The sequence below is a fragment of the Ceratotherium simum genome, chromosome 4, assembly GCF_057802395.1.
Source record: "Ceratotherium simum simum isolate JZ-2026a chromosome 4, ASM5780239v1, whole genome shotgun sequence".
NCBI classification, from domain to species: Eukaryota; Metazoa; Chordata; class Mammalia; order Perissodactyla; family Rhinocerotidae; genus Ceratotherium; species Ceratotherium simum.
The window spans coordinates 64,066,129-64,210,307 of NC_141903.1; the positions used below are offsets into that span (position 1 = coordinate 64,066,129).

General features: G+C 35.6%; 1 protein-coding gene across 5 annotated transcripts; it reads right to left on the reverse strand.

Moving 5' to 3' along the window:
• Positions 1-2,719: 2,719 nt before the first annotated feature.
• Positions 2,720-80,823, reverse strand: LOC147917308 (uncharacterized). Of its 5 annotated transcripts, XR_015551990.1 has the most exons (6): positions 80,633-80,823; positions 69,029-69,186; positions 67,163-67,260; positions 65,944-65,994; positions 50,158-50,292; positions 28,762-29,134 (listed from the first exon to the last, which is right to left on the reverse strand). XR_015551990.1 is itself a non-coding variant. In XM_087429953.1 (4 exons), the coding sequence occupies exons 1-4, from the start codon at positions 80,757-80,759 to the stop codon at positions 2,747-2,749; spliced, it is 291 nt and encodes a 96-aa protein (XP_087286079.1). In that variant the 5' UTR covers positions 80,760-80,823; the 3' UTR covers positions 2,720-2,746. The 5 variants fall into 5 exon arrangements, 3 of the variants coding, with proteins under 3 accessions (XP_087286079.1, XP_087286080.1, XP_087286081.1); XR_015551989.1 differs by lacking the exon at positions 69,029-69,186; XM_087429953.1 differs by lacking the exons at positions 28,762-29,134; positions 50,158-50,292; positions 69,029-69,186 and adding an exon at positions 2,720-2,761.
• Between the last annotated feature and the right edge of the window lie 63,356 nt (positions 80,824-144,179).

Here is a 144,179-nt window from a genome sequence, read left to right on the forward strand (position 1 = left end):
ACATTTGGCTCTGATTTTCTGGGTTGTAATAAACTTTTAGCTTTTGCTTAAACTTGTTCGAGGTGTTTTCATATTTCTCTTCAAAGAAGAATCTTGTGGACTTCCATTTATCTAAAAATATAAAACTGTGAGGAAATTATAGGCTCTCATTACATTGACATTTAATGGGAAAGAGTCACACCAACAATGAGCAGAACTGCAACATAAACCGGGAGGCAATACGCCCCAATACCTGGGAGAAAGAGGCCTCAACACCATCCCCAGCCAAAGGTGGACCTGCATCACTGATCTTTCACGTGGAACATTTAATCAGCGTTCTATTTTTAGTTATCTGTAAATATATTAAAATACGGTACTGTACAGAATTGTGACTTTTTAAAAACAATGAGTTTAGTGTTCCTACTTATATAGCTATATGTTAATTCACAGAGTTACGTGGGCTAAAGATATTATAAATGTCACTTTTTCAGTTTTTGATCCTTCTTTCCAAATAATTAATTAACAATAATTATAGATAAAACTTAAAAATAATAAACTTCTTTACTCATGTTAACTAATTTTAAAAAATAGGTTTATGTAAATCTATTTAAATATTTAATTCATCATAAAAATATGAATTGTAGTTGTTGGGAAAACTGATGCCTAAAGAGTTTCTTTTGAAAGTGAGTTGGCGGCAAACCTGATATGAGCTATTGAGTGGAACAGAACACAAAGGATAGAAGGCTTATCAATTCAGAGTATTGCATAAATTAATCATATGATGGTTACTTTGTCCACTAGTCATAATCAGCCTAAAATAAAGGGTTCTTTAAAATTTTAAAAGAAAAATAAATATTTAATTATAGTTAGCAAGGATTCTAGGAAAAAATCTACATTTTGATATAGAAAAACTATATTAGATCTTTTAACATTGAAAATACAACCTTTTCTTTGTGTGAAGATTTGCTTATTGATAAATGCATTCAAATTTTGTTAAACACAGTATGACCTACAGTTACAGATTTTGGTACATCTGATAACATATAATAAAATATTATCTCAATATTTTATCGTAATATTAATCATCTGTAAACACAAATTATTAAAAATTTCTAAAAGTAAAAATTGTTCATTGTTTTCCAACTCTCTGGAAGAAAGCAAAACATAGAATGTTGTTTCATGTCCATAGTAACTACGTGGAAGGTAAGGGGCAAATTTCTCCCAGTTACAAGACTGAAACTTCTATATGGTCAATTACCTGCCTCGAAGAGTGTGACTATCTGGTGGCCGCACCAAGGAGCAAGTAGAAAGTGGGCTTGTTTTATATCAACTTGAAAATGTCGGAGCTTAGTAACTTTCCCCCGAGTCATAAATATGTTTTATTTTAGACTGACCTTGAAATTATTTGCATTTTCAGGTTAAATAACCTCTATTGAATAATACCATTTACAACCTGATATCATTTTATTTGCTTTAAATTTTCCTAATACTCGTAAAAAGGAATCCCTAAAGCTAATCATCTAAAATTTTGTTTTAAAATCACTGTATATGCTACATGTATTCTATGTAATAGTGTAGATGCTGCTAATCCTCCAGATTGAAGTTAGGACTCCAATAAAATTCTGTTCATCCTCATACTTTCTCACTTGCACTTCACCATCTTCATCACATCATCTTTATAGCTCTTGGGGCAGAATTCTACTTTAGTGGGAGTTCATAATAAAGCTTTTCTTTAAATCTTAATGTATCCTCATGGGTCTAACATGTTTGATTTCAAAAGTCTAAAAGATAATCTAAACATTAAAAAAAATACTATCTAAAAAAAAGAGTTGAAAAATTTTCTCAGGTCCTTACCTGGTTTGTAACTGGTAGTTTACTTCTTCAACTGCTTTTCCCACATACACATCATCTATTCATTTCTTTTTCTTTTTTTTTTGTGAGGAGATCAGCCCTGTGCTAACATCTGCCAATCCTCCTCATTTTTTTGCTGAGGAAGACTGGCCCTGGGCTAACATCCATGCCCATCTTCCTCCACTTTATACGGGACGCTGCCACAGCATGGCTTGCCAAGCTTCAGTGCGCACCGGGATCCTAACCGGCAAACCCCGGGCCGCCGCAGTGGAGCGTGCACGCTTAACCGCTTGACCCACTGGGCCAGCCCCAATTCATTTCTTGATATATGTATTTGTTTATTTGTAGAAAAATGTAGACTTAATATTTTACTATCCAATACAATACTAATCCAACACACACACACTATACTTTTTTTTTTGCAGTGTCTTACATGTAGTTTATTTATTTATTATTATTATTTTTTTAATTTTTTGTTTATTGCAGTAACATTGGTTTATAACATTGTAAAAATTTCAGGTGTACATCATTATACTTCTATTTCTGCATAGATTACATCATGTTCACCACCAAAATACTAATTACAACCCATCACCACACACATGTACCCAATTATCCCTTTTACACTCCTCCCTCCCCCCTTCCCCTCTGGTAAACACCAATCCAATCTCTGTCCCTATGTGTTTGTTTATTGTTGTTATTATCTACTACTTAATGAAGGAAATCATATGGTATTTGACCTTCTCCCTCTGACTTGTTTCACTTTGCATTATACCCTCAATGTCCATCCATGTTGTCACAAATGGCTGGATTTCATCGTTTCTTATGGCTGAGTAGTATTCCATTGTGTATATATACCACATCTTCTTTATCCATTCGTCCCTTGATGGGCACTTAGGTTGCTTCCAAGTCTTGGCTATTGTGAATAACGCTGCAATGAACACAGGGGTGCATGTTAAAGACTTGAATGTAAGACCTGAAACTGTGAAACTTCTAGAAGAAAACATAGGCAGTACGCTCTTCGACATCGGTCTTAGCAACATCTTTTCAAACACCATGTCTGATCGGGCAAGAGAAACAATAGAAAAAATAAACAAATGGGACTACATCAAACTAAAAAGCTTCTGCACAGCAAAGGAAACCATCAACAAAACGAAAACACTATACTTTTTAATGTGCATTATATTTTGAAAATTGTATTCTACATTCATGCACAGTATTTATGCCATCAATTTCTATTTATGCAAGAATCAATAATTACCTTTACTTATAGATACCACTGACAATTACTATAGATTATCAGAATTGATCTGACCTGCATCTGAAGGTTAGAGTTGTTTGAAACATGGAGGTGGGGGAGTAACTAAGGTCTGTCAAAGAAACAAATTTTCCATACACACATATGCATATGTGCACACGAACACACATGCCTTTGAGCATATCTAGCTGAATACCTCTGTATCTATATATTTATGGATGTTTCTGCCATTAAAAATTCCTTAAATACAGTACTTTATTTTCCTCTAGTCTATGTATCCATGATATCCGGGATTAAGTCTATAGAAAATATATAGACCTAAATATAAAATATAAATGACTCATGCCTTATTTCTTTTTTAAATGCTCACAGTTTTCCATTTATTAGTGAAGATAGCAGTTACCTGCCTTTGTGTGTATGTGTGTGTGTATGGTTGTGTGTTTGTGTGTATGCATGTGGATAACCATAGACAGCATAACACAAGCTTTATTTTTCCTTAGTTTTTTTACCGACGAGCAGATTTATACCTATTTTAAAATAGACAAATTTGCATCACAGTGAAGATATTCATATATATGGAGAGAAATCCTTGTTTTTATTTATATTATAATCCTAATAGGTAAATTCAAAATCCAAAAGAAAACAGCAGAGTAGATATAAGCTATATCTACACAAACAAGAATGTCCAAACTGTGCTGGGTAGTCTTAGATTTAGCCTTCAACAGGTTCTCCAGTCCATAATTTTGGTCTATCTACCAGACACTTCTTATATAGTATATTCTTTCATATTCTCCTAGATGCCCCCTTTTCTTATTTTAGTTGCTGCTGAGACAACCCAGCTCTGCGTGGGCTTCAGCCAGCCTCACAATGGTACAACCTAAGATTGCCTCACTGCTTGTCTGTGCTGCATTCCTTTAGCCTCATGCCTTTGGCTTCTTGGTTTACCTTAAAGCATGAGACATGTCAGAGTCCCTCAGTGTTCACCCATGCACAAGCTAGGTGCGTGTGGGTTAAAACCCTGTGGGTCGAACCAACGGGAGATAAGAGGCCTATGGATTGACCTAGGGAATGCAGGAGCAAATTAATACATTTTCTCCCTCCTTCTGAGTATAGATCATATTAAGAAGCAGTTGTTTATGTGGCTTCTTGGAAGAGGGTTTCAATGAAATCAATCAGTTGCTCTTGATACAATGCAGTGGCCAGATAAATAATACATCGTATTATTGGTACTTCCTTCTTCCTGCCTCACTTCTCATTTCCCTCACTCTCTGAGATTGAACTCTAGCAGAAGTTGAAAGTTTCATGTTTTGCTTTCTGGGAAACTCAGATTAAAACTGGTATCAGGAGTGGCCCTTAAAGACAAAATTCATGGGTACTGATGGTTCATACGGTGATGATTATGTCATAGCATACAGTAGCTTCACAATTATGAAGGATTTAATCTGCAGTTAAATAGGACAAGGTTCAGATAGAAGGTAAGGTGCTGCATTTTACAATGGCAGTTGCTGTTTAACAGTATGGGGCAAAGATAATTATAAGAATTGCAGAGTGGGTTGGCATTTGTTAACAGCATTGGAATCTGTGATAGAAGAAAATGATAGACTAAAGGAAACCAGATGCCTGCTGAAGCCCAGGGACCTCTACTGCAGCTTTTAAGCAACTCTCTTGTCCTGTAACCAGAATGCAGTCTGCACTGAATATACAGCCTAAACAGGTCACCTATGTCAAAATCAGGTCACTAATAGGAAAAGACAGGAACTCTAAGACTTAGCATGAGGCCATTTGTTGGTCAAGACTTAAGATTTTTGAATCCCTAGATTCCCATGAACCCTCTGGGCTGGCAGAACAACCCCTTTCCTGTATCTTCTTTTCAGAAAAACATTCCTTTCTCCTAGAAACTATGCAATAGCCTCACCTGAGGCAGGTGTCTTGCAAGATGATGCTTGCTCTTCTCAGGATTTGCCCTCACCCCTCCTCATTGTCTTTAGGCCAATAACCAGGGTCAGACCTCTCAGCACAGCCACACTGAGAACTACAGCCATTGCTGTAATAAGCCTATTTTTGTAATTTGTAATAAGCTTAAGGAAGCTTAACATCTGGATAATATGTCCCAGCAGGGACTGGGGGAACACATGTAGGAATGGAAATGAGAGTGACCAGAAGAATAGAGAATATAAAGTTGGATAGTGGAGAATTTATTGACATTAGAGCATTCACCCATAACTTGGGCTTCAACATTCTGACAAGGACTCCAGGATCTAGTCATAATAATCTGCTGATAAGACTCCTTAAATCTAAGATGTGATCATGCCCACACACAACAATATGGTGTGTTTTGCTTTCAAAATTCAAAGCGGCCCACCAATAACTGTGTCCCTTTCTTAGTAATAGAAGGTGCAAAGTGGAACAATTGTCTTTTGCTTTAGAGGGGATATCCCAGCACACTACCAGACACCAGATCCTACAACCTTCTTTCATGTGGCAGGCCACTGGACCTTTTGGGGGTTTATCTCTCTCTCACTGACACAGAAGTGTTTTATTAGAGTATCTAGAGTATTTTCCACTTCCTTCTTGCCAGATCCAATTTGTTTGATGTCATAAATATAGTGGACTAGCTGACATTCTGTAGAATGTCAAGATGATCTTGTCACTATGGCTATATTTCTATAGAAAACAGGAGAGAGAAAATAGCTCCGGGGCAATACACTGAATCTAAACTGCTGTGACTACTACGTGAATGCAAATTGCTTTTTTCTTCTCTCTTGTTTGGGATAAAGAAGAAAGCATTTGCCACCAGATCAATAGCCACATACGAAAAGACAGAGGCTGTGGATCTGCACTAGTAGGGTACATTTAGCTTGGCACTTATGATTGGGAATACTGTCTGGTGAAGTTTACATTAGTCTACTGTCATTTGCCACATTCCATCTGTTTTTTAAGAGCCAGAGAGGTGAACTGAACAGGATGATGAGAAATACTATCCCTAAATCCAAAACAGTTTGATAGTGGCGCTAATCTCTGCAACACCATTTCTCCTCACATGCTCTATTGCTTTCGATTTACTATGGTTAAGGCAAAGGGGTGCAGTAGGCAGTTTCAGAAGCTCTTACTTGGCCTTTCCTCCGTAATGATTCTCCACTAATCAGAGAGGCAATGTGAGAATTCCACCAGCTATAATTTATATTTATTCTGACTGTATATGCAAGGGTCCAGGTAAAGAACCACAGGGTAGAACCACTATAAATAATCACAGATTCGGGATTGGCCCTATGGCATAATGTTTGGGTTTGTGTGCTCTGCTTCGGTGGCCCGGGATACGCAGGTTCAGATCCCAGGCATGGACCTACACACTGCTCATTAAGCCATGCTGTGGTGGCATCCTACATACAAAATAGAGGAAGATTAGCACAAGTGTTAGCTCATGGACAATCTTCCTCAAGCAAAAAGAGCAAGATTGGCAACAGATGTTAGCTCAGGGCCGATCTTCCTCACCAAAAAAAAAAAAAAAATTAAATTAAAAAAGAATCACAGATTGGAACGACTATAAATATCCACAGAGTGGAACCACTTTAAATAGATTTGGATCCAAACTACATTTATGAACTGTTTTCCATAAATTTCCCATCTAATCAGAAGAACTTGATGGAATTTTAGATCCCCTAGTATTGGTATCATCTCAGACTTTGTATATCATTGTCCTCAAAGTTCTGGCTATTCTAATCTCCCTTGTGCATATAGCTACTGCACAAATAATCAGAGTGGGGGGAAGGATTGGTACAATCTTTGTTGTTTATTTACAGAAGAGCTGTCCTTGAGTAGGTAACTGGGATTGTACCCAGTGTGTCTGTGGAATGTGTGCCCTTAGAAAGAAGCATCTGTATTTAATCCACAGCAACAGGACGAAAGGCATGAAAAACGAATACAAAGCAGTTGTAATGGTTATTTATGTGATTTTATGTGTCAACTTGACTGGGCCACAGGGTGCCCAGATAGTTGTTCAAACGTTATTCTGGGTGTGTCTGTGACAGTATTTCTGGATGAAATTAACATTTGAATTAGTAGACTGAAGAAAGCAGATTGTTCTCCCTGATGTGGGTGGGCCCCATCCAATCAGTTGAAGGCCTGAGTAGAACAAAAAGGCTGACCCTCTCTTGAGTAAGAGGGAATTTCTTCCTGCCTAACTGCTTTGATCTGAGACATTGTTCTTTTTCTGTCTATGGACTCAAACTGAAACATCAACAGAAGCATCATCTTCCTCTAAGTTGCTCCAGCCAAAGATATTGCATATTGCCATCCTTGGTTCCTCTCTTTCTCTTGCTCCCTTATTTAGTTCATCAGGAAGCCTTGGTGACTCTATGTCTTATATATATATCCTGAACTCATCTATTTCTATTTTCATGTCTTTTTAAGTTCAAGCTACCTTCATCTCTGACCTGAATTTCCACAGCAGTCTGCTACCTCGTTGTCCCTACTTCTATTCTTACACAACTCATCCATTCTCCACTCAGCAGTCAAATATTCTTTTAAAAACATAAATTATTTCATGTCATTCCCCTATGTAAAATTCGCAATGCTTTCTGATCACATGTGAAGTGCTTTTTGAATGCCTTACCCTGGCTTTCCAAGCTTTTCGTGGTTGGCTAGCTCACGCCCGGTCTGTTTCCCTCCATTATGACACTTGCTCAGTACTCTTCAGCCACACTGCTTGTCTATCTGTTCCTTGACCATGCTGAACTTACTCTTGCCATAAGACCCTCTCCTCGCTTCCTCCTCTTGCGTGACTTCTAATCGTGCAGATATCAGCTTCAAGGTCTCCACCTCAATGCAGGTTTTCTTGACCACTCAATATAAAATAGCTATCCAGGCACCTGCTATCAATCTTCACTGAATCTTTACAGAGAAAGTGTCAAAATGCTAATTAAGACTTGGCTGGAGAAGGATGTGGTCAGAGGTGTGACAGATAAATGCTAGGGCAGGACTGTTCAGTGGAGCAGATTTTGAAAAGTCAATAGCAGTTAGTTTATTGGGGAAAAAAAAAGTTTTTTGTCTCCAGAGACCTTTGGACAACAACTAGGTTAAAAAAGGGAAGATGTGCAGTAAGTAAATGTGAGCCTCAGGGAGGGGGGCAGATATTATTTGCGGATTTTATGAGTATTGCTAACAGAATAAACATTTTCGACTTGAATTGTTGTGTTCAGAGACAATCTTTGGGATCAAGAAGGATTTGTAGTTTTGCACTTATTTAATAACTTTATTACTTGAAAGGCTTTGTTATCTAAATACTACATTGACTAGAAAGACAAATTGGTATAGAAAGGGTTTCATGGACATTTTTAATAAGTGATTTTTACGCTGATTTTAAGTTTTTCTAAAGTGTTAGTTGAAATATTTTATTCTACTCAAACTAGTATTAGTCACACGGTCTAACTTCGTTACAATACAATGTAACTGTAACAGTAGTCAATTATTTATGAGTCAGTGGAAACATCTGGAAGCTTGACCTCCTTTTGATATTAAAAGAACTTGGAGCATTTGCTGTGTTTCACTATTAGTGCCACTTCAGTTATTACATGCTCTGCCAATGTTTTATGTAACTGGACTGATTTCCTTCCGACTCATAAGGTCAACTGGCTGTGAAGGGATTGAGCTTTTCTGGGTCCTGTCTCCTGCATCTATCTCCATACTGATACAGTGCCACTACCTAGTGTGCACACACAGTGGAAAACGGGTTATTCTAGCACTATATAGTATATTGTACAATCATCAGAGAGAATAAACTAATTTATTTTTCTAGACCAATCTTAAATTCATGTTTTTTTAGTATTTCCAATCTTTCCTTCTTGATATATGCATGCATATGTATATATGCACACACACCACACACACATATAATTAGATATTCCATATTTGTATCTAAAAAACACAATGACCCTACCCACAGGTAGAATTTATTTCAGCCAGTTAAAAAAGAATGCTTCTGTTTTATGTCAAATATATTTCCAATGTACTTTGCATGGAAAGTAGAGAAGGAAAAAGTGTATGTTCAAGGACTGATGGTGTAGGCACGAGAATATATGCAAACAGACACATGTCTGCATGGGTGAATTTGCAATTCTATCTCTGGCAAGACAGAGAATATGCAACTAAGTGGATGTATCCTACTTTGATAATCCCAAACTGCAGGCAATAAAGTTATTTGTATTTGGCTTTGTATTTTTCTTCCAACAGGCTTCCACCTTAATTCATTTTGCTTAGGCTCATTTTCATTCATGGAATGCTTATTGTGAATGTTCTCTGTATCAGACACAATACTAGACACTGGAGATAAAAATGATGAACAAGAGATAGTCTCTGGTTCTAATCGGTTTCAGTCCTTTCACATCGTATAAACCCAGAGCAGCACAACACCCGGGTGAAATGTTTAGGGAACTGAACTGGGAGATAAGAGTAACCGTTCTGAGATTAAAAACAAACACAAACAAATAAATAATCAAAACAAACTGCCAGTTTAATACTTAATCTGATTAGTTTCCAAAGCTCCTATATTTTCTTATCAGGTGGCTCAACATCAGTATTGAAAGAACTGGGGTGAAAATTGCAGAATAAGTGATGTGAGTCCCTAGAAGGGGCCATATAAGGAACGCACCTAAAAAATGAGTTTTCCTACTTTCAATAGAAACAAATGCTTTTAAAGATATAAACTCCTCAATTGTGGGCATGGAAAACCGTGAACCTTGGAGGACAGAGCATACATTGTCCCTTGAAATCACAGGAAAGAACACATATCCAGTGCCTGTCTCACACCTTACCCATTCCTGGCAGCTTCTTGTGCTCTGGTTGCTATGCTTTGTGCCACACGACCCCACCACTCCAGCAACTGCTGCTTGGATCAGCAGTTTGACCCTAAACCATCTTAGAAGATTGTGAGGGAGCTTGGCCCTAGAGCTCTAACAAGCTAGTGCTCCCTAAACTGAGTGAAATTGACCCAATATACCATTTTCTCTGGAGGGTTTGAATGGGAAGTATAAAGATAGCAGCAGCAGCAGCTGGCAACAGTAGAGGGATACAAGAGTTAAAAGTTATATTGAAAGGAGGCAGTATGCAGAAGCCACCACACAATGGAATCCATGTGATTAGAAGACAGAAGGCAGTAAAATCTTGGAGGTGGTAGAGCAATAAGCAAGCAAGAGGCATGAAATAGAGAAAAGGAGGTTAGATAACTTTCTTGGGTAGAGGCAGGAGCAGTAGCAGCAGAGACAGAGACTAGCTGAGTCGTTTTAACTGTGGGACTCTGGAGCAGTGAGCAACAAATGTCTGCTTCTGAAGGCTAAACCTCAAGTGTCCATTGGCTAACCAGGTGGTACCAACTTTATTTAAGAAGTAAGCATGAGCTGTGATGACAATACTCAGTGTTTTGACAGAAATAAATACCTCATATGGTCTTTCTCCCATAGTAGGCTCAAATACTAAGAGAAACAGATCTTTGAATAAAAGTTAATTCACAAGGGAAAATGGGCCTCCTAAATAGGTCAAACTTCTCTATGATTAATTACATCAGCAAAACTTCTATTTGTAAAAGCAATCTTTGGCCAGAACTTTGACAAATTATCAAGATTTCTTGTGTCCTTGTCTTTAGAGTCAAAGTAATTGGGTAACAAAGGACCCAAGTGGTCTTATGGTAATCATAATTCTAAATGTGAAATCATCTCATTCAATTCCTTTTCCCTACAAGAGAAAGAAAAACCCCAAAGGTCTCTAAGCATTTTCTTGGTGAGTACATATATCTCAGTGAAAATGGCTATAAAGGAAATCCATTCTCTTTCATGATAAAATCAATATTGTGTTAAAAAAAGGAAGAAAAAGAAACTTCCTGACTGTGGAACAATGTTCCTCCAAGACAACATCAGGCAGGAAGAGGTAGACCTAGAGTGTACTGTGTCTCACGGTGGTACACCCTGAGAGAAGCAGGGTGTTGGAAGGTAAAGGCCCATCTCCTTCGTGGGATCCACTGTACACCATCCAAATGCTTTTCTCCTTTTCATCTTGTATGGTGTCTAACAGAGTTGGGTTATGCCACATTTCTCATCTTCTATCTTTTAATAAATGAATTGTCAGTTTCACACGGAGGCCCAACCCTCATTATCTTTAACGGGAGAAAGTGAGGTACTGCATACTCAGTACTGGGGTTTCAAGCAAGAAATAAAGCATTAGAGCTCCTACTTTACCCTTAATAGCATCCTTCTTTCTTTATGAGTCCTAGCTACAGGACTGCTAGAATGGTTTCTTCTTTTCTTTATATTCTTTGGTTTCTCTCATTAAGGACCAATTTACTGGCAGGCATAGGTTTTCTGCAATCTGCACGATCCTTAAGAAAAAGGGTGAAAAAGAGGATTGAAAACATTTTAGGGTCTAGAGGAAGGAAACTAATGACAGTTTGCTTTCATTCTCTAAGTAATATAGGAGGCACAGCGGAGAAAATGTTGGGAGAGAAATGGGTAATAAAGTTTGGAATTGCTACTGCGAAAATATGGCAGGATCAACTAGAAATGAATAAGAAAATTTCAATAAGGGTCCAGGAGCTGATAGATACCATGCCATATTACAGTGCTTTGCACAGTTTTTTCCTCAAGTCATGACCAAATGTCCTTTGGCAGAAGTCCATGTTTGAGGATGAGAAAATTTACATCTTTATTTTCAGTAACCTTGAACTGAAATTTACATTTCCTTCAACTGTGAATATAGGCCACAAACCACATTAGTATTAGTAGTTCTTGTGACACTTTACCCAATTGAAACATTAGATATTTTCATATCATATTAGAGTTATAGTATCTCAAAATATCATCTGTTATACTCCAATAGTATTGATTTTTATTTAATGTTTTATTACAGAACATATACTACAATTTCAATTTTTTTGATAATTGCATTTCAATATAATTGGTTTCCTTTGTATTCTCTCTTTCTCTAAATTTTATTTAAAATACTTTTTGAAGGTTCTATGGTATTCATAGGCTTCATCAAGTTACCAAAGGGATTCGTGGCATGTAAAAGGTTAAGAATGCCTCTTTTTTGGTGACTCAATATTTGTCACATATTATATAACACTAAAGACCAAGAGGAATAGGATACAATGGAATGAAATATTTTTATTGAAGTGGGCAGAAAATATAAGCAATTACCCAGGTTCATCAGCTACTATGAGATGCTGCTTTTTCATATCCAAATTTTAATATTATGACTTAAATGGTATTTTTCTTTTACAAATGCCCAGGACTTTTTGTTACAGTCAATTAAACCTGTCTCATTAATCCTCTCTAACCTTCAGTCAGAATGCACACATAATAGAGCATTCATATTTTAACATTGTATGTCCAACATATAATTTAAGGCTCGTGAAGCCTTTTCTATATATGTACTTTATTTGCCAAATATCCATGGCTGCCATTTACAAGTCCTGTGGTTGCTTGCATCAGGGATTTTTGGAGGTAAATATTGCTGCATACATTTGACTTTTTACTGATTGATAAATCAATGCCTAAATGAGGTGACTGAGAAGGCTGGAAGTTTAGCATCAAAGCAAGGATTACAATACTCTAATGGATATCTATTCCTTTTTGCATTAGCCATATCAATACCCCTCTCCCATCATTTTTCTAGGAAAGCAATCAACCTTATATTTTCTCAAACCCTTCCCCCCTACTCTTAATTCCTATGATTCAGTTGAGGCTAGTCCTTTTCCCAGCTTCAGGGATGAGCATGTAACTCAGGCCAATCAGATCATTCTGTTCTTTTTTCTGTAGTGATTGTCACAGGCAGAGGCATAAATGATCAAGGCAAATAAGATTCATTTTAAGGGACATTCATTGGAACTATTGGGGAAAAATTGGGGTTGTTGAGAGCTTGTAATAAGCCTGGAGCTGCTGGCAGCCATCTTTCCACTATGACAGCCGACCCCGCCAGAGAATGGAAGCTATAGGAAAAAAACAGTCCTCAGACATGGTAAGAGCCATAGTCATTCTGGTGACCTAATTAGAGCCTTGGATCTAGCTATGCCTGAAGTCAGCATGTGGGTTTTCATTTCTGTGCACCTATCTATGTGAATCTATCTGTATTAAGTCACTTTCAGGTTCCGTTACTTGGAACAAAAAGAGCCTGGACTAACACAGACACTTTTGCTAAACTCTAAATTCTAATTAGTCTGGAAAGTTATCATTAACTATGAAATACCTATTAGTGATGCATGAATAAGTCAAAATAAGAATAGTAACAAAGGAAAATTATTTCATACTTTTTAAAAATCTTGCTTTAAATTAAATCATGACTAAGTATGGAAGGAGAGAGAAAAGCTGGATATTTCAGGTGATCAATAAATTGTGTAAGTATGAGTTAATTATTTGAGGGGATTCTGTATTTATCTTTCAGTATGTCATAATTTCCAAACTGGCGTGATTTGGTAATTTATACATTTTGAAGTCAGAGAACCTAATCAATCTTCCTACTGGATTTGTGTTCCCATAGAAATGATGCCCTGTTCTAGGACAGCCAGTGTCGCCTGGCCTGTTGTACTGAAGAATAAATGAGTAAGAGTCTTGATTACCTTACAAATAAATCTGGTTAACAGTTATATTAATTAAAATGCCTGGTTCTACGGCTATTCTGAACTATTTATACGTGATTTAATTCATATCAGCAGCTAATTTGTATTTAATGCAAACTAATGGGTTTTATGTAAATGGAGCATGTGGCAGTCTATTTAAAAAACAAATTATCTCTAGTTTCATTTCAGTTATTTTAATTAAATTTAGAGAGTGTGGTGGGGGGGTGAAGGGGAAAGGGATGTGTTATATATGAAGTGATGATTAAATCCAATTTAAGTCTACAGAATAAGAAACAAGTAATTCTCTCAACAGACACATTGGCCCTTTCATAAAGTTTAGAGAAGTCAAGAGGGTTAGTATACAGAAAAGCCTCTAATATTCTAGATGGTGTAACTTCCTTAAGATAATGCTTTTTGTATTATAAACCACAAATGCTTATAAGTGCTTGTGTAAATAAGTTTAAAAAATTTTTTTTAATTTGGCTGGAAATTATTTCGTGACTTAAATGCCTGTAATATGTATATATGTATATATATTTTCCTTTCTTTGATTTGGAAATTTTGAAGCCATTTTATAAATTGGTTAACTAATGTTTCTTTACCTGACTTTCTGTCAATAGCTTAAAACTATGGAATCAAATTTTAACTATAATGAAGCTTTCCTCAGTCTATAGTTTATAGTTCTCTAAATCATCTTTGGTCTTCTATTTTTTTCAAAGAGGATTTTTTTCTTTTATTTCCCTAATTTTGATATGTGTTCTGGAGCTAAAGAGGATTTTGGCACATTCTTCGTAGTTTCTGCTATTTAGTCCTAGTCTAGAACCATCTCTCACTTTGTATAATTTAGTTAACTTAAAGTTAACGTACTTCTTATTCTTTTCCTTGCACTATGGTTACTTTTTTCTATGTTTTCTATTCTCAGTTAGATTATATATTTTTTTTTTTTTTTGTGAGGAGGACTAGCCCTGGGCTAACATCCAATGCCAATCCTCCCCTTTTTTCTTGTGGAAGAGTGGCCCTGAGCTAACATCCGTGCCCATCTTCCTCTACTTTATATGGGACGCCGCCACAGCATGGCTTACCAAGTGGTGTGTCGGTGTGCACCCGGGATTCGAACCTGTGAACCCCGGGCCGCCGAAGCGGAGCACACGCACTCAACCACTTGCGCCACGGGGCCGGCCCCAGATTATAAATTTTTTAAGGACAACAACTAATTTTTTCATTTCTACACAATCAATGTGATTTTATTGCATGTAGTAGACATTCAATGAGTGTTTCTTGAATGATATCTACTAAAAAAAAAAATCATTCAAACCACTGAATGACAAGACTTCCAAAAGCTCCTCTTTCAACAAAAAATAAAACATAACTCTCTTCCCTCTCATGCTGTTGGTTACAGGATAAAAACTAAACTCAACAATGATCAATCTAGTTTTCCAGATCTAATTTCTGGTATTATCTAAAAAATTCACAAACCATTATCTCTTAGAAGTTGTACTAGTATCATGTTAGCATAATGAAAGATCAACTATTGGCCTCTGGGAGTTGCGAAGGTCTCCAAGGGGAAGCAATGATTGATCTCAGTCTTGAAGGAATTTTCTAGGGAAACATGGGGAAGAACGAGTTTCTGTGATGCAGAACAGCACATGTATTCCTCACATAATATGGTAGAGCATTAATCCCAAGGAATACTCTATGTACTGGTATTGAATTCTTGCCTTAAGAAAATATATTAAACCAGCATCTATCTTAATTTTTTTTCCAATTTTACATTTGTAAAATTGCAGCCATTCTTAGGATACCCTGGATATCCCCTCTTGAATATTTTAGGATTACCTGAAATGATAATGTCAAACATTAAAATGAGTTTTAGAAATGGTGTCATTTGTATATATTCACAGTTATAGAATGTTGTCACAGCCTTGTACAGGAAAAGACGATCGATTTTTAAACTTCATGTTTTCTTGTCACCAGAGACAGAAACAGCAAATCCAAACAATTGTTTGTGGATGTTAATCCTGGTCAGATTGATCAGCTGACAGCCTTTCCAGTTTCACTCGTTGTCTAGGGAACGTTGACTTTCCTACACAGCAGATACAATAACTTCTGTTTTAATTCAACTGCTGCCAATTTGGAGCCACACACAACAGCTCAACTCCTCCAGAGAAATTTTAACAGATATAATTAGCCATATTTGAATTGAAAGAACATTCACTCAGTCAAAATGATTGGAAGTTTATTTTTTTATAATGGAGTTAGATTCTAACAAGTTATTTAATTAATTTCATCATAATTCACTTCAGGAACATCATAACTATTCAGATGGTATAGAAAATGCTTTGTTTGGTACTGCAAGGTAACAGATGAACCAAAATAGGGTGGTCCCATTCATTCTTCAAAAACAGACAATGGGAAGCTGGTGTTGTGTATAGGAGCTCCTTATTCCAAGTAAGCCCTTTAAATATGCAAATTATAATTTATACAAAAGGTACCTCAAGGGATGTAGTTCAAGGAAGAGGTGGGAAGAAGAGAAAATGCGCTCAGAGAGCTCATTTCTATATCCTTTTTCTAAAGCAAAAAGTAAGTTACTAAGAAAGCATTGTTTGTGCAGTTGCCAAATCCCTCTTCTCCTATGGCCCTCCCTTTCAGCCCTCCCTCCCCTCTCAACTTAGCTACATTAGCCCTCTATATCGATTCAATTGGCAGGTGATTTATCAGGCCAGCATTTCATCTTCCCTGCAAAGGCAAAACGTGCCCTCTTCCTGGGTGCTACAAAGGAGAACAGACGAATATTTCTTTGGTGCTACAAGGACACCAGACTGATAAAATTTGCTCCTGCATTGAACTTGACATGGAGGTGGAGTGCTTTAAGTTTTAAAAGTCTGTTCTGTAACTCTCAGAATAACTGATGACCCTTGTTGATATTCACATTTCAAATGCAGATAAATCTTCTGTTTTTTTCTCTTTGATTCTAGGTCCAAGATTTTCACCTTCTACACACACACACCCTGTTATCTCGGACTGACAGAATCTTTCTAACTGCTGAGTCACTCAGTCCATCCAGCTATTTATTCATCTATCTATCCATATGCAGTGGGATGGAAAAATATTGCTGTTAAACCAAAGTCACCTGCATTTGCTTCCATTTACCAGAGAATACGATGATTTATAACGAGAAGATTTTCTGTTTAGAAAAGTACCATAGTCCCTCCTTCCCTTACTTGAGTGAGGCAAATAAGAAGATAATGCATAAGAAAATAAGAATCTGGAGTTCTTGAAGGCACTTCAGGAACGAAGGAAGGGGTAGCAGCAAGGCCACTTCACAGATGAGTGACTTGGGCAGCAGCACAGGGCCCTGCATCCAGAAGTCTCCATGCTTGGTTTAATGTTCTGCTCACTATCTTGAAATCCTTAATAATTTTTCAAAAAGAAACTTGCATTTTTATATTGCACTGGACCTTAAAATTATGTAGTGAGTCCTGGATAGCAACACTTCATTTTCTTTAATTTAGCCCAAATCTTGAATTAAATATAGTGAAGTATTGCCAATCAAATGTCTCAGACCTATTTCCAGGTGTGAACCAATGTACCAAATATTGTGTAAAGCCACTTAATAGCAGTAATGACTCTCATATCCTATAGCCCTGTGTTTTCAGACACTAGAGATGCTTTATTCCATAGGCTTGAGGTTAATTTACAGAATTAGTATTTATTTAATTAAACTGAGACTTCTATTTTTTTCCTATTGTGAGTGTATCCTATGGTTTTTCTGGGAAAATGATATTCATAATGAGAATTCTTAGGGCATGGGCTAACAACACAGACTACCTTAAACCTCAATCTTATTTTTTTTAGAGTTGAATATTCCGTAGCGGTGAATATGAAGGAGACTTGGGTAGGCAAGGCTGTAGTAACCTTGTGGAAGGTAGCTGCTCCTACCCACCTCTCTGCCTTTAAGGCTGAGAAAATCAGACTTTAAATATAAGGTCCCAAATGCCAGACACTCCCTTCTCAGTTTGCCTGAAACCTAGGCAATAACATTTGTCAAATCTTGCCTAACAGGAGCTGAGGAGAAAGGCCTATTGGAGGCTTTGAGGAAAGGTTTTCTTTGACAATAAAGAGAAGAGAAACTAATCCACATTGCTTGCTTTTGGATATGGTCGTATGAACACATGACGCATGGAGCTACATCAGACATCTTGTGACAATGAAGGAAAAGCCATGAAAATGGAGAAGAGGAAAGATGGAAAGCACACGGGATGTGGATGAAGCCATTTTGTTGCTGACTTAGCCAACACTGAAAATATCTACCTCCAGAATTTTTGTAAACTTAAGCCAGTGCTTCTCAAAGTGTGGTCCCCGGATGAGCAGTGTTGGTGTTACTGAAAAATTTGTTAGAAAAGGGAATTCTTAGGCCCTGCTAGAGATTACTGAATCAGAAACACTGGGGGTGAGATCGCCCTCTTGGTAATTCTGATGCATACTAAAGTTTAGGAACTAGTGCTTTAAGTTACATTTTGTCAATTATTCTGTTCATTGTAATTCAAATGATCTCAATTTTATTATAAGAGATTGAGACACTTTAAAATTACGATTTTTAAAAGACTGTAATTTCTTTTAATGTTATATTTTGACAACACACAGATTCCTGCAATTAGAAATAACTGAACTTAGTATTTAGATACAAAAAATAGTTTAATTAAGAACTTGTGCCCCATGTTCATTGCAGCATTATTTGCAATAGCCAAGATATGGAAACGACCTAAGTGTCCATGGATGGATGAATGGATAAAGAAGATATCTGTGGTGTATGTATACAATAGAATACTACTCAGCCATAAAAAAAAAAAAGAAAAAAAGGAATCTTGCCATTTAAGACAACATGAGTGGACCTTGAGGGCATTATGCTAAGTGAAATACATCAGACAAAGAAAAACAAATACTGTGTAATCTCATTATATGTGGAATCTAAAAAACAAAACAAACCAGATACAGAGAACAGATTGGTGGTTGCCAGAGAGGTGGGGGCTGGGGGCTGGGCAAAATGGATGAAGGGGGTCAAAAGCTACAAACTTCCAATTACAAAATAGATAAGTTATGGGATGTAATGTACAGCATGGTGACTAGAGTTAATAACACTGTATGGCATACAGGCATACTTTGGTTTATTGCACTTTGCTTTAGTGTGTTTTGTGGCTATCGCATTTTTTCAAAATTGAAGTTGGTGGCAACACTGTGTCAAGCAAGTCTATAGGCACAATTTTTCCAATAGCATTTGTTCACTTTATGTCTCTGTGTCGCATTTTGGTAATTCTCACAATATTTCAAAATTGTTCATTATTATTATATTTGTTATGGTGATCTGTGATCAGTGATCTTTAATGTTACTATTCTAATTGTTTTGGGACACCACAAACTGAGCCCATATAAGGCGGTGTACTTAATTGATAAATGTTGTGTGTGTTCTGACTGCTCCACTGACTGGCTGTCTCTCTCCGTCTCCTCAGGCCTCCCTATTTCCTGAGATGCAACAATACTGAAATTAGACAAATTAATCACCCGACAATGGTCTCTAAGTGTCCAAGTGAAAGGAAGAGTCACACGTCTCTCACTTTAAATCAAAAGCTAGAAATGATTATGCTCAGTGAGGAAGGCATGTCAAAAGCCGAGACAGGCTGAAAGCTAAGCCTCTTGAGCCAAACAGTTAGCCACATTATGAAAGGGAAAGTTCTTGAAGGAAATTAAAAGTGCTACTCCAGTGAACACACGAATGATAAGAAAGTGAAATAGCCTTATTGCTGATATGGAAAAAGTTTTATTGGTCTGGATAGAAGATCAAACCAGCCACAACATTCCCTTAAGCCAAAGCCTAATCCAGAACAAGGTCCCTGACTCTCTTCAATTCTATGAAGACAGAGAGAGGTGAAGAAGCTGCAGAAGAACAGTTTGAAGCTAGCAGAGGTTGGTTCATGAGGTTTAAGTAAAGAAGCCATCTCCATAACATAAATGTGCAAAGTGAAGCAGCAAGTGCTGATGTAGAAGCTGCAGCAAGTTATCCAGAAGATCTAGCTAAGATAAGTAACGAAAATGGTTACACTAAACACCAGATGTTCAATGTAGACAAAACTGCTTTCTATTGGAAGAAGATGCCATCTAGGACTTTCATAGGTAGAGAGGAGAAGTCAATGCCTGGCTTCAAAGCTTCAAAAAACAGGCTGACTCTTGTTAGGGGATGATGCAGCTGGTGACTTGAAGTTGAAGCCAATGCTCATTTACCATTCCCAAAATCCTAGGGCCCTTAAGAATTAATACAAAATCTACTCGGCTGGTGCTCTATAAATGGAACAACAAAGCCTGGATGACAAGCACATCTGTTTACAACATGGTTTACTGACTATTTTAAGCCCACTGTTGAGACCTACTGCTCAGAAGAAAAGATTCCTTTCCAAATGTTACTGCCATTGACAACGCACCTGGTCACTCAAGGACTCTGATGGAGATGTACAACGGGATTAATGTTGTTTTCTTGCCTGTTAACACAACATCCATTCTGCAGTCCATGGATCAAGGAAGAACTTCGACCTTCAAGTCTTATTATTTAAGAAATAATTTTTGTAAGGCTGCAGCTGTCATAGATAGTGATACATCTGATGAATCTGGGCAAAGTCAATTGAAAACCTTCTGGAAAGGATTCACCATTCTAGATGCCATAAGAAAATGCATGATTCATAGAAAGAGGTCAAAATATCGACATTAGCAGAAGTTTGGAAGAAGTCGTCCCAACCCTCATGGATGACTTTGAGGGGTTCAAGACTTCAGTACAGGAAGTAACTGAAGATGTGCTGGAAATAGCAAGAGACGTAGAAATAGAAGTGGATCCTAAAGATGTGACTGAATTGCTGCAATCTCATGATAAAACTTTAACAGATGAGAAGTTGCTTCTTATCGATGATCAAACAGAGTGGTTTCTTGAGATGGAATCCGCTCCTGGTGAAGATGCTGTGAAGATTGTTGAAATAATCACAAAGGATTTAGAATATGACATAAACTTAGTTGATAAAGCAGTAGCAGAGTTGGAGAGGATTCACTCCAATTTTGAAAGAAGTTCTACTGTGGGTAAAATGCTATCAAACAGCATCACATGCCACAGAGTCCCCGACAAGAAGAGTCAACTGATGCAGGAAACTTCATTGTTGTCTTATTTTAAGAAATTGTTACAGCCACCTAGCCTTCAGCTACTACTGCCTTCATCAGTCAGCAGCCATCAACATCAAAGCAAGACCCTCCACCAGCAAAGATTATGACTCACTGAAGGCTCACACGATGGTCAGCATTTTTTATCCATAAAGTATTTTTAATTACGAAATTTACATTTTTTTAAGATATAATGCTATTGCACATTTAATAAAATACAGTTAGTATAAACATAACTTTTATATGGACCGGGAAACCAAAAAGTTCGTGTGACTCACTTTATTGCGGTGGTCTGGAGCCAAACCTGCAGTATCTCTGAGGTATGCTTGTATTTGAAAGTTGCTAAGACAGTAAATCTTAAACATCATCATCATAAGAAAAAGACAAAAATGTTTTGTAACTATATATGGTGACAGACGGCAACTAGACTTATTGTGGTGATCATTTTGCAGTGTATACAAACGTCAAATCATTATGTTATATACTGGAAACTAATATAATGTTCTATGTCAATCATACCTCAATAAAAAAAAGAGAACTTATCACTTTGCACATAACACCCATCTGTGAGAATCATCATCAGATACAAAATTGATTTGATGTTATATTGTTATTTATCTTATTTTCAAAATTGTCAGTTACATTTTTGTTGCTACCTGAGGATTGTTTTTGATCTAAATGGGAAAAATTGGAGTAAATAGAAATATTAGTTATAACAAGGTACAGATTTATGAGCAATCTCTTCGTACATCAAGAAAATCGTCATTGGATTTGGATGCAACATTTCTGAATTAGACTTTAACAGCAGTCTGTCACTTCCCAGGATCACTCCTGTGTTCTTGCTCAGGCTCTTTGCACACTCTGCTGTCAGCTTACTCTGGTTCAAACATAGCTCGACCTGTGTGTTCTGTACAAGTCTCCTCATTGGTTTGTCTATGCCTATAGAAATCTTCTTCAAATGGGAAACGTGCGCTACAGACGTTTTCAAGATGATAAATTGAGGCACGGGGAGAAATATTAAAACTTCTCATTATATTTTTTATCTACTAATAGGAAACAAATTTTTACTAATAATGTAACATATAGATTGACACTCATGTACAAATGTGGCCCATTTTCTGGTATGCCGTATATCATATACAATTTGAGAGCTATCTTGAAGAAAGAATGAAAGTGACACATTGGACAGAAGGTGACAGTAGAGCCTCCTGCTTTTTTTGTTTTTGATGTCAGCAGATTGTTATTAATGCAGTTTATTTGTGCCAGACTTAGTGGAGTTATGGATTATATTATCTAATTTTAACTACATGATCTTTCACAAATTAAGAGAGTTAAGATACTCCTGAAAAGAAATTGCTGGTTGAGGAAATCATAAATAATGCAAATATAGGTCATAATAGTGGTTTTGGTGCTTTCCATTTTGTTCATGGGCTTTTTGTCTGCTTTGTTACAAGATAAAAACAAGTATGTTCTAACATGACACAATGAGAAGTTGTTAAGTATTTTTTAAAACAATCAAGAAGATTATTTGGAATATGGATTTACATCTACTAGTTTTAGTGATGACCCTCACTCTAAGTGGATATTTGCCTTAGATATTAGCTAATGATAATTATAGCTATATCTATAAACATCTATTAGACATATTACACACAGACAGTACTATTTTATTTTTTACCAATTTCTGAAATTTTATTGTTACTGATTTTATTCTAATTTATTTTTTTTAACTGATAGAGGGTATGTAGTCAAAAAAGTCTGTAAGCTCTTGACTCAAAAAATGAGGTAAAAATTCCTTGCTTTCCAGACCAGGATTTCTGGCTTCTGAGCCCAAACCGCTTTTCAATCGTAATTGTCCTTTACTCTTCCCTCATGCTCTGTGTGCTTCTGCTACACTGAAGGAGCTGCCCACTCTTCTCCATGCCCAGCTCTACACACTTTCTCAAACTAATCTCAGCCAGGAGTCATTTCACCTTCTCTGAACCCTCATAATGAGAGTTGATACTTTATAGCCGTTTAAGTTCTCTGAGGGCAGAATTCATTATCCGATTCATTTTATATCCCCCATAATGCATAGGATATGCATTCCAAGAAAATGCATTAGAAGAAAGGAAAGAAGAAATATCAACTGTATGAGAAAAAAAAGAGTTCTTCACCTTGTCTGTCTGAAGGTTTAGGCTGATGGGGAGTCACCAAGCTATTCAAATTAATTCCTTTAATCATCTCATTTTGAAAGTGTACTCTTTTTTACACTATATTTCATGACTAGAGCAAGCTTAAAATATCACCAGGCTTTTGTCTTTCTGTCATGTAGTGACATGTGAAATATTACTTTATTCATAAGGCTAACCCCAGATGACAGAAACTACTGAATGCCAGCAAACACAGAAACCTGAGGGGCAGGAGTGTGTGAGGTATGGACCTTTTATGCCATCAGACCTAGGTGACAGTCCCAGCTCCATTGCTTACCCAGTGTCACATGCAACTGTTCTCCAAACTCTTTCTTCTCTAATACTCTCATCTTTAGAATGGCTATATGGATTCAAATAAGTGATACATGTAAGGAACTTAGCATAGCACCTGGACAGAATAAATGTCCTAAATGCTACTAATGGGAAACTTTTGTTTTCCTCTACTCACAACACTTATGACACCAAATGTGTGGGTTTTTTCTCCTCACCAACTAATTCTCCAGCTCTCTCAATACCAACTGGTGTCCTATGATTCAATTATGACACTAAATACCTGGAGTTAGCACAGACTCCACAGGTTAAGGGCTCACTCCCACATGACTGCCCCAGACTTCAGACACCAGTCAGAAGTCCAAGGTTGTCACCTATACTTCTGTTCAATCAGCTATAAATTGAGGGTTCCCATAACCCTCTCCTCAGGTTTGATGATTTGCTATAATGGCTCAAAGAACTCAAAGAAACACTTATTTACCTTTACTGGTTTATTATAAAAGATATAATGAAGGATACAGATCAGCAGTCAGATGAAGAAGTACATAGGGCGAAGTCTAGAGGGTTCTGTGTTCAGGAGCTCCTGTCCCCATGGATTTGGGGTGTGCTACCTTCCCAGCATACGTAGCATTAACCAACTTGGAATCTCTCTGCACCCCATAGTTTAGGGATTTTTTTTGTGTGTGTGTGGAGGCTTCATCATGTAGGCATAATCAATCTCCAATCTCTAATCCCTCTCCCTTGGGAGTGGAGCTGAATGTTCCAAGCTTCTAATCATGCTTGGTCTTTCTGGTTACCAGCACCCATCCAGGAGCCCCGCAAGAGTTCCCTCATTAGAATAAAAGATGCTTCTATCATCCAAGAAATTCCAAGGGATTTAGGAGCTCTATGTAAGATGCTACTGTCACCTTCATCACTAAGGAAATTGCAAGGGTTTTAGGAGCACTGTTTCAGGAATTGGGGCAGAGACCAAATATATACTTCTTTTTTTTTTTAATTTTTTTTTTAAACTTTATTTATTTATTTATCCCCCCAAAGCCCCAGTAGATAGTTGTATGTCATAGTTGCATATCCTTCTAGTTGCTGTATGTGGGACTCGGCCTCAGCATGGCTGGAGAAATGGTGTGTCGGTGCGTGCCTGGGATCCGAACCTGGGCCGCCAGCATCAGAGCGCGTGCACTTAACCACTAAGCCACGGGGCTGGCCTATATACTTCTTAATATGTCACAGCTATCTGTTATTATTAATCATTCTTCCCATTTCATGTGTCCTTAAGGCCTAATAATGATACCGTGTATACATAATATATTTATTTTATGTTATTCAAGCTCTAAATTCTAAAGTTAATTAATTAGCATTGGTACGATTATCTTACGTTTTATCCATAGCTTATGGATAATTTTATGCTTTGATTATTTTCTCAGAATTTCTAACATAAATCATTTCCCATAATCAAAGTTATTAATTCTATAGCTTAAGTCTCCTCTAACATTCACTGAATTGACCATTTAACATTCTGGTAAGAGGGAAAAAAAAAGTTTACAGACTTGCAAAGGATAGGAGTTATAGTGAAGAATAAAAATAAATGGTATCAAATAAATAATACAAGAAATTCCTCAGATCTGAAAGACATCAGTCCTCAGATCGAGTTTCTACTGAACGTCCAGCACAATGAAGAAAACAAAACACAAACTCACTCTAAGGCACATTATCATGTAATTTCAGCACGCTAGAATTAAAGAGGTATTTCTAAAAGATTCAAAAGGTTGTGTGAGGGGGAAACTGGTACAATATAAATGATAGGAAATCAAAATATCATTCATCTTTAAATGCTAACCCATATCCTAGTAGTCCTTGAAACAATGCCTTTTAAATTCTAAGAAAAGATGGTTTTCATCTTGTCAGGTTAACTGCCAATCAGCTGTGAGATGAGAATAAACATAATCTCAAACATGTAAGGACTCAATAATTTAGCTCTCATGTAATTCGCCTTAGAAAGGTTCTAGAGAATGTTCCTAAGAAAAATAAATAATAAACCCACACATGCACAAAAAGATATGCTTTCAGGAAAAGGGTACCCAATACAGGAGAATGAGGAATTGAAATTCCACTGTGACAGCTGTGTTTTAGGCCCGGAAAGAAATAATCCTTCATATTAGAGCAGGTGGCTAGAGGGCTGTGTGGAAGAACTTCAAGTTTTCTGAAGTATTTGGGTATTTTGGAAAATTATTACTAGGCATTTGACAGCTTTGATGGATCATTTGGACAAATATCAACAATAGACACATAGAACACAAAGAAAATTTTAAAAAGCAGAAATTTGCTCTAAGGAAAAAGAGTTGTATTGAGAAGGAAACATAAACTGCTTGGCATGGCAGTAAATAAACAATCTTTACAAGAGTGTAATTATACACAAATTGACTAATGATTCAACCAAACATTATAATATTACATATTGGAATGCTGGGGAAGAGGAATTTGGGAGTGGTGACGGTGCAATAAGAGAATTGAAGCTTCAACTACCAAAGTGGGAAGTCAATAGTTTCTGCCAAAAATAGATACAGACCTGCAAATTTTAAGTATTTTACTTAGAAAAATGGTGATGGAGGCTGGCCTAGTGGCTTAGTGGTTAAGTTTGTGCACTCTGCTTCAGCAGCCTGGGGTTCGCTGGTTCAGATCCTGGGCGCGGACCTACGCACTGCTCATCAAGCCCTGCTGAGGTGGCGTCCCACATAGAGGAGCTGGAAAGATGTACAACTAGGATACACAACTCTGTACTGGGGCTTTGGGAGGGGTGGGGAAGAAAAATGGCGATGAATACCCAAACAGCTAATAGAGTTGAAAACCATTGGGGGAGAGAATACTGAAATTGGTAGTCTGGAGTTGTCTTCCTCCTTCCCTCCCTCTTTTCTCCCTACTCCCCAGTTCCAAGCTACTTGCCTTCCTGAGACCATCTGGCAACTCCATATGCATGAAGTCTCTGTGCATGAGGTCTCTGGCTTTGTTGAGGTCTTGCAGTGTCCTGATGTTGGATTCTCTTCTCTTTAAGCCAAATAGTGACATGGACAGTGGGGTTGAAGAAGAGGGATGAGGCCCTGAGGGCAACAGATCATAGGAAAGTCTTTGCTCAAGCCAATTGTGGACCCAAGGGGCAGTTGGATGTTGAGCTGTGTTAGTGTACTAGGTATGGCAGATTCCCAGAGAACTGGGAGAGAGTTGAGTCAGTGGGCTGAGGCTCCCCTACCCATGAAGCTATGAGTGTGGGGAGACTAGAGAACAGACGGTTTCTTATAGATGCCTGTGGCTTTGATATGGGAGAGCGTCCGTGAATGACATTTTACCTTTCAACACCTATAGGAGTCCTGTCGTTTAGGATAGTACAACAATGAAATCTAAACCCAACTGAGCTGAGAAGGAAAAGCAACCACCCGAGAGGCCTAGCAGAGAGAGAACAATCAGGTTGAAACACCTAGATACAAGCCCAGTGAAATAGAATGCCTGAGGAGATATCTGGAGACTGAATTAAAGTAGCCATTTGGGAAAACCCAGATGCCGTACAAGCAGTACTTTCCGGAACTTAAAAACATGATTTGTGATTTTAAAAAATTAGTATGAGTCAAATCAGTATATATGATCATTGCTAAGACTCAAATTAATGTCCTTGACAGAGAGCTCTGGAGTTTGTCATAGCAGAAACAAGTGACACACACCACTTCTGCTTACAGCTCACTGACTAGACCAGCGTCATGGTCCTGCTGAACTGCAGGGAAAGGGAAGGGAGGATCCTGTCATGTGCCTGAATGGAAGGGAGACGTTCCCATGGGTGAACAGTGAAAGTTGCCTTACCATCTGAGGTCAGAGAAAAGATTCTAACTAAAATACAAATCAACAGAAACCCCGAAAGGGAAATATTAGTGAACAATGGATAGTGATGTAAAGATATAGATATGAATACAGAGATAAAAATATAATGATTAAGGATAGATCACCTGGAAATATGTAATACAAGTGCTAAATAAGGTCGTTTAAAACAGAAGAGACGTTCTGTGAGAGAAATTCTAACTACAAACTACCCCTGCAAACCCTACCAGTAGGAGGCTGGGGAGGAAGGAAATAAAGTGTTTCCAAAGGTCTCACTCATCATGGGGGGAAAAATGGGGAAAAAAAAGAGAATAAACCCTATTCTGAAGGTTTTGATTCTGTGGGAAGAAGGAATAAAGCAAAGAAGATGGGAATAGAACATCATGGTGAGAGCGGCAGTGGGTTTTAGTGAGGGAATAGTTGGTAATAATAACAGAATAAATAATAATAGATTCGTGTATGTGTGTTTAAGAAAGTAATGAGAGGGATCATAACTACAGAAAGGAAAAATACAAAATCTCCAATTGAGAGAAACCTAGAGTGGAAATCAATAAAAAAGCTGGGAAAAAATAGGCTAAGGAGAAAAGAAAGTAAAATATAAAATAATTAATAAACAGGGTAAGGTAGAACAAATAAAATCAAAGATATCATTAATTAAACTAAATGTGAATAGATTGAAAATATCCATTAAAAGACAGATACAGATTAGAATAGAAAGTAAAACTCAGATATACGCTGTTTTTAAGGAATACACTTAAAAATAATAATAATGATAAAGAGGAGGAGGAGAAGGAGAAAAAGGGGAAAACAGGGGCCAGCCTGGTGGCATGGTGGTTGTGTTCGCGTGCTCCGCTTTGGCGGCCCAGGGTTCACGGCTTCAGATTCCAGGCGAGGGCCTATGCGCCACTTATCAAGCCATGCTGTGGCAGGTGTCCCACATAAAATAAAGGAGGATGGGCACAGATGTTAGCTCAGGGCCAATCTTCCTCAGCAAAAAAGAGGAGGATTGGCATCTGATGTTAGCTCAGGGCTAATCTTCCTCACCAAAAAAAAAAAATGGGGGGGGGGACAAAGGGACAGACAAAGAGATACCAGGTATCTAAAACCAAAAGAATATATAAAAACGGTAAAGTTATTGTTCAACAAGGTGGGGTTTACAATTAAAAGCACTAAAGACGATTGAGAGGGACAATATACACATTAAAAAATACATATGAGGGGCTGGCCCCAATGGCCTGGTGGTTACATTTCGGCATGCTCCACTTCAGCAGCCTGAGTTCAGTTCCCAGGAGTGGAACGACACCACTCATCTGTCAGTGGCCATGTTGTGGTGGCAGCTCACATAAAAAAAGAGAAGGAAGGTTGGGAACAGATGTTAGCTCAAGGTGAATCTTCTTCAGCAAAACAACAACAACAACAAAAACAAATGAGGAAGAAGATATAATAGGTGTAAATATATATGAAACAAACAATATAGCAGCTAAAGATAAAACAAAAAGTATTAGATTGTAAGAGTAAGAAATAGATAAAATTCAAAAAAGCACAAAATATTTGAAGATTTTATTAGCTTCATCTCAGCATTACACAGAAGTAATGGGTAAGATTTGAAAGTGGTTGCTCTCCTAAGAAGGACTGGGGTTTGTGAGAAGACAGCAGGGATCTTCAGTTATGTAGGTACAAGCCTTTAAGTACTATTTTATTTTTTCAAAATACAATCATATATTTGATAAACCTAAATATAAATTTGAATCCATGTCTGTGAAATAATCATTTCTCAGAATGACGGGAGAAGTATAGGAGGTTACTGCTTATGATAATGCTGTATATTCTCTGGAGAGTGAGTATCAAAATCCACGCCATCCTCTGTTTCCCTCTGAGTGGATTTTCATGACTTTTTCCTCATCCATGCTTTACATCCATCTAGACAGACTTTATAAAGGAAAATAATTAAAATTATGGACATTTCATAAAAGTTTGTGTAACATTTAAGATCAAAGTTAAAATCATATTTAATTTATGACAAACCATTAAGCAATTGTCTTTAAAAAGAATCTTATTTCTAGACAAAAAAATATTTTCTTTCATTAGTAAAGGAATATACAGTTTCTTTTATTTTAAAACTGTCTTTTATGTTTGGTTTAAATTTTCATTTCTGTGGGCAGGTTCTTAAAATCTCTGTAGGCATTAATAAAATTCTGAACTTGTTTCTCCTCACTGCATGCTATTTTGTCAATGCTTCTTTTTAAGCAACTAACATTTCCCAGAAGTAAACCAAGTTGCTACAAAATGGATGAATTGAGAAGAGACCTACAACATTTTTTAGTCTTCTTGCCAGGCCCATTTTAATTAAAAGCTCTAACAACATTCTTTCTATGAGATATGTGGATGAATTCACCGGACTCTAATTGGATCTTATTTCCCTTTATAACTTTCTTTTTCAAAATTCTTATGTTTTACATAATCATTTTAAAAATGTAGTTTTTTCAAATTCAAACTGATTTAATGAGGATGTTAATTAGAATTATGTTAAATTGGAGGAAATTACCATATTCATTACACTCATTATTCTCAAGAGTTTCTGTTTCTTTTATGTAGTCAAACCTGATTTTATATTTCTTAGCAAAATTTAATACTCTTCTCTACATTAGTCGCAAATTTTTATGTAATTTCTATTTTTAATTTATCTTAATTGTATTTTGTGAATTGTTATGTTACTTTATTAGATATATTTTGGATTTGTCATATTAGCTTTTCTGTCCATTACCTTAATAAACTGGCTTTTTAAATCTAATCGTATCTTAGCATATTTTCTTAGGTTTTCTAGATATAGCATCAATCTTCTAATAGTAATTTTGACTTTACAAAATTTGAATGTATTATTTCTGTTTCTTGTCTTATTGCGTTGGAAAGAAAGAGGTTAACTAGCAGGTATCCTTATTACGAAACTTAAAAAAAAATTATTGGTAAAGCCTCTAATGCTTGTCCATTAATGTGCAGTTGTTTGTCTATTTAAGGCAGAGATTCTATAGCTTTTTTTTTTTTTTTGCTGTGGAATATTTGCTCTGAGCTAATATCTATTGCCTATCTTCCTCTTTTTATTTTATTTTTTTATGGGAGCCACTGCCACAGCGTGGCCACTGACAGACCAGTGGTATGGTTCTGTGCCCAGAAACCCCAGGCACCAAAGCGAAGCATGCCAAACTTTAACCACTAGGCCATAGTGGCTGGCCCTCTATAGCATTTTTTAGGGATTGCTCATCTATGGCTATTTTACTAAGAATCTCTCTCAGGTTGGTGGTCAAGTTTCATCAAATATTGTTTGGGCATCTTTAGACATGATCATATAGTTTTTCATCTAGGCTCTATTTGTGTTATGATTTATACAAAAATATTTTTGTATTTTTGGGAAAAACCCTATTTGGCTGTAGTAGATTAATTTTTAATAAATTATTGAATTCATTTGTGGTGTTTTATTTGGCATTTTACATATGGTCTATTTTTCATTCTATAATTTTTCTTTGTGCTACCTTTGTCCATTTTTTTAGTATCAAGGGGAATGAGTAACATTTAATCCAACTATATATTCCGAAAGAGATTATAAGGAGTGAGAATTATTCAGTGTTAGTATTTGTGTGAATTCACCAGCAAATTTGTACGGATCAAGATAGTCCTTTAGAGATAATTATTTATTAGATTTTCTAGTTCTTCTATTGTAATTGGTCTGATTTGATTTTCTAATTCTTACATAATTATGGGAATTCTAATTTTGTCAGAAAATCCATTAGAGTATAAGATATATTAACATAAATTCATGAACACTAACATTTCCTAATTTTAAAAATCTTCCCCAATTGTTTTTTTCCCATTTCTTATTTTAATATGCTCTTTTAAAATAGATGTTAAAATTGTTATATTTACAAATAGCTTATGAATATATTACCTTCATTATATTACTAATTAGTTGCCTAAATAAATTGTTATGTAAATGATTTTATAGTTTTATTTTCTTATTGTTCACCTATATTTGTGTGACTAACTTCTGGGCTTACTGCAATATAGTATAAAAATGTGGTCACATGTTTTGTACTCTTTGAATTCACGCAGTTTTTTTTTTGTGATCAATAAGTCATAAATTTTAAAAACTGTTTCATATAACTGAAAAGTTGTATATTCTCTATAGGTTGTATACATACACGTATTATCAATGAAACTTTAGTATTTATATTATTTCATTTGTTTTTTGTATGTTTTTCTATATATTTTGTCTTCATTTGACCAATTATGTGGGTTTAAAAACCATTATAATTGCTTTTGTCTTAATTTTTTCTTATATAGTAAATATCTCCTTTTGCATAATATTATTCAAACCACCTAATTCTAAGAGAACACAGCTTATTATTATATGTCCACTGGAAATGTAGTATAAAGCAAAGCTCAGAAAATAATTGTTAGAAAAGGTAGGAAAGCCGTAATAAGTTGTAACTAATACCATCAACATTAAAACATGAATGAGATAAATTCAATTGGTATAAATGTCCAGAAAAGACAGTATTTTGAAAGAATTATAAAGATAATAATGCATTTAAAATGGAAAATTGCAAATTTAATAACATTTTACTCTGCCCTAAAAACAGTTCCTAAATGAAAATACTTAAAATGGTATGTATATTTTGGAATTCATTAAAATCAATAGTCCAGATTAAAATGTAAAAGTCAAACAAATATTTGAATTATTTTCTACATATATTTCCACAATTTAAATATTCTGCTCAAAAGTTATGTTAATGGGGCCGGCCTGGTGCCATAGTGGTTAAGTGTGTGTGCTCCTCTCCTGTGGCCCAGGGTTCACAGGTTCAGATCTCGGGTGTGCATTGACACACTGCTTGTCAAGCCATGCTGTGGCGGCATCCCATGTAAAGTAGAGGAAGGTGGGCATGGATGTTAGCCCAGTGCCAATCTTCCTCAGCAAAAAGAGGAGGATTGGCATCAGGTGTTATCTCAGGGGTAATCTTCCTTACACACACACAAAAAAAGTTATGTTAAATATTTGCTTAGGATTTCTCCTGATAAAGAATGACAAATTATTACCAATTTTCAAAATTTAAGAGCATATTTGAAGAGAGAATAACATTTTAAAAAGAGAGAATAATATTGAAAATAGAGATATGCCTAATCTTTAGTATCCTAGAGTAATGAGATGGTGTTAGGAAAACTGGACAGCCACATGCAAAAGAATAAAACTGGACCGCTATCTTACACCATACACAAAAATTAACTCAAAATCGATTAAAGACTTGAGCATAAGACCTGAAACCATAAAACTCCTAGAAGAGAACATAGGTGGTAAGCTCCGTGATATAGGTCTTAGCAATAACTTTTTGAATCTGACACCACAAATAAAAGCAACAAAAACAAAAGTAAACAAGTGAGACTACATCAAACTAAAAAGTTTCTGCACAGCAAAGGAAACTGTCAACAAAATAAAAAAGCAACCTACTGAATGGAAGAAAATATTTGCAAATCACGTATCTGATAAGGGGTTAATATCCAAAATATATAAAGAGCTCATTCAACTCAATAGCAAAAAACAAATAATCTCATTAAAAAATGGGCAGAAGATCTAAACAGACATTTTTCCAAAGAAGACGTATAGATGGCCCACATGAAAATATGCTCAACATCATTAATCATTAGGGAAATGCTAATCAAACTACAATTAGGTAACGCCTCACCTCCGTTAGAATGGTATTATCAAAAAGACAAGAAGTAACAAGTGTGGGGGAAGATGTGGAGAAAAGGAACTCTTGTGCACTGTTGGTGGGAATGTAAATTGGTGCAGTCACTATGGAAAACAGTATGGAGGTTTCTCAAAAAATTATAAATAGAACTATCATATGATCCAGCAACTCCACTTCCTGGTATTTATCCAAAGGAAATGAAAACATTAACTTGAAAAGATATATGCACCCCCATGTTCATTGCAGCATTATTTACATTAGCTGAGATATGGAAACAATCTAAGTGTTCATCAATAGATAAAAAAGATGTGGTATATATATATAAGATATTATTCAGCCATAGAAAAGAATGAAATCTTGCCATTTGCAACAACATGGATGGACCTCAAGGGCATTATGTGAAATAAGTCAGACACAGAAAGACAAACACCATGCAACCTCTCTTACGTGTGGAATCTAAAAAACAAACGAACAAACAAAACCCAAGCTCACGGATACACAGAACAAACTGGTTGTTGCCAGAGGCAGGAGGTGGGGGGTGGGAGAAATGGGTGTAGGGGGTCAAAAGATTTAAAAAAAAATTAAAAAAAAAAAAGAAAAGGAAAAACATGAATTTCCCTTAGGTGAATTGCCAAACCCCTATTTGCTTTGAGACTCTCCTTAAAGTATTTATATGGGAGGGGCCGGCCCCGTGGCTTAGCGGTTAAGTGCGCACGCTCTGCTACTGACTGGCCTGGGTTCGGATCCCGGGCGCGGACGGATGCACCGCTTCTCCAGCCATGCCGAGGCCACGTCCCACATACGGCAACTAGAAGGATGTGCAACTATGACATACAACTATCTACTGGAGCTTTGGGGAAAAAAAGGAGGAGGATTGGCAATAGATGTTAGCTCAGAGCCAGTCTTCCTCAGCAAAAAGAGGAGGATTAGCATGGATGTTAGCTCAGGGCTGATCTTCCTCAGAAAAATAATTAAATAAATAAATAAAGTATTTATATGGGAGAATAAACCAATTTTCATGGCTTAGTTAATATTATTTTTAGAGAAAGGAAGTTTACTAACTTAGTGGAACAAAAGTTCCCATTGGCTAAGAAAATAATTCAAAATTACTGTATATTATAGACATTTCTTGTAATTGGCATTTATTTTCTTAAAGTAGCATTTTAGTTAACGCCTTATTAGATTACAGTTACACAATTCTGGATATATGTAGGATATACTGCAGGCTCAACTTGATCCACCTGGGAGGAAGAAAAAGAAATATTGATAGAGTAACTACATAATAAGAATTCACTTTCACTACGTCCACCTTAACCACTGGAGAGTACCGAGCCTCTGAAGAGCTCTGGTGCCAACATGGTAGCCTCTTGTCCTTACCCAGTATTTCTGCCATGCTGCGTTGTTCTGTGCCTTCTTTGAGAAGCTTTGTACAGCTTGTACACCTTGCCTTGTTTGCATCCCCTGCACCTTTCACTTCCTGCCCTAGGGTTTCTCTGAAGGCACAGTCTAGGAAGCCAGCTGGGAAGCCTGCAGGAATTGCTTGATCCTCCTGAATGTACTACTTGGAAATGTGGGTGAGTTCACACTCCATAGGGCACTTTATCAATGGGAGATAGCAACCAACAGATGGATAAATGCTTCCTTCATTTGCCCCATGGGTGGATAGTACTGAGGTACATTTTATAACGCTCCTCAGAAAGTTTTAGCAGCATTGAATGCCAAGCCACCCTTTGCTGTAGCCAATGTCATAACCATCCTTATTGGTTTTCACTCCTTTCCTCACTCCAACTCCCTGGTATTCTAAAATCAACTACCTGACTATTAAACAAAAGAAAAAGAGAGAGAGAGAATAATGTTGAAAATAGACATATGCCTAATCTTTAGTATCTTAGAGTAATTAGATGACAGTTTGAGCTTCGTCTCTGAGCTAAAAGATCTTTTTTCTTGATCATCTTTCTACATCTTACTGGTAATTTCCTCTTAGTCTCAGTGAGTGATGTTAAAAAATTTTGTTGGAAGATTGATTTAATTGTGCCACAAAGTAAAAGCCTGCCTATTTGGTTACAATTTGATGCTGACCAAATGTTCTTTCGAAGAGTAATTCTCACATCTGCCAACTAAATTCTATCATACATCAAATTAGATGTTAGGACTATTTCTTGCCATCTGTATTCTGTAAACTCTTGAATTATAATTTGCCGTGATTATACAGAATATGTTTTTTAGATAGGGAGTCTATTTTGCTTAATCTGTGATGGATTTGTAATATGTTATCATGCTAATTGTGAAGAGTTTTAGCATTTAAAAAAATCAACTGTGGTTGTCACTTGTCCCTGGGGACACAAAACAATTACACTTTCCAACACCTTGCAGTTAGGTGGGACCATGTAATTAACTCTGGCCAACAAAATTTGTATTAAAATGATGTGTGCCACTACCAGGTTAATGAAATTAAAAGCCCTTTAGTGATTAGCTAGCATCTTCCTTTCCTTGCCTATGGTGGTTGTGGACATCATGAGCTGAGATATCAGAATCACAGGATTAAAGCATCCTGGATACCTGAATCAATGCGTGGTGGACAGACATCCTGGGAAGTGGCCTAGACTCAAATGGACTTTACATGGATGAAGAATAAGCTTTTGTTGTCTTTTTTTTTTTTTTTTTTTAGTTTTTTGTTTATTGCAGTAACATTTGTCTATAACATTGTATAAATTTCAGGTGTACATCATTATACTTCTATTTCTGCATAGATTACATCATGTTCACCACCCAAATACTAATTACAACCCATCACCACACACGTGCCGAATTATCCCTTTCGCCCTCTTCGCTCCACCCCTCCCCTCTGGTAACCACAAACCCAATCTCTGTCTCTTAAACTACTGAGATTTTGGGGTTATTTGTTATTGCAGCATAGTCCCTTCTGACAAATCCATCAAGAAATCTGCCAACTTGGGGTTTTTATTTACCAGTAGGGAGTTCACGAATGTATGCTTATACTTATAGCTATTCAGATAATAGTTTGATTGAGCCTGCTCTTTAAAAAAGTATTCTCGATATACATATTATGATAATTTAATAAATTTACCTTCATACTTTTGTTAGTGCTGTGGAGTCAATTCCGACTCCTAGTGACCTTGTGTACAGCAGAGCAGAACCCTGCCTGGTCTTTTTGCACCATCCTCTCACCTTCTGGAGCTATATCAGACATGCTTCACTGCTACTCATAGGGTTTTCATGGTCAACTTTTCCTGAAGTGGGTGGCCAGGTCCTTCTTCCTAGCCTGTCTTAGTCTGGAAGCTCCACTGAAACCTGTCCACCATGGGTGACCCTGCTGGTATTTGAATTACCAGTGGCATAGCTTTCAGCATCACAGCAACGTGCAGCCACCACAGCACGACAACTGACAGATGGGTGGTGTGTTTCCCTGACCGGGAAACGAACCCAGGCCGCAGTGGTGAGAGAGCCAAATCTTAACCACTAGACCACCAATCTTCATATATTTTATTGTATTTATTTAAAATACACTTCATACCTAATGTTTCTATTCACTTCACTGTTATCAAATCAGTAAGTGCATTATGGCAATTATCTTTGACCCAGAAATGTTGAGCTCATCCATTTTATTTGTAACACTTGTCTTTGGACATGATTGATTATGTGAAATGCGCTCCACCCGTTGAATTTTGTTGTTATATTTTGTACTTGTCACATAGAATGCTTAACATGAAATATTTATGTCTCTCGAGGAGCCTTAAATATGCTCCTCAGCATCTGAAGTAGACAATGGTGGTAGTAAATATTTATTAATTGTAAAGCATGACACCAAAATTTATGAGATGGACTACACGCATATGGAATTTCCATACTGAATGCCAATGTACACATTGATGTGTAATGGATAATAAGGCTGACATCTCTGAAAATGACTGCAAGCTCTTTTCAGGAAAAAATCTATAAACATATTGAAAGATATTATTTAGCCTTTTTTTTTCTCTGTTTTGTTTTATTTTTTCTCAAAATTTGGGGGCATGGAGAAATAAAGCCCTCTCCATTGTGGTCTCTTCCTTTGTGCCTATGAAATTATTCACTCATACATTTAACTATTTATTGAGTACCTACTCCGTGCCAGATACTGCTCTAGGTGATGAGGCAGAATATTTAAAAAACAGATAATTCTCCTTTTCTCATGGAACTTTTACTCTATTACAGACAATCAACAAGATAAATACATGTGATGATTTCATAGAGTAATAACTGCTATGAAGTTGATGTGACATGGAGAGTGATCAAAAAAGATTTCTTAGGGGAGCTAAATTTTTTTCAGGTTTTTTTTTTCCGGTTTTATTGAGAATAATTGGTATATATCATTAAACAAGGTGAAGGTATATAGCATGATGGTTTGATAGGGAGGTAATATTTGAACTGAGCCCTGAATGATGAGATCTAATTCCTGTAAAAATCAGATTTTTATTTTTATTTTTTTTATTTTTAAAATATATTTATTTCTCTAGTATTTTTTTTTCTTTGTTATGGAAAGATCTCAATATATTGTTTTCATTTTTTATTTTTATTTTTTTATTGCAGTAACATTGGTTTATAACACTATATAAATTTCAGGTGTATATCATTATATTTCAGTTTTTGTATAGATTACATCCTGTTCACCACCCAAAGACTAATTACAATCCGTCACCACACACATGTGCCTAATCATCCCTTTTGCTCTCCTCCCTCCCCCCTTTCCCTCTGGTAACCACCAATCTCATCTCTGTCTCTATGTGATTATTTGTTGTTGTTTCTATCTTCTACTTATGAGTGAGATCATATAGCATTTGACTTTCTCCCTCTGACTTATTTCATTTAGCATAATACCCTCAAGGTCCATCCATGTTGTCACAAATGGCTGGATTTCATCATTTCTTATGGCTGAGTTGCATTCTATTGTGTATATATACCACATCTTCCTTATCCATTTGTCCCTTGATGGGCGCCCAGTTTGCTTCCAAGTCTGCGCTATTGTGAATAATGCTGCAATGAGCATAGGGGTGTATGTATCTTTCTGCATTTGTGTTTTCATGTTCTTTGGATAAATACCCAGCAATGGAATGGCTGGATCGTATGGCAGTTCTATTCTTAATTTTTTGAGGAATCTCCATGCTGTTTTTCATAGTGGCTGCACGAGTTTGCACTCCCACCAACAGTGTATGAGAGTTCCCTTCTCTCCACATCCTCTCCAACAATTGTTGTTTCCTATCTTGTTAATTATAGCCATTCTGACGGGCATGAGGTGATATCTCATTGCAGTTTCGATTTGCATTTCCCTGATAGTTAATGATGTTGAACAACTTTTCACGTGCCTGTTGGCCATCTGTATATCTTCTTTGGAGAAATATCTGTTCAGATCTTTTGCCCATTTTGTAATTGGGTTTTTAGTTTCTTGTTGTTGAGATGTATGAGTTCTTTATATATTTTGGATATTAACCCCTTATCAGATATATGGTTTGCAAATATCTTCTCCTAATTGTCAGGTTGTCTTTTCATTATATTGATGGTTTCCTTTGATGTGCAGAAGCTTTTTAGTTTGATGTAGTCCCATTTGTTTATTTTTTCTATTGTTTCCCTTTCCTGGTCAGCCATGGTACTTGAAAATATGTTGCTAAGACCGATGTTGAAGAGTGTACTGCCTATGTTTTCTTCTAGAAGTTTCATGGTTTCAGGTCTTACATTCAAGTCTTTAATCCATTTTGAGTTAATTTTTGTGTATGGTGTAAGAGAGTGGTCTACTTTCATTTTTCTGCATATGGCTGTCCAGTTTTACCAACACCATTTATTGAAGTGACTTTCCTTTCTCCATTGTATGTTCTTGGCTCCCTTGTCAAAAATTAGCTGTCCATAGCTGTGCGGGTTTATTTCTGGGCTCTCAATTCTGTTCCATTGATCTGTGTGTCTGATTTTTGCCCAGTATCATGCTGTTTTGGTTACTATAGCTTTGTTGTGTATTTTGAAATCAGGGAGTGCGACACCTCCAGCTTTGTTCCTTTTTGTCAGGATTGCTTTGGCTATTGGGAGTCTTTTGTTGTTCCATATAAATTTTAGGATTCTTTGTTCTATATCTGTGAAAAATGATGTTGGGACATTGATAGGGATTGCATTGAATCTGTAGATTACTTTAGGAAGTATGGACATTTTAACTATGTTACTACTTCTAATCCAAGAGCACAGAATATCTTTCTATCTCTTTGTGTCTTCTTCAGTTTCTTTCAAAAATGTTTTATAATTTTCAGTGTACAGGTCTTTCACCTCTTTGGTTAAGTTTATTCCTAGGTATATTATTCTTTTTGTTGCAATTGTAAATGGGATTGTATTATTAATTTCTCTTTCTGCTAATTCATTGTTAGTGTATAGAAATGCAATTGATTTTTATATGTTGATTTTGTATCCTACAACTTTGCCATATTCATTTATTATTTTTAAGTGTTTTTTGGTGAATTCTTTAGGGTTTTATATTTATAAAATTATGTCATCTGCAAATAGTGACTTCCTCTCCAATTTGGATACCCTTTATTGCTTTTTTTTGCATGATTACTCTGGCTAGGACTTTCTATACTATCTTAAATAGGAGTGGTGAAAGTGGGCATCCTTGTCTGGTTCCTGTTCTTAGAGGGATAGCTTTCAGTTTTTCACCATTGAGAATGATATTACCTGTGGGTTTGTCATATATGGCCTTTATTATGTTGAGGTACTTTCCATCTATACCCATTTTATTCAGATTTTTTTATCATAAGTTTTTTTATCACTGTATCTTGTCCAATGCTTTGTCTGCATCTATTGAGATGAGCATGTGATTTTTCTTTTTGAGGCATAATAGTCCGGAGCTAACATCTGTTGCCAATCCTCCTCTTTTTTGCTGAGAAGGATTGGCCCTGAGCTGATATCTGTGCCCATCTCCCTCTATTTCATATGTGAGATGCCTGCCACAGCATGGCTTGATAAGCAGTGCTTAGGTCCATGCCTGGGATCTGAACCTGCGAACCCCAGGCCACCGAAGTGGAGTGCACGCACTTAACCACTATGCCACCTAGCCAGCCCCGATAATCATGTGATTTTTCTCCTTCATTTTGTTAATGTGGTGTATCACGTTGATTGATTTGCAGATGTTGAACCATCCCTGCATCCCTGGAATAAACCCACTTGATCATGGTCTATGATCTTTTTAATATATTGTTGTATTTGATTTGCTAGTATTTTGTTGAGGATTTTTGCATCATTTTTCATCAGTGATATTGGCCTGTAATTTTCTTTTTTTGTGCTGTCCTTGCCTGGTTTTGGTATCAGGCTAATGTTGGCTTCATAGAATGAGTTAGGAAGCTTCTCCTCCTCTTCAAATTTTTGGAAGCATTTGAGAAGGATAGGCGTTAAGTCTTCTTTGAATGTTTGGTAGAATTCACCAGAGAATCCATCTGGTCCTGGCCTTATTTTTTGGGAGGTTTTTGATTACTGTTTCGATCTCCTTACTGGTGATTGGTCTGTTCAAATTCTCTATTTCTTCTTGACTCAGTTTTGGAAGGTTGTATGATTCTAAGAATTTATCCATTTCTGCTAGATTATCCAATTTGTTGGCATATAGCTTTTCATAGTATTCTCTTATAATCTGTTGTATTTCTGAGGTGTCTGTTGTAATTTCTCCACTTCCATTTCTGATTTTATTTATTTTAGATTTCTCGCTTTTTTTCTTGGTGAGTCTAGCTAAAATTTTGTCAGTTTTGTTTATCTTTTCAAAGAACCAGCTCTTGTGGGCTGGCCCAGGGGTGTAGTGGTTAAGTTTGTGTGCTCCGCTTCCGAGCCCAGGGTTCTCAGGTCAGATCCCAGAAGTGGACCTATGCGCTGCTTATCAAGTCATGCTGGGGCAGGCGTCCCACACATAAAATAGAGGAAGATAGGCACAGATGTTAGCGCGGGGCCAATCTTCCTCGGCAAAAAGAGGAGGATTGGCAACGGACGTTAGCTCAAGGCTAATCTTCCTCACCAATAAAACAACAACAACAACAACAAAGAACCAGCTCTTGGTTTCATTGATTTTTTTTCAGTCTCAATTTCATATATTTCTGCTCTGATTTTTATTATTTCCCTCCTTCTACTGATTTTGGGCTTAGTTTGTTCTTCTTTTTCCAGTTCCTTCATATGCATTGTTAGATTGTTTATTTGAGATTTTCCTTGTTTGTTGAGATAGGCCTGTATTGCTATAAACTTCCTTCCTAGAACCACTTTTGCTGTATCCCATAAATTCTGGCATGTTGTATTTTCATTTTCATTTGTGTCCAGGTATTTTTTGACTTCTTCTTTGATTTCTTCATTGACCCAATCACTGTTCAGTAGCATTTTGTTTAATGTCCATATATTTGTGGCTTTTCTGATTTTCTTCCTGTAGTTGATTTCTAGTTTCATACTATTGTGGTCAGAAAAGATGCTTGGTATTATTTCAATCTTCTTAAATTTACGGAAACTTGTTTTGTGGCCTAATATGTGATCAATCCTGGAGAATGTTCCATCTGCATTTGAACAGAATGTATATTCTGAGGTTTTTGGATGGAATGTTCTGTATATATCAACTAAGTCCATCTGTTGTCATTTAAGGCCAATGTTTCCTTATTGGTCTTCTGTTTGATGATCTATCCATCGATGTAAGTGGAGTGTTCAAGTCCCCTACTATTATGGTATTACTGTTTATTCCTCTTTTATGTCTGTTAATAATTGCTTTATGTATTTATGTGCTCCTACATTGAGTGCATAGATATTTACAAGTGTTATATCCTCTTGTTGGATTGTTCCCTTGATCACTATGTAGTGCCCTTCTGTGTCTCTTGTTATAGTTTTTGTTTGAATGCTGTTTTGTCTGATATAAGTATTGCTACCCCAGCTTTCTTTTCACTGCCATTTGCATGGAGTATCTTTTTCCATCCCTCCACTTTCAGTTTGTGGGTGTCTTTAGGTCTGAAATGTGTCCCATGTACACAGCATATATACGGGTCTTCTTTTTGTATGCAATCAGTCACCCTATGCCCTTTGATTTGAGTATTTAGTCCATTGACATTTAAAGTATCTATTGATACATATGTACTTATTCCCATTTTGTTACTTGTTTCCTGGGTGTTTTAGTAGTTCTTCTCTGTTCCTTTCTTCTTCTCTTGCTCTCTTCCCTTGTGGTTTGATGGCTTTCTTTAGTAATATGTTTGGGTTCCTTTCTCTTAGTTTTTTGTGTATTTAATATAGGTTTCTGGTTTGTGATTACCATGAGGATTATATATAATAACCTACGTATATAGCAACCTATATTATGTTGATGTTCTCTTTAGTTTGACCTCTTTCTAAAAGCTCTACTATTTTACTCCCCTCCTCTCACATTTTATGTTTTTGATGTCATATCTAACCTCTTGTTTGTGTGTTTGTATCCGTTACCCTCTTATCATGGAAATAGATAATTTTTTCCTATTTGTGGTCTTCTTTAAAATAGATTTTTGAAAATTTATTTTGGAGTCTATGTAGATCTAAATTAAACAGTATAAGAACTATCAACTGATAGTTTCTGGTTTAAATCCTCTATGTGGAGGCACCACCTATACCATTTTCTTTTCCTTTGGGATTAAGGAACTGAAAATGCAACTATTATTATTTCTTTATAGTAATAATTTCTACTTTTAGATGCAAGAATTATCAAGTCTGTTGATCAGATCCATTTATTTTTGTGTAGTCCTCTCCATTTTCCAATGAATATATTAGTATCAGTGTCAAGCTTGACATCTATATCTTATTCAGTTTTTTTCTGCTAGAGTTGTCATGTTTCTCATTCACTATTTTTCTTAATCACCTGGAGTACCACAATGCCTTCCAAATGCCCACCAAACCCCCTAGCTCCACTCCAAGTCATTTCTCAAACTGCAACGAAATTAAATTCTTTTAAAATATCAATCTTATTACCACCCCTAACTGCCATACACCCATATCTGAGATTCCTTATTAGCTTCTCTTTGCTTTTGGAATGAAGTCACCAAATCCTAATAGGCCCTAAAAGCCCTACACAATCCCTTCATGTTCCTGTCTCCTTTGTTGCCTCTACTCTAGAATACAGGAAATGGTTAACTTTCTTGCGTGTATCATGTTCCATCCTGCCACAAGTCTTTGCATATGCTACACCACCTGCAATGCCCTTAAATCCCCTCAGATCCAATTATTTATATATAGTTTTCAAATTCTGAATTATTTTAAGCATTAGAAAACATGTATAGAATAACAAAGCAAACATTATTGTTTAGATACTATTTATCAAATTAAATATCTTGTCAAACTTATTTCAGAGTTTTTTAAAATGTTGAGTGTATTACAGAAATATTGAAAGTAACTTGTGTAGCTATTATTTCATTTTCTTCCTTCCTAAACACAAATCAACTGCCATTTTCAATCTAGTGTTTTCCTATTAATGATTTTATGTAAAAGTTCTCCTCTCTTTACAATTATAATCTCTATCTGAATTTGGATGATAAGAGTTTGGATAGAGGGTTAGGAAACAAAGAATAACAAATTATCTGAATCTATTTGGTTCTGGAATTTCAAATAGCGAGTAGTGAGAGTTTAGACAGAAAGAGACTTATATAAAAATTTACCTGAATCCATCAGTTCCTATGTTTGAACAGCAAGAGTTTGGACAGTGAGGGAGCTCTGAATGTGTGTGTGTGTATAATTTTTTGCATTTTTTGAAATTCATATAAATGGATTCATATGATTTACATAATTTCTGCTACTTTAGTAACATTATGTTTTTTGTAGACTTATCCATGTTGACCTAGTTTATTCACTTTAATGGCTATAAAATATTGTCATAGTTGAATTATGCATCCTCTCATTATCTCCTCTTTGTATTATAAGTGATGGTTCAATGAACATTTTTCCATATTTTACTTATGCCAAGTTTAAGAGTTTTTCTAGGATATAAACTTATGAGTACAATTACTGGGTTGAAGGCTTGAATATTGTAGGTAAGTAAGAACTATTTCTCTAAGCTCTAGGTCCTGGCTGGTCTAAGAATTCAATTGACATGGGACAGAATAACAGGAGAAAATAAAAGTTTAATTACATGTATACATAGGAGAAACCCAGGAAAACTAAGGAACTTGCCAAAATGGCCAAAGCCACCCCCTTAAATACCATCATCAGCTAAAGACAAAGGAGGATGTTGCGGATAGTGGTTTGGGACTTCAAAGGGAAGGAAGGCAATTTACATGGAGATGAAAAAGTGAATGCTTGGTAAACCAATGTTTGCTGGGCCATCTATAGACAATGTGACCCCAGAGAGAGAACTTTGATAAAAATGGGCTTAGCAAGGATCCTCCCAGTCTACCACATCCAGAGGTGTCTATGGTGATGATCTTTCCTGGGACAGGCCTTCTATCTTAATTTTTTTTAGGCAGTTAGGGGGAAGGTCAAATTTTTTTCAGGGTCTTCTGTTTTTCAAAAATATTCAAGCCAAGGAGACACATTTTTGGGTAGCAAATTCTGAGCCTCCACAATATTGTCAATTTTACAAGATACTGTCAAATTGCTCTGTAATATAGATTTACCAATTCACCCTCCATCCACAGTATATGCGAGCTCTCATATACTTGCTTCTCAAAACTTGGTCATGTCAACATATGCTATATGTTTTCGTTTCCATTCCCCTGATAACTAATAAGGTTGAGTATTTTTCATATGTTTATTGGCTAATTTTCTTTCTTGTGAAATATCTATTCACTTATTTTACCCAATGTTATACGGGGTCATTTGTCTTTTTCTTATTAATTTATAGAAATGCTTTACATCTAGATATTAAAATATTGTCATTACATGTGTTTCAAATAGCTTCTCCTTGTATATCACTTCTCTTTTAAGTTATTTATGATGTCTTTTACTAAACAGAAATTTTTAATTTTTATATAATTGAATTTAGCAGTTTTTCGCTTACAGATTGCTTTCTCTGCTTCTCATGTAGAAATCTCTCCTTATCCTAAGGTTATGAGAATACTCTCTTCTATACTCTTCTCAAAATTTTAGAGTTTTCCACATTTATTGTGCTTTAATGCTGTATTTAGACCTAAAATTTATATTTTTGTATTATGTGAAATAGAAATATATTTTTATTTTTTTATTTTTTATTTTTTGTGAGGAAGATTAGCTGTGAGCTAACATCTGTTGCCAATCCGCCACTTTTTGCTGCAGAAGATTGGCCTTGGGCTAACATCCATACCCATCTTCCTCTACTTTGTATGGGATGCCACCACAGCACGGTTTGATAAGTGGTGTGTTGGTCAGTGCCCAGAATCTGAACCCACGAAACCCGGGCCGCCAAAGCAGAGCACGCAAACTTAACCACTACACCCCCAGGCTGGCCCAATATATTTTTATTTTTATGATCATAAATAAGCAAATGTCTAAGCATCATCTCTTAAGTAGCCCACAATTTCTTGTACTGATTTATAATATCAAATCTGTCCTATATCATCAATTCTATACTTGATTCCATTTATTTTTTATTTGTTGCTATATCGAAACTCAACATATTAGAACTTATTATATAAAATAAGTTTTGATATTTGATAGAGTAAGTTTTCTTCTTATTAAATAATGCTTTTGCTACTCTTGGCCCTTTATTCTGCCAATCCAAATAATCCATAATCAATCTATAAATCAAAATTTGGGGTGATTTAATTATGAGCTAGGTCTGAGGACTATAGCCCAGGGGGCTTCCTTCCTCCAAGGAAGGAAGCACACCCAAGAAGTGGAGTGTACAGGGTGGTTATATACCATCTTGGAACAAAGAGCACACATAGGGACAAGAATATCCCTTTTACAACAGTCATGAAACTGCTTTGCTAGCACAGCAGGTCAATGCTCACAAGGTGAGCACAGCAGGTCAGTAATTAATCTTCGGTTCCTAGGAAGAGATGTTTATCCTTAAGGAAATGCCGATACAGCAGGTAGCCACATCCCTATCTTTAAGGGCATCATTTTTGTCTTTGGGACGTTGTAAATGTCTAAAGCAGATGTACAATGCATGCTCAATGGGCTACATCAGGTCTTTCTGGAAAAACAAGGTCAGGCCAAATTAGTTTTAAACCAAATACTTCCTCATATACTTCAATATATCCTATCATTTTTCATTTATTTATCAACTCTTTCATATGCATTTGTGAGTTAGGTTATCAAATTCAGTGAAAACCTCTATAGGATTTTGATGAAAATTGAATTGAATTTAGAGATTTGTAGAAAATTTACACAATTTTGATATTGAGTTTTCAGTGCGTGGACATTTTTACAGTTTTGTTTTAGATATTCAAATCCACTCTTTAATTTCCTCCATAAATTTCTTGCACATGTTTTTTAAAGAAATTTTTCTAGGTATCTCATAGTTTTGACTACAATTGGAGATAATATCTTCTTTTAAAGTGCATTTTCTAAATGTTTATGATGTAGGGGAACAAAATTCGCCACCTTGAGATGTGTCTCTTTGGCCTGAGGATTATTTTGGGCTTGTTATTTTTTAAAAAACTGCAGACATGGGAGAAGCTCTGAAAACCAAGTAGAAGTTACCCTTTGTGAGAAACATTTACATTTGTAGGGGAAATTTTCATTTGTAAAGTTGTCTCCCTCTCTGTGGGATGACCTTATCTCTAGAAACTCTTATCTATCTCTAGAAACTTAAATCTGCATAAAAACCTTACTCTTGTTTACCATGTGTTTTCTGGTAATCTCCCATAACTGACTCCCTCCACCCCCAAATCCTCTGTCTTTAGCTGAAGATGGTATGTAAGGTGGCAACCTCCGCCATTCTTGCGAATTGCTCAGTTTTCCTGGGTTTCTCCCTTGCATACACGTTATTAAACTTTGATTCTCTCCTATTATTCTGTCTCATGTCAATTTAATTCTTAGACCAGCCAGAAGGACCTAGAGGGTAAAGGAATTGTCTTCCTCCTCTACAACGTAAATAAATGTAATTGCTCTTAGTATACTATGTATTTTTCAGGTATTCACTCACATATATTACTTTAGAACCCATCTGATTTCTTCCATGTGTTTCCTAGCTCTGGGTACTACTCCTACATACAGTTGCCACAGATATTATTTGCCTTTGTTTTTATGACTACTTTATTAAGTGCTATCTATTCCACTATATGTTCTAAGTTAAAATCATATCTGTTTTTCCCCATGTTTATATCTCCTACTCCTAAGGACAATGCTCTGCGCAAAGCAGGTATCTAACTAATACTTTTTTAGTAAGTTACTATAAGAATGAATGGGTTAGTAGTATCATTTTTTAAAGCAAGTTGTTAATTATGCTTAGATCCTCAGAGTATAGGGGAGATTAAAGGAAGCTTCTCTTCAGACATAACTGTTCAGTTCACACTGGAGACAAATCAATTAAGGCTGGCAGTCTTTAAAAGACTGAAAATGATCACCATTGCAGACTTAAAATTATGTTTTCACTAGCTCCTGTCTGCTGATCATAACAACCCTCTTCAGATAAAACTTGAAATAAAGAATTGCATAGAAGAGGAGAGAAGTAAATGTTTTCCTTCATTTTAAGTGTCCTTTAATAGTAAAACTCTGGAGTACTTATGTAAATCAGCATGAATAACAAATGAAATTGTTCTGATCAAGACTACTAAAAGGAAGGCTCAATGAATTAATTGTAAACAAAGTACAGCTCTTTACAATGCAACAATTCTTAACTGGGATACAGTTTGATGAACTATAAAGAAAATAGTTTAAATTTAATTTTATACTGATACAATAGCTAAGGTTTTAACAACACTTCTTCCAATTTGGATTACAAAGGAAGAGGCACACATTAACTGTTGTTAAGATAATTTTTTACTTTTTCATCTATAGGTTTTCCAAGCAGGAAGAGACTTCGAGCTTAGAAATCACCTTTTTCCTAACCAAATCTTCTGTTAATAATAGCATGTGAAGAGGAGCAGAATTTGCCCCCAAAATATGTTTCTTCGGCATGAGGATTATCTTAGGTTGATTATTTTTAAGAAACAGTAGACATAGGTAGAGCTCTGAAAACCTAGTAGAAGTTATCTTTTTGTAAGAGATATTTACATTCATAACAAAGATCTCCATTTGTAAGCACGTCTGCATCTCTGTACCAGGAAGAGGAGGATGACTAAAACTCTAGAAACTCTTATCAATGGAGAAGGCTTGAACTTGAATCTGCATAACAATTACTGTGCTTTGTTTACTGTGCTTTGCCTGATAACCTCCCATAACTGGCTCCCCCCACCCCCTAATTTTTAGTGTGAAATAGCTGAACATTGTAACATTGTTCAGATTAAAAAAACTAGTTTGAAAATGTACAATGCGGATCCTATTGCAGCTGGTCTCAGCTTCTCTTTGCACTGGTGTATCATTGCTTCACACTACTTTCCTTTTATTCTGAACCATATCACCACGTCACCTACCCCTTCAGTATGAATTGCCATTTTTTCTTTAATAAACTGCTCCTCCCTCCAAAAAGAAGAAAAAGTAAAGATCCTTTAGAACTGGGCTTTACTCTAACCTGCTCAGTATTTTGTAAAGTGCAGAGTCAAAAGCAGATGCTCAAAAATGATTGTTTCTATTGCAGGAGAGTGAGTATCTCTGAAAAGCAGAAGATGCAACTATGGTCCTTCGGACCTGACTTGGGTTACAGCTAGATATGAAAAGTTTAACACAACAGGTAGAGGAGGGCAGGAAGGTTCTAAGAAAAGGGGCGATACTTGACATCAGAAGGAGGGCTACATCATGAGTCACAAGTGATCAGTTTGTCCCTGGAGACATCCTTCCTCTTCGCAGGGTGCATGTGGAACATTTACTTATTTAGTGAAATAAGTAAATGATAAGAACAAGGCAGGGCTAACCCATGTGGAAGGGGCTTGGTCTATGGCATGGCTTCGGTTTCAGCAGGAAAACTGAAACAGAAGCCCAATCAGAAGGACAGCTGTGTGAGGAGGCAACGTGATGGCAAAAGAGGGGCAAGTAAAGGCTGAATCAGAGAGAACAGCGTGCGAGTTTCAGGCATTAACAGCGAACCTCAGGGCCACCACCATTTTACAGAGCACTGGCAGGCATCGTGGAGGCAGGTGAGAAATACAAAGATACATGACATGCATATCCTTGCCATTAGGCGCTCTGAATCTAGTAGGCAAAAAAGACCCAAACAGTTTCATTATGACAGAACAACAACAGGCTTAGCAGTATACACAGAGTAGGTGTAGCAACACAGAGAGGGATAAGACAGCCTGGGATTTCAAGGAAGATGTTTATTACTGAATTTGAAGAATGAGTAGAAATGAGTCAGATGAAGAATGAGCAGGAGGTGATTCTAGGTAAACAGAATAGCAAGAACAAGATGTCAGAGAGGTGTGAGTCATCGTGCTGTGTCCTGGAACTACAGGCAACTCTGTATTTACTAGACGCCAGCTTTCCAGGCAAAGAAAGGTAGGAAATGGAGGGATTAAGAGGCCAAGTCATGGAAGAACTTGCATGTCACACTGCTAGGCTTTGACTCCTGACATTTGAAATATTTTGAAAAAGAGACCCATAGGCAAAGCTGCATTTTACATTTAGTCAAAGGTGAAGAGATGTGAGTGGGGTAACGTGGAGGTGGCGGGACTGGTCAGGAGGCTACAGAAAGAACCTGATGAGAATATAGCTGAAGGCCTGGACTAGGGGAGTAATGGTGGGACTGGAGAGGAAGGGGCGTAAGTGAGAGAGATTTAGGAGGTGAAGATATTAATCATTAACTAAATTGGCTTGTGGTTTAATGATAAGCTTGAGGGGAAGGAAATAAATAACTGGATCTGAGTGGCGTTGAGAAAGGCAGGGCTAAATATACCCTCAGGAAATGTGAGTTCATTTTAGTGGCATGCAGCATATCACTCAGGGTAGGCTGTTATGCTGCAGTAAAAACAACCAAAACTCTCAGCAGCTTAAGAGCTAGTTTATTTCTTGCTCGTGCTATATATCCTGTGTGGATTGTGAGGGATCTCTGCTCCACACAAGCACTCAGGGATCAAGGCTGCCACGGGCGCCACCATTTTGTACCTGCAGCAACCAAGTCACATCCCAGAAGCAGAGGGAGGATAGCTTGGAGAATTGTACATAGACATTTCTCATCTCAGCCAAGAAGTAACATACCTTTCTTCTGCACACATTTCTTTGGTCAGAACTAGTGATGCGTCCCCATCCAACGTACAATTCACACAGAAACTTGATAGATGTTACAGGGGAGGGAAGAATTTTCCTCTACTCTTCTAGGTTCTTCTGACTGGTCTAAGAATTAAATTGATGTGAGACAGAATTACAGGAGAAAAATCAAACAAGTTTAATAACGTGTATACATGAGAGAAAGCCATGAAAACTGAGTAACTTGCCAAAATGGCTGAAGCCACCACCTTAAGTATTATCCTCAGCTAAAGACAAAAGAGGATGTTAGAGGAGGTAGGTAGTCTGGGACTTCAAAGGGGAGGAAGGCAATTCACATAGAGATGGAAAAGTAAATGTTTAGTAAATGAAAGTTTGCCATGTTTTGCAAAGACAATGGGACATGGAGAAGACTTCGATCAAATAAACCTTGCTAGATTCCTCCCTGTCTACCACACCTAGTTTATATTATACTATAGTTAGCTATGGTGATACCTCTTTCTTAAAATAGGCCTTCTATCTTAAATTCTTTTAGGCAGTTAGGGAGAAGTTCAAAGTTTCTTCCTGATCTTTTGTTCTTAAAAATAATCAAGCCAGAGAGACATACTTTGGAGTAAGCAAATTCTGCTCCCCTACAAAGTAATCTTCATAATGCCCAGAGGGAAAGGAGAATCAAATATTGATGATAACTAGTGAATTATAGTGAAAGCTAAGGTAATGCTAACCTGTTCTGGTGTGAAGTTATGTAGCATAAGACAGGCTAAGCTTGGCCACAGGAAAACATTCAGAGCACTCATTTTGTATTACCTTGCTCTGTGACATGCCCTGTGCTAAACCTGCACATATTAAAAGAATTCAGTAACTTAATCCTCACAACCTCCCAATTACAAAATAAACCCTTAATGACTTTTTGAATTTTAAACTTGGAAGAGAACTTTCAAATGATCATTCTAGAACAAACTCGCTATTTTGCAGGTAAAGAAATGATACCAAGAGGAGTGAAATGAAAAGGTACAAACTTCCAGTTATAAAATGAATAAGTCTTGGAGATGTAATGTACAGCATGGTGACTATAGTTAATAATACTATATTACATATTTGAAAGTTGTTAAGAGAGTAGATCTTAAAAGTTCTCAACACAAGGAAAAAAATTTTTGTAACCATGTATGGTGATAGATGTAATTATACTTATTGTGGTGATAATTTTGCAATATATACAAATATCAAACCATTATGTTGTATACCTGAAACTAACATAATGTTGTATGTCAATTATACCTCAAAAATAACACTCCAAAAAACAAAGATGCTGACAGGCTGACAGACAACGGTGACCGTCCCATGAGCAGAAGACCCCAGCATTTTTATTTTTCACAGAGACTCATACAAAAAAGGACAAAATAAGTAAACTAATAAGAAAAAAAAAGAACGAAATGATGAGTCTCAGATAACATAAAAAATGAGTCACCGAGTTAACAATCAAACTTAGAATGGACTCTAAGTCCAGAGTGTTTTTCCTCCACCACGCTATTCCTCATGTTCCATCATTTGGATCCCAAAGGTTACACAAAGGCTCTGTGGCATTTTGTACAGCTGGGAAAAATTACTGGTATAAACCTCTTGGTAAAGAGTGAGTACAAAGACATGCTTAAATTATTATATTTGTGTTCAATATTGATATATTCTCTGTGGCTTACTCAAGAAGACATGGCTGGTCATGCAGGTTGTATAGATATCCCAAATGACACTGCATTATTTGCACCGAAAACCTTGTGGTTTCATGGAGCGAGGAGAGGGTGCAGTTTTTCCCCTTATTAATTACATAAATGCTTATTGATGACCTCTCTCTCTTTATGATTTGGAGTTATATTTGACACTGTCACACCAAATTCTGTCTAGTATACATGACAGGAGGGACATAGAGCACTTCTCTGGCCAATTCTCATGGCCTACTGTATTTATTTAACCTAAGCATTGCCACATCGTGGCACTAACTTCTTGATTTAAAATTCCAAACAAAATTACATAACAGAAATGAATTTTAATTACTAAATATTAAAAGAGATTAAATGTATTATTTAAACTGGCACTTAGATTGAGCTACATAATCACTGATACAAGTGGAATTAATGAGAAAGCTAGTGTCTTTTCTTTGTTTTTTTTTTTGTGAGGAAGATCAGCCCTGAGCTAACATCCATGCCAATCCTCCTCTTTTTGCTGAGGAAGACTGGCCCTAGGCTAACATCTGTGCCTATCTTGCTCCACTTTATATGGGATGCCCCCACAGCATGGCCTGACAAGTGGTGCATCGGCGTGTGCCCGGGATCCGAACCCGGGCTGCCAGCAGTGGAGCGCGCACACTTAACCACTAGACCACCGGGCCGGCCCTGCGAAAGCTAGTTTCTGGTTGCAGAATTTAACAAATATTATATTGAAGTCTACAGGCAAGAATGAGATTTAATTCACCAGTGATTTATAAGATAGATAAGTGATACCAAAGAAAGAGATATGTTATGAAATTAGACAACAAAAGGCTTTTATGAATGAAGATGGTTTTTAAAAAGCATGAGTCAAAGTTAGACTGTACTTCCCAAACTTTGGTGCATACCTCTGAGGAGAGTGCAGAGGCTATTTAATAGTACAGGGAAAACTATAAAATAAATATATTTTATCTTCCTGGAGACTCTATTTTAATAAAACTTTTAATGATTTAACCATTATTTTATTATTAAAATAAACGTGGATATACTATGGGGTAGAATCAAAGCTTGCATGACTTTTTATGACATAGCAGGAATTATAATCGAAGTGGATCACTCAGTCTTCTCTGAGGATACAGTAAGTGTTGAGTCCCTTTGCTGTTAATGGTAGGATAGCAATGAACTCTGAGAAACAGATGGATGGAATTTGCAAATTGTAGCGACAGAAGTTTGTGGTTTTATCATGTCTTTGAACTTCAGAGTAAAGGACCCAAATTATCCTTCAGCAGGTGAAAAAGCAGGAAAAGGCCAAGAATTATTATCTTCCTTTGAACATGAACTAGACAATAATGTGGATAAATGAGAGAGGTAACATTCAGTTTCAAAGCTGGCAGAACATCTAAGAACCTTCCATTTTTATTTTAGAGGACAGAGGGTTGGCTGAGCCCTAGGCAACAATACTCTTAAGACAACTGTCGTGATGAGGATGTTAGTTCTGCTGACTCCTACAGAATCTATGTCCTCCATTTCTCTTGGCATAGATTTGAATTGCATACTGAAACTGTGAAATAGAGAGACGGATTTAATAATCATTCCACTTAGTAAGTACAGCTGGGGCACGTAATTAAACAGGTTTTCTCTTGCCAGCAGGCCCAAAGCGATGTAGCTCAGAGTCTCAGTCACACCACTGGACTGAGATGGAAAGCTAATATTAAACAGGCCTTCTTAGGGAGGTCCATGTCAGCATTGCTGTACTTAGCAAGCAGAAGTTATTAAAGGGACCTAGTCAGACTGCCAGAGGCCTGCCAAATCTTCAGTCTTAGGAATACTGAATTTATAGGCTGAAAAATGAAAAGAGACTAGAATAATTGAAAAATTATTATCATTATTATTGAGGTGGTTGATACCTAATAAAATATGCTCATTGTGAATCTTTGATATTGTCATGATGTGAATAACTATTCAAACTATTGGGGAAATAATTTCTTAATTTTTAAAATTTCTAGTTTTCTTTGCATTATGAAAATACAATATTTAATTGATGTGAGACTTAGTAGCCTAATTGTATGTGGGTTGAATAGTGACCAGATAGTCATAGGAAGATGAAAATTGATTTAAATTAAATAGCACTTTGTGAAGAAACAATTTTTTGCTTGTTTGAGGATAGAAAGTCAAAACAATTTAAACATTCTTCATTTAAAAAATATGTCTAATATATCTTCAATTTGGTTAATAATTTTTCCTATATTTATTGTTTCAGTTATATATTGCTATGTAAAAAACTACTCCAAAACTTAGTGTCTTAAAATAGCAAACACTTTATTATACTTCAAAATTTTGGTGGTCAAGAATTTAGGTAGGGCTTAGCTAGGTAATTCTTCTGCCCCACTTTGTGTTGTCCTGGCTCACTTGGTGGTGTGTAGCTGACAGCTAGTCTGGTCTAGAAAGTCTAAGACAGCTGGTGCCTGGTGGAGACAAGTGGATGTCTGGGCCCAGCTGTGCCTTTTTCTTTCTCTATGGAATCTCAGGGCCTCTCCATGGGGCCATATTTGGTCCTGCCATTGATGCCCAGGCAGCATGTCCTGAATTAACCACCACTGGAGTTGATGTATGCTACTGATTCAGCGATTGCTGATTTCGAGATACATCTTGTCCTAATTTCAAGTGAGTGTTAAAACTATAAATATTCTTCCCACATCAAACATATAAGTTTCACAAATGTTTTTGACAGCTTGGTGATATGTCAGTCTTGTTCCACTGTCTGGGAAGGCATCGACTCTAACTACAAGTTACTTGGATTGCTCTACCCTGTGGTTCCACTTCCAAATGGGTGTGTATCGTGGTGTTGGTGGTGGGAAGTGGAGAAGGGGCTTGGTTGGAGCAGATTTTTCAATGAATTCCCAATATTACGTTTTTGTTTGCTTGGTTTTTTGAGGGGAGAGGGAGAGGATGGGAGGGTTGTAAATTCCATGACTTAAATACTGTTGTGTTTTTGAGATTAAAACGTAGATGTGCTTCTGTTAAAGTTTTTTTCTTTTTTGTTTTTTTACTAAGTGTTTTAAAACATTTAGAAAAAAATCTCCTAATCAATATGAACTCAAATTGCATGCTTCATGCTAGATATAAAACATTTGAGCAGCTGTGTAACATGAGATATCTACAACTCAAACTAGATGAGAATAATGCAGAAATAAACACCGAATTGTTCAGAAATCCTGAAAAATTAACAGAATAAAGACATAATCCTAAATCTATCACATAGATTTAACAGAAAGCCAAGTTTCAGAGATGTTACACAATATTAAGCATTAAAATTTATAATATATTTTTAAAAATTTAATTATTTTACTAGATAAAATTTTTCCATGGCCAATTAAATATACTAAATATGAGTTATGGAGAACAAAGTCTCTCCCTACCCTATTCGTCATCCACCCAGGTCTCACCTCTACCCCAAAGAGAGCCAATATTAGCAGTTTCTTTATGCATATACAAGCAAATATGAATATGTATTATCATTTTCCTATTTTCACAAAAATGTATTCTATACCTGCTATCTAGATCCTGATTTTTTCACTTAATAATAAATCTATCCATATCCAGACATCAAGAGCTTTCTCATCTTTTACAGTTGCATAATATGGCACTATATTGATGCACCATAATTTAAACAGCTCTCTATTGATAACATTTGTGGTTTTTAAAAGAACTTTTTTATGTAATTAATAATCTAGGACTGACATTATTTAAAACACAAGCATATCCATGGAAAATTTTCCAGAAGTGAAATTGCTGGGTCAAAATATATGTACATTTGTAGTTTTCATAGATATTATCAAATTGATCGTCATAAAAGCTGTGAACTCATTAGAGAAATGTATGAGACTGGCTTCATACAACCTTACCAACAGTGTATAATGAAATTTTATTCTTTTTTCCAAATAGGTTAAAAAAGTGACATTTCTGTATCAATAAGGTGCATTTCTTTTCCTCTCATTGAGTTTATGCTTTATTTTTCATATTTTAAAGCATTTTCTTTCCTGTGAACTATATGATCATATCCTTTCACCAAAGATCTATTGGGTTATTGGTCTTTTTCTTATTAATATTTCTTACTAATATTCTTAAATATTAACATTTAGAGAACTTTATATATTAGAGTTGAGACATTTTTTACTTGTTTTGACAAATATTGTTCTTCATTTTTAATTGCCCTTTGACTATAATTTTTTTGGCCTTGCAGAAGTTTTTTATGTTTATGTGATTAAATCTATCCATCTTTTCTTTAATGACTTCTGGAATTTGAGTTACGGTTGGAAAGGATTTGTCTCTCCAGTTTTATAAAGTAATTTTATAAAGTAATTCTGGTACATTTATGTATTATTTAAACACTTGCTTTGTTTGGAACTTATCTTGGTGTCTGGTGTGAAATATGGATACAGTTTACTTTTCTCTAGTTATTCCAAGGCCATTTATTGAATAGTTCATCTTTTCCCCACTAATGTGATATGCTAATTGTATCATTTTTCAAATTTTTATGTATATTTATGTAGAATTCTGGATGTTCTATTCTGGGCCATTGATCTGTCTATTTATGAGCCAATATCTTACTGTTTTAATGTTGAAACTTTACTAATATTTATTGTAAATATATCATAAATGAATTGTTATCTCATAAGGCTAGTCCTCCTTATTGTCTTCCTTATTCTTTTTCAGAGTTTTGTTGCAAATTCTTTTTGCTTTTTTAATGATTAGTTATGATTATGATTAATCACTATTAGTTTGTCTAATTAACACTGTTATTATTTATACTTAGATTATATCAAATGTATAGACTAACTTAGGGAGAATTAAAATCTTTATGATATTGAGCATTCCTAGCCATGACATAGTATGTTATTACATTTGTTCATGTCCATGTCTTGTTCTTCAATGCTGCTTTGAAGTTTTCTTCAAAGAGATCTTTTTCATCTTCGTGATGTTATTCTTTCCTATTTAACCTTAGTACTGTAAATAGGGTTTTTTTTTCTTGAATTATATTTTCTAATTGGTTGTTATTTGCATACATGAAAGCTGTTGGTTTCCTAATATTAATTTAATATCCCTTTATCTTACCAAATTTTTGTAAGAATTTTCTAGTTCATTCTCTTGGGTTCTACAGGTAAACAATTGTCTCTCAGCAAATAGAAATAATTTTATATCCTCCTTCCAAAATATTTTACCTCTGCTATCTCTTTTTAATTTAACATAATTTTTAATTATATAGGTAATAGATGAGTATATCATCATTTAAAAAAATTAAAACATTAGAAATAAATTTAAAGTACCCCTTAACTACCATACACAGTTCTATTCTCCTCTCTAGAAGCAACTATTTTATCAGCTTAATGTATAGTTTTCCGAACTTTTTATATGAATTAACATATAGAAATATATTTTTTTGTGTTGTATATGATTTTAACATAAATGTTGTAAAACTATATGTATTCTTTTTTTTTTTTATCCTATTTAAATTCAGAGACTCGTGAGCTGGGACAGATATATTTTTACTATGAATCTATTGACTTCTATTTCATTTGGTATTATTAGCTTGAACAATATTTGATTTCTTTTTTCACCTACAAAACTGACAATCCATGTAACTCAACTAAATGTTTATCAAGGGTGGTTGCTAAACTTTTTTGAATGCCTTTTATTATCTGTGGTGTGACTTATATTACTTATATTAATAGCTTTCCTAATGTTGAATCATCATTACATTTATGTCATAAAATTTAGTCAGTCATGATAAAATTATCTTTTAATTTTGTTTTCTTTTCTTTTCTAGTATTTTATTTAGGATTTTTGCATCAATCATTACTCTATAGTTTGTTTTTAAAGTACAATCTTGACAAGGCTTTAGTGTCATATTCATTTTATAAGCTTGCTTTCTTTTTTATGCCTGGGGCAGAGTAGCATTTCAATAGTGTGATTGTTAAATATTTGCTGGAATTCTCCAGTGAAGCCCTTTGATCCTACTGCTCTTTATGAGTATTAATCTTTGACTATTTTTCTCTCAATTGTTTTATGGAAATTAACCTTTTCTGATTTTCTGCTTTCAACATAAGTTTTGACAAATTGTTTTACTTAGGAAATATATCTATGTTATTTAAGTTTAAAATTTATTTTCATAGTATTAACATAGCACTTATTTGTCATTCAATTTCTTCTATTTTTGTGAGATTTTCTTCATTATAACTTCCTGTCATATACTTTCTTCCAATTGATCTTGATTAAGTAGTGATTTGTATGTTTTATTGCCTTCTTTTTTCTTCAGATAGGCAGTTTTTGGATTTATTGATTATTTTTGCTGTTTACATATTTTTATCTCATTAAATTCTACTTTTATTTTTATTAATTCTTTCCTTATGCTTGTTTTCAATTTATTTCTCTACTTCTAACACTTTGAATCAATTATTTAATTCATTCTTTCTTTTTAACTGATAAAAGTATTTAAGGCTGTGCATTTTTCTCTGAACACTTTTTATCTATATTACATATGCTTAAGTATGGAGTATTTTTTATTACCTTTGTTTTTTAGAAGTTTTACAATTTTGTTTAGTATTTGATTCAAGTTAAGGGAGAATTTTTTCTGTATCCAAATTTATAAATATATTCATACACTTGTTTTATTAATCTCTAATTTTATTGCATTTTCATCAGGGAATATTGTTTCTACCACCTGTGATGGTTAATTTTATGTATCAATTTGGCAGGACCATGGACTGCCCAGGTATGTGGTCAAATATTATTCTGGATGTGTCTGTGACAGTGTTTTGGATGAGACTGACATTTAAATCAGTAGACTTGGAGTAAAGTAGATGCCTTCCATAACGTGGGTGAGTCTCATCCAATCATTGAATCAGTTGAAGACCTGAAAAGAACAAACAACTGGCCTCCCCCAGGCGAGAGAGTATTCTCCAGCAGACCGCCTTCGGACTTCCTCTGTAACATCAGCCCATCCTGGCTCTAAGGCAGACTGTCTTAGCACTTGAGCTGGAATATTGGCTCTGCTGGGTCTCTAGCCTGCCGGCCCACCCTGCAGATTTCGGACTTGCCAGCCTCCAGCCTCCAAAATCACATAAGTCAATTCCTTATAATAAATAAATACATACATACATACATACCTACATACATAAATATCCTATTGCTTCTGTTTCTCTGGAGAACCCTGACTAATACACCACGCCACATTTTAGTCTACATTCCTCTATTATCATTTTTTTTTTTTTGCTGAATTGTAAGTGTTAAGAGGAGCTCCTGTGAACAATATTTTCTGAATTTGTTCATTTTTAAAGTTTTATATCTTCATGACATCTGCATTTACTATAAAATTTATAAGTGGCCTTTCTTTTTCATGTTTTATCTTTTTATTATCGTATGAGTTTTCCACTATCTTCTGGCATTGAGTATTTTTGGGTAGAAATCTGAAGCCAGCCTTATTTTTTCCCCTTATAAATATCTGGTTATTTTCCCTTGGTTGCTTTATAATTAAACGCCAGCAGATAGATGTTAGTTTACTAACATCTATCTGACTGTTGAACATGGCACTCAGCTTGCTTTGGCCTCTAATGTGTCCTTTTAATATGTAAATACAAAGGGCATTGCCACTTACCAGCTGAGACTCAATAAAATTACTTCTCTGCATTTCAGTCTCCTCATCTGTATAATAGGGAAAATAACTGGATTTGCCTTAGAGGGTTGTTATGAGATTGAGTTAATATTTTAAAAATGCTTAATACCGTGCTTGATATATACTAAATGGTATTGTTTGTTCAATAAATTAATAAATAAACAAAAATAAATTTCTTTCAAAAAGTTTATTTTATATATTTAAATGTTATTTCAATTTTCTTCTTAGAGAATTTCAATTATGTGTGTTTTAGATGTCCTTTGCTTGTCTTCTAAATCTATTATTTTATCACTAATCCTTAAACAAAAACAAAAAGAAAAAGACAAAATTATTGAGATATATTTTTTAGTGTAAGTGAAGAATTTTATGTTTTGACAAATGTATACAGCAGTACAGTAGCCATTACAGTCAAATTTTAGGGTACTTCCACGACCTCCAAAATTCATCATGTCTCTTGCAGTCAATTCCTGCCCCACCGCTGGCCCCAGGCAATCTCTGATCTCTGGTTTTGTGACTATAGTTTTACCTTTTCTAGAATTTCATGTAAATGAAATCATATTGTATGTAGCCTTTATAACTGGCTTCTTTTAACTGTATTGTGTGTATAGTCTTTTCCTTTTTATTACTTAGTGGTATTTCACTGTATGGATATACCACATTCTGTTTATTTTAATCTGTGTAAACTGTTAATTTCTATTACTGTTTGCTAGCTTTACTTATATCTATTTCATATGTTCCTTATTTGGTTTTCTTTTTTTATTTTATAGTAAATTAAATTAATTGATTATTTTATTGAGGTAACATTGGTTTATAACATTATATAAATTTCAAGTGTACATCATTATATTTTGATTTCTATGTAGACTACATCATGTTCACCATCCAAAATCTAATTACCATCCATCACTGTACACATGTATTCTGTCACCCCATTCACCCTCCTCTCTTCCCACTTCCTCTCTGGTAACCACAAATCTAATCTCTGTACCCAAGTGTGTGTTTGTTGTTGTTGTTGTTTTTATCTTCTATTTATGAGTGAGATCACATGATATTTGACTTTCTTCCTCTGATTTATTTCACTTAGCATAATACCCTCAAGGTCCATCCATGTTGTCACAAATGGCAAGATTTCATCTTTTTTTATACCCGAGTAGTATTCCATTGTGTATATATACCACATCTTCTTTATCCATTCATCCCTTGATGGGCACTTAGCTTGTTTCTAAGTCTTGGCTATTGTGAATAATGCTGCTATGAACATAGGGGTGCATATATTTTTATGCATTAGTGTTTCATGTTATTTGGATAAATACCTAGAAGTAGAATAGCTGGATCATATGGTAGTTCTATTCTTAATTTTTTGAGGAATCTCCTTACTGTTTTCCATAGTGGCTGTACCAGTTTGCACTCCCACCAGCAGTGTGTGAGAGTTCCCTTTTCTCTACATACTCTCCAACACTTGTTATGTCTTGTCTTATTAATTATAGCCATTCTGACAGGCATGAGGTGATATCTCATTGTAATTTTGATTTGCATTTACCTAGTAATTAGTGATTTTGAACATCTTTTCATGTGCCTCTTGGCCCTCTGTATATTTTCTTTGGAAAAATGTCTGTTCAGATCTTTTGCCCACTTTTTAATTGGGTTCTTTGTTTTTTTGTTGTTGAGATGTATGAGTTCTTTATATATTAACCCCTTACCAGGTGTACAGTTTGCAAACATCTTCTCCCAATTGTTAGGTTGTCTTTTCATTTTGTTGATGGTATCCTTTGCTGTGCAGAAGCTTTTTAGTTTGATGTAGTCCTATTTGTTTATTTTTTCTTTTGTTTCCCTTGCCTGGTCAGACATGGTACTTGAAAATATGCTGCTAAGATCGATGTTGAAATGTGTACTGCCTATGTTTTCTTCTAGAATTTTCACAGTTTTAGTTCTTACATTCAACTCTTTAATCCATTTTGAGTTAATTTTTGTGTTTGGTGTAAGATAATGGTCTACTTTCATTCTTTGGTGTGTGGCTGTCCAGTTTTCCCAACACCATTTGTTGAAGAGACTTTCCTTTCTCCATTATATGTTCTTGGCTCCCTTGTGAAAAATTAGCTGTCCATAGATGTGTAGGTTTATTTCTGGGCTCTCAATTCTGTTTCATTGATCTGTGTGTCTGTTTTTGTGCCAGTACCATGCTGCTTTGGTTACTATAGCTTTGTAGTATATTTTGAAATCAGGGAATGTGATACTTTCAGCTTTATTCTTTTTTCTCAGGGTTTCTTTGGCTATTCAGTGTCTTTTGTTGTTCCATATAAATTTTACAATTGTTCGTTCTATTTCTGTGAAAAATGTCGTTGGAACTTTGATAGGGATTGCATTGAATCCATAGATTGCTTTAGGAAGTATGAACATTTTAACTATGTTAATACTTCCAATCCAAGAGCATGGAATATATTTCCTTTTCTTTGTGTCTTCTTCAATTTCTTTCAAAAATGTTTTATAGTTTTCAGTGTACAGGTCTTTCATTTCTTTGGTTAAATTTATACCTAGTTATTTTATTTTTTTTGTTGCAATAGTAAATGGGATTGTATTCTTCATTTCTCTTTCTGCTACTTCATTGTTAGTGTATAGAAACACAAATGATTTTTGTATGTTGATTTTGTGTTCGGCAACTTTACTGTATTCATTTATTATTTCTAAGAGGTTTTTGGTGAATTCATTAGGGTTTTACATATATAAAACCATGCCATCTGCAAATAGTGACAGTTCGAATTATTCCTTTCCATTTGGATCCCTTTTATTTCTTTTTCTTGCTTGATTGCTCTGGCTATGACTTCCAATACTATGTTAAATAAGAGTGGTGAAAGTAGGCATCCTTGTCTAGTTCCTGTTCTTAAAGGGATAGCCCTCAGTGAATATGAGTATGATATTAGCTGTGGGCTTGTTATATATGACCTTTATTGTGTTGAAGTACTTTCCTTTTATACCCATTTTATTCAGAGTTTTTATCATAAATGGATACTATTTACTTGCTTTTCTTATTTCTGTTTCACATGTTCCTTATTGTGTGTTCTGAGTTGTCTCTTTCCTTTTGTGCTTCTTCAAATTTCCTTTCTACATCTTTTTTTCCTACTTGTTCCTGTCTTCCACCAGTTCTCATTGCATCTTTCCCTATTGTCCCCCATCTCTCCCCTAAGTTCTTAAATTTGTCCTTCTTCAATTTTCTTCATAAAAGTGATGGTTTAATTCATTTTTTAAATTTTTAGTGATATGCTGGGCCATGTTCTTTATCTGTTTTTTGGAAACAACTTCTGAAGAGTGTGTATTCATTTATTAGCTCATTTAACGATTATATTTTGAATTCCCATATTGTAGGAGTCACTGAGGATATAGCATGAATAAAACAGAGTAATAAAAATTTTGTGAAAATATATAATATGTCAGATTGTGAACTGTGTAATGCAGAGAAATACAACTCACAGAAGAGTAAGAAAGAACGTTAGTGCATTGTTCACAATTTTAAATAATGTAACCTGTGACAATCACTCTTGGGAGGTGACAGTTGGTTAAAACTTGGAGGAGCTAAGAGAGTGAACCATATTGATATCTGGGGAAGAATATGTCAGGCAGAGGAAAGAGCAAGAAAACAAGGCTTTGAGGGATGACTATGCCTGGAATGTCCATGGAAAAGAAAGAAGGCAGGGAACAGAGGAGTTTAGAAGTCAGAGGTAATGGGAAGCAAGATTATAGGCCTTGTAGGCTTTTTAAAAGTTTAGCTTTTGGGGCTGGCTCCATGGCTTAGCGGTTAAGTGCGCGCACTCCGCTACTGGCGGCCCAGGTTCCGATCCCAGGCACACACCGATGCACCGCTTCTCCAGCCATGCTGGGGCCACGTCCCACATACAGCAACTGGAAGGATGTGCAGCTATGACAAACAACTATCTACTGGGGCTTTGGGGAAAAAAAAAAGGAGGAGGATTGGCAATAGATGTTAGCTCAGAGCTGGTCTTCCTCAGCAAAAAGAGGAGGATTAGCATGGATGTTAGCTCAGGGCTGATCTTCCTCACAAAAAACAAAACAAAACAAAACAAAAAAACAAAACAAAAAATAAAAGTTTAGCTTTTTCTTGAGCGAGATGGGAGAGAGCCCTGGAGTATATGGAGTGGAAGATGAAAGAATCTGAGTATTTTTAATCTTTTGGTTAATTTGGTGATCTTGACTACATTTTTATAGTATTTACATGTTGATGCTGTACCATATCCTTTTTTAGTACGTATCACTAGATAAGTTTCCTAAACTAGCTATTCGTAGATGGTTCCCATGGAAGTGAGGTGTGAAAGGATCCTAGGCAGCATTCCAGACTTCACAACTTATAACCTCTCCTCTCCTCTGCGGCCACAGAGACATACTGCTTCCTACAAATGTGGCTCCTTTTTGTGTCTTTGTGTACTCCCACAACATTCCACATCTTCTGTTTCTTTTCATCGAGCCTGGTCCAGAGGTCATATTCTATCCTGTTCAAGAGATGTAGCTTTTGCACTTCTAGGTGAGCCCCTCAACTTTGTTGATGCTGTCAGAGAATTGCTGTGCTGGGGCCTCTTGAACTGTCTGCCTTCTTATCTTGATTTCTTCCTTCATGGCTTCTGTTCCTCTAAGTTCCTTTTGGCAGCCCTCACATGTATGATGAACGTAGCTTATTATAGCTACCTCCTAATTTCCCTGAAAATTGGGGTCACAGGGTGGACTTCCTTTTCTCTGTTGCTTTGGTGTGATTTTCAGGAAGACAAGAGGAAAGATCTTGAGTTAGGTGGTATGATGGTTAATTTTATGTGTCAACTTGGCTAGTCTATGACGCCCAGTTGTTTGGTTAAATATCAGTCTGTAGATGTTGCTGTGAAGATATTTTTTAGATGTGATTAACATTTAGATCAGTAGACTTTGAATAAAGTGGATTCCCCTCTACAATGTGGGTGGGTCTCATCTAATCATTTGAAAGCCTTAAGAGAAAAGACTGAGGTCCTCCAAAGAGAAGGAATTCTACACTCAGATTGCCTTCAGACTCAAGATGGCAGCATCAACTCCTGCCAGAATTTCAAGCTGCTGGACTTGCCTTTGAATTTTGAGCTCGCCAACCCTTACAATTGTGTCAGCCAATTCCTTAAAATAAATCTTTCTTTATATATGTATATACTTCCTATTCATTCTCTTTCTCTGGAAAAAGCTAATATAGGTAGCCATATTTGTAATGAAAATTCAATAACTAATTTGATGCAAATATTGGGAAAATTTTGTAGAAAGACTCTATTTAATAATCTTTCGTATTTATTCAGCACTTATATAAGTTTAAAGTTTTCAAAGGTATATTTATTATCACACATATAATTCCATAGGACATTTTTGGGAATAATGGTTTAACATGGCAACAATAATTCTGTATTTTATTTTCACTCTTACTGTAGTGTTTGGAAAGTGTGGTTTTAAGTAGAGGGATCAAGAAGCCCAAGTTTTAAGGCGCTATCATTTGGGAAGACTATGTCTGTTAGGCATTAATGATTAGGTCTGTAGATCACAGTTTGAAGATGGAGTTCATGTCATCTTTGAGTGGAGACAGGAACAGTCTAAGTCTCTTTCCTACCCATAAGCATACTGATTATTTTGTAAGGCATTCTTCAACTACACCAAGCATTTGTATCCACAAAAGTATCAGAGAGATATAGTTTAAAAATAACAACATTAAATGATAGATACATAGTGATGTCATATATTCTGGATCTCTATTTCAAAATATTTCTTAGGAATTCCTGTCAGAGTAATCAGAGTAGACTAAGGACCTTAAATTTAAATCTATGTTCCAGAAAATCTAAGAGTCATAGGAAAAACATCTAAACCTTAATCATTAAAAATATAATCAAAGTATACATCTTTTTAAGTGCTATTGTTTTGTGTGATTTGAAATTCATCTTGTGAATTTAAGCTATAGCAGTATTCAAAATAAATATAATATATAAAATTATAAACAGTGGCTTTTTAAAACATAGCTTGAATATCTATAACTTATAGAATTATCACCTTTAATATTTAACATGAGATATAGTATCTAATGTGGTTAACTCTATTGGAACACGTTTATTCATAACATATATGAGAAGTTTATATTTTCCAAAGGATCTGTGCAAACCAGGCATTTATCATTTATCATAATTACCCCACAGGCTTACTCTTTGAAGGAAAGAACACTTTCTTACACTCTTCCACAGGGCACACTGGTTTGGGAAGTTTCATATTCTTGAATCTATGCTATGTTTTATAACTGTTGATGGCCAAATCATTTGTATAAGTGTTAGGTTGCCTTACATTTTAATTGTATTTATTCATAAAATCCTCAGTGGCCATAAAGAGCGTAGATATACTTAATGCACTCACCACATAGATGGCATTGTATGGATTATGGTTCACCCACACAGAAAGGGCATCCTACAAAGAGATGAAATAGAGGAAATAAGGAAATAAGCATAAATTACCCTACCAGTGATTAGATAAAATATTCAGATATTAGACTAAGATTTGTAATAGACTGGAACAAGTTTCAAAGGGATCTCTGTCATATACTATGTAAGATTTGGCCAAAGATTTTCTAGCCTTATATTTTGTTCTCAAACTCATACCAAGGAATCCTGTGAAAGTCCTTAAACCATGAGAGAGTCGCCATTTGAACAAAAACAGAAACAAATTACTCAAAATGTTCCTTCAATTTAGATCCATGTGTCAGAAAGATTGTCATTTAAATGTGCTATAAAGAATATATAGTGGATTTTAGTATCAATTTCTGGCCCATTTAAGTGTGTAGCCAACAAATGCTTTATTTTTGTTGGATCTGCTCTAGACCTTAATTTTATGTGTCCCAGGTTGCTCTTATCTCAAAATTCTTACTCAGATAACTCTTCTTGCTTCAGAGAAGATCGTGCTGGTTTTTCAAAAGTGTTTATGTTTGCATGTGCCAGAGGCCCTCAGACATAGTCGATCAGAATTTACTAGGAAACATTTTAATAGTGGCAAGACTCCTGTAAAGGAGATTCTCATTCATTAGTAGAGTGGGCATGCACTTGAAAATGGGCACAGCTAGTAGTTATGATAACCACTGGCTTATGCTTATCTCGAAGTTCAGTCTTTAATTATAAAATCTATTAAATATTTCCAATGGCTAGAAAATGATCAGTAAAATGTGGGCTGCCTATTTTATTCTTAATTCCAGGAATGACTGTGATATCCTGGTGTCCTCTCTGAGTTTCTCTGGGTCCTGTTCTTCAATTTGGTTCTCTTTTCTTCTATTCAGCACCATGACACTTCCTTGCTATGCTAATAAACAACTGCCTACCATCCCTCCCATCTCTGCCACCCCTTGGCCACCCAGCAGCAGCTAAGCATGTTTACTGCTTAATCACTTCATGCCCAAGATCACATGGGCTGTACTGAACGAGGCTTGCAATCAAATGATAGAGCTCTACTTGATTATCATACACAACAGTAGCCCAATATATGATTTTTCTAATTATCTCCCCTGTGGTGGACATTAGCCCCTGTTTGGTTTTCAATTATAACATCTATATGTCTTAGTCCCCAACATTTCTAAGGGATATACTACCAGAATAACGACGTAGAAGTTCAAGTGCCAGGAAAGCAGCTCTCTTTGATGACTTCCTTTCCTCTTCTTGATAAGTTGGAGTATTGTTAGGAGATGGGCTGAAGGAACAAAGATGAATCAAATGCATTAGTTTTTCAGTTAAATAATAATTTTCATGTGTTTCCCAGAAAATAACAAAAAGTAAATGCCATATTAATTTCTCTTACGTATTTTTCCGATATGCAAATAGCATTCCTTTTCACCAAAGGAAGGTTCTAAATAAGCTTGTTTATTTTCTGCAGTCATTAAAATTATGAGTTTTTTGAAGTTTTATTTGTGAAGTGACTGCTTTAGGTATACAATTCCTTATGATCTGATCAGACTTGATTATAATAATATTATGTTTAAAATAATTGATGTTATTGAAGTTCTTTCAGGAAATCTTCAATTAAATGTTGGTCAATATGCATTTTGCACTTTTACAGACAATAGCATATATCATTTTTACTATTATTTCACAGTTTTCCCCTAACAAATTCATAAAAGAGAAAATGATTTCTTGAAAAATGTTGAATTAGGCAAAATATTAATATTCTTCTCATGCTCCGTGTCCCAAAAGGAGATTCTATGGAGTCATTTTGTTTGGATGTCGAGTTTTATTGATGATCTTCATCAGAATCATTTATATTTCGCAATTTCCTTGCACATGTCATTAATAGGGAGCTGCTTCCTTGCTTGCATGAATGTTTGATTTCTTTTTCTAGTTAAATAGTGATCCAAATGCAAAATCTAATGCTTAGGATAATCATGTGAATTTATGACCATCGCTTGGATACTGGGCTTTCAGAAATGAAATTGAATAGATCATATTTCTCCATAAATGTAGGTTTTACAGCTGAGATAGATCTAATATTGATAATCTCTTTATTTAACTGTTTCAAAATGCCATATGTGACGGAAAGCAACAGAATGGAAATAACTATGTTTACAGCAAATAGAACAGGAGATAAAAGCAAGATAATGCAGAAAGCTTCTCAGTGAAGTGAGCATCATATTAGTGCTATAGTGCCGCCGCATTAGGCGCAGCAATCAGCAGGTTGGAGGAAGGGACTGGAGCGCACTGAAATGTAGGACAAGAAAATTAAAATGGGAAAAATATGATGGCTATTTTCAGATGCTTAAAATCTCTCAGAAGGGATAGCTTGAAGACTAAATTAAAACTAACTTAAAATTAGGGAGAATATCTGTTGATCTATTTTAACAATTTTGTATGTAACAAAGTACATCTACTAGGTCAGATTTTCCTGGTATCTGCCATTGTCAGATCTGTACTACTGCAAAAATAATGGCTCATGGTACAAAAAATTTCAATTTAAGAGCCTTTACTTACTCTAAAATGGATTCTGACTTTGCCTTTTTCTTAGTCTGTATTCATTCATTTATCTCACATGGGCTTTGAAAGTGAAATTAGTTAAAGAGAAAGTGCTGTGGGACTGGATTGTGTCCCCTGAAATTCATATGTTGAAGTCCTAACCCTAAATGTGACTATACTTAGAGATTTTAGGAGGTAATTAAGGGTAGGATCCTAATCAGATGGGATTGGTGGCCTTATAAGAAGAGGAAGAGAGAGATCTCTCTCTTTCTACACGATGTGAGAACACAGTGAGAAGACAGCTGTCTGCAAGCCGAGAAGAAAGCCCTCAATAAACTGACCATGTGGCACCCTGATCTCGGACTTTCCAGACCCCAGGATGGTAAGAAAATAAATTTCTGTTGTTTAAACCACCCGGTCTATGATATTTGTTATGGCAGTCTGATCAGACCAGGACAGAAAGCATATTCATTCCAAACACATACCTATGCTCAGATGACAGGACAATTATTTACCTTTTCGTTTAGTTTCCTCACTGTTTCTAAAATACTTAAATGTTTTAGCAGCCATGGTGATGACAGATCCACATGAGGTTTTCTGCAGACAGTATTCAGTCTGCATTTGTTCACCATCCTGCACTCATTAGTCAAATTTCTTAGAATACAGAGGGATTCTGTGGTTAAAAACAAACAAGCAAACATAAAAGCTCTGTTGGAAATCTCAACAATCTCAATTAGAATCAAATCAAGTTATTTAAGGAAACAATTAGGCACAAACTACATAGATGCAAGAAATCTTTGAATTTTATTCTACGATATTTAAATCCTCAGTTATTCAGATTATAACTGAAGTCTCAGAGTGTCTGCTTTACTATGGCTTGAATCTGGAAGACACCCAAATGCATTCACATATTTCTAAGGAAAAAGGCAGGGATTTCTTTGATTTAGAATTTGGGCAGAGGAAGTTATTATTTACCAAATTTATCCAAATATGTATACTGGTGAGTAGATCACCCAGGATAGGTATAATTAAGACCTAATTTTTAATCTCAAGATTGAATTCTGGAGGTATCATAAAATTCATAATAAAGTCAATTATTACTATTTTTAAGCAATCCTAGATATCACAGCAAATGGACAGAGAAAAGTATAAAAACTATGTGATAAAAAAAGAAACTATGTGCTTTTTCATGCAGGAGAACATTCACTCTCATTTTTGTTTAAAGCAAGGATTCACAAGCAAGGAGAATTAGAGTGACCACTCAATTCTTTCAGTAATGAAAAATAAAAAATAAAACAGCAATGGAGGAAACACAAAATAACTAACTGATGGATTTGACCACACAAAATTTATAAACTTTCCCACAAACATTTCTATACTTACATAAAAGAGCTAAATGGCAAACAACCATTTTGTGAAAAAAATTCCAATACTTTGTTTGAAAGAATGCAATCAAAACCAGGAATAACAACACCTTGACAACACCATACAAAAGCAAAGGACTCTCAGAGAAAATTTGTGCTAAAGAAAATAAATGGCTAACTAACCCACATGTATATTCAGCCTCAAATATAATGAAATAATTGCAAAGTAAAGCTTGCTAGCATATTCCTTTTCACATATTAAATACTGATTTTTTCATGTAAATATCCAGATTGAGAAAAGACACTGTGATATATATGTCTTATGTATGGCTGTTGCAAGGATGTAATTGTAAGTAATCCTGGGTCTGGATATTTCTCATCAATACGGAAACATAGTCAAATATTCCCCATCTTAAAAATAAAATGAAATACCCTAAAAAGAAGGAAAGAAACTATAGGCTTTTAAACCGTGACATAAAAGAAAATCATTTTTAAACAAAATCAAACCCTTTTAAATTTCATCACATTAAAATTTATTTCCCATATTTACACATATATTTATTCATTATATATTTTAAGTACTACATACGAGTCACTTGTCAGGCTTTGGGCATAAAAAGAATACAAGATGTCATCCCCGCTTTTAAGATTTTCTATACAAAATGATGGTCAATAGCTCTGAGATTTGGTAAATTGGAAATTTGTACTCCAGAGATCCACGAGGATATTGCTACGAAATTCATCAGTTGTAGTTTGCACTATTGAGTTCTTTAAATATATTGCCTGTTATGAAAATCAGAAAGCAGATACTTCATTCGCTGAAAAAATACTATGTAATAGATTATTATTAGCTCCAAACTCAAATCGACTTAAGACTGTCTCATGAAGATTTTGCCTCTTAAAAACACCGGTACAGAAACGATACAGTAGATCACCAGAGCAGGACTTTTCCAAAGTGACTACACTTTTCTGCCTCTAGAGATGATCTCTTCCTAATGGATTCACTAACAGGTATTAAACACAGAGAGGAGCTAGAAGGAATGGGGGAGCGTGGCTCTTGTTCTCCTTTTCACCTCTCTCTCTTTTTCCTTCTTCCTGTAGATTGGGGGAAGATGTATTCATGTCAGTAGCACTGGATACTGCTTCTTGGTTTCATGTGGTTTATATGTACCATCTATTTAGATTTCAGCCTTCAACTTCTCTCATTTTTGCTTCTCCTTTTGCTTCTCTACCCAACTCATTTCTTATATTGCCCTTTAGTAGGTACTGCCCGGGTTTGAATACAGTTTTTATCATCAATATTTTAATCTAATGAAGCAGATATCTTTACAAATGCATTCTGCTACATTGTAATAAATTAATCAACAGTAGCTAACACTCACTGATTAGGTGACATGTCTAAATAGACTAATTGATTTTTATGTGTATATTTACCCTGCTTTTCAGCCACGTTTATCAGATCCAACACTTTGATAATTTAATCTGTTTTTGCCCAAATCAAGACTATATCTCACCTAGAGTCAGGCAGACCCATTAACCTTGAGATTCACAGTTCTTCATTGTCCATCTAAACCTCTTATCCAATCTTATTATCAGTTTTAGCTTAGTTCCCGTATTTCTTCCAATAGACACAGATAAAATAAGCTATGAACTGTTTACCAAAGAGCATTATTTTTCTGTTCTTGACACATTTTTGGAATCTGCCCTTCCACTGTGTGATAGCGCAATACTGTGGGGAAATTTTTAGAAGGATGATATACAGGTGCAGGATGGGCACCGAATCCTACTTCACAAGTTCCTGATTGTTTTGATCACTTGACTTATCTTTTGTAGACCTGGATATTAAAAAGCATTTCATCTTTGTAAAGTTGGTATGGAAGAAAAGGGCTTGGGAAATAGATGTCCTGGGGTCTGGTCTTCCTTTTGGTACTATCTATATGGTTTGGGAAAACTCAGTTCATCTCTCTGCTTCCGCATCTGTAATTAGTGCTTCTAGACTGTATTAATGATAAACTGTACATTATTGACTCTTCTTCTTCTCATTTTTCAGAGCAGTTAGAATGAGCTAACCCTCATAGTTCAGTTTAAGGTTTATAGTAATTTAGAGAAATTCGTTCAGCACTCTGGGTGGAAGTAGTCAGCTGGTATACCATTGTTCATTTTGCTCCCCAGTTGGGAAGGCATTGCTGTTACACAAATCTTTGAGGACTTTTCCAGAAATAACATCTTAGATATCAGATGTAAAATAAACGATGTTAGAACCTCAGACATTCCTTATGGTCTGTCTTATGGTTGACTCCAGTGTAAGTATTGGGTTGTCTTTCCCCTTATGAATTTACAAATCAGTTTTCATTTCTACTCTTCAACGATCTCATTCAAGTTGACTGAAATCTCTGTATGAATGGTCACATCAAGACTCTTTGGTGCTATTTGAATCATCTTCATTTTGCCTTTTTTTTTCCTTGCTTATATTCAGTATAGAGATACCTGGATTCTGAGGAGAGAATTTGTTCATAATTTTTATAGGCTAGAATTTACTTCATTGTTTTTTTTTCCCTCATCTTAGGAAATTACAAAGAACAGACCACAGTGGACAGTTCTGGCTTCTTTGATATTCAAAATTCAAAATTGAGGTGACAGGAAAATTATTTTGTATGTATATTTTAATGTTACTGTGTAATTAATGCATTCTAGTGAAAAAGGAATATAAAATATGTACATCAGAATATTCAACTAAATCATTGTGGTAAAAACCAAGCTTTCAATAATTATTTTTGTTGTGAAAGAGAAAGAAAAGAAATCCAAGCATTACTACTATTGAATTATAAAACAACAAACTATCTCTTTCTCTGTGGCTTCCATCCTTATAATTTACAGTGCAAATGCAATTTTTGGTACACAAATGGGCTTCTATATTGAGAGCTGTGTGGAAAATAGAATGCCTCGTTCCAATTTTCTTGCCAAAGAAAGAAAACAAAATCCTTCCCCATCTTCTGTATTATGTGAGTGCCAATAACGCCTCTTTGATGGTAGCTCTGTATTGTATTGTGTTTTTGCTTTTAATTAAGATATATTGGGTAAAATAATGCTTCATTGTATTGTACAAAATACTGAAGCATGGGCTAATTACTGCCTTCAATGGGATTCAGTGTAGACCTCGTGTTACTGTCTCATGCCCATTTTTTAGTGTTTAGCAAAGTGCTCTGGTGTCGTATTTTCTCCTGGGGTTTTCTTTTTAGCTTCTCTTCATCTAAATGAAAAGCAATGACCCCTAACTAAAATGTTAATTAAATGGCTACCTCACTTGTTATAAAGTTTTTATTTAAAAATATTCTTACCTTTTGGATGCCAAAACTCAATTTTGCCCCATATGGCCCTTTTCACAATCCTTGTTTTTAGAGGGCATAATTTTCACAGAAGGCAAAATTCAAAGTTAGCAGAAAGCAGGTTGGGAGCCAGACAAATATGGAAGAAATGTCACCCTCATCTTTATTTAAACCTGATTAACCTTTTTAATTTAGTCGTTAAGTTTTATTGAAAATGAACCAAATACAGTCATTAGTTGTGGAAAGAGAGTGGAATCAATTTAGACATTAAACTAAAGGGCAAAATCTCTAGAACTTCTAGGTAAAGATAAAATGGTAGGTTGCTCATTGCAAACAGACTATAAGGGAAAAAATAATATTATCCATATCAAAATTGCAATTTACCCAGATGCCAGTCTATTTCAGAATTTGTGATAATGTGATAAAACTCAAATAATGTCTAGTATATATCTTTTCAAGAAATTGATTAAATATTTGTTGGTTGACTTGAAAAATGACTACAGTTAATATTCCATTGGGGTTTCCTTGATTCCTGAGCATGGGGTATAATTGGGGTGGGATGGAGATGTCAAAAGGACAATTTTATCTCCTTAGATATGGCCTTAGTGAAATATTTTTACCTATAAATATTATATAAACAATGTATTTCAGGAAAAATGTCCAGTGAACCAAAAGAAACATTTGGTGTATATTTTATTTTATTTTATTTATTTATTTATTTATTTTTATTGCAGTAACATTGGTTTATAACATTGCAAAAATTTCAGGTGTACATCATTGTACTTCTATTTCTGCATGGACTACATCATGTTCACCACCAAAATACTAATTACAACCCATCACCACACACATGTACCGAATTATCCCTTTCACCCTCCACCCTCCCCCCTTCCCCTCTGGTAACCACCAATCCAATCTCTGTCCCTATGTGTTTGTTTATTGTTGTTATTATCTACTACTTAATGAAGGGAATCATACGGTATTTGGCCTTCTCCCTCTGACTTATTTCACTTTGCATTATACCCTCAATGTCCATCCATGTTGTCACAAATGGCTGGATTTCGTCGTTTCTTATGGCTGAGTAGTATTCCATTGTGTATATATACCACAGCTTCTTTATCCATTCGTCCCTTGATGGGCACTTAGGTTGCTTCCAAGTCTTGGCTATTGTGAATAAGGCTGCAATGAACACAGGGGTGCATGTACCTTTGCAAATTGGTGTTTTCAAGTTCTTTGGATAAATACCCAACAGTGGAATAGCTGGATCATATGGTAGTCCTATCCTTGATTTTTTGAGGAATCTCCATACTGTTTTCCATAGTGGCTGCACCAGTTTGCACTCCCACCAGCAGTGTATGAGAGTTCCCTTCTCTCCACATCCTCTCCAACACATGTTGTTTCCTGTCTTGTTAATTATAGCCATTCTGACAGGCGTGAGGTGATATCTCATTGTAGTTTTGATTTGCATTTCCCTGATAGTTAGTGATTTTGAACATCTTTTCATGTGTCTGTTGGCCATCCGTATATCTTCTTTGGAGAAATGTCTGTTCAGGTCTTTTGCCCATTTTTAATTGGGTTGGTAGTTTTTGTTGTTGAGATGCATGAGTTCTTTATATATTTTGGAGATTAAGCCCTTATCAGATGTATGGTTTGCAAATATCTTCTCCCAATTGTTAGGTTGTCTTTTCGTTTTGTTGATGGTTTCCTTTGCTGTGCAGAAGCTTTTTAGTTTGATGTAGTCCCATTTGTTTATTTTTTCTATTGTTTCTCTTGCCCGGTCAGATGTGGTGTTAGAAAAGATGTTGCTAAGACCGATGTCGAAGAGCGTACTGCCTATGTTTTCTTCTAGAACTTTCACAGTTTCAGGTCTTACATTCAAGTCTTTAATCCATTTGGAGTTAATTTTTGTGTATGGTGTAAGGTAAGGATCTACTTTCATTTTTGCATATGGCTATCCAGTTTTCCCAACACCATTTGTTGAAGAGACTTTCTTTTCCCCATTGTATGTTCTTGGCTCCTTTGTCAAAGATTAGCAGTCCATAGATGTGTGGGTTTATTTCTGGGCTTTCGATTCTATTCCATTGATCTGTGTGTCTGTTTTTGTGCCAGTACCATGCTGTTTTGGTTACTATAGCTTTGTAGTATATTTTGATATCAGGGAGTGTGATACCTCCAGCTTTGTTCTTTTTCTCAGGATTCCTTTAGCTATTCGGGTCTTTTGTTGTTCCATATGAATTTTAGGATTCTTTGTTCTATTTCTGTGAAAAATGTTGTTGGAACTTTGATAGGGATTGCATTGAATCTATAGATGGCTTTAGGAAGTATGGACATCTTAACTATGTTAATTCTTCCAATCCAAGAGCACGGAATATCTTTCCATTTCTTTGTGTCCTCTTCAATTTCTTTCAGAAATGTTTTATAGTTTTCGGTGTACAGATCTTTCACCTCTTTGGTTAAATTTATTCCTAGGTATTTTATTCTTTTTGTTGCAATTGTAAATGGGATGGTATTCTTAATTTCTCTTTCTGCTACTTCGTTGTTAGTGTACAGAAATGCAACTGATTTTTGTATGTTGATTTTGTATCCTTCAACTTTCGCATATTCGTTTATTACTTCTAAAAGTTTTCTGGTGGATTCTTTAGGGTTTTCTATATATAAAATCATGTCATCTGCAAATAGTGACAGTTTCACTTCTTCCTTTCCAATTTGGATCCCTTTCATTTCTTTCTCTTGCCTGATTGCTCTGGCTAGGACTTCCAATACTATGTTAAATAGGAGTGGTGACAGTGGGCATCCTTGTCTGGTTCCTGTTCTTAGAGGGATAGCTTTCAGTTTTTCACCATTGAGGATGATATTAGCTGTGGGTTTCTCATATATGGTCTTTATTATGTTGAGGTACTTTCCTTCTATACCCATTTTATTCAGAGTTTTTATCATAAATGGATGCTGGATCTTGTCAAATGCTTTCTCTGCATCTATTGAGATGATCACGTGATTTTTGTTCTTCATTTTATTAATGTGGTGTATTACGTTGATTGATTTGCGAATGTTAAACCATCCCTGCATACCTGGAATAAATCCCACTTGATCATGGTGTATAATCTTTTTAACGTATTGTTGTATGCGATTTGCTAGTATTTTGTTGAGGATTTTCGCATCGATGTTCATCAGTGATATTGGCCTGTAATTTTCTTTTTGTGTTGTCCTTGTCTGGTTTTGGTATCAGGGTAATGTCAGCTTCGTAGAATGAGTTAGGGAGCTTCCCCTTCCTCAATTTTTGGAAGAGTTTGAGAAGGATAGGTATTAAGTCTTCTTTGAATGTTTGGTAGAATTCACCAGGGAAGCCGTCTGGTCCTGGACTTTTATTTTTGGGGAGGTTTTTGATTACTGTTTCGATCTCCTTACTGGTGATTGGTCTATTCAAATTCTCCACTTCTTCTTGATCCAGTTTTGGAAGGTTGTATGATTCTAAGAATTTATCCATTTCTTCCAGATTGTCGAATTGGTTGGCATATAGTTTTTCATAGTATTCTCTTATAATCTTTTGTATTTCTGAGGTGTCTGTTGTAACCTCTCCTCTTTCATTTCTGATTTTACTTATTTGTGCCTTCTCTCTTTTTTTCTTGGTGAATCTAGCTAAAGATTTGTCAATTTTGTTGATCATTTCAAAGAACCAGCTCTTGGTTTTTTTAATTTTTTCTATTGTTTTTTTGCTCTCTATTTCATTTATTTCTGCTCTGATTTTTATTATTTCCCTTCTTCTACTGATTTTGGGCTTTGTTTGTTCTTCTTTTTCCAGTTCCTTTAGGTGCATTTTTAGATTCTTTATTTGAGATTTTTCTTGTTTGTTGAGATAGGCCTGTATCGCTATAAACTTCCCTCTTAGAACCGCTTTTGCTGTATCCCATAAATTCTGGCATGTCGTATTTTCATTTTCATTTGTCTCCAGGTATTTTTTGATTTCTTCTTTGATTTCTTCGTTAACCCAGTCGTTGTTCAGTAGCATTTTGTTTAATCTCCATGTATTTGTGGCTTTTCTGATTTTCTTCCTATAGTTGATTTCTAGTTTCAAACCGTTGTGGTCAGAAAAGATGCTTGGTATTATTTCAATCTTCTTAAATTTATGGAGACCTGTTTTGTGGTCTAATATGTGATCAATCTTGGAGAATGTTCCATGTGCATTTGAAAAGAACGTGTATTCTTCGGTTTTTGGATGGAATGCTCTGTATATATCTACTAGGTCCATCTGTTCTAAGGTGTCGTTTAAGGCCAATGTTTCCTTATTGATCTTCTGTTTGGATGATCTATCTGTTGGTGTAAGTGGAGTGTTAAAGTCCCCTACTATTATTGTGTTACTGTCTATTTCTGTTTTTATGTCTGTTAATAATTGCTTTATCTATTTAGGTGCACCTACATTGGGTGCGTAGATATTTACAAGTGTTATATCCTCTTGTTGGATTGTTCCCTTGATCATTATGTAATGCCCTTCTTTGTCTCTTTTTACAGTTTTTGTTTTAAAGTCTATTTTGTCTGATATGAGTACTGCTACCCCAGCTTTCTTTTCATTGCCATTTGCGTGGAGTATCTTTTTCCATCCCTTCACTTTCAGTTTGTGAGTGTCTTTAGGTCTGAAGTGTGTCTCTTGTATGCAGCATATATATGGGTCTTGTTTTTTTATCCAGTCAGCCACCCTATGCCTTTTAATTGGGACATTTAGTCCATTGACGTTTAAAGTAGCTATTGATAAGTATGTACTTACTGCCATTTTTTAACTTTTTTTTTTTTTTCCTCAGTGTTTAAGTAGTCCTTCTCTGTTCCTTACTTCTTCTATACAGAATTGATGGTCACTTTAGTTTGACCTCTGTCTGAAAGCTGTACTCTTTAACTACCCTCCTCCCTCCTTTTATGTTTTTGATATCATATCTAACCTCTTTTTTGTGCATTTGTATCCATTACGTTCTAATCGTGGAAATAGATAATTTTTCCTATTTGTGGTCTTCTCTTTTCCCCTTAAATCAGTCCCTTTAACATTTCTTGTAACACTGGTTTCTTGGTGACAAACTCCTTTAATTTTTGCTTATCTGGGAAAATTTTGATCTCTCCTTCCATTTTGAACGATAACCTTGCTGGGTAGAGTATTCTTGGCTGTAAGTTTTTTCCTTTTAGCACTTTAAATATATCGTGCCATTCTCTTCTAGCCTGTATGGTTTCTGCTGAGAAGTCAGCTGATAGCCTTATGGGGTTTCCTTTGTATGTAACTTGACATTCTCTTGCGGCTTTTAGGATTCTCTCTTTATCTTTAATTCTGGACATTTTGATTATGGTGTGTCTTGGTGTGGGCCTCTTTGGGTTTATCTTGTTTGGGGCTCTCTGTGCCTCCTGTACCTGGATGTCTGTTTCCTTCCTTAGGTTAGGGAAGTTTTCATCTATTATTTCTTGAAATAGATTCTCTGCCCCCTTGTCTCGCTCTTCTCCTTCCGGGACACCTATAACACGGATGTTAGTGCGCTTGATGTTGTCCCAGAGGTCCCTTAGACTGTCCTCACTCTTTTTAATTCTTTTCTCTTTTACCTGTTCACCTTGGGTAATTTCTTCTAGTCTTTCTTCCAGCTCACTGATCCGTTCTTCTGTATCCTCTACTCTGCTTTTGAGTCCCTCTAATGAGTTTTTCATTTCCAGTATTGTATTCTTCATTTCTGATTGGTTCTTTTTATATCTTCCATTTCTTTGTTGACATTCCCACTGAGTTCATCTATTCTTCTCCCCAGATCAGTGAGCATCCTTAACACTCTTAGTTTGAACTCTCTGTCAGGTAGGTTGCTCATTTCTGTTTCACTTAGTTCCTTTTCTGGGGTTTTGTCCTGTTCCCTTACTTGGAATGTATTCTTTTGCCTCCTCATTTTGCCTCTTTCCCTGTGCTTGTGTCTATGTATTAGGTAGGTCAGCTACGTCTCCTGCTCTTGGATAGGTGACCTTATGTAAGTGATGGCTTAGGAGGCTTCCAGTGTGCTTCCCTCAGTTCTCAATGTTCCAGGGGTGGCCCCTATGTGGGCTACGTGTGTCCTTCTATTGTGGCCTGTTAGCTCTCCCTATAGGCGCCCAGGGAGGCTGAGTTATGCTCCTGGCCAGCTGTTGTAATGCTCAGCTGCTTGTAGTTGTTGTGGGCCCTTCAGTCTCTTTATCAGGTGTGGGGTGCCCCAGCACAGTTGGCTGTAAGTTCTAATACCACATTTGTGTTGCAGTATTTCTTTTTTTTTTTTTTTTTTAAAGATTTTATTTATTTATTTTTTCCCCCCAAAGCCCCAGTAGATAGTTGTGTGTCACAGCTGCACATCCTTCTAGTTGCTGTATGTGGGACGCGGCCTCAGCATGGCCGGAGAAGCAGCGCGCCGGTGGGAACCCAGGATCCGAACTCGGGTCGCCAGCAGTGGAGCGCGCTCACTTAACCACCAAGCCACGGGGCCGGCCCTGCAGTATTTTTTTTAAGTGAGTAGGCCCCCAGTGTGGCAGGTTGTTAGGCTCAGGGCCTTAGAATTGCTGTAAACCTCTAGCCTATTAGGTCTCTTGTTAGCTCTCTGAGGATTGCAGCTGGGTGAGGCTGGCATCAGGCACAGGAGCACCCAATTGTTTCAGGCTTTGGAAGGTGGGGCAAACCTCCTATGTGGGTCTTTGAGAAGCACAAGTCTTCTGCAGCTGACAAGCCCTGCCGCCCAGAGGTCCACACACACAGTCAACACAGTCCTGCCCTGTGTGAGCACCCCGACCTCCCCAAGCGGACCCAGTCTCTCCACGGCGGGAGCCCCACACACTCTGCCACCGCCCCACACTCTCCACCCGCTCCTTGTGCACACCCTGCCCCGCTCAAGTCAGCTCAGTTGCCAGGCTGCAGAAAATCCAGTCACCAATCTATGCAGGCCCACACGTTGCCTGAGGGCTTGTTGTTAGGTGGGGCCAGTCTCTAGGGTGGGCTGCCTGCCATGGCTGAGCTGGATTAAATCGGTGCTCTAGCGGGTGGAGCAGACCCTGGGCTAGCAGGTCTCAGGGAAAACTCCAATGGCGTCTGTGTCAGCACGCTCACACCAGGCCACAACAATGGCCGCCGCCAATGTCCCAGTCCCTGGAGAGGTCTCACCCCTCACCGAGATGCACTCAGGGCCTATTAGGTGAGTCTCTTGTCACCAAAGCAGTGTGCACCTTTCTTTCTGGTGATTTTAGGATGCTTTCTGGAACGGGTGAGTTTGGGCGCGGGTCCTCTACGAGCCAGGGTTAGTTGCTTTGTGATCCGGGCTTTCTGGGGTGCTCCCAATGCTTTAGTAGCAGGCAAGGTCAGATATTATGCCACTGGTGTCGATTGTGCTGGGTCCACAAAATGCCCACAGCGGGGGCGCTCCCCGGCTCAGGGCCCCGCGCCTCCAGGGAGGCTGCGTACCTGTGAGCTGCTCCCTGCGGCCGTGAAGCTGGCGGCTTGTGAAGGCGGCGTTTTTCCTCTCTTGAAGGGAGTCTCTGCCTCTTCCACCCCAGTTAGGATTGTCCGTTGTTGCAGGAGTTCCTCTCATCCAGTTTTCAGTTCTGTCTCAGGGGTAATTTTTCCACGAGTAGTTGTAAATTGGCTGTGTCCACGGGAGGAGGTGAGTTCAGAGTCTGCCTACGCCGCCATCTTGACTCCGCCTCCCTCTTGGTGTATATTTTAAAAGGAATGATATCAATAACTGAAACGTTCTGATTTATGCTCTTTCTCCGACACTTTTGTTTCCGGATGCCTGCAATTTCTTTTGTGGTGAATTTTCTGCAAACATTATTAGTGTTCATACCAGTATCCAATCTTTCGTTGAACGGCATTGGATTAAAATGGTAATTGTAATTGCTGCAATTGTCATTTTCATTCTGCATGCTAAATACAATGGAGTCTATTAAATTATTGCCTGAAAATGCATAATGTTTAATAATGTATTTTGAAAGTTGGTTTTACCAACAGCAATAATAGAGATATGCAAATATATATGTTATGGAGTGCTTACTGTGTGTGCTTACTTGCATCATCTCATTAAATCCTTATACCTACACTATGGTATCATACAGACACAAGTGACATCTTATCCTGTTTCAGGATGATACTATGTGTTTTTCATAGAATTTCACATTTAATATTTACATCACCTCCTCCTCCTCTAGGAAGTAGGAATTTTAAAAATGAGGAAACTGAAGCTTTGAAACTAGTATATGGTGAACAGGGTTTCAAACCCATGCAGCTTGATTCCAGAGCCTGTAGTCTCAGTCAGCATATAACAGTGCCTACCTTTATGTATAATGCTTTACTTAAGAGACTGGCAGACTGGTCTTACAGCTCTCTTTTTGGAGATTTCTGCAAAGTGAACAGTGATGCAAGAAAGTGGTCCTATATCATTTGGCTAATCAACATGGAAGCACAACACTGCACTAGAGCTTTGGGTATACAAGAGATGTTTGTGTCATGGTCCTTGCATAGTGTTCAGTTTTAAAATCTAAGTTAGATCAAACCCTAGGATGGCTCCTCTTTTTACTAAAGTGAAAGATTTTGTACTCAACATGGGCTTCAAGCTCCTGTATAATCTGGCTTCTTATTCTCTCCCTGATCTCATGTCCTACTACTCTTCGCTTTGTTCACTCTGCTTTAGCCACTTTGTCGTGTCGTTTTTCCTTGAATACAGCAGGGATGCTCTTCAACTTCAAATGTACCCTCTGCCTGGAATGCTCTTGCCTTAGATATCTGCATGGCTGCCTCCTGAATATCTTCCATTTCTTTCCCCAATCTCAACTTCTCAATGGCCTACTTTGCACCCAATTTATAGTGCAACTTCCCGGACCCTCACTCCGGCAATTCTGGTCCCCTTTACCCTGTTTTAATTTTCTTTTCTACAAAGTGCTTAATGCCTTCTAACATTCTATATAATTTATTATTTGTTATCATTCTCCCCTGTTGAACATCAAGACTCTTTGTTGTTCACTGATATACCTAAATTCCTTAAAATAGTGTCCAAGAAATGGTAGTCAGTCAATGATATTTGTTGTGTGGAAGAATAGAGACAGCGCCAATATTTTTGAGCAAAGTAGAGCTCAAAAGTCACAATATGTATTTTTAATATAAATTTATAGGAATTCATGATTTCTGGGATAATCTTATATTTTCTATATGATATAGGTGGAAGTTGAAGGCTAGGCAGGACTTTTGGATAGGCAAAGTGTCTTAGACAGTTTGGGCTGCTATAACAGAATACCATCTACCGGGTGGCTTAAACAACAAACATTTATTTCTTACAGTTATGGAAGCTGGAAGTTCAAGATCAGGGTGTCAGCATAGTCAGATTCTTGGTGAAGACCCTCTTCCTGATTTATAGCTTGCCCTCTTCTCATTGTGTCCTCACGTGGTAGAGAGACAGAAAGGGCTAGCTCTCTTCCTCTTCTAACCCCATCATCGGGACTCCGCTCTCATAACCTAATCATCTCCCAAAGGCCTCACCTCCAAATACCGTAACATTAAGGCTTCAATATATGAATTTTGGGGAGACACAATCATTCAGTCCATAACACAAGGAGAGAACAGGTTGAGAAAATACGTGGAGACAGGAATAAAACAGACAATGACTAGGTCCAGTCAGAAACCCTGCTGAGCAACAGGCTGTGTAAGATGCAATAGGGCCAGATTTGGGGAGACACCAATTTCTCTGGAGTTCATTTATTCAGTAAATATTTACTGAGCCCCTACTATGTGTCAGACACTTTTCAAAGTGCTGAGGATTCAGCAGTGAACCAAACAGACAAAATCTCTGCCCTCATGGAGCTTATAGTGAGCTGAGGAGACCAGGGATGCCATGAAAACAAGCTAGCTGAATTCTAGAGAGGCACGGTGTAATGTCAGGTATGTTCAAACAGGAATAGCTATTGATTTCTTAAGTGGCTCTACATACCTGGTCTTCTCTGTCTAGGTACTTGATTGGTGACTCTAAATAATTGGTTCTATTGGAGTCAGGTACATTACCATAATAATACATGAAAGGGTTCATTGAACTCGGAACTGTACCAAAGCACTTGATCACTTAGGAAAAACTGGCCTACAATCTGAAATGCACTATGTACAATTTATATAGATATAGAAATTAAACATTACATGTGGCCATTATGATAAGATAGTTCTGGTTTCAACTTTCCCATAGAGCATTGTCCTCAGCAAATATCAATCTTGTTTCTTGGTCAGACTCTTTGGTGTTGCCTTCTTCCTATGTCACTCTCTGAGGCACCTCTGAGTCCCACTTGTATTCACATACTCATCTTTTATTCGTATTTTTTGTTGTTGGGACTTACGAACTTTTTGTAGGTATACATACATAATTGATAAAACTATTAACAAAAAAGTAAGAAAATGACAAATATAAAATTCAGGCCAGTGTTTTCCTTGGGGGGGTGTGTGCGTGTGTTGGGGGGTGTTGAAGAAAAGCCAGAAGAGTGGGACAGGAGAGGAACCCAAGGGAGAAGTGAGCTATTAGTGAATTCGCTGGTTCTTGGGTTCCATGGTGGTTCAAGAATATTTGTTATAGTTTTATGCTATATAACACCCACATATATTCTTTTGTTTGCATCAAATAATATTCTAATTGAAAAAATACTTTTATAGTTATCACTAGTGTTTTTTCTGCAGTAGCTATTTCTGTTCTGATATGCAAAGTTGACATGTTAGATGTTAGCTTTTCTCCAATACGAGTATATGCTGTTTCATTTTATTTTCTTCTACTTCAGTTGGAGAGTTTCAGAAATATGCTGATTTTTCTGAAGAAAAGATAATTTATAGGTAGAATTACTGAGAGGATATTCCCCTGTATTAGCTTCCAAGAGCTGCTGTAATAAACTATCACAAACTGGGTGACTTTAAACAAAAGAAATTTATTCTCTCACGGTTCTGGAGGCTAGAGATCAGAAATCAAGGGGTCAGCAGGGCCGTGCTCTCTGAGGCTGTAGGGGAGAATGTGTTCCATGCCTTTCTCTTAGCTTTTGGTGTTGCTGGCAGTCCTTGGTGATACTTGGCCTGTCGACGTATCACTCCAATCCTTGCCTCCTTTGTTACATGGCAGTCTCCTTGTGTGTCAGTGTCTCTTCTCTTCTTATAGGACACCAGTCTTATAGGATTAGGGCCCACCCTAATCGATTATGACCTCATGTCAACCTGATTACATCTACAAAGACCCTATTGCCAAATATGGTCAAATTTACAGGTAGCAGGGGTTAGGACTTAAACATATCTTTTTGAGAGACATGATTCAACCCCTAACACCACTCTATTACGGGAAAGCCATTTACTTTATGGATGCTTTCTTGTTGTTGTCATACAATTTTCTTTTTCTGCCTGTAACCACTGAGCAATGCCTTGTCCTTTTCCCTGAACATTTATACTTGAACCATATCATGTCAAGTACATGTCTACTTGCATGTAGCTTACCATCACACACGACTAAGAAATACTACTGCTCTGTCAGTTGGAAAGACAATTGATAACACATTATGTTTTTAATATCATGTGGATTTCAATTTTCTACAGGTAACGTTTCAAAGGAAAAATTACAAATATTGATTTGAAGATATATGAGTTCAGATCCTTGATGGGCATCTGGGCATTTTTTTTCCTTCTTTTTCTTTTGTAATTAACGGTTCCGAGGTATACATTTTCTACTAAAAATAAATTGTTGTGTTACTTACACTCAGTATTTAGGAAATTTTACCATTATCATTCTTATATCAGAATTGTTTTGGAACCTGGTGGTGGAGACATTTTGAGGGAATTAATGCTCTTTCATTGGCTCAAGCTTTCCATTCTAAATTTACCTTGCTCTCTGTCATATCTTCTAACTCAGAGGATTTTCTTAGGTATGTTTCTCTCTATATATAATATATAGTAAAATATGTATATATAATATTCGTATCTTGTTGGACACCTACTTGCCTCCTTTTGTGCCAAGTCGCTTAGAATTTAGATCTTTATCTACTGGTGGGCCCACTCCTCGTCTGTAGTGGTCTCTGATATTTCATCCTGCTGGTGCTACCCCTGGCTATTATTTATATTCATCATGCGGTGTGATCATTGTTTATTATTGCTTGACATCATTTCTGGTTATCACTTAGATACAATTTTTCATTTCTTTAGACATAAGACATACTGTATTTTTGACACTTAAAATTGTTGAGAAAAGGCTTATGTTGTCCTAAAAATATTATATTCTTCTCTATGGCACCATCTTAACCTGTATTTGGCTGGGGGGTAATTGACTGGTTTTCTACAGTTATGGCTAACCCCTGTTGCCTTGTATTAGAGTTTGAAAGAAGGGAAAATATCACCCCAGGGAGAATGCCCTCACACCTCAGAGGTCTGTCAGACAACTTTGTAACTCAGAGAGCCCTCCTGAGGCTCTCAGACAAAATATTCAAATCAAGCATTAATTAAAAAAACAGGTCTTCCCCTGACTAAATCACAGAAGGGCATATTGTGATTGTTGTGTCGTTGCAATTTTTTTTTGAGGAGGGGAGGTGCTACAATAAAATAACACAATTGGGTAGTAACTATCATGTTTGATAGCGGAAACTTCAGTCAGACATATCTGGGGACCAGTTCTATCTTGTTATCTACTAGATAATGTTATTGGTCAAGGCAGACCAGGAGGAATTCACCATATTTTTCACCTCGAGTACATCAATATCCATATGAACAAAATGCATTTTAGTTGGGAGATGGGTTATTTGTTCCCTCATCAATATCTGTTAGTCTAATAGCTTCTATGTGTTTCATACTAGAGTGAAAATCACACTGAGGCCAAAAAGTTAATTACGGATGTACATCTTTCATTATAATTTCTTTTGTTAGGATGTTTTTCATTATCCAAATAATCATCTCCATACTCTTTGAAAAACATTTTTAAACAAGTATGTTGTGCAGTACTTGAAATAATGGAAACCATCCTTACTCTTGGATATACCAGAAGGCTACCTAAATTGAATATTGTCAATATATAATACTGTCACCAGAAAAACTAAAGATATTTTATATCATTCACTGATGGAATTTGTTAAGCTGCAGATTTTTTTGATGTTTATAATAAAATTTAACCACCTTCACCTGAAAAATGTTACAACCATCTTTCTTCTTAAAACACATAGTAAATTTAAACAGGTTTTGATAATAAAAGCAAAACAATAATAACAAAAAACAAAAAGAATGAAAAAACAATTTGCTATCACAGTTAATTCTCTTATGTCTTTCTTTTAAGAGAGAGTTCTATCACCAGAAGGAAGAATTACTGGAGACAAAGAAGTCCTAGAAAGGAATAAGAATGGAGAAAGCATCACTTATAATTGCTAGCACTTGCATGATTGCAAAAGAGAATGTCTATAAATAAACTCTTTTTGGATGTAAAGCAAGAATGTTTTTCTATATAGAATGAAATTTAAATTAGAGGAAAACATTTTGTTGAATTAGAGCTTAGTTAATGCTTTTTTCCTCAGAAATCAGAGTTTAATCTCAGGGGCATGTTTCATGAATGTTAAAGACCTTAGCTCTCCTGGGTCCCTTACTCCTTTTAAGTTCAATTTTTGTGATTACCTGCATGTTAAATCCTTAACTCCGTTTTTTTCCCCTTTTAACTGTTTACAACATTTCTCTACATATGGCAAAACGATTTTGTCTAAGTTAGAAGAATAAAGGGAAAGAAGAGGACTCCATAGGCCGGGTACACCTGCACTAGTTCTATGTCCCTATATCTGCCTGACCCTCCTTCCAGCCGTAATCCAGATACTTTCAGGGCAGGGTGCGAGGAAAGATACCAAACATGGCTCTCGTAATAGGTAAATAAACCACAAACAAACTTGCTTCTTCCTCGTTTTTACCTGCCCCGAACATACATGTCTATAGAATAATATCTGGAGTATTCTTTTAACCCAGGACTTTATGAAAACATCAAAGGCTGTATTGTGTTGAGAATGACCAAAACCCACACTGTTAAAGGAGACTAAATGAATTTGATAATCTGTATATATGTAGAATATATATAATAATATATATAAATATACATATACACACACACACGCATGTGCACACATACCTGTATACTCTGAAGAAAGGAATTGGTGGCGGATTCTAAATGCAGCAAATGCAGCTGTGCCTTGGAAGGTATGATACGTGGGGGCTGTAGGTTACTACTGGGGTTATCCTACTGTAATCTGGGTTTTATTTCTAGCTGCATAGCTTTCTGAGCCTGATTCTCTTGCCTTTCTAGCAATTCACGAGCTACTTACAATCATCGTAAAAATTCCCCTTTTGCTTAAAGGTAGCTACAGTGACTTCACAAGTTTATACTAATGAAAAGTGCTTTGTCTATACAATATATTAGTAGCATATTTATAATTTGAATAATCAGAAAGTTTACTTCATTTAAAAAATACCCATTTAAACATCGAAAAAATTTTGAGCTGGAAGCTTTGAATTGTCTTAGTGCCACAACCTCTTGTAACAACCTCCACTGCAAAAACATAATTATTTAATGTAATTTAAAAAGTTCTGTGGGAATGAAATGTACCTTATGTAATTCAGAGTTCGATTTTTATTTCGGACACTGACTGTCAAAGCCATGTGCCTGAACGCATTATGGCCGCGAGAGGAGTCCTCTCTACGTTCACATGGATTTTTTGCCTGCTCTGCTCTGTTTGCACCTGTGTTTTATGCTGCAGGCATCAATATTACCCCTGTTCCAGTGATGGGAGGAGGGCTTAAAGCTTCATGGGGCAAAATGAAATGCTTTCTTCTTGTCATCTCAAAACGGCACTTGCTATTGGCTAAAAAGCAAATGTATAAGCCACAAACTTTTTATCAAAAGCTATTAAATATTTTCTTTGGTCATTCATTTACCCCTACTCTCACTGCAGCCAGCTCAGTTATTTAATGATTTCATGCCTATTATTTTGTAGGTTTCCTAATTAAGTAAGTGATTTTGTGGGAAATTATTCACTTCACATATAGTACAAAATATGCTGATTAACCTCTTTTCTCTTTATGTCATTTGTAATAATCAGCAACCTGTTTAAATATATAAGAAAACCCTTAGAGCTAAAGGTAGTTGCAGCAACTAAACAATATAGCCTAAATTGTTGTCAGAAAGTCTAGTGCATCCTTCTAATCTGTTCATTCTCTATTTGTAGGATTATTAACATGGAACAGGATGAACGTAACTAAGGACAAAGCCATTTTGGAGAAAAACAGGATAGTTGAATATTCTATAGTCATTGATGTTTTCCCCCAAATAGTCTCTAGCTTGGTGCCTAGTACATAATTATCTGTCATGAGATGCTTTATAAGTAGATACACCAAATTTAATTTATTTTCTAAAATTCTCTTTCTCAATCTTCTAAAGAGCCATAGCCCTCTTCTTATAGTAGAATTTAGAGTGATGGAAAGGTTAGCCATATAGAGTTGACATTAGGATTCTCTAGGCTTGCCAAGGAACAGTCCTTGTAGAACGTCCTGCAAGTCGTATATCTGGATATAAAATTTTATCACATTTCATTTCATCTACAGCATTCTTACTACAAAATGGTTATTACACGTCTTCCTATACAAAGCATAGTACTAAGTGTCAGGGCCGCAGAGACAAGTTCTCCAAGGTCCTGATCCTAGAGCTAGTTCCAGGCTAATGATGTAGATCTTAATAAATGCTGGGGGAAATTAAAAGAGGGGTAGAATCCCGTGGGATGAATTGATAGGAGAAGCTTTAGAGATGAAATGAAGCTTGACCTGCATGATGAAGAAAAGGCAGATTTTAGCTGAGCATGGAGGAAAATGAGAGGCATTCTATAAAAGACATAAAGTGTGAGCAAATACTAAAATCAGAACACACACGAGAATATTTTCAGGGGTAATATATTCAACAGTTTTTCTTGAATAAGCTGTTTGATTAGGGAAATGGTGAAAAGTAAGTAAATTTAGAGCATTGTTAAGGAATTTAGATTTAGTCCTGGAGGTGAATGGGGATCGTTGACTATTTTGATAGCATAAAATAATATTTTATGTGTTATTTCTTTAAGCATGAACCTCTTGCTCAAATAACTGAAGTACTTTGCTTCTATGATTAGAGTTTTGAAAAGGCTAATCTTTGCCTGCTTTTACATTATGTTGTCCAACTATCATTCACTAAACCTTTTAATTTGTTTTTTAAAGGAAGTATCTCTATACTTCATATTATTTGTTCTTATCCAACTTGCAGACTTCACAGAAATTCCAATTTGTTTAGCAAGAGACAATGAGTGTTTCTTTTCCACATACAGAAGAATGACAAATTAAAGTTGACAAATATGAGCTTACAGAGGTACTATGTTATTTAATATATTAAGTTTCGCTTCAATAAAAATTTTCTTTCTCAGATACTAAATGCATCTTTTGATGGCATAAGGAGAAGACAAAGAAACACAAGCAGCCAGAAGTGTGGAGTCTGATCTTTGGCTTTTCCAACCTAGCTCTGAGTAGTCAAAATTTCATGTGCAGTCTGCAAAGTCATTTGGAGTTCACCAAATCAAATTACCTCTCATATTACCCCTTTACCTATCCTAACATGTTGTTCTCCGTGCAAATATGGCATGATCAAATTTCCTATTGTAATACTTGTCTGGAGAGAGATATACCTTATATCCAATCTCTTCATCAATTGGTAAAAATTAACATAATAAATAGCAGGTCCCTCTTTATGATCGTGGGATAATGTTGTTTTTAGCCAGAATGTCTTCTTTTTATTCAGATCTCAAGTAAACTATAGTTCCTTTAAAAAGTAATAAATTGAGATACTCTTTCCCTTCTTTTAGAGTCTTAGTCTAAAAGCTGTAGTCTGAGCAATTTCTTCTTCATACCCTGAAAATTATGATAATGTTCTAAAATATTTCACTAAAAAAGAATAATTCCATAAAAAAGTCATAACTGCCAGAGTTCAACAGACTTTTTCATTCAAGGTAACTAATCTTTAACCAGCAAATGACCGTTAGGCATCGTTTGGAGAATTTCAGTATATTGACACAAGATAACAATGACATTTTCTAGCATCTTTTTTGGTTATTATGTGTAATCCCGTTTAGAAAATTCATTAAATCTTTTAGTTTCATTCAGTGTCTACCTTGCTTGAAACATGCTTGAAATAAGGATCATAGATACTATCTACTGTTTTTGATTTCAGAGTTAGCTACCCAATAGCCTGTAAGTATTATTTTTACTCTTTTTGACCCAGGAGACCTGCAACATTTGTGAAGAACCTGTATGTTCGTGCTGAGATCTATTTTGTCATCTATTTTAGTACTGCGTTAATAATTGTGAAATGTGACTATCTTGTTTTCTTTTTTCTAACTAATCTTTACCTGTAGTTTATATTTACTTCTATATAATTTACCCAGGAAGGAAACAAATGCCTAACATATCACAGTGCAATCCCAAAATGCCCTTCGGAGATTATATTTAAAAAGTCTGAGATAATAGTAACAAAAATAATAAGTTAACATGTATTGAAAGATTACAATGTTTAAGACCTTTTGTTAAGCACTTTTTAAGCACTGTCTCATTTCATTTTCAAAACAACCTTTGGGTAGGAACCATAACTGTTCTCATTTTCAGATGAAGGAACTTAGAGAAGCTAGTATGGAGGACTATGACTCCAAAAAATGTTATTTACCAATTAATATCGTTAACTTTTTAATTAGCCAATTAACTTACCAATTAGCCAATAAAATAACCAATTAATCATATTAAGTTATGTTCATGTTGTTTTCGAAGGAAAAGAAAAATAATTTTCTATTAATTCTGTTGTGATCACTAGTAATAAACACTTGCTCAATCTCCAGTAGAAAAGAAAAACACTCATCTGGTGCTCCTGTAAAATTTATAGTTCCTTAAGTGGAAAATCTCTGACCTAGACTGGATGTTCACTAAGGTCACTGATAACAAATGGGCCTGTCACACTGGGGTTAAGGAAGTAGGAAGTTGGTGTCTGGGAGAACGTGGGATAGCCGGCGGCAGTAAATAACAGGTATAGAAAAGACACATTGCCGCTTTGGTCCCTTCTCCTTACTCCTCAAAGTTACTTTATATGTTGGTGACAGTGCCCTTTGCCATTGAGCTTGGAAGGAAGGGAATAACAGAGACATTGTGCTTATTATTTCTTCCATTATAAACTCCAGATCTGCTCTTCTACCCTAACCAAGCCACAATCATAATTCTTCACTTAAGTCCTTTCTTCTTAACATGATTTTACATGAAATAATTTGAACCTGCTCAATAATTTTTAAAATTGACTGTAACATTTTTGAAAACTTTTTCCTTGAAAACATTTTGTAGGTCTCAGGAAGGGAAAATTACATATTAAAAACTGAACAATGAAGAAATTTCACAAAGAAGCAGAAGGAGGACCTCTAGGATAAGGAAGTATCAAATGATAATAAGTTAAAAAGTGTTTATATGAAAATAATCTAGGTAGCTTGATTGAGATATTAAATAGAAAAGTCAATTACAATCCATCTAGTTATTGCAAGCAGTCATCATTGTTTTAGCTTTATTTGGTGTTGAAATGTTTTAGAATTCAAAGGTATATCTTAAAGATTATGTTAGGGTGTCATAAACCCAACATAGGCACACAAATTATCATATAGTATTTATAATATTTATAATGAAGAAGGAGGAGATGTTTTCAATTGAAATATTTAAGAACAGATATGCTTTAAATTAACACCAATGTGTGATACATTTAAGATTTATTTAGTTATCATTTTTTCAAGTTAGCTGCTATTTATTTCAGTCTTTAAAATGTTTGAATGAGGCTTAGGAGATACAAAACTGAAACTGATGATTTCACCATATTATGAAATTATTCAAGAATATGCAAATTCAGAGTATAGGTACTAAATAGTATTCTTTCTAATGTTTATGATCCTATAGAATGATTATTTGTCTGTAATCTGGTAGGTGTCTTGAGGTAAAAATTTATTCAACAAAATATGAATTGTTAGTTGCTTGAGGTGCCACAGAAGACCATATAATACTGGTAAATAAATACATTCATAGTAAGTGAATGATATAAAACACATAAGGCTTATTCAGCATGTGAGGGGACATGAAAAGACAGAATAAAAATATTTTTACTGCTCACTTATAAATGTCAGAAAGTGTAATGGAATGAAAAAGGAAAGAAGGAAGCTATCTAGTGTGAGATTTGTTTACTAAATGATTTAAAATAACATAGAGAGACAGGAAAACAGAAATGATCCCATTGTTACTTGGAAGAGAATGTCAAGGGCCCCACATCACAGAGCTGGGATGAAACGGGCCCTCTCAGAATGGCTGTTGAGAATGATGCTGTGTCGCCACAGTCAGGCTTGGCACCTCATTATCTAAGAGTTGTGTATATATATATAAGAACTTCAGAGAAGAGCAATGGATGAGATTACGAGAAAGAGGATGGAAGGAATGATTTATAAAGCAAGATTAAAGGTGCTAAAGATTTTTGCAAGTTCTAAGGAACAGCAAAGTAAGAAAATGATAATGGTCTCCAAATAAATAACAAAAGGAAGGAGAAATTACTGAACACAGTTGAAGGGGATAATGGAATGAAATTAAATTTCAGGTGAATATTATGCATGGGAGAATCCCTTTGTATGAAATATATAACAGACAAAATATATAACCTCATGAGAAAAGCTACTTCATACTTGAGGTCCCCATGAATTCACATTCTAGGAGACAACCAGATAAATACCAGCGATTCCAGATCCAGAAGAGTAGGTCCATAATCTTATGCAGCTTAGAGTTAAACTACAGCTGCTGTTTGAATGCACTGGATCTGCCACGTCACCACTAACAACCAGGGCACAGAAGTAAAAGCATATTCAGGATTTCTGGTCAGGTCAGCTGCACAGCGGCAGAGCTCACTAAAGAGTTAGTTACATCAGAAACTGATTAAACCAGGGTGAAGTAGAGACTGAGAACCTAAGAGAGAACCTGGGGAAATGTGTATTGTTGGTTAGATGGAGAATATAGTCTATCAGATATGGGTGGATTCCAAAAGGATATATACTGCCACTGAATCTGGTTCTCCATGTTCAGAAAGGAGGAGGTTTGGTAGGAGAGAAATGCTTTATATAAGAAAATCCTACAAGAGGGTTAGAAGACTCAAACACATATAGCAGATATGAAGTGACCAAATGAAGGAAGCTGATTCTCTCTTGACTCTGTTGTAATGAGAGGGAGGGAAAGAGAGACAGAGAGAAGCAGAAACTGGGATGAAAATTGTCCGGTAACACTTTGTCTCAATATAAAAGAAGCCAAAAGCAATAGCTGGGATTATGGCAAACAGGAGAATGCATTTGAAGAGGAAACACTATTTAAATACACTAGAATATTGCCATCTGATAATATGGGCCTAATGTTGCCTCATCTTCTAATTTTCAAGGGAAGGTGAAAATGAGAATTTTTAAATTGGGCAACTAATTAAAAAATAAAATTAACTGAGTGGGCTGACTATGCGAGTTTAAAGAAGTCATTCAGATTGGAGGCCTCTGTTGTCTCCTGCTCTATATTATGGTATATTATTACATAGGTTCTTAAGATGAGTAAAATCACTCTTTAAGGAATCAAGTCTACCTAAGACAATTTCCTCATCTCCTTAGGAGAAAACCAAGAGGGGCAGAGAGTTCATCTTTGGTATTCGCCTCTTACTTTGAGAAAATGTTCAAGGATAACTAAAGTCTGAATTCAAAGTAAGAAATTTGTAATTTGTTCCTTAAATGCTCAATCACTCTTTTGATATACAGCTGGCCACACTGGGTCCTATTCTTTACGTGAGCCAGTAATCAAGAAAGGTACAGTTTAAGATGGCACAGTGACCTCATGATTTAGAATTTCTACTTAAAACCTAGTGCATTGTTGGATAAATCATAGATAAAAGGCATGGAAATTGGAAAGGAATCAACCAAATTATTGGTATTTTTAGACGAAATTTCTACGTTAAGCTCTCCCTCAATTCTACATGGAAAATATTAGAACTGAAAAGAGAATTTAGCAAGGTTTTTAAACACAAGGGTTGACATAAAAGTCAATAGCATTTCTATTCAAAACTAATAACCCATTTAAAATATAGTAGAAAATACTCCTATTCACAATAATAACAAACTATAAGCTATGTTAGAAAGAAACCAAAAAATGATGTAACCAAATGTTATTAATTAAGAATATACAAGGAGACCTAAATACCAAAAATGATATAGATGTGAAGGCCAATCATTATCATGAAAATACACATTCCTCCTCAAATTAATCTACAAATTTGATTTCCAGTCACAACTGAAACTGTTCTTTGGAATCTTCCATACTGATCCCACAATTTCCGTACTGATCCTAAAACTAAATAAAACAATTTTGAAGAAAAACAACATGCGAAAGATATCTCCTACCAGATATCAAGATTCATTTGCAGCCTTAGTAATTAATATATGTGTACTGATAGAGACAGGGGTTGATAAATAGATCAATGGAATAGAATAGAGAAAAATTAGCACATATATTGAAATAATATACTACAGAGGAAGCATTGCAAATGAATAAAAAATGATGAACTAGTTAATAATTGGTGGTGAAAAAAATGATTATTCATATAAGAAGAACATAAATTTAGATTCTTTTCCTCAAACAGCAGAAAGATAAAATGTCTAGTGGAGTAAAACAAATGTCAAAAGCAAATCCTTGAAACTTTGAGAAGAAAATACATTGTTAAGATCTTAGTTTAGAATATTTTTCTTAGAAAAGAAAACAAAAATGGCCAAATGAGGAGTATTTATTGAAATTAAACATTTATGTTTTTTAAAAAAACACCATAAACAAAGAGGAAAGGCAAGATTTGTACTAGAAGAAATTATTTCCAAGGTGTATAATCAAGCAGGGTTTGGAAAATATATGAACTCCAACAAATCAATAAAAAAGACATAAGATCTAATAGAAAAAAAAAACGACAAGAGATATGCATGAAGTATTCACAGAACAGAAAATTAGAATGGCCAACAAAACATGGAAAACACCAAATATATTAGTAATCACGAAATTGCAAATTAACACCACAATGAAATAATTATTTCACATCCATCAGAACGGAAATAAACAGTCTGGCAAGAGCAGTCTTGGTCAGAAATAGGTATTTGGGACCTTCATACATTTTGAAGAGTAGTAAAGAAATAGGGGACATTTTTGGCAATTTCAAGGAAAAAATGAATATTAACATAATCTCTGACCCGGTTATATTCTTTAGAGAAACTCACATATGTGGCTATATGTTAAATCTCAAAAACAATATTTTGAGCAAAAAAAGGGCAAACTTCAAAATGACATATTTAATAAAATCACTTACATGAAGTTTAAAACTCAATATTTTAAAATATTAATGGATGTATAAATATGTAATAAAAAACAAATATGAGTGGGCATGGTAAATGCTAATAGTAATTAATTCTGCCTGGGCCAGGAATTAGAAGAATGGAATTAGGAAGGTGTATACAACATTCTTTGATGGTAATTGTACTTTTTATTTCTTTAAAAAATGATGTAAATGAATATGAAATCATGTCAAGATTTTTCTGAAAGAGGTTTGTGAGTACATGGCTAAAGTAAACACTGGGTGTTCATTAACTTCCTGTTTTTTTACAAGTGGTTGAAATATTTCATAAAAATGCTAAAGAAACAAAACATCAATTATGACCGAAGCCCATTTAATCACAAAAAGAGGAAGACAGAAACACACATACATGCATACACACACACACACACACATAACCAGCAAAAAGTGAACTTTCTAGTAATTTTGTTAAGAAAGACAGATACAAGAACACTCCTCATCTCCCTATTTCTCTTTCCTCTTTTCCTCTGTAGTCTAGAAAGAGTATAAAAGAAGAAAATAAAAATGTAAGTATCTAAAACCATATATTTCCTTTTAAGCACTGCTTTGACTCCATACAATATATTTTGATAATATTTTATCATCGATTTTAAAATACTTTCTAATTTGCCTTGTGATCCTTTCATCCCTCCCTCCCTCCTTTCTCTCCTCTCTCCCCTCTCCCCTTTCTCTCTCCATCATATCTGGAGGTTTTTAAGAAGTATATCACTCATTAATTTCTTTTTTTTTTTTTTTTAAAGATTTTATTTATTCAGTTTTTTCCCCCCAAAGCCCCAGTAGATAGTTGTATGTCATAGGTTCACATCCTTCTAGTTGCTGTACGTGGGACTCGGCCTCACGTTGGACGGAGAAGTGGTGCCTCGGGGCGCTCCCGGGATCCGAACCCGGACCGCCAGCATCAGAGCGCGCACACCCAACCGCTAAGCCACAGAGCCGGCCCACACTCATTAATTTCTAATTCAATTCATTACAGTCAGATAACATACTCAGATTTATTTCAGTCCTTTGATATTTAGTGAGACTTGTTTTATAGACCTGGTTGAGGTATATTCTGTTGAATGTTCTACTTTCACTTGCAAAGAAAGTGATTTTGTACTTGCATGTCATGTTCTTTAAATGTAAATTATGGTAAGTTGGTTGATAGTGCTGCTCAAATGCTCTTTGCCTTTACTAATGCTTTTCTTTGTTTTTTTTAATTTTTTGTTTATTTCAGTAACATTGGTTTATAACGTATAAATTTCAGGTGTACATCATTATACTTTTATTTCTGCATAGATTACATCATGTTCACCACCAAAATACTAATTGCAACCCATCACCGCACACATGTACCGAATTATCCCTTTCGCCCTCCTCCCTCCCCCCTTCCCCTCTGGTAACCACCAATCCAATCTCTGTCCCTATGTGTTTGTTTATTGTTGTTATTACCTACTATTTAATGAAGGAAATCTTACGGTATTTGACCTTCTCCCTCTGACTTATTTCACTTTGCATAATACCCTCAATGTCCATCCATGTTGTGACAAATGGCTGGATTTCATCATTTCTTATGGCTGAGTAGTATTCCATTGTTATATATACCACAGCTTCTTTATCCATTCGTCCCTTGATGGGCACTTAGGTTGCTTCCAAGTCTTGGCTATTGTGAATAACGCTGCAATGAACACAGGGGTGCATGTATCTTTATGCATTGGTGTTTTCAAGTTCTTTGGATAAATACCCAGCAGTGGGATAGCTGGATCATATGGTAGTTCTATCCTTGATTTTTTGAGGAATCTCCATACTGTTTTCCATAGTGGCTGCACCAGTTTGCACTCCCACCAGCAGTGTATGAGAGTTCCCTTCTCTCCACATCCTCTCCAACAATTGTTGTTTCCTGTCTTGTTAATTATAGGCATTCTGATGGGCGTGAGGTGATATCTCATTGTAGTTTTGATTTGCATTTCCCTGATAGTTAATGATTTTGAACATCTTTTCATGTGTCTGTTGACCATCTGTATATCTTCTTTGGAGAAATGTCTGTTCAGGTCTTTTGCCCATTTTTTAATTGGGTTGGTAGTTTTGTTGTTGTTGAGATGCATGAGTTCTTTATATATTTTGGAGATTAAGCCCTTATCAGATGTATGGTTTGCAAATATCTTCTCCCAATTGTTAGGTTGTCTTTTCGTTTTGTTGATGGTTTCCTTTGCTGTGCAGAAGCTTTTTACTTTGATGTAGTCCCATTTGTTTATTTTGTCTATTGTTTCTCTTGCCCGGTCAGACATGGTGCTTGAAAATATGTTGCTAAGACCAATGTTGAAGAGCATACTGCCTATGTTTTCTTCTAGAAGTTTCATAATTTCAGGTCTTAGATTCAAGTCTTTAATCCATTTGGAGTTAATTTTTGTGTATGGTGTAAGGTAAGGGTCTACTTTCATTTTTTTGCATGTGGCTATCCAGTTTTCCAAACACCATTTGTTGAAGAGACTTTCTTTTCTCCATTGTATGTTCTTGGCTCCTTTGTCAAAGATTAGCTGTCCATAAATGTGTGGGTTTATTTCTGGGCTTTCAATTCTATTCCATTGATCTGTGTGTCTGTTTTTGTGCCAGTACCATGCTGTTTTGGTTACCATAGCTTTGTAGGATATTTTGAATTCAGGGAGTGTGATACCTCCAGCTTTGTTCTTTTTTCTCAGGATTCCTTTAGCTATTCGGCGTCTTTTGTTGTTCCATATAAATTTTAGGATTCTTTGTTCTATTTCTGTGAAAAATGTTGTTGGAACTTTGATAGGGATTGCATTGAATCTATAGATTGCTTTAGGAACTATGGACAACTTAACTATGCTAATTCTTCCCATCCAAGAGCATGGAAAATCTTTCCATTTCTGTGTGTTGTCTTCAATTTCTTTCAGCAATGTTTTATAGTTTTTTGTGTACAGATCTTTCACCTCTTTGGTTAAGTTTATTCCTAGGTATTTTATTCTTTTTGTTGCCATTGCAAATGGGATTGTATTCTTAATTTCTTTTTCTGCTACTTCATTGTTAGTGTATAGAAATGCAACTGATTTTTGTATGTTGATTTTGTATCCTGCAAGTTTACCATATTCGTTTATTACTTCTAAAAGTTTTCTGGTGGATTCTTTAGGGTTTTCTATATATAAAATCATGTCATCTGCAAATAGTGATAGTTTCACATCTTCCTTTCCAATTTGGATCCCTTTTATTTCTTTTTCTTGCCTGATTGCTCTGGCTAGGACTTCCAGTACTATGTTAAATAGAGGTGGTGACAGTGGGCATCCTTGTCTGGTTCCTCTTCTTAGAGGGATAGCTTTCAGTTTTTCACCATTGAGGATGATGTTAGCTGTGGGTTTGTCATATATGGCCTTTATTATGTTGAGGTACTTTCCTTCTATACCCATTTTATTCAGAGTTTTTATCATAAATGGATGCTGTGTCTTGTCAAATGTTTTCTCTGCATCTATTGAGATGATCATGTGATTTTTATTCTTCATTTTATTAATGTGGTGTATTATGTTGATTGATTTACGAATGTTGAACCATCCCTACATACCTGGAATAAATCCCACTTGATCATGGTGTATAATCTTCTTAATGTATTGTTGTATGCGATTTGCTAGTATTTAGTTGAGGATTTTTGCATCGATGTTCATCAGTGATATTGGCCTGTAATTTTCTTTTTTTGTGTTATCCTTGTCTGGTTTTGGTATCAGGGTAACGTCAGCTTCATAGAATGAGTTAGGGAGCTTCCCCCCCTCTTCAATTTTTTGGAAGAGTTTGAGAAGGATAGGTATTAAGTCTTCTTTGAATGTTTGGTGGAATTCACCAGGGAAGCCGTCTGGTCCTGGACTTTTACTTTTGGGGAGGTTTTTGATTACTGTTTCGATCTCCTTACTGGTGATTGGTCTATTCAAATTCTCTACTTCTTCTTGATCCAGTTTTGTAAGGTTTTATGATTCTAAGAATTTGTCCATTTCTTCCAGATTGTCAAATTTGCTGGCATATAGCTTTTCATAGTATTCTCTTATAATCTTTTGTATTTCTGAGGTGTCTGTTGTAATTTCTCCTCTTTCATTTCTGATTTTACTTATTTGTGCCTTCTCTCTTTTTTTCTTGGTGAGTCTAGCTAAAGGTTTGTCAATTTTGTTTACCTTTTCAAAGAATCAGCTCTTGGTTTTATTAATTCTTTCTATTGTTTTATTAGTCTCTATTTCATTTATTTCTGCTCTGATTTTTATTATTTCCCTTCTTCTACTGATTTTGGGCTCTGTTTGTTCTTCTTTTTCCAGTACCTTTATGTGCATTATTAGATTGTTTATTTGAGAGTTTTCTTATTTGTTGAGATAGGCCTGAATTGCTATAAACTTCCCTCTTAGACCCGCTTTTGCCTGTATCCCATAAATTCTGGCATGTCGTATTTTCATTTTCATTTGTCTCCAGGTATTTTTTGATTTCTTCTTTGATTTCTTCATTGACCCAGTCATTGTTCAGTCGCATTTTGTTTAATCTCCATGTATTTGTGGCTTTTCTGATTTTCTTCCTATAGTTGATTTCCAGTTTCATACTGTTGTGGTCAGAAAAGATGCTTGGTATTATTTCAATCTTCTTAAATTTATGGAGACTTGTTTTGTGGCCTAATATGTGATCAATCCTGGAGAATGTTCCATGTGCATTTGAAAAGAACGTGTATTCTTCAGTTTTTGGAAAGAATGCTCTGTATATATCTACTAGGTCCGTCTGTTCTAGTGTGTCATTTAAGGCCAATGTTTCCTTATTGATCTTCTGTTTGGATGATCTGTCCGTTGGTATAAGTGGAGTGTTCAAGTCCCCTACTATTATTGTGTTACTGTCTATTTCTCTTTTTATGTCTGTTAATAATTGCTTTATATATTTAGGTGTACCTACATAGGGTGCATAGATATTTACGTGTGTTATATTCTCTTGTTGGATTGTTCCCTTGATCTTTATGTAATGCCCTTCTTTGTCTCTTTTTACAGTTTTTGTTTTAAAGTCTATTTTGTCTGATGTGAGTACTGCTACCCCAGCTTTCTTTTCATTGCCATTTGCGTGGAGTATCTTTTTCCATCTCTTCACTTTCATTTTGTGAGTGTCTTTGGGTCTGAAGTGTGTCTCTTGTATGCAGCATATATATGGGTCTTGTTGTTTTATCCAATAAGCCACCCTATGCCTTTTAATTGGAGCATTTAGTCCATTGATGTTTAAAGTAGCTATTGATAAGTATGTACTTACTGCCATTTTTTAACTTTTTTTTTTCCTCAGTGTTTTAGTAGTCCTTCTCTGTTCCTTTCTCCTTCTATCCAGAATTGATGGTCTCTTTAGTTTGACCTCTGTCTGAAAGCTCTACTCTTTAACTCCCCTCCTCCCTCCTTTTATGTTTTTGATATTATGTCTAACCTCTTTTTTTGTGCATTTGTATCCATTACCCTCTTATTATGGAAATAGATAATTTTTCCTATTTGTGGTCTTCTTTTTTCCCCTTACATCAGTCCCTTTAACATTTCTGTAGCACTGGTTTCTTGGTGACAAACTCCTTTAATTTTTGCTTGTCTGGGTAATTTTTGATCTCTCCTTCCATTTTGAATGATAACCCTGCTGGGTAGAGTATTCTTGGCTGTAAGTTTTTTCCTTGTAGCAGTTTAAATATATCATGCCACTTTCTTCTAGCCTGTAAGGTTTCTGCTGAGAAGTCAGCTGATAGCCTTATGGGGTTTCCTTTGTATGGAACTTGTCTTTCTCTTGCAGCTTTTAGGATTCTCTCTTTAATTCTGGACATTTTGATTATGATGTGGCTTGGTGTGGGCCTCTTTGGGTTTATCTTGTTTGGGGCTCTCTGTGTTTCCTGTACCTGGATGTCTGTTTCCTTCCTTAGATTAGGGAAGTTTTCATCTATTATTTCTTGAAATAGAGTCTCTGCCCCTTTGTCTCGCTCTTCTCCTTCCGGGACACCTATAACATGGATGTTAGTGCACCTGATGTTGTCCCAGAGGTCCCTTAGATTGTCCTCACTCTTTATAATTCTTTTCTCTTTTACCTGTTCAGCTTGGGTAATTTCTTCTAGTCTTCGTCCAGCTTGCAGATCCGTTCTTCTGTATCCTCTGCTCTGCTTTTGAGTCCCTCTAGTGCATTTTTCATTTCCAGTATTGTATTCTTCATTTCTGATTGGTTCTTTTTTATATCTTCCATTTCTTTGTTGACATTCTCACTGAGTTCATCTATTCTTCTCCCCAGATCAGTGACCATCCTTAACACTCTTAGTTTGAACTCTCTGTCAGGTAGGTTGCTCACTTCTGTTTCACTTAGTTCCTTTTCTGGGGTTTTGTCCTGTTCCCTTACTTGGAATGTATTCCTTTGCCTCCTCATTTTGCCTCTATCCCTGTGCTTGTGTCTACGTATTAGGTAGGTCAGCTATGTCTCCTGCTCTTGGATAGGTGACCTTATATAAGTGATACCTTAAGAAGCCTTCAGTGTGCTTCCCTCAGTTCTCAATGTTCTAGGGGTGACCCCTATGTGGGCTACATGTGTCCTTCTGTTATGGCCTGTTTGCTTTCCCTGCATGTGCCCAGGGAGGCCGAGTTATGCTCCTGGTCAGCTGTTGTAATGCTCAGCTGTTTGTAGTTGTTGTGGGCCCTTCAGTCTCTTTATCAGGTTGGGGAGCCCCAGCACAGTTGGCTGCAAGTTCTACTACCACATTTGTGTTGCAGTATTTCTTTTAAGTGAGTAGGCCCCCAGCGTGGCAGGTTGTTAGTCTCAGGGGCTTACAATTGCTATAAGCCCCCAGCCTTTATGTCTCTTGTCAGCTCTCTGAGGATTGCAGCTGCGTGGGGCTGGACTCAGGCACAGTAGCACCCAATTGTTTCAGGCTTTGCAAGGTGGGGCAAACCCCCATGTCTTTGAGAAGCACAAGTCTTCTGCAGCTGACAAGCCCTGCCGCCCACTGGTCCACACACACATTCAACACAGTCCTGCCCCGTGTGCACGCCCTGACCACCTGAAGTGGACCCAGTCTTTCCACAGCAGGAGCCTCATAGTCTCCACCTGTTCCTTGTGCATGCCCTGCCCCACTGAAGTGAGCTCACTTGCCAGGCTGCAGAGAATCCAGTCACCAATCTATGCAGGCCCACAAGTTGCCTGAGGGCTTGTTGTTGGGTCGGGCCAGTCTCTAGGGTGGGCTGCCTGCCCTGGCTAAGCTGGATTAAATGGGTGCTCTAGTGGGTGGGGCAGACCTGGGCTAGCAGGCCCCAGGGAGAACTCCAATGGCGTCGGTGTCAGCACACCCACACCAGGTCACAACAATGGCCGCTGCGAATGTCCCAGTCCCTGGAGAGGTCTCGCCTCTCACCACGAAGCACTCAGGGCCTATCACGTGGGTCTCTTTTCACCAAAGCACTGTGCACCTTTCTTTCTGGTGATTTTAGGTTGCTTTCTGAAACGGGTGAGTTTGCGTGTGGGCCCTTTAAGAGCCGGTTTTTATTTCTTTGTGAACCAGCTTTTCTGGGGGTCCTCCCCAATGTTTTAGTAGCAGGCAAAGTCAGATATTATGCCACTCGTCTCAATTGTGCTGGGTCCACAAAAAGCCCACAGCGGGGGCGCTCCCGGCTCAGGGCCCCTCGCCTCCAGGGAGGCTGCGTACCTGTGCGCTGCTCCTGGGTGGCTGTGAAGCTGGCGGCTTGTGAAGGCGGCGTTTTTCCTCTCCAGAAGGGAGTTTCTGCCTCTTCCACCTCAACCAGCATTGTCCTTTGTTGCAGGAGTTCCTCTTATCCAGTTTTCAGTTCTGTCTCAGCAGTAATTTTTCCACTAGCAATTGTAAATTGGCTGTGTCTGCAGGAGGAGGTGAGTTCAGAGTCTGTCTACACCACCATCCTGACTTCTCTCTCACAAAAACTCCACTAACGTTTTTTCATCTCGTACTCTACTAAATACTGAAGGAGGGACATTAATATCAGCAACTATTATTATGTATTTGTCTATTCCTTTAGTTTTGTAATTTTTTTCAATGTGTATTCTAAAGTTATACATTATGTTATGTTTTCCAAAAAATATAATTTTTAAAAGTATTAGGAACATACAATTTAGAATTTTAATATCTTCTTGGTGAATTGATTCTTTTATCATTAGGAAGTAGTCTACTTTATTTCTAACATATTGTTTTGAAGATTTTTTTGGAATAATTTCATGCCATTTTTCTTGAGTTCAGGATTTCCATAGTATGCTTTTTTTTTTTTTTTAAATTCTATTTTATCATACTGGAATACTAAAAGTGACTTCACTTTTCATACATTATGGTTGTGGCTTATTGTTGCAATAGAATTTGATCTGGGCTGCTTATATACCTTCATTCAGGCTATAAGAAATATGTCTCCTGGTTGTTTGAAAAGAGAAGGTGTTCTGTTCAAGAAAAAGAGTTTTATTCACTATCAAAAGGCTTAGAATTTTCTCCTCCCAAGGCTGGGCCCTTGGGTTTTTGATCCTTCCCAGCATGCACCTCCCTACTCTGCAACAGCATGCTCCCCACCCGTGATGTCTATTCCCGTGCAGGTTGCTCACCATTCCACAAACATCTCAGCTGGTTTGCTAGATACCATTGAGAGTACTAACTTTATGAAGATTAGACAAGTCATGGATAGAAAATCTCAATGTTTCAGTTTGATTTGACAGTCTTTCATATACAGTGTTAAATGTTAACTGTTTTTCTCCCTGCTTCACTCTTGATTAAAACGTCTAGTGTAAAATTAAAGATAGTTCTTACATCATCTTTAGTTGGGAAAAATGTTTCCATGGGCCTCACCCCAGCCCCCTTCTTTATTCTTTTGGCCTGTGAATTCAGTCTTCTCTCTCCTAGTAGCCATGTCTCCTTCCACTTGATCAGGACATTCTGGAATCTGCTGTGTACTTTTTTTGTTTCTTTGAATATAATTTTTATTTTAGAATAGCGTTAGATTTACAGACAAATTGAAGTTGGTATAGAGAGTTACTATACGACCCTCAACCAGTTTCCCCTTTCATAGTCTTTTATTATTTATTATTTTTCATAATTAATGAATTCATATTGATATGCTATTATTACCTAAAGTTCATACTTTATTCAATTTTCTTTAGTTTTTTCTTAGTATCCTTTTCTGTTCCAGAATTCCAGCCAGGAAACTACATTACATTTAGTAGTCAGGACTATTTAGGCTCCTCTTGGTTGTGATAGTTGCTCAGAGTTTTCTTATTTTGATGACCTTGAAGGTTTTGAGAATTACTGGTCAGTTATTTTGCAGAGCATCCCTCAGTGGGGATTTGTCTGAAGGTTTTCTCATGATTAGGCTGTGGTTGTGGGTGTTTGGCAGGAAACTACAGAAGAAATTCCCTTTTTTATTACGTCATATCAAAAGTACATACTTTCAGCAGAACTTATCACTATTGATGTTGACATTCATCATTTGCATCATGTGGTATTTGTCAGGTTTCTCCACTATAAAGTTCCTCTTTTTATCCCCTCTCCACTCTTTCCATCTGTGCTCTTTGGAAGGAAGTCACTATGTGCAGCCCACACTTATGGAGTGGGGAGGTGTTCTCCACCTCCTTTAAGGCAGAGTACCCATATAAATTATTTGGAATTTTCTGCGTGGGAGATTTGTCTCTTCTCTCCTCTGTATTTATTCAATCATTTATTTATTTCAGTCTGGACTTCTGGATATTTATTTTATACTACCTTAAGTCTCCACACATAGCCTCTAGCAATTAGTCAAAATTACCATTTAAATGTTCAGACAGTATGTTATGGCTCTAGCATTTCTGTCTAGGTAATCAGATCTTGACTGTATCTTCCTAGATGCTTCTGAGTCTTCAGATTTTGGGGTGAGTTTGCCCTGCGACCTCAGTGCTCCCATGGGCCCAAGAAAAATCATTGATTTTTAGCTTGTCTAGCTTTTTCTTGTCAGAATGACAGGTTCTAAGCTTTGTCTGTTGGAACAGAAACTGCAAGTTGGTATATCTTTTTTCTCAACGTGTCTATTTTCAACTCATCTCTGTCTTTAGTGTGTTGAGTCTTGCTTTTTAACTAGTATACGAATCTCTGACTTGTATTTAGTCCATCACATTAAATATAATCATCGCCATGGTTGGGTTTAGTTCTTTTATCATGCTCTGGGTTTTTGGCATATTTATCTCACACGTTCTTTGCTCCTGTGCTTCCTTTCCTGATTTCTTTTGTATGAAGTGCTTATTTTCTTAGTTTTCAATTTTATCCTTTGTGTTGACTTTTTAGTTATACCACTTTGTGTTATATTATTAGTGTTTCTCTAATGAGGTACTTTTAAGCTTCCCTTCAAATAATATTATACTATTTCACAAACAGTGCAAAGACTTTACAACAGTCTATCCCTTTTTTTGCTACATATGCTATAAGCCCCACGGTACACTGTTATAAGTTATTTTTCATTGGTAATAGTTTTTAACCTTTTAAAGAAATTTAAATATCTCTCTTTATATGTATAATATTATATATACATAATATTTTCCTATATATTTACTCTTTCTACTTATCTTCCTTTTTTTCTTTAGAGGAGATATCCAGGATTCCATTTACTATCATTTCCCTTCAGGCTAAAGAACTTATAGTAGTGCAGGTTTCCTGGGGACAAATTCTTTTAATTTTTGTCAGTTCAAAAATGTCTTTATTTCACCTTTATTTGGGGAGAATATTTTCACTGGGTATAGAATCCCAGGTTCATATTTTATTTTCTTTCAGCACTACAAAGACGTTATTGTATTGTCTTATAGCCTCCCAGTGTTTCCGTTGAGAAGGACCCCCTTCCACTGTATTTAATGTCTGTTTTTCCTCTAGCTGCATTTAAGACTTGCTTTCTATCATTCTTTTTCAGCGAATTGACTATGATGTGCCTAGTAATGTTTTTAAATTTATTTATCCAACAAGGTGTTTGGTGAGATTCCTGGATTTGTGGGTTGATGTCTTTCAATTAATTTTTAAAAGTCCTCAGCCATTTTATCTTTTCATATTTCTTATAACCTATTATCTATTTTCTCTCCTTTCAGGATTATAATTATGCAGATCATTTGCTATTTTCTCACAGATTCGAGATTCTGTTTTCTCTTGTTTTTGTTTTAATTCATTTTTTTTCATTTTGGATATATTCTATTGATCAGTCTTCAAGTGTATTGATTCATTATTCTGCTGTGTCAGTCTGTTGTTAAATCCAACAAATGAATTCATTTTTGATAATTGCTTTTTTATATTAATACAATTTCATTTGATTCTTTTACATATTCTCAATATCTTGTCATATATGTTGTCCACCATTTCCAATAGATACTTACTGTGGTCTGAATGCTTGTGTTTCCCCAAAGTTCATACGTTGAAACTTAATTCCAATGCCAATGTGATAGTATTAGGAGGTGGGGCTTTTGGGATGAGAATTGGACATGAGAGTAAAGCCCTCATGAATGGAATGAGTGATCTCATAAAAGAGTCTCCACAGAGCTCCCTAGCCCCTTCCTTCTGTCTTGTGAGGTGACTGCTAGAAGATGCCATCTATGAACTAGAAGGTGGGTCCTCACCAGACGGTGAATCTGCAAGTGCCTTGATCTTAGATTGCCCAGTATCCAGAACTGTGAGAAATAGATTTCTGCTGTTTATAAGCTACCAGTCTATGCTATTTTTGTTATAGCAGCCCGAACGGACTAAGACAATACTTCAGTTTCTTTATCACATAACAAATAACATCTGTAATTGCATCATCAAGCCATCTATGTTTCTTCTATCGACTATTTCTTCTTTTGACTATTAGTCACTTTTCTTTTTGCTAGTTCATGTGACTTGCAACTATTTTTTTCTGCCAGACATTTTGTATTAAAAAACAGTAGGGACTGAATTACGTAGTACTTACCTCCAGCAAGTATTATATGACTCTTTCCTTCAGACTGTTAGAGCTGGAGGCTGAGTCAAACTGAAATGTGGTTAAACTGTGTATAGGCATTGTTGTAGCTTTAGTTCACCGCTGACCTTACATATTTTGAGAATGTGATCAGGGCTTTCCCTTCTGTAGAACAAAGGATCTGAGTTCTTGAGGCTTCTTAGTGCTTTATAGGTACTCTGCTAGTTTGTCAAACTATATCACATCTCTCTTTCCTTCGTAGATTAGATGTCAGCTTTCTGGGCCACTGGGGAGTTTTCTTTGCTCTCTGGACCTACCTTTACCTCTCTCTGCCTTGGAAAATTTCTGTCTGCCCTGCTGCAATGCCATATTCTCATCAACATTGAGGGTGGCTGCCTCATACTCTTGCAATGCTTTGGAATGGATTCTCTGAGCTCTTCTGCTGGCCTCAGGTAGTTGAAAGCTTGGAGTATCTCAAAGGGGCTTCTTTCTTACAGAGCTCTTTTAATATGACTGACTTTAAATTTTTACATACAATATTTTCCTTGATTATTAGAAAAAGTTTATGAAGTAGTTACTAGTAAAATTCTATAGGTGAGTAACTGGAGGAAGTTAGGAGAAATTAAGATGAAAAAAATCAAAAGAATAAAATTATGAAAAAAATACGTTACTCTATAAAGAAAGAGAGACAAAGAAATGGAATAAGAAGGAAGCTGATGAGGGTTTGTAAGACAGGAAAGTTTTAGAGCATATCTACTGGAGCAGGGTTAATCATGGCACATTTTGTTTTCATTAGCCTATTTATTTACAAGACCTATTCAAATGAATGACTATTTATGGTGTCTTTTTTTTTCCTCACTAAGTTATGTATTTATTAGGGACAGACATTGTGACATATTCACATATATATTCTCAGTAATGTGCAAAGGGCTCAGCACATATTAAATATTCATAAGCATTCATTTTTATCTCAAGATTTCACTCCATTCATTCATAAAATACTTTTTGAGGACTTTCTACTATGTGGCAAGCACTCTTCTAAATGCTTGGGATATATCATAGAACAACACAGACAAAATCTATGCCCTTGTAAAGCTTAAAAAAAGAGAACAACAAATGGTAAACATATAAAATAAGTTAATTATACAGTATTCTGGAAGGTGATAAGTACTACAAAAGGAAAAATAGAACAGGAAATGGGTGATTTGGAGAGTATGGGTTTTAATTTTGGAGTGTAGTCAAAAAGGCATCAAGGAGGAGGTGGTACTTTAGCAAAGACCTGAAGTAGGTTAGGGAGTCAGCCATGCAGGAAGTGAAAGCCTTAAGTTTCCAGCATCCCGAGTGATTCAGAAACTGCAAAGGGACAAATATGACTGCATTGGAACAATGGAGGGGAGAGTAGCACAAGATGAGAGACTACAGGGAAGGGTAGGTCACTGTGTTGGACCTATTAGGCCATTGTAAGGCTTTCCACTTTAAGTAAAATGAGGAACTATGCAGCCTTGAGTTGAGGAGTGACGCTATATGACTCATGTTCCAAAAGTTCTACATCCTCCTAGTTGATATAGCTAAAGAAATAGAGCTTTATTGCCCCCTTGTTTTCTTTTCTACATAATCTATTTCAGGATTCCCATGTAGCAGTCTGTGGTAAAGAAACAAGCATCATGTTTCAACCCCAGTTATGTAAAACTCATGGATTGGGGAAGAGCTAATTGGAGCCTAAATATCTAGATATTCCATGTTCAAGAGATGCAAGACCCAACTTCCCAGACTCTAAAGTCCTTCCATATTTAAAGAAAGGTCAATGCTAACCTCTCATCTTTTTATACATTAAGAAATTGAGGTCTGAGACATGAAGAAGAGCTTTCGACATTAAATTCATATTTTTCACCATTACAACATGTTACCTCTTCATAGCTTTGTAAAATAAGAAAATGATGATTTAGACCTGGAATGAACAAATTTTATTTGTGCAGGGGCAGATAGCAAACATTTTTGGCTTTGTGGTCAATATAGTATCTTTCATAACCACTCAACTCTGAGTAGTAGTGCAAAAAGCAACCATAGACAATATGTAAATAAATGGGCAAAGCTGTGTTTCAATAGCTATTAATTTATAAAAACAGGCAGTGTGGTGAGTCAAATTTGGCCAGTGGGCTATAGTTTGCCAACCCTGGATTTAGATTGTGTTGTTAATAGCAAAGGGGAGATTGTAAAACACAATCAGAAGCCAGAAGTTATGCTGATTCTTTTAAGCTCAGTAGTTCCTGGGTGACATTGAACAGGAGAAAAACTATGCAAATAAGAACATGAATATAATTAGCTTTCAATTGCACTTTGTTCCTGCATATAGCTCTTCTACTGCCTAACCAAGAATACATTTGGGAGGAATTACAAGTTAGTTTGTCTTTCTTCACAAAAGAATATTTAGAAGATTCTAGCATAGATAGATGAAAATGACATGTTTGTTTCTCAGAAATTTGTAAATGATTTGCTAAATTCCCAAGGCATTCACAGTTTGGAAATATATGTTGGAGGAAGAAATAAACATTTATAAAATTTTGAAATAAGTATTCAAATGTTAGTATTTCTAAGATTACTACAAATGGCTCACATTAATATAGCATCTTTATTCTTCCATTTCCTTGCAATGTATCTGTGATATGTATGTGAAATATTATATACAATTCTATGTATAATGTTATATATTTTTTCCCTCACCTCATTTCCTGATAGGGAAACTGAGTCACAATGAATATTAATAAGTGCCTAAAAAGGAAGTCAATGACAGGCCTGAGTAGAGCATTCTGATCTCCCTGCACCCAGATTAAAGCTGTTTACATTCTCTCTAAATCAGTATATTTGTAGCCCCAGGTGAGTCTCCTAAAGCAAATAGACAGGAATCTCAGGGTATGTCAGTTTCAGACAAGACTAATAATTTGCACGTGTACATTTGAAATGAGGCCATATCTACCATTTTCTAAAGCTGAAAGCCTATCCTTCTAAAACTCACATTTAGCACAGATGTCCCACATGCCTAATTATTATTGGTTAGAGTACTCAGGTAGTAAACAAGTTTGTCAGATCTTTTCCTTGGCCAAATAAGTTTAATAGGGAAGATTGTCACTAAAGGAGATGATTAAAGGTCCCTGTGGCCCTCTACCACACTTCCAAATGCAGGTAGGATATTTGCTAGTTATTACCTGAATCTTTGCTGATAATCACAGACAAAATGGCACAAGAAAGCTAGTCATTAGACATATCCTTTGGCTAGCCCATGAAGAGAGTTTATTTGAGTCAAGATACATTATCTATAATCACAGTTGGCTGCTCTGCATATGTCTATGATATTTTTGAAGGCTTGAACTGAAAGAAAAAAGTTAGTCAGCTTTTTCCATATTAACCTGAAAATTAAAAGCAACATATATTCCTTACTATATGTTATCACAGACACATGAACTACTGATTCAGGTTTTTCATCTCAAAACATATATTGTTTAGGTAAAAAAACTCTTGTGAATACAAAATTCAGATTTAAAAATAATTAGAAGAAGCATTTAGATGTTTTTTTTTTTAATCAATGGACCTGTCAATTTGCCATGAGAAAAGGCTGAAAGCCCTTGGTTTACCTCTGACCTGTAATGACTAGAGTAAAGGAAACAGAGAACCTTTATAGACATTTTGGGTAGTTTTGAGAACTCTGGCTTGAATTTCATATATTGGAAAAATGTTACCTCTTTCAGTAGAGGTGTATGTATTACCTTCATAAATAAGACCTAGTATTCTTAATATCCAGATACTAAAGAGCTATCAAATTATTCCATATTATAACACCAAATACTAAAGGGTATTCAATAAATTTTGATTGCGTGGTCATATAATCACTTGAATATAGGTAACATGCACACACCCCTTTGGTAAAGATTTAACTCACATGCTGTTGCATATGCATTGGTTAACTAAAGAGAAATTCTGTTTAGACGTTGTATCAAGCTTGCATGATACACAGGAAATGTTATGGTACTGCCCAATAGAATATCCATTTGTGGCAATGTCAGATGGTAGTATCCATTTTAAGCTCTGACTTTGAGAAGGAAATGAACTTTCCAATAAAAGATAACTTTAAAATGAGACTTTTTTCATTGTATAGAATGCTGATCTGGGCAGAGAGATAAGCAGGCACAGACATAGGATGTTGAACAGCTGTATTTGAAAGATAGAAAGTTACAGCTGCATATAGTCATTTACATGAAATAATAAGGCAATCAGCTAGCATTACCAAGCATAATAGAGGGGACCACTGATAAGACTCCATGCTTAACACTTGATTTTGACCAAATTAATACGCAAAATTGAGAAATTTAGGGTCATAGTAATGAACTACGTGAAACAAAAATCAAAAATCTTGGTATGAGGCAATGGTACTCTAGAATGAGAAACATAGATTTGGATTGATCTAGATTATTGATCCAAACAAAAGTTTGTTAGTGAAGAGAACCTAGAAATGTAGTTTAGAATCACTATGTAATACTTATAATTCATAAATGTAAACTTATATGATAAAAAATACATTGTTCTTGTTAGACAATATATGATCAGTATTTTTTAACAATCTTTCAGTTGTTTTCATAAAATCCACTGTTAAATAAGCCTCTTAGGTATTGTTAAATACCTCAAACTGTGGAGATTCTCTTGATAACACAGTTTCTGATTCCCAGTTAAAAAACAAAAATAAAATTGAATGAGTAAATGTATTACCATCTTTCCTTACAGAATTCTGTCATTGAAAGCTTGCTTCTCCTTGGGCATGTCACATATATACTTAATCTTATAAATATTGGTTATCATGTGCTTACAAAATAATATTATTTAATCAAATATCTCAAAACAAATTTTGAGAGATTATTTTGGAAAACATAAAAACATTTTGAGCTATTTCTATATAACAATATTTTCTTTAAAATAAGGAATTTGACCTTTTTAAAAAAGTTTAATCAAAGTTGTAATGCTGAAAATTTTGATGTGATTCTAAAATAGGGGTAAATTCCATACTTTAAAATATTTGATTTCTGAAGATTCTATTTCCTTTAGCAATAAAAGAAAAGAAAGGATATATTTCAATAATATTTGAATGCTTTGAGATTTTTTAAATTAGCTTTTGAAATATTAAAATATTTTTCTTCCTTGAATTGACTCATTATGCAATATAAGCACCTGGAAGTTACTGTAAAGAGGACTCATTAAGATTCTTCTGTGACAAATTTTAAACTTACTGTTTGGGGAAACAGAAATTCAATTTATCTCAGCAGTTTCTTTTTTCTTATTATTAAGAAAATTCTTATTGGTCTTGAAACATAGGCATTTTCTTTGAGTATATAATGTACATAGACCTCACTCTTAAATTCTTATAATTTGTTAAACTAAAAAATATCCCTGAAAAGTCTTTACATGAACATAGAAGAACATACTTGCTCTATTTTTTTTCTTTAATCTCTCACATTCATTTCTCATTCTCACATGAAGCAATATAATCTCCATGTAAATTAATAAAAATCTGTGACCCTACACAAGGAAAAATTAATCGCCTGAAATAGATGTAATGTATTACTCTCCTGTCTCTATCAGAACAAAACAAATTATTCTTAAAAAGAATTGATTTCGATGGAAAACTAAGCTCTTTAGCAAAATGATTCTAGATAAAAGGATTCAATATGGAACATGATGGAGAAGAAAGTGCCTTTGAGGAATCAACAGCCCTGATTTGGTCTAAGTCCCTCTCCTACCTGACTGTGTGATCAGAGGTATTTCAGAGATTGAATTTATGATCCTTCCTATGATTATGCAATTCATAAAAAGTGATGCTCGATCTCTTGCAAGCACATATTCCATTGGCAGAAAAACATTCATGATATTCATTCCATTAATCTAATATCTAGTATACTTTAGAAACCCTTATAATAAAAATAATAATGCCAAAATATAATAAAATGAAACAAAGATTAACAAAATAATAAAGGCCCAACGAGTTCAGTTTGAGAAGCAGGGAACAAATCTCAAAACAAAACAAAACAAAGATGTTTATCTACTGAATGTAGTAGCAGCAAATGAGAAAGAGGAACCAGCAGAGGCACCCATGAGACTTTTAGTATGAGCTCTCTCTCAAAAAATATAAATGATGGGAAATAAAAGAAGACCATGTTTGTAAAAGAAAAAAATATTGTGCTATTAGGAACATACTATCAAAGTTGAAAATGCAAGATAAAGTGAAAACATTGATGGAAGAGAAGAGAATTAATACCCCAGCACAAAAAGCCAATATTTCAAATCAAGGCAGCTAAAGAAACACATGATTAAATGCAAGAGAATCTAAAAGCCTATAAAGTCAGACACAGAAGTTCAGTCATCTGAAATAGTTGTTATTAGTGCAAATAGAGAAGGCTAAATCTGTAAGGAATTAAAATTGAGCTTTAAAGTTAAAGGTACATGCATTTTAATCCCAAATCTGTCTTTTCTTTGCTGTGTGATCCTACTATTTAATCTTTTTCAAGCTTAGATACCTCATTACAAATAGGCCATTATAGCTCTGTCATAGAATTTTGAGGTAAATGTGATCACATATATATAGCACTTAGCCAAATGCTTGGAAAATAATAGTCACCTACTTTTGTTTTCGGGGAGGGGGAAGGAGTTGAATAAATTAGTTGGCAAACTTCTATTTTAACCATGATGCTTCCTCAGAATGGATATAAAGGCAACAGAATCACTTTCAGTAGAAATACAAACACTCGCACGTGCACACACCCAAAACATTCCCAGGCCTCTTCTTGTCATGTTTTAAAACTTTAAAAGTTTTTTTTTTAATTTTATTTATTTATTTATTTTTCCCCCCATAGTCCCAGTAGATAGTTGTATGTCATAGCTGCACATCCTTCTAGTTGCTGTATGTGGGACGCGGCCTCAGCATGGCCAGAGAAGCGGTGCATCGGTGCGCGCCCGGGTCCGAACCCGGGCCGCCAGCAGCGGAGTGCGCGCACTTAACCGCTAAGCCACGGGGCCAGCCCCAAAAACTTTAAAAGTTTTAAGTTTAGACTTAAAACATTAAGAACAAAAGAAGATTTTGCAAACTGCGGACAAAGCATGAGATGCAGCAACAAGAATGTTTTGAAACATTCTCCTCCTGGCTTTGGAGAAAATCTACCTGACCCTAAGACAAAAAAGTAATCTGCAAATACAGTGCCCCACCAAGCTGACCTTTTCTTTCTGAATTAATTGTTAAAGCCTAAAAAACGTGAAACTATTTTTCGAATAATCCCACCATAACAATGTTGAACAGAAGTAAAAATGAGTATCTCAGGACACATGAAAGATACTTCATACACATTGATTAGAAAAAATTAAGTGAGGCAAGATTAATGGAATGAAGGAAAATGATATAGGAAATTAGACCAACATGTGAAAAATGGAAAAGCAGAAGATAGAAATTCATAGAGTTTTAGTCTACAAGATATAATGAGAAAGGGAGTAGGGCAAGGAGAAGTTTAACCCAAGCATGATACTTTTGTTCTTAATGAATTCAAAGTTTATTTAATAATTCATTATGGAAAATAAAGAGCCAGGGAGGCTAAGCATTCATCTATAAAATTCCATTCCATTTCATTTCATCAGCAAACTATGAAAAGTAAATCTCAGCTTAATTATATTGCTATGAAAATATTGCATAAAAGTTATAGATTAGGTTACCAATAAATTTTAAAGGAATTAGAAAATACACATAAATAAAACGAGACAACATAACCTCATACAATAAAAATGAAATGACACAAGCAAGAATTATAATACTTAGAAGAACTGTTTTCAATTGCCATGTAATTAGAAAGGTCCCTGACTGTATTTTTAAAAATGCAATCATCATGCCTACAAAAGATGCACTTAACACTAAAAGTCACATAATCTTTCTTAACTATTGGGTCAAAAAGGCAATGTAGCACATAGTAGCATACACATATACCTATAAACAAAAAAAAGAAATAAATATAAATGGTATAGATATGAAAAAGAGAGAGAGAGAAAAAGATGCATACATATGCACATTTAGATACATATAGATAGACGTAATGTAAGCTGGAAATATAAAAGCAATATATTCAATGTCATAGAAAGCTGTCAGAGATGAATTAGAAGAATGTTATACCTCAAATATACCTTTATATTTAAGGAATATAAGGAGGAAGATTCGCCCTGAGATAACATCTGTTGCCAATCCTTCTCTTTTTGCTGAGGAAGATTGGTCCTGGGTTAACACTCATGCCCATCTTCCTCTACTTTTACATGTGGGATGCCTGCCACAGCACAGCTTGGTAAGCGGTGTGTAGGTCTGCACGCAGGATCCGAAAACTTGAACCCCAGGCCGCCAAAGCAGTGTGTGCAAACCTAACCCCTATGCTGCCGGGCTGGCCCCCTAAAAGTATATTTTAAAGAAGAACAAGATAAATATCACAAATTTGGCTCTATTAAAAAAGTTTAGAAGTGGAACAAAGTGCCAAAAGAAAACAGGAACCATCTGCTGCTTCTGACCCTAACTGTATCCCGACCTGCCATGGACAGAGCTCAGCTCTTTGAACACTTTTTTTTTTTTTAATACTTTCCCTTGTCTCTAAAGAAAATCTTGAGTTCCCCAGGAGTTCCAGGAACTACGGGAAAGCAGAGCAGGCATATGAAGATTCTCTACTTCACTTTACTTTCTACTTATTCATTGTTGAATATGAAGTCCTTATATACATGAAAGACAAATAAAATTCATCTACGTTTCAGAGAAACAGAGATAGACTTTCTTAGGAGTTTTGTCACAGGGCCAGAGGTTTAGGTTCTGGGTGGCGGTAGAGTCAGTGGTGTCCTGAGTGGATAGGAAAAAGGCCTAAGACACTATCTTAAGGCTGCCATTTTTGGAAAATTGTGCAAAAACAGCTAACTAAGATATTTAACTCACAGCACAAGTTACAAAGATTTGAGCTTCATCAAAGCTTGTTTCTGCAAAGAAAATTAGAGATACATTTTTCCATTTCAATACATAATTTGCTACCTGTAGTAGAAAAGATAATGGTAGAGTTGATAGGTTCTTGTTATTAGTTTTTAGTTTAGCTCTCGTTTAGAGGTCAAATTATATTCTGATCCATATAACTTCTGAAATTCCTTGGAGAGGTTGGCGAATGTGAATTAAATTATTTTTTTTAATTTTAACTCCACATACAACTTTATCAGTATAGTATGCTTTTAGAGGTAAATTACCAGAAATACGATTTCAATATTAACGTATTGCTAGATTCTAGAAGCTTAGTGGACCTAATTTATATCCTTCTGAATGTTTAAAAAGCATATTATTGTAAAATATCTCACTTTTGTGTGCATAGCTTATTTTCCCAAGTATTAAAATAATATACAAATCAATGAATAAAATTTGGAATATAGTCAACACTATAAAGTAAAAACAACCATGAGCTCAACATCAAAATACCTTTATATAGAAAGATTGATAGACATGATGAAAAGATAGACATAAATAGGACATAAAATATCAATTAAATTATATCTGAATAAATGCACTTTTGTATCAAGTTTGTAAAAATTAAAACTATATTTTGTCTGTGTTTCCGTGTTATTAAATATTCCGCTTCATCATATAGTCATTCCATAAATTATTTAACCAGCCCTCTGTTGTTCATATTGATATATTTTCTAATTATTTATTATAAATGATGGTTCATATTGAGAAGTGGAATTATTGAGTCAAATGCTGTGTCATTTATGTTTCTTAATAATTAAACAATGGCTTGGAATAGTGGGACAAAAACAAGTTTTAGCACTGCACACATTTGGATTTAAAACCTGGAAACTCCATTTCAAGCTTTCTGTCTCCATTAAAAAAAATCTTTAAAATTGAGATGTTGAATTTGTAAATAAGAAGGCTGTTAGAAGGATTGAATTAAATAACATATTTACATATGTTTACTTGAAATGTATTTAAAGTAAAGAATCTAGTTGAGAATCTGGCATATAGCATACCGCCAAAGGGTAAATATTTTTATTCCATAAGGTTATTTGCCCTTTAATCATATTTATTGTAATGATTCTTTTTAAAATTATTTTCATACATAGTAATTTTGGCATCAAGGAGTTTGCGTTATGTAATAAAATCTATTTTATTTTCTTATATTATTTCCATTTTCTTTTAAGTTTAAGAAGTTTTTCCCCAAATTGAAATCAGAAAAAAAAATCACCTATATATTTTTCTAATTGTGTGTCTTTTATTTTTTTCCAGGGAAAACTATTGTAAAGCAAGGTGAAGATGAGTAGAGAACTGGGTGATGTACTTTCCCAAGTATTACCTAATTCAACCCAAGTGCCCATCAAGGGACGAATGGATGAAGAAGATGTGGTATATATACACATTGGAATACTACTCAGCCATAAGAAATGATAAATTCCAGCCATTTGTGACAACATGGATGGACATTGAGGGTATTATGCAAAGTGAAATAAGTCGGAGGGAGAAGGTCAAATACCATATGAGCTCACTCATAAGTAGAAGATAAAAACAACAACAAACAAACACATAGAGACAGAGATTGGATTGGTGGTTACCAGAGGGGAAGAGGGAAGAGAGGCGGGTGAAAGGGATGATTAGGTACATGTGTGTGGTGATGGATTGTAATTAGTATTTGGGTGGTGAACATGGTGTAATCTATGCAGAAATAGAAGTATAATGATGTACACCTGAAATTTATAGAATGTTATAAACCGATTGTACAGCAATAAAAAAAAAAGAATAACTTCACCCTCTATTGTATTCTCTATTTGAATTAAAGAACCTAGATGTCCTAGCAAAGGAAAATTGAACTTCACAAGAATAGATTCACACCAGATCAATGCCTATTAGGCTTTGCGTAGGAATTTAGGAGTCCTGGTGACAGCCTTGACCTACACACGTATATTTAAAGAGGAAGTGCCTGTCAGCACAGAAGCAGATGTTAAAGAGGGACACTGACGGCCCTTCCTTTACCATGTGTTAAACACTGAGCATTGGTATGTGTTTCTCAATTTAGTGATTGATAAACAGAATCTAAACAAAAGAGGGCGCATGAAGTGATTTTTAAAAAATTGCAACTTAAGGGAAAGTGGATAAATCTAAAGAATTAGAGGAAGAATATTTTTTTAAAATTGTCTACTGAAAGTGTTATGAGAAGCAAGGGGAACTAGAGGCAGGGCAAAAGCCACAAGAAATAAAAATCTATAATAACTTCAGAGATGTACAATGAACCGGCTAGAGTCAGAAAAATAAAAGAAGAAAAGACCTAAAATCTATTAACTAAATTAAAATGCATTTTTTTTGGTTTTGGTGAGGAAGATTAGCACTGAGCTAACATCTGTTGCCAATCCTCCTCTTTTTGCTGAGGAAGATTGACTGTGGGCTAACATCTGTGCCCATCTTCCTCTACTTTGTATGTGGGATGCCACCACAGCATGGCTTGATAAGCGGAGCGTAGGTCCACGCCCAGGATTCGAACCAGTGAACCCCGGGCTGCCAAAGCAAAGTGTGCAAACTTAACCACTACGCCACTGGACTGGCCCCTTAAAATGCATTTTTGAGGCAGAAAAGACTTGTTATAGCAGAAAATTTACTCATTAATGTGGAGGATAAGTTTGAGAATCTTATCAAGAATGTAAATTAAAAATAAATATTTATTCTAGGCAGCAGATCCAGTTTATAATTTAATGCTAGGTGAAAAATAAGAAAATTTCATTATGTACAGGAGAAATAATCATATATACAAGCAAAGAAAACATTTCTGAAGTGAAGAAATATTAAATATGAAAACTTTGGTAATGTATGAAGGCAAAGAAATTAGTTTACACGAAAAGTAATAAAAAATCAGGCTGGTGTGACATTTCTTCTCTCCAAATATAAATTACAGAGGCCAATAGAATTTTGAATAAAAATTAATCTCATTCCAGGATGGTGAGCCTCATAAAACTTTTATTCACGTGATGATAATACTTATTATACATAACAAACAGTAGTTGTACCACTCTTATACCCTTCCCAAGAATATTATGTGAGTATCCTTACCAAGTAAAACACTTGACTTGTGTTAACCTGTGAGGTAAATCAAAATCAAGAATTCAAAAATGGTAAAGTCATAGCATTAAATGTCTGATGAAGAACACTGAAACCAATTAACTAAATTGAGTAAAGTATAAACAGTGGTTATAATTATGGCTATAAACTTGAGTGCAAAAACTCAAAACCATTCTAAGAGATATTTATTTGGTAATGCTTAAAACAAAAAACGAGTTTGATCTGAAACATTTATTTAACGAAAATATATGTTTTATGTGTGGGATATTATGGAATGTAAAAATTTGCTTTATGATTTTTCTCTATATTTCAGCTTTTGACATTGAATATGTATGAGAGTTTTAGTTAACAATATGTGTAAACATTAAATGGTAAGGAAAAGGGTTTTCAACAAATGTTGCTAATTAGGCTCTTTGGAAATAATGTACTAACTAAATCACAAGATCCAGATAGATTCTAATTTTAAGCCATAATGAAGTAAAATATGTAAGGAAATATAGATTATTCTTTAATAAATCTCTGGAAATACATACCACAAGAAAAAGTAAGATGGAAATCACAAGTTGAGTATTTTCGATCAATAAATAAATGTATAAAATCCTCAAACAGATAAAGTACATGGAAATCGATAATGGTAATAAGAATTATATCACCATAAGCATTTAGTAAAGAAATAATATATTACCAATTCCAGAAGAATTACAGTTGGAAGATAAACATGAAAAAAAATCACAGTTCCTACTAGTCAATAAAATATAAATTGGCAATCACATAACTTTTTAAAACCTATAAATTTGATGAAAAATAACAATATTTCTAATACTTGGTACTAGCACGAGTTTTGTGAGTAAGGACTTTTTGGAAAGAATTTGACAATGTATATGAATGGCCATATAAGTATCTGTACCCTTTGATGTAGTCATTTTAGTTTAATGAATCTGTCCCAGTAAGGAACTAAAAAAATGTGGCTCATGCATGTGAGTATAAAATTTAATATTTGTATTAAAGAAATACATGATACAAATAGACCAAGTGTCCATCAAGAGGTAAATGATGACATTTGAAGCTAACAATCCAAACCACATTTGTTCAAGAAGAATATAACAATGAAAAACACATTTATTGACTTGTGAAAATACTCACAGCATGACATTAAATAAACAAAGCAAGAAATAATCTATTATATTCAGTATAACTCTAAATAGATGTAGATAGCACCAAAGAAAGAATATACATCAAAATAGCAATAAAGACTTTTGCTAAAGGGTAGGGTAACAAGTGGCTTTAATTTCTGCCTTATATTTTTACGTATTTACAAATATATATGTATGCATGTATATATAGTGCAGGTTTTGTTTCTATACTAAAAAAGCCATAAAATCCATGGATTTCTTTTCAGCGTGATGTATTAGAGATACATTGAGTTAGGAGACTTGGATTGAGTCCTGTTATGTTATTTAGTAGCTTTTTCATTTTGTACAAGTTACTAAAATTTTATCTGAGTTTCAGTTTCTTTATCTCTAAAATGGAGATAATACTATATCATGGGGCTAGTGTGATGATTAAATGAAATAAAATAGTGCCTTGAAGTCACTCATGCTGCTCACCAGGCACTGTATTACCAATGGTACTTAGACCACATGAAATTGTAATCCAAAAATTTGACTTGTAAAACTCTGTGTTTAGGGATACTCTCTTGTAGAATTATATACAAATATATGTTTGTTGTGTGTGTGTGTTTTCAAGTGTATACACATATATATTAATGGAGGTAAAGCCATAAATTCTCTTCCATAATTCTCCTTCATTTTAATATCTAAACACTTAAGAATCTCAGTTTTCAACTATGAAATTGATTGACAGAGGTTAGGACTCTAGGCTGCAAATACCCTCAGAAATTTCACAAGTTTCTAATGGGTCATGATACAAATGTTTTTGATTATTGAACACCCCATTAAATGTGCTGTTGCCTTTTCCAAAGGGTTTACAGACTGATGCTGGCAGCTCTGCTTCCTCACCAGTGGTCCATATTTTTATTGGACCAAGTCCACACAACCCTTCTTTGCAGTCTCATTACCAATTCTAGGAAGACTTGAATTGGTTTTCAATTTCTTTATTTGATAGATAGCCTATTGGTTGAATAAACAGCTAAGAGTGTATATGCTTTTATGTGTATAGTCTTGAATTTTCCTTTTACTGTTTCGGAGAACTTTCTATATTTCACTTGATGTTTGTGTCTTCAATTAGCAAAGGTGCTAGATGTCTGACTTCCTAGTAAACTCAGTGGGTGTTAACTTTATTGCCTCTTTAGGTCCAGATTATGCTAAATTCATTTCAGAGTATGGAATTCAGTATGATTACAATATAATTGCATTGTTAATTGCAAGTAAAACCTTCTTTAAAATTAATGTTTAAAGTGGAATTGCAGTCAAAAGCAGAATGAATGAGGAGGTATTGTTATAATAGAGTGCCCTGAGGGAGATTAGTGCATTTCAGAGAAATTTGGTTTGTGAATCAGGAAATAATCCCTAATAAATCTCCCGAGAAGGCCACCTCTACTTCCAGAAACTGTGTTTCTTGTGGGTTAGATACTCAGATTCTTTTTTTCTTCCTTTGCATTTGGCTGGATAATCTCTTTTAAGACAGAGAAATAAGCCTTCTTTCAAGATCTTTCTTTTTCTTTTTCAAGGGCTCACTGTAATGGCTTTTTCTTCTACCTTGAACATCTTATGTCTAACGAAACTCTTTCCACATATTTGCTAGATGTGAGAATTAAGCTCGTATCCTTTCCTTATTCCTTACGTTTCAGAAATTCAAATGTCTTCTTGTATTCAGAAGAGGTGATTTTATAACACTCTTCAATGGGTATCTGTCATAAAATGTGTCCTAGCATAGCGCTCAATAACACAAAGCAAAAAAAATTTTTTTAATTGTCTTCCTTTCTTTAACATATAAATAGGTTACTTTTATACCTATTTTCACTCATTTTTTATTGGCTAATGATAGGTAGTTGCTAGTTTTCTCCTGTATTTCCTGATTCCTGAAAATATCTGAAAAAAAGAAATTATAAAAGATGATGCGTTTATACTGTATACAGAAAACTAGAAGCTAACTTGTTCTCTCTTAGTCTCAGATTAAATTTCTTCATGTGTAGAATCATAGTATGTCTACCTGGAGATCTTCAGAGATTACTCAGGTTTAATATTTTACTTTATAAAAAATGAAACCAAGACACAGCGAGTCTTCAATTACCAGTTAGGGAGTGAACTTTTTCCTGGACCTTGCTGCCTTCCATGATTAGATATTTTTTCATCTCTTTTGACTCTTCAATAAATAGGTTTTCCTAGATAATGGTGACTGGCCAGGAAAGAGAGCCAGGAGGAGCTGTATCGAGTTCAAGAAACTTACCATCACCCGGTATCTGACTTCAGGCTTTTTTAAAACCCTGGCTATTTGCCATTTCCCCCTGATTTGGGCTCTGTATACTCTACCACATGTGTGCTTAACTGAATAAACAATCAATAATTCATTCATAAACTTTTTTCTAAGCTCTACCATGTGCTTTCAAAGAAAGGGGGACAGATGTACAAAAACTAGCTATGATATCAATTCAAATAAAGTGAGAGTTAAGTGGACTTGCAGATTGTAGATGGAAAGGGGCTTGATTCCAATTGAGAAATAAAAAATAGGCTTCAAAGAAAAGTCACTCGGGCTATTCCTTAACCACTATAAGGCATTTGAAAATTGAATCTAAATAGGCATACTGGGCTCAGCAAACCACCAAAAGTGTGCAGATGCTCAAATGGAGAGAACAGGAAATGGTGGGGGTTACAGTTGGGTTGAGATTATTTCATGGAATATAATAAGAAAGATCCTTGTGTCATTGGTCTTTTTTGTGTGTTCCAGCCTCTTCTACTATCTATGGAGCTAATAATTTGACTTTTTGTCAATGTCAAGAAACATGGACTTTTTTCAAATTTTGAGTATTTTCTTTAGGGATTCCAACAATCTTAGTCTATATTTTCCATAACTTCTTGAGCAGCCTGTGTATCATGTGTCTAGAACAGGGAGCATCCTGGATGACGTGAGTTAATGCATGTTGAAAGAATTCTTGGCTATAAAATAACACAAGGCTATTTGTCCATGAAATTATAAACTTCACTACTGAAAGATACCTAGTGTTACAGCAGGCATTTTATTAAATGAAGCAATTGGAAGACAATATTTTGCCCACAATGACGTAACACTGGTAGTATTACATATTTATTTTTTAATTAAGAGATTGTTTATTTAGAATTCTCTTGTTATAAAATTAGAAAATCCAAGTTCCTCCGAAGAAGAAATATTCATTTCAGAAACCCACACACACACACACACACACACATTATTTTCTTCCTTATTGGAACCAAAGCCACAGAATTGCATTAATCATGTATTGTTATTCACAGATTCCTGACATTTCTGTCCATACATGGTTCTCTCTGATTATATTTGTTTAAATATGTGTTAGTATCAGACATTTGAAGAACTCAAATATTTCTGAAAATTTACATTTACCTATACACTTTTCCCCACATTCTGTATTTGGCTTCTCACCCAGAAGCATCACATATCCAGAAGTTGAAGCTTATTGTTCCCCTGTTTTTCTTTAGTATATTCTATCACACACACATATAAATACTTAACAAATATGTTGTGCAGTTTTGCTTATTTTTTTAACTTATTAAAGGGGGTATAATTTTATATTAACGTCTTAATGTAGGATTATTTTTTTAGATAGTTAACTATAATTTGAAAAGAGGAGATAAGAACCTGAGGGAATAATAATAAAAGCCCATTCAACAAACATTTGTGGAATAGTTAACATTTGCAGACACTAGGGATACAAATACAAATAAAATATAATTCCTTCTTTGAGGAATTTGTGACTGGTGAGAAATGAATATTAACAGATAATTGCAGTAAAATGTGAAAACTACTATAAAAAAGATTTTTGTAAAGTAGTACGAGTATATGGGAGAGGTGACATTTTCCTTAAGTTTTTAAGGATGTTTGGGATATCATTATAGTATGAGATACATTTCAGGTCAAGGGAGACAACTGTGTAATGCTATTGAGTTGGCAGTAGAACAAATGTCAAGATACCAAGAAATTATGAAGGATTGAATTAAGGCAGAAGGAATTAAGGTTAATGGATTAGTAAGAGTACTAATGGATTAGTGGGGACAATTACAGAAAATGGTAGAAGTTACTATCATTACTATCTATACTGTAGATACTACAGTCATTCATTGCTTAAAGATGGGACACATTCTGAGAAAGGCATTGTTCCACGACTTTATTGCGCGAACATCATAGAGTACTTACACAAACCTAGATGGTACAGCCTACTACACACCTAGGCTATATGGTACTAATCTTATGGGACCACCGTCGTATATGCAGTTTGTCGTTGACCCAAATGTTGTCATGCGACTTATGGCAGTATAGATTATATAAAATTTAGTGACTATTAGAAATAGCAATGGAAAACAAGTAAAAGCCAAGGATTGGATAGACTCCTACATTGTGCAACTGAATAAGTGATGGTGCTTCTACAGATGAATAAGGGAAGGAGTTGGTAGCAGGAAGAAATTTTTTTTTTTCTACATTTAAAAATATTTTACCTAATTACAAAGGTAATATGTTTTCCTTGTAGAATATTTGTAACAGGTGTGCAGCAGAGCAATCTGGCACAACTTATGCATTTTAGTATACACAGACCTTATGACCTGTGAGTGTATGTGTGTGTGTGTGTGTGTAGCCCACACAAGTTTATTAGTACAAGTGTTCAAGGAAGCCTACTGCAGCAATATTTGGGGGAGGGCAGGGTGGGAGGCAACCTGAGTATACATAAGTTGAATCAATAAACAAAATATGCATGCAATGAAATTTTAACCTGCAAATAAAGGCAGTATTTTTCTGTTATATATCTTGTATTCTGTCCTTGTATTTTTTATTATTATGACAAAACTGGCCAGATGTGACTGAATTGTCGAATCCATGACTTTCGCTCATATGGAGTCACTGTGCTCCGAAATCTCATTACTACAGAGATTCCCTGCCATTTGATGTTAGGCATAGCAAGGATGTAATTTGTCTGGAAGCTTCAATGACTACTATAGTGGGTCCTGGCCTTACACTCATACCCTTTTTTTATAACCCAAACAGTTCACATGCAACAATCTGCCTTTTTCTCTGAGCCCCACATCAGTTGCCCGGTGTCTGGTTCTCATAAAATTATCCTGACATTCATAAAGCAAATGTCCTTCGAGTTTTGACTGCAGGGTGAGGTGACCCACCAGACATGGTATTCTGGTGTGGTTTGAAGGAAGCACACAATGTTTACATTAACCTTTTCAGGCCCTTTCCCACGTGGGGTTAGCAGCACGGCAGTTGAATAAAGATGCTTAGTCATCCAGAATCCTGTAAGCGCTTGACACCATGTCAAGTAATCTACTCTACCACCAGATGATTTGGCCGTCCTGGACATGGTAGAGAAGCAGCCTGGTAGTAAGAAGCCGATGCTATTTGAGTACCTATCTACGTCAGGACATTACTCTGACTATTTTCTTTTCCCTTTGGTAACATTCTTTTACCAAACCTTGTTATGAGGTGACTGGCCACTAATAAGAGAGGGATGAAAATTTCATTCTGATTTTATGAATTTTTGGACTGCAAACAGATTCCTCAATTATTTTATTTATTTCTTGGATTATATTCTTGCAGACAGAGCATTACACACAGGGCAGACTAGTGAACAATGCCCCTTCATATTGTTGAACGATTCACTAAGGAAATTTTATACTAACAGAAGAACTCTCTTTTATCCTGCTTTATGCTTCACTGTAAATGATAAACTAGAGAAATCTGGCAATAATAGTAGCTTATTCCAAGAAAGAATAGGGATACTTATAGAAATGACCACATTTAAACCTATATGCGTTTCTTTTTCTAACAGATGAAAGACAAATCTGTGAACACCTGCCTTTTCTTGGTTAAAGCTTCTGACTTAAAATAGCATGTGGTTTTCTTAAAACTTGTTATTTTCTCTGTCTTTCCCTTCTAATTTATGAAAAAAGAACATAGCATCTATTAGTGGATTTAAATGTTCCTACAGCTTCAAGGCAACACAAATATCATTTTACAAATGTGAAATTTGTCATAATGCTCAAGTAACGGAAAAAACATCATGAAGACTCTGTAAGTGCTTGTGACAGCTAAAAAGTAATAATTCCTATTAATAAGTGATTTAATGGGTTCCAACATGTGTCCAGGCCCACAACTATTATGTCAATAAACAGAGCTAATCAGTTTAATGTGCTGTAGGCAGGGACTAGTAATGCATTCAAATGTAAAGATAACAAGGAAAGGAGTCTTTGTCTCTTCTATTGTGGGTTTTTTCCCTGAGGGTGACAGGCTCTGAGACATCCCTATATGAATTCCCTTGAATTTGTACTTGTCTAAAATGTCTGTTCTCAAGTTGACTCTTATCAGTGGACTATTCTGGAGCCATTTTTATTCCGCTCTAATCTTCCAGTGTATCTTGCTGCCTCTGCAGTGTCTTACTTTGATTAGGGTGTGTACTCCACCCTTCTTGACAGGAAGACTGAAGGTGCGGGAAAGAAGGAAGATGGGATGGGGGAGGAGGAACAGGGTAGAGAATTCAAACAGATTTTCTTTTTTCTCTCTTTATTTTTTTTGTGAGGAAGATCAGTCCTGAGCTAACATCCATGCCAATCCTCCTCTCTTTGCTGAGGAAGACCGGCCCTGAGCTAACATCTATTGCCAATCCTCCGCCTTTCTTTTTTCCCCTTTTCCTCCCCAAAGCCCCAGTAGGTAGTTGTATGTCATAGCTGCACATCCCTCTAGTTGCTGTATGTGAAACGCCACCTCAGCATGGCCGGACGAGTGGTGCATTGGTGCGAGCCCGGGATCCGAACCCAGGCCGCTGGTAGCAGAGCACGTGCACTTAACTGCTAAGCCACGGGGCCGGCCCCCAAATAGATTTTCTATATCCTGCTCTTAGTTAGAAAAGAAATACCCACAAGTGAGTATGGTTGAAAGATTTATTTCTTAAGCTGGTATTTAGGAACATAACCATGTTGAGTATATGTGCATATGTGATTGTGTCTGTCTGCATGTGTGTGTTTATATATGTTTATCTATAGATACTGCATTTTTATGCTAATATGATCATAAAAATATTTCAGAATATAATATTGGCATTACACATGAATTACACATGAATGAAAGCATATATTCTCAACTTTCTAGAGTCTTATTTGGAGACAATGATAATGATTAAAGATAACTATAATTTATCCAATATTTCCACTGCACTACCGGCTTTATAGATCCTCTTTAAATAGCCCTTGCAATAACCATCTTAGAAAAATACTGTTATTGCATCTATTCTAAGTACAGCTATACGGGATTTTGTTTTTTCTAACCTGCTTCTTTTTTTCCTTCCAGCCCACACTCCCACCCCTGGAAGAAAGTCTCTTTGTGGATACAGCCAAGAGACAAAGGTATCAGTAGCAAAATAAGCTTCATAGCTAGGCTATGAGACTTGGCCCATAGCAGCAATAGAATAGTAACCCTTGTGGGTGCTCTACACTGAGGAAACTGGAAGTATTTGAAGTATCCTCCAGCAGAACACTCCATGGCTGGACATCTCTCCAGGACAGTGCCTAGACTTGATTGGGAAGAGAGTCCTACAGGAGGACTGGTGGATTGGAGGAGGGAACTCAAAAAGAGAAGGAACTTTGGAGCACCTATGCAATAGGAACTCTGAACAGCTGTAGTGAGACTTAGGGGTATCGGTGAAGACTTCGTTTGCAACATCCTCTGGCCTCTAGCTGAATTGGTAGTTCTTTAAGAGTAAAATTCTTTTCTTTCTAAGTACAGGTTGTTCCTACAAGCCTTTCCAGATGTTGCCAGCATAAGTAAGATGTGATAGAAAGAAGTGAAGTAACGTAACAATGATTCCACTGCTGTGGCTAATTTTTAATTTGAATTCATGTCTGTCTTACTCCAAAATCTATGTCCTTAAATGCATATATACTGTTCATAGAATAGACAAGGGACAACTTGTATCTCTGCCATCATGGAGGGTAGATATTGCTTGGCATGTAATAGTTGCGTAATACTCCTGAGAAAAGAGAAAGTCTCACGCATTTCACAGGAGCCCTTTTAACCTTTTTCAGTTTCCTAAAATCTACTGTGATTTATTCAACCAAGAAGTGCCTAAATTATATCTGTTTATGACCTCCTGAGTAAATGTCATGGCAGAAGAGTTAGTTGTTAGATCCACATTGCCTATAAATAATAGCATTCTGAAAATTTTCAATGTTAGATGTATGTTCATAGATATCCATATGTACAGATAAATTGATAGGAAATAGATGTATAGAATGGAGAGGTAGATGGAATCAAATTGCAGCCACTGGCAAAGAAGTAGAATCTCGAGTCTCGCCACGTAGCAGGAACGGATATTCGTACTGCATCTACCTGGCCAAACATACTTCTGTCTGTTTGAGAAGAATTTAAATATAAATATACTTTTGAACCTGGAAATTACATTTGCTTTAGTAATGACAGGTAGAAGATTTTACCTTTTATAGATTTATCCTGAAAGTGTGTTGTAAATTTCCCTATTGGTAATTTATTACATGACTCTACCCCTTTTACAAAAATCAAAACCTCTACTACACTGCAAATTCCCACTACTACATTCACCAACACAGAACAAAAAGTATACTTGTATTATGAAAATTATTCAGGGAAAGTAGGCTGAAGATTCAGAATTCTCATTTTGTATAAATGGCAAGTGACTCTTCACCATAGAAAAATTATGTCATCTCTTAATTTCTTGCACTGTGCCATGGTCAGAGTAGGTGCTCAACAAATGTTGCATTACACTGAAACTAGGAGTGTGTACCCCAAATGAATAATTTATGGCAAGACAACCAGGCAGGTCAAGATCCTATGGTAAATCCAGCTCAAGTAGTACAACCCAATTTGGGGGTGATGGTTTGGAATACTTATTAATATAAATGTCAGTGCAGTTCTACCCAAGTCACTGGACAAAATTGAATCATAAATTAATGTACTGAGTGTACTTGAATGAATATTTCAACTTTGAGATAAGTGTTCTTATATATAAATATAGGTTTAGACACATATATGAAATGGGAGACTGATACAGTTAGTAGTCTAGTAGGACATCTGAGAGAGTTTTGTAGTGCACTCTTAAAAATGAAGATGGTAAAAATGAAGATTGTTTATAAGCTAAATAAAGAAGTAAGCAGAAACACCTCTCTGAATTCCTGAAATAGAAATAGAAATAGCTGTACTTTTGCTAGGGGAGGGTGTGTTGATGGGAAGCAGTTTTAATCTGAAGTCAAGGGTGTGGCTTCTGGAAGACTCAGGCTAAATATCCCCATTCCTGTAAAGAATGAGAATGAGAAAAACTTGGCAAGGCTTCCCCTCCCTCAGTGTTTGGATGAATGCCAGCTATGCATTTCTTTTTCTTAGGTGTTGCTGTTTTGTTTTGCTTTAGAATGCAGAAGGCCAAAATCAGCTCCATCCAGGGAATCAAGGTGTTATAAGAGGATGTGAGAGCTGATTTCCTACTGGGCATGGCTTGGTTGTGCAGTTCCTGGGGGCAAGTGACCCACCATCTATTACATGGCAGACAATGTGCTGGATAAGTAATTAAAATGCATCCAATGGAATTATCTCTTCAGAAAATCTTGCTTAGGGCTGGCCCTGTGGCTTAGTGGTTAAGTGCACACGCTCCACTGCTGGCAGCCAGGGTTCTGATCCCGGGTGCGCACTGTCGCACCGCTTGTCAGACCATGCTGTGGCGGGGTCTTACATAAAGTGGAGGAAGATCAGTACGGATGTTAGCTCAGGGCCAGTCTTCATCAGCAAAAAGAGGAGGATTGGCATGGATGTTAGTTCAGGGCTGATCTTCGTCACAAAAAAGAAAAAAACAAAAAGAAAATCTTGCTTATTATCACTCAATATAAGGATGCCATTTATATATTTGTGCATCAAATATTTGCCTTACAAGTAAGTTTTACATTAGCTTTAATTATGCATCTTCAAATAAAAGAAGGTAATGAAAAATAAAAAAAAATATCTGTACTCTATTTCATTTAAAAGGAATCTTTTGACACAGGACTGGGCAGTTATTTTCTTGCACACACACTCATGGATGATGTATTCTCCTTTCCCCAAGTTGTCTCATTACTGACATTTGCAGACATGGTTTGTGTTACTTTGTTTACAGTTCCAACAAGGCCTCTATTGCCGTAAGTGATCTTGTTTATTATATTAGTTTAGGTGGTTACAGTACCACATATTCTCTAAGTTTGCTAAGATTACAATACCAAGGACACTAATAAATGAATATTTAATACTAGCTGGGATGGAAGTAAAATGACTGTTTTCAAATAGGGCTGATTGAATGAGAAGCAAACATCCCTTTAAAGCTAAAGTATGAACTGTGTGACTGGTAACACAATTACCTCTTCAAGAACTCCTTATACCTTTATAATTATTCATAATTCATACAGCTCTCATGTAATATTACTTTTAGTGCCACATACAAATACTTTACACAGCAAGTAAAAAATTAGAGATTTGGGGCAACATACTATTATTATTCCTCACAAATATTTCATTTTTTTGTTCTCGATAAAATAATTTTTTGCTATTCAGGTACTTTAAATATGTTATCTCATATAATTCTCTAATTCTCTAGCTAGTGAAATCTAAGCTGAATAAGAATTTGTCTTCCCATCTAGAATGCAAGTCCCTTGATGGCAGGGACCACATTTTAGTTTCCTCTAATGCCTTATACAAATTGATTGCTCACATGTTTTTATTGAATTGAATGTTTGTCTCATCTAACTCCGAATAAAAAGACATTTTCTAATTTCACAAGCATAATTATCTTTAAGTTCATTTGCAAAAGATATATTTGAATTAATACATTGCAGTTGTAATATATGGCTTAGCAATATTTCCATAGACAATTTCATGTCTGGAATTTTGCTAATCTTTAAAAATACATATTCAAATTACCAATTGATTGACATCCAAATTGAAACAAAGTAGCTTGCACTGAATGCAACGGGGAATATTTAGGTTCAACAATGTTACTCTTGTTTAAGCAACAGTGCTTGATTAGATGGTAGAAATATTAGTTATGCTAGATTAAAAGAATTGAGGCTGTTTTGCTAATTAAGAGTTTTAATTAGTAAGATTTATTCAGCTATAACTTATAGATATCTTAGTTTCAATGAGCTACACTGTTGCTTAATACCAAATATTTAAAAATTTGTTTTGTACATGCTTAATATCTGCACTTGTTATGACCTCCAAGGCTTTGGGTGTCTATATAGATATGCAAATAATTATCTAACAATATTGATATATCAGCAAGGAGTGGAAATGCTAGGGACAAGGAAGACTAAATTCTAGAGAGCCTTGTGTTGATTTCCATCATATTTTTCTCCATATAAAAAGATGTAAGTGGACATTTTTATAAAGCTAAATATAGTTTACTCCTCAGAGCATTATTTTGGAAAAAACATTTTTCTATTCCTCTCTGTCCACCAGAGTAACCAGGACAGTGGCTACCCTTCTGAAAGTGTTGGATTCTCTCTCTTTTGTACCACATACCCATTTTTATTTTGAACATATTTCCTTTTTAGGCAACAGAATCTGATGTCCTGTCTACAAACCTTTCTTGATAACAGTGTTTACGCAGGATTCGGGGAATCAGAATCATTTTCCCTCCAGTCATAGTCTTTCTCTACTTTCTGAATGAGACATTCATTGGGATACTGATGTAGAAAGATATGGAACAGACAATACAATATTTATTCCTAGAGATTTCTAGTTGATCTTGTGCCAAATAACAAAGCTTTGAAAGTACATTTAGGTAGCTTTTTTAAAAATCACATTTAGAAATTCAAGCAATAAAATTAGACTGTTACCTACTGAATTTAAGTAAAAGGGATCTAAAATTTTATATAAACATAGAAATGATTTTTCAGGCATGCAATACTAGAGTGGCTTTAAATCGGTAAGTTCTATGGACATTTATCATAAAGTAATGCCTTTCTAGAAAATACTAGAAGCGTGTGCCTCAGGCCTAAAGGAAACAAAGTAATCCTGAAGGATTCAGGTAGTGTCCACAGCAGTAATGTGAAACAGACGTTTTCCTCAGTTGTGTGACCTTGGTCCTCTCCATTAATCTCTCTGGGCTTCTTTTCCTTCATCTGTGAAATGAAGGGATTGAACTAGACGATTTTAAACTCAGTTCCAACATTCATGATATGTATTCCCTTTTGTGGATTTTCCATTTACAGAGACTGACTAAGGTTGTACTCAGGAGACAAGTAATTCCACACAGATTAGACTTCAAAACATGCTTTCCCTGCCTCTATATCATTTCCTGCTGGACCCTGAGGAAAAACTCACTGACGGGAGAGGTTATTTTTTTAATATTTCAGCCAATGCATTTTTATTTCTGGCATATTGATAGTTAACTGTAATTTATCAAAGACAAATTATTCCACTAGCCGCAGCTGAATTGTGAATCACACATAAATTGATCTTGAATGTAGTTTAGTTAAAATTTCCTCAGAGAATCATTATGTAAAAGTTATTAAAAGCAATAACATGATCCAGAAGATGACTCAAGCTTTCAGGATGTTTTCTTTAAACGGTTACTTACCGTTGGAAAAGATAAAATTCAATCTATTAGAATTGGGTCACTTTAGGTTTAATAAGACCAACAAAAGGATGTATTGAGTAAAAGAGAGGGAAAAAAACAAAAGAGGAAATCTACTATGTCTTAAGGCATTTAACCTGATGTACAATATAATTTGATGTAACATATTCCAATTAACCTAAATATGGACTGTTAAATACGTTTACATTGACTTTATGATCTTAAACAAATAAAAACAACACACACAGATGTTGGGGTTCTTAGAAATGAATGAGGATATTTCAAAGTTGGAACTTTTAAGTTCAATTATATTCAGTATTTTTGTGAATGTTCAGGAAAAGATAATAAGCAACACATTTTTATTTGTGGATGGTACTAACTTGGATGATGTTGCATACACAGGGGAAGACAGGGAAATAATTTTAATAAAGAACCTGGAGGCGTTAGAAATGTGGTAAGGAAATGATAAAACCGAGATTTAAGTTGTAAAAATGCAAATCATTACACAAGAGGAGGAAATAACCTAATGCAGCTACTCAGAGGGTGGGACAGACCCAAGAAAAGAGTTAGGGGCAAAATATAAATCTCTGGGTGATAGTGCAGAGCAAATGAGATATGAACCAGCAATGATAATAAGCAGAAAATGTTCCCTTGCGCTTTTGAACCACAAAGAGGCATTGTGGCATAGGAAGATGAAGGGCATGGCACCTAAACATTGGATTCAGCTTCTGCTGCATATCAGAAAAATTGGCATGAATACACCGTTGGACACACAGTTATTTAGAGGTCTGACTGCTAGGAAGCTACCACAATGGCGTGAATTTCTGTTACATGTTTGTTCAGTGGACTCCTAAATTAATATACTGTGAAGGGATAGAGCAAGAAATAGTGACTGACCCTGCAAGCAATGTCTAAATCCCAGGAATTAAAGACAAATTCCACACAAATAGCAAGTGAGCTTCTTTCTTATTAAATATGACTCAGCCTTTGAAAAACTCAGACCACAGAAACAAGCATTTCCAGCTCATCAAGATAATTTAAAAAATCTAAGCAAGCAAGTTTCTATTTGGCTGCTGTCATATGCCACATAGTAACCACTGAGTTTATATGTGTAGAATGAATGAATGAATGAACACAAAGTAGAATTATTTATATCCATTTCACAGATGAGAAAAGGTGAGGCTCCACCAGTTAATCAATATTCCTAACCTCACCCAGGAAATAAGTTGTAAAGCTAGAATTTAAGTATGCCTCATGCTAAAGTCCATGAATTTAAGTGTTCCTCATGCTAAAGTCCAGTATTAAACTAATTCATTGATTCTGTAACTGACCCAGTGGCCATCAATCCTGTAAAGCCCCCTATTTCTCCTTATCAACCTTTACAGACTTTCTTTGGATGTCTATTTTACAAAGCCTTTGATTGGGTTTTTCACTGGATTTAATCAGCTTCTGTTAAGCATATGGTAGAAAGAATATCTGGAATTGTTTCCAAGTTCATACACATAAAATTTAGAAACCATGGAAATAGTAGATTTTACAAGTAAAAATTCTCATGTGAACAAATTACAATGTCAAGATATGAGACTACTATACTCGCATTACTGAAAACTTATTTCTTAATGTTCAGCCCAGTGATCACAGAGTCATCATAAGGAACGCTAGTGAAATACCCCTTGCAAGATTGCTTATATACATCACGGCCTATAGGAAAAGAACATGCACGGCTTTTTAAAAATAGTTTTTGTTTCTCTTCCCAATTTCTCTTTTGTTCCAAATTATTTGGTACAAATAATTGGGTGTAATTATTTAGGTAGACCTATAAAATTGTCTGAGATGAAAAGGTATGTAGGGTAGTGAATGATATTTTCCACTTCTCTTGCCAAATAGTACAACACGGTTACCTTCATTAGACAGAATGACTGTGAAATAGACATGGTCCAAAGTGAGCAATGTTCTGTGGGCTTTTCAAATTTAGAGATTAGTTTTAATAAAAGAAGATAAAAATATTAATATGTCAATTTTTCAGAATGAAACTTGTATGTGATTATACATAGTACTGATTAGCTTAAGAGTTTACTGTTCATCCTCCATAATTTGCTGTATCTGTCCATAAATAACACGTTAGAGGACCGGACCATCAAGTGATTTAATTATCTTCATGGGCACAACCAATACAAAGCCACTTAAAAAAACTAGGCCAAAATTTTGCCTAAATTTAATAAATATGATTATAATTTAAAACATTAATGCCGTAAGCTAAAAATGAAAATTAGCCTGTACAAAAGTTATTAAGTTCTGTTTGGCATTACCTTGCCTGCAGAAAAAAAAAGAGAGAAAATGTCAAACATGCTTACGCACTGCAAGTAATTTTTGAAAATCAGTGAGAAAGTCTTGACCTTTGATATAGCAACTTTAAAAAGGCATAGTTTTATGAAAAAATAATGATCTTGGGGCCATGGACCAATGGGATCATGTTCTCTCTTCTGAGTCCTGACTTAAGAGCAGAAAGTATTTAGAAATGATTGAGATATGGTCAGGGTTAGGGTATTGAATGGCTCTTCTTGCTTTGTCTGATTTTTTTTTTGAGAACATATTTAATTCAAGGCAATTTCTGAACAACCAGCTGAAGTTGGAGCCAAGCAGACAGCTAACATCCCAGAGGTCTCACTGGCATTACATCCATCACCAGCAAATCCATTGAAAAGGAAGTCACATGGAAAATTGGAGTATTGTATCTTGTTAAAAAGATCAGCAGATAGAGAGGGGCAGGCGTTTTTTCTTCTTTGTCCAATGAATTCCAATATTCTGGCTTTGTGATTCTTAAATGTGCAATGAAACCAACCTATATATAAGCTATAAGAAAACATGATAATAGTTCTTTAGCTTTCCAAGATCTAGAGTATTAAACATGTATAGGATGGTCAGAAATGGGAAGAACTTATAAGAGCAGTGATAGAAGATGAGCCTCAGTGTGGGGGAAAAGACTGAAGCCCACACGTTAGAACAGGGGCTCAGGATCACAGTAGGAAAAGGATGGGGTGTGTCTTGATTCTGATGGACAGAAGCTGGGACTTGACCTCTGCAAATCTCTGCTTTCTAAGGTTAAAATTTTGCTAGAGCCTCAGGGCAAAACTGTGACCAAAATGAGGAGCCAGGGGCCCCAAATATTGAAGAGAAGAGATTTGGGGGCTGAAGAAGAGCCAGGCAGAGCTTGGTAAATACGTAAGAAAGTGGCACTTTAGTCCTTAACCTCATATGCTGGGATCTCTTTCTACTCAATTTGATTGCAGTATATTGTACAGGAATCAATGGGCAGATACATCTGGAAAGGTGCCAAAGTGTTCAAGTGCTGAGAAAAGTGCCAAAGGAGCAAAGGGACTATCTTGGATGTGATCTTTGAAGTGTTAAGACAGTTTGAAGCTGGTGAATATCTAAACTAAAACACTGAGTCTTTACAAATTGTTAACTTTATACATGATACATAAGAATTGGCAGAAATGAGATAGTATACCTGCTAAAGTTCCTGTAATTATCCTGAGCTTTCACTATTGCAATTTTGTGATCTTTTGAGAATAACACAATAATATAAACAGGCTAAATATTATTGATATTTATGAAAAATGCAAATTTTCCTATAGCATTAATGAAATGATTGCGTAGATTTTAAAGCAAGATTGGAAGCACATCAGCAACACATGTGTGTTGTGTTTGTGTGTGTGTGTACCCGGGTGTGTTATTATTGTTGCTATTTTTTTTTAAGGACAGATACCTGGCCCTACTCCTGGACGTTCTGATTCTGCAGGCAGAATGTGACCTAGGCATCTGAGGTTTTTTTTTTTAATATCTTTAAATACACAACCAGGTTTAATAATTACAGTTTGAAAGCAGATCATAGCAGTTAAAAGCATAACATTCAGAGTAAAATTGGTCCAAATAATAATTCTAGACATTGTAGCCAATTAGTCAAGTTACTCAATCTTAGATTCCTTGATATTAAAATTGAGATGTTGATAGAACCTACCTGATAGGATGGTTGTAGGGATAAAAAGTGACAAGGCACATAAAGCAAAACCACTGTCTGGTGTAATAAATGCATTCAATAAATATTTCCAGAACGAATGGACTACTAATGGGTAAACATTTTAAAATAAGGGCCGTTTCTTATGATTAAAGGGAAACTAATGAGAAATAGAAATCGTGTAGCATCAATCTTTTTGTAGCAAAATATTGTATTATTCATTGATATATAAATATTAAAATACATTTTTCAAAATAATCTATTTTAAAATAAAATTACTACTTAAAAAATAAAGTAAAAAGTTATCTAAATTTTCTTGGAGCTCTTATTCATCTACTGAAATTCAAATTGAGTACAAAAATAGAAAATGATATCTAGATTGGGTTCTTCTCTGTTGAGCTACATTTGGGCCAATTTGTTTATCAAATATTATAGATCAAGTACATTTTTTGTGATCCTATCTTGCCCAACAAGCTCCTGCTGTAGAAACAACAACAACAACAAAAACTGCTCTAGGTATTGGCTTTTCACCTCTAAAATTCATTCATTTATCTTGGGAGGCAGTATGTGATAAGAAAGCATGCTATAATTTTTATAAATGTTTCAAGCACTCCAAAATAAGGTCTAATTGCAGATTATGGTGTATACAGTTTGATGTGTATTTATTAACTCCAAAAGATTGTCCAAATTCTTATTTATGATTATTTTCTCAATCAGCCAATAATTAAGGAAGGTGTGCCGAGATTTGTTACTATGTTTCTGTCAATTTCTTCTATTTTTAAGCACTAGTAAGTACTTTCAATTAAGAAAAGTGTATAACTTTTGTTTACATTTTGATTAGGTTCTTCATCAACAAATTTACTCTTTGTTGTATGTAACGTTATACTATTAATCAAATTTGGGAATAATCTCAACCTAATACAACATATTTTAAATATTAACCCAATACAGTGAAATTGGGACCAAACTGGATGATACTGGAAATAAATTCACAACTCCTCTTTTTAATAGAGGGTGTTATGTGGAGGGAATAAGTGGAGAAAATTCTGATAAAACCATCTTTAAAACACCTCATTCAGCAATTTAGCAAAATCAATGGAACTGAAGATATGTATTGTGAGAAATGGGGAAATCCTCACAGCCTCGGGAGACAGTCTCATGAAGGGCACCAGGAAAAATTTCCTAGAAGCCATTGAAGATCCATGGTGGCAAAAAGGCAGTTTACTGTCACAACAAACACAGACTGTGAGGGGGCTGGCCCCATGGCTTAGTGGTTAAGTGCGCACGCTCTGCTACTGGTGGCCCAGGTTCAGATCCCTGGCGCCCACCGACGCACGGCTTGTCCGGCTATGCTGAGGTGACATCTCACATACAGCAACTAGAAGGATGTGCAACTATGACATACAACTATCTACTGGGGCTTTGGGGAAAAAAAGGGAAAAAAATGAGGAGGATTGGCATCTATTGTTAGCTCAGGGCCGGTCTTCCTCAGCAAAAAGAGGAGAATTGGCATGGATGTTAGCTCAGGGCTGATCTTCCTCACAAAAAAAAAAACAAAACAAAAAAAACACAGACGATGAGGATCATAAAATTTCTCACTAACTCATCCTCTCATCAAATTAGCCAGATGACCCTAAAAATGTCACCACTCCGTAGGACAGTTTGTGTTGCCGATCTGCTGAGACACCCACAAATATGGCAATGCAATACATTCAGAGAGAAACATCACAGGAACAACATTTCTTGACTAAGACAACTCATGTTTCTAATTTCCTCCCTAATTCCTCAAAAGGTTAATGACTAATTCCATATAAAGAGTCAATAATTAATTTCCAAGCTCATGTTTTAAGCAGAACTTTCAAAGGATGTTCAATTAAACAAAAAGAGGAGTCAAGGAGAATCTACCTTCATTGTTTTAGAAAAAATAGAAGGCCTGGAGAGAATGCATTTACAGAAATGATAGTAACAACAAAACCAAACAGTCAAACCAATGAGATCTAGGTAGTTTGTACTAAAATAAGTGATAAGTATGTCTTCAAAAGACAGATCACTAGCACACAGGAATAAGATTAAATCCAGGATATGAAAGAGCACGTGATCCACACTCTCAAGGTAACTAAACTAAACATGGGATAACAGATAAAATGAGAGAATATATTTTATAGATCTATGAAATAAAATTAAAAAGAAACATCGCAGTACTTAAAACAATAGTAGAAAGAGTACACAAATCAATAGGAGGAAGATTCGAGAAAAATTACTATTCATATAGTAGAAAAGTTTACAGATATGAAAAAGACTGTGTGCTTTGGAGACTAAGCAATTGAGAGCCACCATATGAATAATTGGCGTTCCTGAAGAAGAGAACACAGAAAATGGAATTATAAAGAACTCAAAAGATGAAATAATATCTATCTGTCGATCTATCTATCGATCTATTTATCATCTATCTATCATATTTGGAAGTAATATAAGGTAGACATTTTCAGACTGGAAGGTGAAGCATATAGCAGGAAAACACAATAAAAAGTGTCAGACAGATCCCATTTGTAAAAGTAACAAAAAGAATAATATACTTAAAAATATATCTCACAGGGAACGAAGAAGATATATATGTGAATAAAACTTTAAAATGCTTTTGAGGGACGTAAAAGGAAACAAACATGTGGAGAGGCATACTTTGTGTTCGGAAAAGAAGACCAAGCAGGAAAAGTTTAAAATTCTTCCTACGTTAATCTGTACATGTAATGCAATTCCAGTAAAATCATCAAAATATTTTTTTGAAGCTTGACGAACTTATTCCAAAGTTTATAAAGAAAATAAAATGAAGACAATTTTAGAAACATTCCGGAAAAAAAAGATGAAGGTGATTAATCTAAAATGACTTTAAAATAATCTATAAAGTTAGTCATTTTAAAAGTAAACACTGAAACATGAATACAGAAACAGTTCCATTGAGCAGACTATTAGGGTCCATATGAATTTGGATTTGAGAAATGACAGAAGTGTCCATGTAATCATTGAGGGAAAGATGAATCATTAAATAAGTGATATTGGGACAACTGAGTAGGCAGTTGAATTTAAATCTTTGGAAAAATTATTTGGAAACTTACCATGAAAAATGTTCACTTTCCTTAATATATAAAAAGTTAGTGAAAATTAATAAGAAATAAATTGGCAACCTGTCATAAAATGAGCAAAGAATATAACAAAGATTTCACAGGAAACAGCATGGAATTCATTTAAAGATATGACAAGATACTAGCTCCAAGTATAATCAGAGAAATAAAATACAAATTAAAACTATAACAAAATTCCATTTTTTGTTAATTGGCAAAGATCAAACAATTTGAAAACACTTTGTTGGTGAAGTTGTGAACAAAAGAGGAGGTCTCAGATATTGCTGACTAGAATTATTATTTTTTTAAGAAAGCAAAGTTCAGAAATGTGTTTATGGTGTGCTCCCATTTATATTAATGAAAAACAGAGTATTTGCACAGTTATGCATGTATGTTTATAGAATATCTTTGCAAGGCTACACAGAGTGATTGTTATTAGTAAAAGCAAGTAATCTGCAGAAAAAAAATTAAGTTGACTTGAGAGTTGGTAAAACATAGATGCCAGAATATAAGATTTTCATGTCTATGGAGTTAAAAAGGGAAGAATAAATAATTCCGTGTACAATCAAGTATAATTCATGACTGAAGTCAACGAAATAAATGCATCACTGGGGAAAGCAATAAAAAGGGAAATAAACAGTAAGTCTTGGGAAATCTATTTGAAGATGAAATCCAGACAATCACAAACAAATTTAAAAAATACCCCATTAATTATGAACATTTAGAATGAAAGGCTTAAATATGATGACCATTGAATCTACCAGGTAAACATAAAGTTAAATCTAAACATCTAAGGTAAATATGTGTTTCCAAAATGGGAAAGAAAAATCATAAATTATAGAAATGAAATCATATCTATTGAATTCTCATAGATGCAGAAATTAGTAGACTTAAGTTTGCAACTATTTAAATGTTTCTCATTTTTGCTATTATGTTCTAGGATTTTGACCCAGTATACTTTCGTTGAATTATTATAACTTTCAGTTAATCTTTACTGCTGTAATCATAATGCTTACATTTTGCTTGGTTACATTATTTATCCTAGCTGTTAGAATAATTTTTATGTTTAAATAATTTTCTTACAATAATTTTTTTGTGCTCCTTTCTCTGTGGGCTGCACTATTTCTTAAAGTAATTTTTCAGGTAGAGAACATTAGAGAAATGTTTTATGCACAATCCCCATAAATTTAAAAATGTATTTTATGTCTTCACTAAATGTTCCTTTTACCTTATCTGGGTGTTGGAATCCGGGGTTACAAATTTTATTCTTTTAGAACTTTGTCACTGCTTTGAGGAGGGAGAGGAATCTTCAGATCACTATCTTAAACTGAAATATTGCATTCTAACATTGCAGACAACATAGGATTTGGAGGAAAAATCAAGTGAATGGTTTCCCTTTCCTATGACCATCTTTTACCAAGCTTTTCCCACCTACCAATGAGTCAGTGTTAGTGATGTTATCATTAATGAAAATGTGGAAATCAGGTGAGGGGAATCCTTTATTGACCTATTATCCAGTATGTGCTAGCTGGAATCATCTCATTTGAATCAGTCCAAAGTGGGTGTTAGCCAGGTTTAAATAGCCTGTTAACCATATTTCAACATAACATTTTATTTGTATAGATGGGGAAACTATAAAACCTAGATTTATCCGTGAATTTTTTTAAATGAAGCATTTTTCTTTAACATTTGCATCTTCCTTAAGTATAGCTATTTCCAGAAATAGATATGCTCAAATATAACTGAATCCTCATTGACTTACTGCTCTGTTATAATGATAATAGAAAGTACTAACCTAACAAAGTGAAAATGTATGCATGAAGAATCAACATCCTTGTAATATCCAAAGTATTTAAGGAAGAGACCACAGTTTTTCCATAGTTTTGATGTTGGTTTGACTACAAAGCCATAAAACACTTTGTTTTGTTTTTTAATAAATTATCCATTAGAAGAGTGTGTTAGCTTTTCCAAGCTTTCCAGGCAAGAAGTTGAAATCTGACTCATTTTTAGCCGCAGCATCTTGATTTGGTGAAGATTGGAAATGAAAAGTCCAAACAAAATTAATGGAGGTCATAAAAAATTACCAAAAGGCTTTAATTTGATGATGGAAAAAAATGAAACTTGTTTAGTCTGCTCACGAATCATGCTGCTGTTATCCAAATGTGAAACACTCAGAGTAGCAGTTGTAACATCATTAGTGGTTCTTTTGGCATTTTTTTTGTTTTCCATCTCTTGGATTCTTGCTGCTCATTAAGATCCAGTTTTTATTCATTGCCTGTATTTTGGCTTATAGATACATAATTGTTCAGAAAGAGACATGTGCTAAAAGTGCCCATAACTCATGTCTTTTGCTAAAAAGTCAAGACAAACTCTTTCAGTGTTATTATTTCATTTTATGCTAAACGACACAGAGATAGTCCCTTTTTTCTAATGACCTTGCTGTGGCTTATTTTTGTTCTAGTTTCTTTTGATAATGAAATATAGGACTACTATAAAATAAATAATGTTTAAATGTTTTTGATCATGCTTATTTGGTAGCAGTTGAAAATAGTAAATTGAATATACTTGCATGTATATTTACATATACTATATATAGAAAATTGTAACGATTTTCATGACAATAATATCAATGGAGAGTTAATAGTTTTCCAAGCTATGTGAAGGATATTAGTAAATTACCTCAGATAATCACTTGTATGGCATTCAAAATACGTATTTTTTATGCTAATAATTGACTTAATAATTATGTTATGCTACTAACTACAAGTTTATTATATTTTTACTAACCCTCCCTGAGGATTAATAGGTGTGACCAGTAGGTTGAAAAAACCTAATACATGACATTACGTTTTTAACTGGGAGAAAAACTTTACTGCCTCTTTATACAAGGTCTACACGCTTCCCATAGATTTTCTGCTTTTGCCTAGATAATAGATAGTTTTTCAATATTTGAGTTTGAACATACTAACTCAATTCACCAAATAGTATTTGCAGACCCATAATAACAATCAGAATTTTAAGCTTGATTTTATATAAAATCTAAATCTGCTCTTCCCACCTCCTATTTCAGCCTAGATACCTCTAGCAAGAAAAAGGAACCACAATTGGCCTCTGTTCTCTTACTTTTTTGTCCCATAATTTCCTCTCCCATTTCCTGCTAATGTTTCTTCTCCAGGTTTCTAGAGAGAAGAGAGGATAGAAAAACAGATAAAGAGATGTGACCAAGCTGGCAGCAGATGATTTCAGTGTAGCTTTCACTTTTGGGGTACCCTCCTTCCACAGACTCTTCAGAAGTTCCTGCCGTGCCCCTCGCTGTTTCAGTTCTTTTGATGCAGGCTGAACTACTCCTCTGCAGCAATTCCTTGTCACTTTCTTTAGCATCTGGGGATCAACTGTACAGCTCTATCTTCCTTTTGATAAGATTTTAATTTCATCTTGGCAGGTCTATTTTACAGGACCCATGATGATCCCATGCCAGCTTTCTGTGAGCGGTACACATCTGGTCCAAGAGAAACATGCTCTCATCCTTTCCAAAGGATAAT

Coding starts and splice junctions, on each gene's coding strand:
- LOC147917308 (XM_087429953.1), bottom strand. CDS start 80,759: ATGAGAGGAACTCCTGCAACAACGGACAATCCTAACTGGGGTGGAAGA. Junction 67,261..80,632: donor CCGCAGGGAGCAGCTCACAG/GTACGCAGCCTC, acceptor TTGTTCCTTCAG/CCCATCTCCTAACAATACTC. Junction 65,995..67,162: donor ACTTCTACGTCGTTATTCTG/GTAGTATATCCC, acceptor ATCTCTTTGTAG/GATGCCCTTTCTGTGTGGGT.